The 142,505-nt window shown below is 42.6% G+C and overlaps 9 protein-coding genes across 17 annotated transcripts in view; 4 read left to right on the forward strand and 5 right to left on the reverse strand.

Annotated features, from left to right (window-relative positions):
- LOC115200008 (glutathione hydrolase 1 proenzyme) overlaps positions 1 to 7,469 on the forward strand; it is a 9,724-nt gene extending 2,255 nt beyond the window's left edge. The window contains exons 5-12 of the mRNA XM_029762643.1: positions 366 to 526; positions 672 to 821; positions 1,556 to 1,692; positions 3,480 to 3,667; positions 3,919 to 4,046; positions 4,194 to 4,306; positions 4,445 to 4,558; positions 4,685 to 7,469. Coding sequence (XP_029618503.1) covers positions 366 to 526; positions 672 to 821; positions 1,556 to 1,692; positions 3,480 to 3,667; positions 3,919 to 4,046; positions 4,194 to 4,306; positions 4,445 to 4,558; positions 4,685 to 4,831 — 1,138 coding nt within the window. The 3' untranslated portion in view covers positions 4,832 to 7,469. The remainder of the gene's footprint in view (positions 1 to 365; positions 527 to 671; positions 822 to 1,555; positions 1,693 to 3,479; positions 3,668 to 3,918; positions 4,047 to 4,193; positions 4,307 to 4,444; positions 4,559 to 4,684) is intronic.
- A 1,295-nt stretch (positions 7,470 to 8,764) lies between these two features.
- LOC115200009 (anaphase-promoting complex subunit 5-like) lies at positions 8,765 to 11,912 on the reverse strand. Of its 2 annotated transcripts, none has more exons than XM_029762645.1 (5): positions 11,789 to 11,912; positions 9,977 to 10,084; positions 9,736 to 9,883; positions 9,339 to 9,501; positions 8,765 to 9,203 (listed from the first exon to the last, which is right to left on the reverse strand). In XM_029762645.1, exons 2-5 carry the CDS (start codon positions 9,985 to 9,987, stop codon positions 8,992 to 8,994), a joined length of 534 nt encoding a protein of 177 aa, XP_029618505.1. In that variant the 5' UTR covers positions 9,988 to 10,084; positions 11,789 to 11,912; the 3' UTR covers positions 8,765 to 8,991. The 2 variants fall into 2 exon arrangements, with proteins under 2 accessions (XP_029618505.1, XP_029618504.1); XM_029762644.1 differs by lacking the exon at positions 11,789 to 11,912 and adding an exon at positions 11,470 to 11,575.
- A 9,751-nt stretch (positions 11,913 to 21,663) lies between these two features.
- LOC115200010 (glutathione hydrolase 1 proenzyme) lies at positions 21,664 to 31,519 on the forward strand. The gene is made up of 12 exons (XM_029762646.1): positions 21,664 to 22,414; positions 22,541 to 22,671; positions 22,759 to 22,848; positions 23,203 to 23,395; positions 24,419 to 24,579; positions 24,725 to 24,874; positions 25,609 to 25,745; positions 27,522 to 27,709; positions 27,961 to 28,091; positions 28,239 to 28,351; positions 28,490 to 28,603; positions 28,732 to 31,519. The coding sequence occupies exons 1-12, from the start codon at positions 22,239 to 22,241 to the stop codon at positions 28,879 to 28,881; spliced, it is 1,734 nt and encodes a 577-aa protein (XP_029618506.1). The 5' UTR covers positions 21,664 to 22,238; the 3' UTR covers positions 28,882 to 31,519.
- Positions 31,520 to 32,812: 1,293 nt separating this feature from the next.
- On the reverse strand, positions 32,813 to 42,859 carry anapc5 (anaphase promoting complex subunit 5). The gene is made up of 16 exons (XM_029762647.1): positions 42,285 to 42,859; positions 42,117 to 42,196; positions 41,898 to 42,007; positions 41,510 to 41,756; positions 40,854 to 41,022; positions 40,521 to 40,711; positions 40,329 to 40,410; positions 40,082 to 40,174; positions 36,003 to 36,184; positions 35,626 to 35,761; positions 35,349 to 35,423; positions 35,043 to 35,164; positions 34,025 to 34,132; positions 33,784 to 33,931; positions 33,387 to 33,549; positions 32,813 to 33,251 (listed from the first exon to the last, which is right to left on the reverse strand). The coding sequence occupies exons 1-16, from the start codon at positions 42,483 to 42,485 to the stop codon at positions 33,040 to 33,042; spliced, it is 2,319 nt and encodes a 772-aa protein (XP_029618507.1). The 5' UTR covers positions 42,486 to 42,859; the 3' UTR covers positions 32,813 to 33,039.
- A 7,388-nt stretch (positions 42,860 to 50,247) lies between these two features.
- rnf34a (ring finger protein 34a) lies at positions 50,248 to 60,992 on the forward strand. 4 transcript variants are annotated; one of them, XM_029762654.1, is made up of 9 exons: positions 50,252 to 50,392; positions 51,368 to 51,470; positions 52,382 to 52,600; positions 54,366 to 54,689; positions 57,528 to 57,590; positions 57,765 to 57,966; positions 58,105 to 58,134; positions 58,414 to 58,458; positions 59,177 to 60,992. In XM_029762654.1, exons 2-9 carry the CDS (start codon positions 51,384 to 51,386, stop codon positions 59,362 to 59,364), a joined length of 1,158 nt encoding a protein of 385 aa, XP_029618514.1. In that variant the 5' UTR covers positions 50,252 to 50,392; positions 51,368 to 51,383; the 3' UTR covers positions 59,365 to 60,992. The 4 variants fall into 4 exon arrangements, with proteins under 4 accessions (XP_029618515.1, XP_029618514.1, XP_029618512.1 ...); XM_029762652.1 differs by having other exon boundaries at positions 50,254 to 50,392; positions 54,312 to 54,689; XM_029762655.1 differs by lacking the exon at positions 51,368 to 51,470 and having other exon boundaries at positions 50,248 to 50,392; positions 54,312 to 54,689.
- A 402-nt stretch (positions 60,993 to 61,394) lies between these two features.
- LOC115200013 (lysine-specific demethylase 2B) lies at positions 61,395 to 79,780 on the reverse strand. 3 transcript variants are annotated; one of them, XM_029762649.1, is made up of 11 exons: positions 79,383 to 79,780; positions 68,420 to 68,490; positions 67,718 to 67,942; positions 67,088 to 67,231; positions 66,205 to 66,291; positions 65,491 to 65,784; positions 64,517 to 65,310; positions 64,205 to 64,368; positions 63,908 to 64,069; positions 63,444 to 63,662; positions 61,395 to 63,180 (listed from the first exon to the last, which is right to left on the reverse strand). In XM_029762649.1, the coding sequence occupies exons 2-11, from the start codon at positions 68,432 to 68,434 to the stop codon at positions 62,999 to 63,001; spliced, it is 2,286 nt and encodes a 761-aa protein (XP_029618509.1). In that variant the 5' UTR covers positions 68,435 to 68,490; positions 79,383 to 79,780; the 3' UTR covers positions 61,395 to 62,998. The 3 variants fall into 3 exon arrangements, with proteins under 3 accessions (XP_029618509.1, XP_029618511.1, XP_029618508.1); XM_029762651.1 differs by lacking the exon at positions 79,383 to 79,780 and adding an exon at positions 68,715 to 70,344; XM_029762648.1 differs by lacking the exon at positions 68,420 to 68,490 and having other exon boundaries at positions 79,383 to 79,778.
- Positions 79,777 to 92,468, forward strand: LOC115200015 (calcium release-activated calcium channel protein 1-like). Of its 3 annotated transcripts, none has more exons than XM_029762658.1 (2): positions 79,777 to 79,817; positions 91,400 to 92,468. In XM_029762658.1, the coding sequence occupies exon 2, from the start codon at positions 91,406 to 91,408 to the stop codon at positions 91,952 to 91,954; it is 549 nt and encodes a 182-aa protein (XP_029618518.1). In that variant the 5' UTR covers positions 79,777 to 79,817; positions 91,400 to 91,405; the 3' UTR covers positions 91,955 to 92,468. The 3 variants fall into 3 exon arrangements, with proteins under 3 accessions (XP_029618518.1, XP_029618517.1, XP_029618516.1); XM_029762657.1 differs by having other exon boundaries at positions 79,803 to 80,016; XM_029762656.1 differs by lacking the exon at positions 79,777 to 79,817 and adding an exon at positions 81,295 to 81,744.
- A 2,124-nt stretch (positions 92,469 to 94,592) lies between these two features.
- LOC115199586 (rho-related GTP-binding protein RhoF) lies at positions 94,593 to 97,567 on the reverse strand. Its single transcript, XM_029761917.1, has 5 exons — positions 97,445 to 97,567; positions 97,088 to 97,175; positions 96,639 to 96,748; positions 96,158 to 96,292; positions 94,593 to 94,805 (listed from the first exon to the last, which is right to left on the reverse strand). Exons 1-5 carry the CDS (start codon positions 97,565 to 97,567, stop codon positions 94,653 to 94,655), a joined length of 609 nt encoding a protein of 202 aa, XP_029617777.1. The 3' UTR covers positions 94,593 to 94,652.
- A 31,650-nt stretch (positions 97,568 to 129,217) lies between these two features.
- LOC115200016 (4-hydroxyphenylpyruvate dioxygenase) lies at positions 129,218 to 134,261 on the reverse strand. Its single transcript, XM_029762659.1, has 15 exons — positions 134,096 to 134,261; positions 133,760 to 133,862; positions 133,550 to 133,576; positions 133,240 to 133,302; positions 132,799 to 132,903; positions 132,628 to 132,670; positions 132,419 to 132,501; positions 132,114 to 132,203; positions 131,920 to 132,023; positions 131,709 to 131,786; positions 130,828 to 130,990; positions 130,569 to 130,640; positions 130,341 to 130,463; positions 130,039 to 130,155; positions 129,218 to 129,848 (listed from the first exon to the last, which is right to left on the reverse strand). The coding sequence occupies exons 2-15, from the start codon at positions 133,760 to 133,762 to the stop codon at positions 129,738 to 129,740; spliced, it is 1,182 nt and encodes a 393-aa protein (XP_029618519.1). The 5' UTR covers positions 133,763 to 133,862; positions 134,096 to 134,261; the 3' UTR covers positions 129,218 to 129,737.
- Positions 134,262 to 142,505: the final 8,244 nt, after the last annotated feature.

The following is a 142,505-nucleotide window of genomic DNA, read 5'->3' on the forward strand; positions in this document are numbered from 1 at the left end:
CAAGATAAAAACTGCTGATGTACAACAACATTTAGAAATTACACCTTGTGTGATCTACTATTCTAACTCTCAACATTAAGTTCAGACCCCGACTGAGTCCATCCCTGCTCAATAAAGTACTATAATTGGATTATTAGTTGGATTTTATCACAGAGTACCACATTGATATATTGCAACCAATAAAATGTGATTACATTGATGTCCAAAATGCATGGCTTCCTATGTGATTTATTATGACCATTGATGATTTGATTGGCCGCTGTAAAACCTATGATGACAATGCCATGGGAATGCTGGTCCTTTTACTCTACAGATTTGTTTGAATAACTCCTGATAAGTTTTCTGCTCCTGTTTTTGTATTCCAGTGAAGTGTTCTGTGACTCCCAGAAAAAGATCCTGAAGGAAAATGATATCATTAAATTTCCCAAACTAGCAGACACCTACAGGAGGATAGCGGAGGAAGGACCTGATGTTTTTTACAATGGGACAATGGCACAGACAATTGTTGATGACATCCAAGCAGCAGGTCTTTCTCTATTTCTTGTGCATTATAATATTCTATTAAAGCTCATCATTCTTGCTGTACACACTATGATAATGATAAGGCAAAACAGATCTGATAGGCAGTTTGTCGATGTGCTTCTTCAGCAGTTATTATTTTCACTTTTCAGGTGGGATTATCACCTTGGAGGACCTGTTGGACTACAGGCCTGTGTTGAATGAGTACCCACTGAAGCTGACCGTGGGCGAGTACACCATGCACGTCCCAGACGCCCCCTCCAGCGGCCCAGTCCTGGCACTTATACTCAACATAGTGGACGGTGAGCCTAGATAACTCTGAGTCTGAACTCAGCCATGCGGACCAGAGGATGTCAGGTTTCCTTCCACTGTACCACCTTGGACAGTGTTTCCGCCCCCTCCATCACCACCACCGCCCCTCTACATGAATCCAGCTACAGCTAATCCACCAGATACAGAGAGTGTTGTCATGGAGAAGATCATTAGTCGTGCTTTAGACACAGAAGGGCATCATCATCCACCACTAATTGACTGTAAACAAACAGTTCAGGCCTCCCAGTTTGTCATCTCATCTTAAGAGAGATTCACTGTAAGCGCTCTGGACATTATCTCACTGGAAATGAACTAAACTGCACTAGTCCTCTACATCTTGACATCAACCATAGCTGCTAGTGTTTGTGCAAAAACAAGGACGGAATCAGACAGAAATGACCCTGTGATGGAAACATCGAATTACATTAAAACTGTATCTTTGATAAATGAACACAGTTATTTTTTTGGAATGACATATTAGATCGATTAAATGTGGCCCGTGAGGGATTTTGTAAGCTTTTTGGGGGGATAATGATAATGGACCGATACATTTTCTAATAACTCCCCTTTTTCTGGCCCACAAATTCATTTTGACGAACAAATCGGTCGCCAAAAAATCAGTGCGGCCATCCGTTGAATTTTGAAATCCCCGATGTGGCCTTAGAGTCAAAAAGTTTACTCACCCGTGTATTAGATCAACATTTTTGGTGTGTTTTTTCAACAGGGTATAACTTCACTTGCACAAGTGTTTCAACGGCCGAGAAAAAGACTCTGACGTATCACCGCATCGTGGAGGCTTTCCGGTTTGCTTATGCCAAGAGGAGCAAACTAGGGGATCCACGATATCTCAATATCACTGATGTGAGAACCCTGATACACAGCTTTCAAATACAAAGTTTCATTCACAAATATATATACACAGTGCATTCGGAAAGTATTCAGACCTCTTGACTTTTTCCACGTTTTGTTACTTAACAGCCTAATTCTAAAATTAATTAAATTGTCCCCCCCTCAATCTACACACATTACCCCATAATGACAAAGCAAAAACAGGTTTTTAGAATTTTTTGTAAATGTATTACAAATAAATATATTACAAATATAAAACTGGACTGTCACATTTACATAAGTATTCAGACCCTTAACGCAGTACTTTGTTGAAGCACCTTTAGCAGTGATTACAGCCTTGAGTCTTCTTGGGTATGACGCTACAAGCTAGGCACACCTGTATTGGGGAGTTTCTCCCATTCTTCTCTGCAGATCCTCTCAAGCTCTGTCAGGTTGGATGGGGAGCATCGCTGTACAGCTATTTCCAGGACTCTCCAGAGATGTTTGATTGGGTTCAAGTCCGATCTCTGGCTGAGCCACTCAAGGACATTCAGAAACTTGTCCTGAAGCCACTCTTGCATTGTCTTGGCTGTGTGCTTAGGGTCGATGTCCTGTTGGAAGGTGAACCTTCACCCCAGTCTGAGGTCCTGAGCGCTCTGGAGCTGTTTTTTATCAAGGATCTCTCTGTACTTTTCTCCATTAATCTTTCCCTCAGTCCTGACTAGTCTCCCAGTCCCTGCCGCTGAAAAACATCCCCACAGCATGATGCTGCCACCACCATGATTCAACATAGGGATGGTGCCAAGTTTTCTCCAGACGTGACGCTTGGCATTTAGGCCAAAGAGTTCAATCTTGGTTTCACCAGACCAGAGAATCTTGTTTCTCATGGTCTCAGAGTCCTTTTAGGTGCCTTTTGGCAAACTCCAAGCAGGCTGTCATGTGCCTTTTACTGAGGAGTGGCTTCCTTCTGGCCACTCTACAATAAAGGCCTGATTGGTGAAGTGCTGCAGAGATGGTTGTCCTTCTGGAAGGTTCTCCCATCTCCAGAGCGGAATCTGGAGCTCTGTCAGAGTGACCATCAGGTTCTTGGTCACTTCTATGATCAAGGGCCTTCTCCGCCGATTGGTCAGTTTGGCCGGGCGGCCAGCTCTAGGAAGAGTCTTGGTGGTTCCAAACTTTTCCATTTAAGAATGATGGAGGCCACTGTGTTCTTGGGGACCTTCGATGCTGCAGAAATGTTTTGGTATCCTTCCCCAGATCTGTGCCTTGACACAATCCTGTCTCGGAGCTCCACGTACAATTCCTTTGACCTTATGGCTTGGTTTTTGCTGTGACTGTCAACTGTGGGACCTTATATAGACAGGTGTGTGCCTTTCCAAATCATGTCCAAACAATTGAATTTACCAAAGGTGGACTCCAATCAAGTTGTAGAAACATCTCAAGGATGATCAATGGAAACAGGATGTACCTGATCTCAATTTTGAGTCTCATAGCAAAGGGTCTGAATACTTACTGTATGTAAATTTACATTTTTATACATTTGCAAACATTTCTTAAAATCTGTTATCGCTTTGTCATTATGGGGTGTTGTGTGTAGATTGATGAGGATTTTCTTTTTTAATAAGGCTGTAATGTAACAAAATGTGGAAAAAGGGAAGGGGTCTGAATACTTTCCGAATGCACTGTATTTGACTTCAAAATAATAATGGTTTGTAGTTGTTTACTGAACATGCTCTATAATCACATGCTGTTGACTGCTGTTCAACATTGCCAGGAGAAATTAATTGAATTCCTATTTGATGATTTTATCTTCTCTCCAGCTCATCCACAACATGACCTCAGACTACTTTGCTGACGGGATCAGGAGCAAGATCACAGATGACACCACTCATCCCGACAGCTACTACGAGCCAGATTATTTTGTCCCAGACAATCATGGGACAGCACATCTGTCCGTCATAGCTGAGGATGGAAGTGCTGTGGCTGCCACCAGCACAATCAATCTATAGTAAGAGTCCTACAAGGCAAGACCTCCTCTGAGACAATAGGACTGATGAATACATAATGCTACAGGGTAGATTATAGATATCCAGAGACAGATCCTTAATATAGTATACATGTGCACTCTAAACAAACTTTGTTGCCGATGGTCTCACTAAGAATTTCCTATTTGCATTTAACCCAAAAATAACATGTATAGGTTACTTAACTCCTATAATTACTTAACTCTAACTACTTAACTATCATTCTTATCTTCAGTTTTGGCTCCAAAGTCATGTCCCAATCAACTGGCATCATTTTCAATGATGAGATGGATGACTTCAGCTCTCCGTACATCAACAACGGCTTTGGAATCCCTCCATCTCCGAACAACTTCATCCAGCCTGGTGAGAATAGGAACTGAAATCAATATTCTTATTTCTGGTAGGCTACTGAAAGTTCTCAATTTACACATGGCTCCAGCTTGATCCTTGGCTGGTTTGTTTTCTGAGAATACCTTTTGGTCTGAAGATTTGTCTCTCTCTCATTTTTAGGTAAAAGGCCTCTCTCTTCTATGTGCCCAACTATTATCTCTGACAAAGACAATAGAGTGAAAATGGTGGTGGGAGCCTCTGGTGGAACAAAGATCACCACAGCAACTGCCCTAGTAAGTTTTCATCCATACACAGAAATGTCCTCTCTAAAACAGATATAGCCCATACTAACACATGATATCCATCTATCCTTACATAGTGATATTGTGATGAATCAGAGTACAAGAAGATTCCTTTTCCCATTTACATAGGTGATTCTGAATACCTTGTTCTTTGACTACGACCTCAAAAAAGCTGTGACACTACCTCGAATTCACAATCAACTCAACCCAAGTATGACTGTAGTGGAGGACGGCTTTGAAAAGGTGTGTAATTCTGAACAATTTTCCATCGTATATTGTTGAATTATAAAAATTGGTTTAAACTCTGGACTTTAATCTGTGTGTGTGTGTTGATTTCTGTGTTCATGTATGTGTGTGTTTGTGTAAAAGAGTGTATTAGATGGCCTGGTAAAGAAGAACCATGTAACAGAGCTGCTGAAGATTCCTGATTCAGTGGTTCAGGCGGTGGTGAGACAGGGGGAGCGGCTCTGTGCCGAGTCCGACCCCAGGAAAGGGGGCTATCCAGCGGGCTACTGAGTCTTACCTCACCCCTTCCTTCCCAAACCTGGAGTGTACCTCCATAAAGAGGCAGGGATAGAGCTAAGTATATGGAAAGACACGCAAACAATGCCTCCTCAAGGTTACACAGCCACTCTCTTCAGCTGAGATTCATTTCAAGACATGGAAAATGACTTTACTCCACATCAATACCTCCTCCCTTCACACAAAATAATCGGCGGCATTTCTGCTTTTATTTCAGCATTATTCATTATTTATTTTTGTGTTTTGAAAAAGAAGTGAGGTTGCAACTCTGAAAGTGGCATTTTTTTTATCCTAGCTGTATCAAGAGATCATCATTATCGATTATCCTGAAGATGGAAGTTTATTAATGCAATGCAGTGGGGTAGCAGAAAGCTGGACTGCAACTTTAGATTCCTGCTGGATGTAAATACCAATGGGCTAGAACTTTATGGACGCCATGAATCTTCTGTTATACATTATGAAATAGTTTGCCTAGGAAATTTTAGCCAACATATTAGTCAAATTACTCTGTGATGATGAGCGATCATTCTGTTTGACAGAAAAAGAGCCATTTATCTGAGATTTAAGGAAAGCAATGTTTTAGGGGAGAATATGAACACCAATATGGAAGGTTGTCAAAGTAGTTTGTCTGTCCATTGAACAAATCAAATGTAGAGAAATGACTGTTTTATCTCTCCATCAAGGAAAAATGGTCTGTATGTTTTAACCTCAGGCCTTAACCTCAGGTCTTAACTGGTCAGGTTGCTATATCTGTTGGTGTTTTATGGGTTGGCTAAATCACCAACAGATCTGGCAACCAGGCTACAGGTCTACCATCTGCCTTATGAAGATGTTGGTCACAGGTAGCTACATTTTTCCTTTCATGAGGAAGCATATTCTGATCTGTTAACTGAAAACTGTGATTTCTGTTTTTCTGATTTCATCTCAACTCTGACCGTTGCCCATGGGGGCCTATTGTTAACAAGGGCTCAAATATGGCTGCCATTTAACTATTCAAATGGTATTTTTATATTTTTTTGTGATGCAGAATGTTGAGAAAAACACATCAATTGTTAATGTTTAATATGGAGTAAGACCATAGCAGTACAGTGAATGTATAGTGTATTTTACATTTGCATATATATATTTTTAAACATGCATTGTTCTCATGCCATGCTTGTTATTAAAATGTTTAAAGTAAGATATATTTTACATTAGTCACCCTGTTCCCAATATTCTTAGAGGCTTATTTCTCTGCATCGATACCTGTAACCAAAGAACTGATGAAAAATGTACACAATAGATGAATAACAGCTACATGATGTCTAAACAACTGACTGAAGTACAATTTTACACCTACAACCTAAAAATTGGGCTCGACCTCCTTCAATAGTCTGAAGAACAAAATACACAGCAGCTTCCTTCTGACAAATTTTAGCAAGATGTGGCATTTGGCGCCAGCTGTGGCTTTTACAAAAGCCTCCAAATGGATTATTCACTGAAGCAATTGCTTCCATGGACCAGTGATGCATAGGAGGCTACATAGCCGACTCAGGCTAAATACTTCCTCTCTATCAAAGTGTGCTCTTCTCCTTTATTAAGACACTTTATGTTGATGTTTCCTTTATTTTGGCAGTTACCTGTAGCTGCTGAGTAAGTGCACAGAGAAGTGACTGCCAACTAAAGTCCATCTATGGTAGTATCCTGTTGTCTAGGCTACAACCCGGTTGGCCCTATTGAATGTGGCCTGAGACACTATCTGCATACTCTCTACTCTCTGAAGATCCATATTCATTCAGACAGCACTCAGCCTGTGGGCAGATGAGAAATGATGGCTAATGAAGCTGTATATTACATACAAAAATAGCAAAGCAAGGGTATTTCAATCCTTTGATACAGCTCATCTAACTGTGCTAATAGAACATATCCCATTCCCCCGACTAATGTGATACTCTTGACAGAACAGGCCTGAACAGAGTATAGTGTCAGTGTTGATGCACAGTGCTCACATACAGGGCAGGCCACTGGTTCAGAGGACATTCAGCGTCACTAGGCACATGCCCCATCTAGTGTTGTCTGATGAAAAGACATCCCACGGCTGCAGCTCACCCTCTCCATCTCGCTCTAGATATATAAACACATGCACACAAGAGCAGAGTGAATGATGCAGTGTGAGTCTGTGTGTATTTACACAGACAGTCTCTGTCCCGTCTCCTGTCCCATGGAGGCCCATTATCTACTGTATTTGTTTATAGAGCGAAGTGACATGTAGCGTATTTCAGACCCCACACACGGTCTTGGAGTACTTCTTGTGCAAACATACCAATAAACATCTGGAACAAACCTACATGGTAAAGTTAAGACTGACAGGGCAATGGAACATACTTTCGTTTTGTCTAATGTAAGCTGTTGACGTCAACCAGAAAGGCTCAAGTAATGATGACAATGCTTTTTTCATGTAAGAGGGACATGCAGAACATTCTCAAAAACCAGCCCACTCAAATGTTAAATATTACATTGGCTTTCAACTAAATTGGTTCTGCTTTGTACCTCAAATGCTTAGAGACCCAGAATGTAATATTTGAAGGCTCAGGGCTATGTCACCGTGTCAATGCTTTGTTTCAGTAATAAAACTTCAGTGTTTTCATACCAATGTTAGGTCATGTTTTAAATGCTATTAGGCTAAGCTACTTCTGTATACAAACCAAAGGGCAATTCAGGATATTGAAAATATCCAAATATTTCATAAGACCTGATCTTGGATCAATGCCATTATGAAGAGATAATGTAATGGCGCTCATGACTGGCACTGACTGAGTATGCTGAATAACTTAACCCAATAAAAACATTATCACTCTCACAGGTCGCATAAATCTACACCAGACTAACAAAAACAATGTGCACAGATTGTCATGTTATGGCACACACACAAAGATATCATTTCAAATCATCTCAGGACTACTACATTGATGTGCGCATATCTCTGGGAAATCTTTTCCTTCGCTAAAATGATGAATTCCATTGGCATGCTTCCAGTTGAAGAAAAATCACAATGCTCTCTCTAAAACATACTCATCTTCTGCCCGGCTCTGATTTGATATTACTCTCACTCATCATATCGTTGTAACTCCGACAGCTGAGAAACATTAAACCATTCCTCATTCTCTAAGCGATCCTCTATGCTAGATATCTCTGGATATTTATATTTGACCTATGATGGGATCCCACCACTGGGACTTTGAAGAACATGATGATAAATTACAAAATACAAGTACATATCATAGAGAATGATAGTGGCCAAAGGGCAAAATTAGCATGGGCAGTGTCATTGAAGACTTCCACCATTTTAATGTGTCAACTGGGTGGGACTTCCAAATTCATTGGCTGATCCCTCCTGTTGGAGTCATGTCCAACCGGGTCATCAGGAGGGTTTAGCCTATCATGAAGAAAATGTACTATTTATAAATGAAGAGATCCTCAATGGAGCTGCCCATACCGTCACAGATGCTATAATTGCAGATGCAAAGACAAGTCCTCTATCTCTATAGCCCAGATCTATTCTAATGACATCCTACAACAGAGGCTATGACTACCTCTAAAGAATCAGATCTCTCTGGTCCTGAATAAAGGATAAACTGTTGTATAACGGTATGTATGCTGAAATTCAAATACTATGTGGGTGCTACTCAGAGGTGGTGTGGCGGCATCTAGGTTTCCATATCGAGGCCTCTGGATCCTGCACAGTTCTGAGGGAAACACCTACGTTTGTTGGAACTGTTGTTACTGCAAATAAATGTTAAAATTGTGGGGAGGCCCAACCAGGCTGCACTCTTTCGCCAACAGCTGTGCTTGACATCTAGTGGTAATCAGATAAACATTTTCAGGTGGAACAAATGAGTGATTTTCTTGATCTCCATTTTGCTAAAAAAAAAGGACAACAAACATGAGAAAAGATTAGAGACTTGAAGTCTGATCTTTATATTGTAGATAGAGGATACAAGTTTGCAATGTAAATTGGGAGTGCCCTAAACCAGTTGTTTCTCTACTCTTTAACACACAAGCAATGTTGCAATTTGAACCAAAAGATAGGATAGAATGCGAAGTCCATGACAATGACAGAGTACACCAGTATATGTTCCGGTCTGTGTCGGAGAAGGCAGGGTGGTGATGACCGTTCAGAGTCGCATGGCAACAGCTGCCCCCGGCGCCTGCAGCTCCTGGTCCAGGAGGCGGAACAGCATGGCACATTTGTTGCGCTGGGGAGTTTGTCCCAGGGTGTGGTGCAGCCGGGCCTGCAGGTAGTGGACGTCACGGAGACGCTCCTTACAGTCCAGCATGGAGAAGTAGGCTGCAGCCTCTCCCAGCGATTGCACAGCCAGGCCTAAAGCTGGAGGGAGACAACAGGGAGGAAGACTCTGAACGACTCCTGTCTATGTACTTACATGACAAATGAATTGTATCCACAAACATGTACATTTGAGGTAGTGAGTGATATTAAGTTTGTGTTGGGGATGTGTGCTACCTGCATGCCTCTGGCCATTGGACCGGGTCCCAGCCATGGCCATCTGACAGCGGGCTGCCAGCAGCAGAGCTCTTCCCTTATCTATGACCGCTCCGTGGGCCAGGATGGGCTCCATCGCCTCATGAAGGACACCCAGAGCCTGCTCCGGTACCCCCAGCATCAACTGGACAGGGGGAAGGAGAAGAACAAACTATTAGAGTTTTGAAATATAACCCAGTATGAATTTCCTTGTTGTGCCTAAATGTGGGAGTTTACTTTGCATACAATATGCAGTTCTGTCTAAGTTAAGGGGTTTGAAGATGTGTGTGTTAGTATGTGTAGGGGTTTCAGAGAGTATACGGTGGTGTGTTTGCCATAACAGGGTTACATATTGCATGTGCGCGTCTCTTGTGCTGACCTGAGTGAAAGCCAGGTGAAGGATGGTCTCGGAGGCCATGGCCTGTAGGTGGTGCTGTCTGGCCAGGGCCAGGGCCTGTAGCAGGAGAGGAAGGGCTGTGGCAAAACCTGACGACTCCCAATGCAACTCAGCTGTGACCAGCATCACCCTGCACAAGGCACACCAATATGTCTAAAACACATATCTGATAAACAACCCTTAACCCAAAAATATGGAGTCTGTTGTTTCATTTAGAGCCTACCGGATGATCATCTCTGTGTACTTGATCTTCTCGCAGTACAGCTGCAGCCTCTGCAGGATACTGTATGCTTCAGTGGTCCGGTTCAAGGCCTTCAGCACTTGAGCTTTCCTGTTAACACGACAGATATACACATGGGTCGTTCCACGAAAAGAGTGCGGTTTGCGTCCCTTTAATATTTGAAGTAGAAATTGTGCACCAATATTGCATTTTAAAAGCCTGTTCTATGAAATGAAGTGGCTTTAAGATAGACCACCTTCAATAAATCTGTCCCTTCGTCAACACCGTGTCACTTCTAGGAAGATTTCAACCCACATGCACCCAAAATGTATCCTAGTTTCCCCATCCCTGGTTATTTTGTTACTTTGACAAAGTTATTTCTGAAGATGACTATTTATTTAATGTGATTAGTGATTAATTTATGTTTGTCACTCATTTTAAGGTCAATCCTGTTACATTAATTGAACTCAAATTTTAATCTGGTGAAACTACTCCATTTTAAAATATTTGGTTTCAAAAGAAAAATGTAACATTAATAGTTAAATCATAGTGTAAAATAGCAGGTGATCTGGTTCTACTCTTTTTGGCAATTTTCTGGTGTTCTGTGGTGGAAAACTGAGCGTGTCGAGAATAACATGTTAACCCTGTTACCCATAGATAGACAGGCTTGAAACGTTTTAACAATGTAAACATTTTTTGTGAAGCTTGCATTCAGTTGCCCCTCCCTGAGGTACACAACAAGCTTTCATTCCCCCTGTCACTAGAGGATTTATGGCTGATTTAATATGAAATCATCAACCCTGTTACAGTCAACCAACCCTGTTCCTTTATCTGCTACTTAGTAGAGTCTTATTTGTATCTCTTGAGATGGGAAAACTTGTTTTTCATCATGTTGAACATGTGCTCTTTATGACAATGTTCAAATTAGGTGAAATCAAAACGTTTTTGGGGACCAAGTTACACTTCACAAAAGCCACTGAATTAGTGGAACGCCCTACTTACAGATAGCTACAGCACTGGAAGACAGTGTAAAGCTGTTCTATGTTCTGAGTCATGACCCTTCCTTACCTATTGTCACAACGTCCACAGAAGGTGGCGCCTCTCCCCGTTCAGGCGGCGCTCGGCGGTCGTCGTCGCCGGCCTACTAGCTGCCACCCATCTCCTTTTCTGTTTCTTTTGGTGATGTCTGTTTAGGTTAGCACCTGTTTTGTGTTAATTCATTAGTGGGGTATTTAGTCTGTCTGTTTTTGGTTTGGGGTTGTGCGGGATTATTTTGTGTCGTCTTCCTTAGGTTGGGGAATTTGGTTTTCCTCTGCCGTTCTATTTAGGCATTAGGCTTTGCTGGGCTGCGTCCCGACTCATGTTTGGGTTCTATCCTGTCTTTGGATTTTGTACCCTGCACTGTTTGGACTTTGTGCATTAAACGTGTGTTTTCACGTATCTTGGTCTCCTGCGCCTGACTTCACCCCTCCTGCAAGTTAGAGTCGGTCTGACACCTATAAAGACCCTCAGTTTTGTTCAAGGCAGCAATGGCTGTGACATGGGGCTCCGCCATGTGGTATTTCCCATCATTCATAACTTTGGTTAACTTTGGTAAATTACTGGTACCTTTGCAACCCTATATAGCACCAATCATTATAAAGCCAAACCATTTGCATGGCAAATGTGGAAGACTTTCCTCATTAGTGATTGTATTGGAACAGCATATCATTCTATTCATGATGATACTTATTCTGTCGACATCTTGATTTCTGGAAGTTTGATTCCAAGCTAAGCAGACAATACACCTTGAGATAAGGGTTTTGGAGATCTTACCTTCTTGGGACACTGCATCTCACGAGCCAGGCTTAGCAGCAGCTCATGGGAGATGGGATCCACCAGGTTGAGAAAAGCAGCGTTCTTATATAAGATGTCATTTAGGGACGTTCCTTCCAAGCCCAGATCCTGCCAAATCAGACAAGAAGAGACAGTATTACTCAAAGTGCCTTAAGGCCACAGTTTTCACTCTTCCTATTTTATGAAAACAAGGAATTGTGTAACAAGAGCAGCATTATCACAGACACACCTGACTGATGATATATTATGAAATGATGATGAAATCGACAAATCTGCTTTAAGTGCAGGACTAGATGGATATATATGCTATAAAGAGGATGTTGAGAAGTTCCAGCAACAATAATGTAATACTACTGTAGATGAGACACAGATAGAAAACTGTATTTAAAAAAAATCAATATTAATTTAAGGGGTGAAGGCTTTCATCTGAAAAGAGCTATACCTGAATACTGTAATGTGCTTAATGTGCCTTGCACCAGGCAGAAGCATTACTTTTAGGATATTCACCAACACCTCTATAATTTAAAGTTTCAGAGAGCTTTAGCATGCCACAGCATTGCACAGTCTGCATCTCTGACTTTAGTACTATGGTGTCCTTCTGATGAATCCTGCAGTATATGAGAGTTCAATAAACATTATATGATGGATGAGCATTTGGTTCTTCTTTTGATGTTTAATGTAGCATTTTGTTTAGGTCTGCCATTGCGCAATACATTCTAAACATTAGACTAAAAATAACTACTCTATGAATGGCGCAGACACATTTGTGAGGGCAGACAGACACAAAAGAGTTGATGTTTTTAAGGTGAGAATGATGTCTGTAACAAACTACAGATCAGAGCCAACGGAAAGAAATTATTTGCATACACCTTTTAAGCCGCAAATGAAGAAGTAAGTAAGGAGAGTAAACAGGGAACTGAAAATGAAAGATTTTCACAGGCGGCATAGATTAGCTGTTCCTGAGTCCTCTACAAAGGCCTTATTAGGCTGTGTATGTGAGGGGTAGAGATTGGATGCGCACATATAGAGAGCTGAGAAACGAAAGACATGGAGGATGGGAACACACACACACACACACACACACACACACACACACACACACACACACACACACACACACACACACACACAGAGAGAGAGAGAGACACACACAACAAAAAGTATTGATTGCAAATGGACAGTTTGGGTGGGAGGCTAGCAGCCACCCCTTACTGACTTCCCTTTTAACAAGAGGCAGACATTGAAACAGGATCAATACAGATGTAACCGCACCACGTCTGAAGCAACGAGGAGTCCTTTTTAATGGGATATTGTGAAGAATAGACTTTACTACCTTACTGCAGACGCAACATTTTGAACTCAGTTGCCTATACAGGTACATTTTCATTCTTCAGTTGTTACAGTAACTCTAACCTAACCATAGCATGTCTACTAACTATGCAGTGGATGATGGATCACCTCTTTTATTGACTTACAAACCAAAATATAATTGAGACACGTGCCGATTTGCAATAGCATGAATGCTGATAACGTGAGTCTTATTCAATTAAACCAGAGCTAATTTAAAAGAGGGTCCCCTGTGATGTGGCTGTCATGCAGCTTTGGCACTCTGGGTTATCTCCTTGCCTTGATTAAAGAGATTCTACAATCTCCTCTGTCAAGTCTTCAGTGTAATTAACTACAGATTGGACAACCTCTGAAAGAGAGAGGAGCTTACGATTGAGCTAACAAACAGGACTATCAGATGTACTGTTATAGCGCATTAATAGTCATGTTATCATACTGCTGCTATTCTTATAGAAATGACTCATTTTCAGCTGATAACATGCTTTGAAATCCTGATCCGTCCCTAGAAACATGATGCATAGATAGTGAATAAATAGAGCCAAATCCAAACTTGACAGAATTTTTTATGCTTGGGAATTTTCAAGACATCTTGCATTCCTGTGTCTTAGCATGATACTAACCATGACTAAGCATGTTGTGTAGCAATCAGGGAACTACTTGTAGTTCAACTAGTAATTTAACTACATTTGGCAGCAGCTTGGTGGTACTGGAACTAACTTCAAATCAAATCAAAGTTGATTTGTCATGTGCGCCGAATACAACAGGTGTAGACTTTACAGTGAAATGCTTACTTAAAGGCTCTAACCATTAGTGCAAATGGCGGGTGGTGGGTGGCGGGACACAATGCAGATAGCCCGGTCAGCCAATGTGCGGGAGCACTGGTTGGTCGGCCCAATTGAGGTAGTATGTTCATGAATGTATAGTTAAAGTGACTATGCATATATGATAAACAGAGAGTAGCAGCAGCGTAAAAAGAGGGGTTGGGGGGGGGGCACACAATGCAAATAGTCTGGGTAGCCATTTGATTACCTGTTCAGGAGTCTTATGGATTGGGGGTAAAAACTGTTAAGAAGCCTTTTTGTCCTAAACTTGGCACTCCGGTACCGCTTGTGGTAGTAGAGAGAACAGTCTATGACTGGGGTCGCTGGGGTCTTCGACAATTTTTAGGGCCTTCCTCTGACACCGCCTGGTGTAGAGGTCCTGGATGGCAGGCAGCTTAGCCTCAGTGATGTACTGGGCCGTACGCACTACCCTCTGTAGTGCCTTGCGGTCAGAGGCAGAGCAATTGCCGTACCAGGCAGTGATGCAAACAGTCAGGATGCTCTCGATGTTGCAGCTGTAGAACCTTTTGAGGAACTCAGGACCATTGACAAATCTTTTTAGTTTCCTGAGGGGGAACAGGCTTTGTCGTGCCCTCTTCACGACTGTCTTGGTGTGTTTGGACCATTCTAGTTTGTTGTTGATGTGGACACCAAGGAACTTGAAGCTCTCGACCTGCTCCACTACAGCCCTGTCGATGAGAATGGGGGAGTGCTCTGACCTCCTCCCTATAGTCTGTCTCGTCATTGTCGGTGATCAGACCTACCACTGTTGTGTCGTCTGCAAACTTAATGATGGTGTTGGAGTCGTGCCTGGCCATGCACCTGGCCATGCAGTCGTGGGTGATACAGGGAGTACAGGAGGGGACTGAGCACACAACCCCGAGGGGGCTCCAGTTTTGAGGATCAGAGTGGAAGATGTGTTGTTACCTGCCCTCACCACCTGGGGGCGGCCCGTCAGGAAATCCAGGATCCAGTTGCAGAGGGACGTGTTTAGTCCCAGGATCCTTAGCTTAGTGATGAGCTTTGAGGGTACTATGGTGTTGAATGCTGAGCTGTAGTCAATGAATAGCATTCTCACATAAGTGTTTATTTTGTCCAGGTGGGAAAGAGCAGTGTGGAGTGCAATAGAGATTGCATCATCTGTGGATCTGTTTGGGCGGTATGCAAATTGGAGTGGGTCTAGGGTTTCTGGGATAATGGGATAATGGTGTTGATGTGAGCCATTACCAACCTTTCAAAGCACTTCATGGCTACGGGCATGAGTGCTACGGGTATGTAGTCATTTAGGCAGGTTGCCTTTGTATTCTTGGGCGCAGGGACTATGGTGGTCTGCTTGAAACATGTTGGTATTACAGACTCAATTAGGGACATGTTGAAAATGTCAGTGAAGACACGTGTCAGTTGGTCAGCACATGCCCGGAGCACAAGTCCTGGTAATCCATCTGGCCCCGCAGCCTTGTGTATGTTGACCTGTTTAAAGGTCTTACTCACGTCGGCTACGGAGAGCGTGATCACACAGTCTTCCGGAACAGCTGATGCTCTCATGCATGCCTCAGTGTTGCTTGCCTCGAAGCAAGCATAGAAGTGATTTAGCTCGTCTGGTAGGCTCGTGTCACTGGGCAGCTCGCGGCTGTGCTTCCCTTTGTAGTCTGTAATAGTTTGCAAGCCCTGCCACATAAGACGAGCGTCGGAGCCGGTGTAGTATGATTCAATCTTAGCCCTGTATTGACGCTTTGCCTGTTTGATGGATCGTCGCTGGGCATAGCGGGATTTCTTGTAAGCTTCCGGGTTAGAGTCCTGCACCTTGAAAGCGGAAGCTCTACCCTTTAGCTCAGTGCGAATGTTGCCTGTAATCCATGGCTTCTGGTTGGGGTATGTACGTACAGTCATGGTGGTGACGACGTCCTCGATGCACTTATTGATAATGCCAGTGACTGATGTGGTGTACTCCTCAATGCCACCGGAAGAATCCCAGAACATGTTCCAGTCTGTGATAGCAAAACAGTCCTGTAGTTTAGCATCTGCTTCATCTGACCACTTTTTTATAGACCGAGTCACTGGTGCTTCCTGCTTGAATTTTTGCTTGTAAGCAGGAATCAGGAGGATAGAGTTGTGGTCGGATTTACCAAATGGAGGGCGAGGGAGAGCTTTGTACGAGTCTCTGTGTGTGGAGTACAGGTGATCTAGAATTGTTTTCCCTCTGGTTGCACATTTAACATGTTGATAGAAATTTGGTAGAACTGATTTAAGGTTCCCTGCATTAAAGTCTCTGGCCACTAGGAGCGCCGCCTCTGGGTGAGTGGTTTCCTGTTTGCTTATTTCCTAATACAGGTGACTGTGTGTGGTCTTAGTGCCAGCATCTGTCTGTGGTGGTTAATAAAGTAGTCAGCTTCTTGATATGCCACACCTGTCAGGTGGATGGATTATCTCGGCAAAGGAGAAATGCTCACTAACAGGGATGTAAACAAATTTGCGGTCAATTTTTTTTTGAAATTAGCTTTTTGTGCATGTGGAATATTTCTGGGATCTTTTATTTCAGCTCATGAAACATAGGGAAACACTTTACATGTTTTGTTTATATTTTTGTTCAGTATAGAAATTTTTGCACATTGATTGAAACTGAAATACAGAAACATTTAATTTACATAAGTATTCACACACCTAGGGCTGTGGCGGTCATGAAATATTTCAACCTGAGATTGTCAAGCAAATAAACCAAATCAAATCAAATCAAATTTCAAATCAAATTTGATTGGTCACATACACATGGTTAGCAGATGTTAATGCGAGTGTAGCGAAATGCTTGTGCTTCTAGTTCCGACCATGCAGTAATATCTAACAAGTAATCTAACAATTTCACAACAACTACCTTTTACACACAAGTGTAAAGGAATGAACAAGAATATGTACATATAAATATATATATGAGCGATGGCCGAACTGCATAGGCAAGATGCAGTAGATGGTATAGAGCACAGTATATACATATGAGATGAGTAATGTAGGGTATGTAAACATTATATAAAGTGGCATTGTTTAAAGTGACATTAAAGTGGTGATACATTTATTACATACATGTCACGTCCTGACCAGCAGAGGGAGCAATTGTATTAGTTTTGGTCAGGATGTGCAAGAGTTTTTTGTGTTATGTGGAGATTGGTTGTTGGACTCTCAATTGGAGGCAAGTGGTTCTAGTTGCCTCTGATTGGGAGTCCTATAAACGGGTGTGTGTTTTTCTTTGGGGTTGTGGGTAGTTGTTTTTGCACTGCGTTTTGTGTGCCTGCAAAACTGTTCCTGTCGGGTTTATTGTTTTTTTTCCTGTGGATGCTTTACTTGTGTTTATTAAAAATATGAGTATCCACATTCCCGCTCTGCCTTGGTCCATTCCTGACGACAGACCTTACAGAACTACCCACCACAAAAGGACCAAGCAGTGGAGGAGGAAGGAGCATCGGGTTGATGAATGGACTTGGCAGAGTGTACAACGATTCTGGGAGGACAAACTAAAGGAGCTAAGGGAACCCGAGAGGCAGCCCCAATAATTTTCTTTTGGGGGGGGCACAAGGGCTGTTTGGCGGGGCGAGATTGGAGCCCCAGGCCAGCTCCCCGTACCCTTGTAGGGAAGAGACAGACTGGACAGGTCCCGTGCTTTGGGGTTGGGGCTGTGGTGAGGCCTGGGATTTTCAGGCCGGTAGGCACAGTACCAGCGCCCCGCATGTGCCAGGGCGAAGTGAGCATCGAGCCTGAAGGGGTGATGCCAACCCTGCGCTCAAGACCACCAGTGCGCCTCTACGGTCCGGTGTTTCACGCTATACGCACTAGCATTGAGGTGCGTGCCAGTCAGGAGTCGCCAGAGCCGCCCGCCAGTCAGGAGTCGCCAGAGCAGCCCGCCAGTCAGGAGTCGCCAGAGCCGCCCGCCAGTCAAGAGTCGCCAGAGCTGCCCGCTAGTCAAGAGTCGCCAGAGCTGCCCGCCAGTCAAGAGTCGCCAGAGCTGCCCGCCAGTCAGGAGTCGCCTGCCCGGAGCTGCCAGAGCGGCCCGTCTGCCCGGAGATGCCAGAGTGGCCCGTCTGCCCGGATCAGCCAGTGTGGCCCGTCTGCCCGGATCAGCCAGAGTGGCCCGACTGCCCGGATCAGCCAGAGTGGCCCGACTGCCCGGATCAGCCCGAGTGGCCCGACTGCCCGGATCAGCCAGAGTGGCCCGACTGCCCGGATCAGCCCGAGTGGCCCGACTGCCCGGATCAGCCCGAGTGGCCCGACTGCCCGGATCAGCCCGAGTGGCCCGACTGCCCGGAGCTGCCAGAGTGGCCCGACTGTCCGGATCTGCCAGAGTGGCCCGCCTGCCCGGATCTGCCAGGGTGCCCTGCCTGTCCTCCGGTCCAGCCCGAGTGGCCCGCCTGTCCTCCGGCCCAGCCCGAGTGGCCCGCCTGTCCTCCGGCCCAGCCCGAGTGGCCCGCCTGTCCTCCGGCCCAGCCCGAGTGGCCCGCCTGTCCTCCGGCCCAGCCCGAGTGGCCCGCCTATCCTCCGGCCCAGCCCGAGTGGCCCGCCTGTCTTCCGGCCCAGCCAGAGTGGTCCATCTGCCCGGGTCAGCCCGAGTGGCCCGTCTGCCCGGTGCAGCCATCGGCGCCACCGAAGTGGGCGACGCCGAAGGTGGAGCGAGGTCCACGTCCCGCACCTGAGCCACCTCCAGGATAGGTGGGTTGGGGAGGGAGTGTGTAGCACAGTGCCGTCGTTGACGGCAGCCACCCTCCCTTCCCTCCCTTATTGTTTAGGGGGTATTGTTTATTGGTTTTGTTGGGGTATTGGGGATTTTTTGTGTTTTCTTTTTTAAGGTGCATTCCGGGGACTGCACCTTTAGGGGGGGTACTGTCACGTCCTGACCAGCAGAGGGAGCAATTGTATTAGTTTTGGTCAGGACGTGGCAGAGTTTTTTGTGTTATGTGTAGATTGGTTGTTGGACTCTCAATTGGAGGCAGGTGGTTCTAGTTGCCTCTGATTGGGAGTCCTATAAACGGGTGTGTGTTTTTCTTTGGGGTTGTGGGTAGTTGTTTTTGCACTGCGTTTTGTGTGCCTGCAAAACTGTTCCTGTCGTGTTTATTGTTTTTTTTCCTGTGGATGCTTTACTTGTGTTTATTAAAAATCTGAGTATCCACATTCCCGCTGCGCCTTGGTCGATTCCTGACGACAGACCTTACAATACAAGTGGCTAGAGATTTGAGTCAGTATGTTGGCAGCAGCCACTCAATATTAGTGATTGCTGTTTAACAGTCTGATGGCCTTGAGATAGAAGCTGTTTTTCAGTTTCTCGGTCCAAGCTTTTATGCACCTGTACTGACCTCGCCTTCTGGATGATAGCGGGGTGAACAGCCAGTGGCTCGGGTGGTTGTTGTCCTTGATGATCTTTTTGGCCTTCCTGTGACATCGGGTGGTGTAGATGTTCTGGAGGGCAGGTAGTTTGCCCCTGGTGATGCGTTGTGCAGACCTCACTACCCTGTGGAGAGCCTTACGGTTGTGGGCGGAGCAGTTGCCGTACCAGGCGGTGATACAGCCCGACAGGATGCTCTTGATTGTGCATCTGTAAAAGTTTGTGAGTGTTTTTGGTGACAAGCCACATTTCTTCAGCCTCCTGAGGTTGAAGAGGCAGTGTTGCGCATTCTTCACCACGATGTCTGTGTGGGTGGACTATTTCAGTTTATCCGTGATGTGCACGCTGAGGAACTTAACTTTCCACCTTCTCCACTACTGTCCCGTCGATGTGGATAGGGGGGTGCTCCCTCTGCTGTTTCCTGAAGTCCACGATCATCTTTGTTTTGTTGACGTTGAGTGAGAGGTTATTTTCCTGACACCACACTCTGAGGGCCCTCACCTCCTCCCTGTAGGCCGTCTCGTCGTTGTTGGTAATCAAATCCTACCACTGTAGTGTCGTCTGCAAACCTGATGATTGAGTTGGAGGCATAAATGGCCACGCAGTCATGGGTGAACAGGGAGTACAGGAGAGGGCTGAGAAAGCACCCTTGTGGGGCCCCAGTGTTGAGGATCAGCAGGGTGGAGATGTTGTTTCCTACCCTCACCACCTGGGGGCGGCCCGTCAGAAAGTCCAGGACCCAGTTGCACAGGGCGGGGTCGAGACCCAGGGTCTCGAGCTTGATGACGAGTTTGGAGGGTACTATGATGTTAAATGCTGAGCTGATGAACAGCATTCTTACATAGGTATTCCTCTTGTCCAGATGGGTTAGGACAGTGTGCAGTGTGACTGCGATTTCGTCGTCTGTGGACCTATTGGGGCGGTAAGCAAATTGAAGTGGGTCTAGGGTGTCAGGCAGGGTGGAGTGGATATGATCCTTGACTAGCCTCTCAAAGCACTTCATGATGACGGAAGTGAGTGCTACAGGGCGATAGTCGTTTACCTCAGTTACCTTAGCTTTCTTGGGAACAGGAACAATGGTGGCCATCTTGAAGCATGTGGGAACAGCAGACTGGGATAGGGATTGATTGAATATGTCTGTAAACACACCAGCCAGCTGGTCTGCGCATGCTCTGAGGACGCGTCTAGGGATACCGTCTGGGGGTTAAAACAGCCTTGCGAGGGTTAACGCGTTTAAATGTTTCACTCACGTTGGCTGCGGTGAAGGAGAGCCCGCAGGTTTTGGTAGCGGGCCGTGTTGGTGGCACTGTATTGTCCTCAAAGCAAGCAAAGAAGTTGTTTCGTTTGTCTGGGAGCAAGACATCGGGGTCCGCGACGGGGCTGGTTTTCTTTTTGTAGTCCGTGATTGACTGTAGACCCTGCCACATACCTCTCGTGTCTGAGCCATTGAATTGCGACTCTGCTTTGTCTCTAGCTTGTTTGATTGCCTTGCGGAGGGAATAGCTACACTATTTGTATTCGGTCATGTTTCCGGTCACCTTGCCCTGATTAAAAGCAGTGGTTCGCGCTTTCAGATTTGCGTGAATGCTGACATCAATCCACGGTTTCTGGTTGGGGAAGGTTTTAATTGTCTCCGTGGGTACAACATCACCGATGCACTTGCTAATAAACTCGCTAGCCGAATCAGCGTATACATCAATGTTGTTGTTCGATGCTATCCGGAACATATCCCAGTCCACGTGATTGAAGCAATCTTGAAGCGTGGAATCAGATTGGTCGGACCAGTGTTGAACAGACCTGAGCACGGGCATTTCCTGTTTAAGTTTCTCTCTATAGGCTGGGAGCAACAAAAATGGAGTCATGGTCAGATTTCCCAAAAGGAGGGCGAGGGAGGGCTTTGTATGTGCTTAATTTTAAGAAGTTATTTGGCCACTGTAGTTGTGATACAAACCTAATCAAAACATATAGGCCTATGGGCTAGACTACATGAGTTGTGTGACTTTGATTTGAAAAAGTAAAAAAAACAAAGCATGTGGTGTTTCTTGCCTTAAGCTGGGCATCATTCACAAGTGATAATATATAATTCACAAGTGATAGGCTAATACTGTAACCCATCACACTATTCTTGATTTAATCTTGTCTTTACATATACAAAAAAATATGTGTGAAATTTGTTTTGATTTAGAATGGACCATTATCATGCACCTGTCTCAAAACAGGGGTCCAGGGTCACGCCAAGGCTCTTAGCACTCTGGGAGGAGGACACAATGGAGTTGTCAACCGGGATGGCGAGATCATGGAACGGGCAGTCCTTCCCCGGGAGGAAGAGCAGCTCCGTCTTGCCGAGGTTCAGCTTGACAAACGTACAATCACAAGGACTTCACACATTTACATTTTTAGACTCTTATAGTCAGCTCTTTGCTCCCTGCTCACTCACCCTCAATCCCAGGTAGTAGGATACCACTATTATCTACCAGGAGTTTGTGTTTTATTATGCTTGAGTTGAAAGTTTAATGGAGCTTGTCAAACAGACACCACCACCTCCGTATCATTTTGTAACTCACAGAAAACATTAAGGGACACATGCAGGGAACTCAAGGGACAGCCTCTGACAGTTTAGATTTGAGTCACATGTATATGATTGACAACCCACAGCATGCTCCATGGGTGACCTCTGCATTGGGAGGATAGTGATGACATTAAGATACAATGCCCATGGCGCTTCGCAGGTTCCTTTGACAGTGTTTGATCAGGCAGACACAGCACTAAGACTGACTGCATGCTAAAAAAGCCTACTACTTCTAACTGTATAATAAATTAAATCAGGAAAATACAGTATCTGTAAAGCTCCTGTCTAACTGTAAGATGTGTTGGTGTGTTGGTTCCCCTGGGCAGGAACATGAGCAGGAAGTCCCTGGTGGCTGGCCTGGTAGCTGCCCTCGCTGCCCTGGTGGCTGCAGTAGGAGTGCTCGTGTGGGTGTGCGTGGAAAACAAGAACCCCATCTCACCCTCAGTCCATTTCTACTCAAAAGCTGCCGTGGCTACAGATGCTGGGATATGCTCTGAGGTGGGGAGGTAAGTAACGTAACACTAGCCAACTAATTCCCTTTGATTCAATGATTCATGGTACACACTTAGTCAAATGACAGGACACGATTAAGCTCTACAAGGAGCATTAAGTGTGTGTGTGTGCGTACCTAGGGACATCCTGAAGAGGAACGGCTCAGCGGTGGATGCATCTATCGCCGCCCTGCTGTGTGTTGGCCTCCTGAACGCTCACAGCATGGGCATTGGAGGGGGTCTCTTCTTCAACATCTACAATGCTTCCACAGGTGAGTCAGTGTGTCCTCAAGACACCACAAATTAAAAAGGCTAACAAACACATCCATTTGTCTGTATTTTGTATCACTGCTCGACAGGGAAGGTAGAAACCATTGACGCGAGGGAGACAGCACCCATGAACGCGACGGAAGACATGTTTGGCAATGACACCAAGCTTTCTCAGAAAGGTACCATTTTTACTGTTCTGGAATGTACGTCAGGTACAGGGTAGGCTAGGCAGGTTCTGTAGTTCAAACCATCCTGAGATAACAGTTGAATAGTAATATCGTAGCTGTCATGTATTACAGTGAGGTAGGGATAGAGAGAAGATAACACTGTGTTTGAACCTTCTGGCAGCCTCTTCCCTGATCTTCCATCATTCTAAGGAAAATTAGCTCTAACCTTCTGCATCATATGCATTGCCAAGGGGGCAACAGTTTGACCTGTCAAAATGAGGAAATGGACTGATACGCATTTTAAATCCTTTCTGGGCAGGGTTCCAACTTTGTGCAAAATGTAGTAAAGACTTCTTTGCATAACAGGTGGATTGTCTATAGCCATTCCAGGGGAGATCCGTGGTTACGAGATGGCACACAGGAGACACGGCAGGCTGCCATGGAAGGAGCTGTTTGAGCCAAGCATTAAGTTGGCATGCATAGGTTTCCGTATAGGCAATGCCCTAGCCAAGGCCATCGCCAGCAACAAGGACGCTATTCAAGGAGATGCCAGTATGTGGTGAGGATAGGACAGGAGATCAAAGAAAACAAATATGGAACAAAAATGATTCTGTAATTGCTATATTACCACTACAACCATGTCTACAAATCTAATAATATTGACAAAGATAGACTTAAGTGATATGGATGGTTGATAATAGCTACCCTTTAATGATAGTGTAAATTAAATGTTCTATAACAGGGATGGGCAACTTTGATGGGGGTGGGGGCCACAAAAAATCTGAACTCATCATGAGGGGTCGCAGTGGCTCGCGGGTCTGTGTACCAACATCCATACCCACACATGCAGTCAGTGTCGGCCCTAACCTTATGGGGGCCCTAAGTGATATTTTGTTGGGTGGCCCCCCACCTTGCGAGCAGAACATTTTAGAGTTTTAGAGTTAATTTCCTGCAATTCTACACATTTTGCCATGGGGCATTGAGGGGGTGCTGCCGTTTTACAGCTCATTTCCTGAAATTCTACAAATTTTGCCATAGGGTGGAGAATTGTTTTTTCAGTTTTGAATATGATATCTGAGTGACAGTGAATAAGAAAATCAATGGGGTCCCCTGGTCGGTAATTTGACCATGATTACTACACATTTAGAAAGCTGGCTAGACTAATTTACCAATCAACAAAATGTTCAGCTGACAGGCTAATTGAGTGACTGACATAACAAGATAAAAACTGCTGATGTACAACAACATTTCGAAATTGCACCTTGTGTGATCTACTATTCTAACTCTCAACATTAAGTTCAGACCCCGACTGAGTCCATCTCTGCTCAATAAAGTACTGTAATTGGATTATTAGTTGGATTTTATCACAAAGTACCACATTGACATATTGCAACCAATAAAATGTGATTACATTGATGTCCAAAATGCATGGCTTCCTCTGTGATTTATTATGACCATTGATGATTTGATTGGCCGCTGTAAAACCTATGATGACAATGCCATGGGAATGCTGGTCCTTTTACTCTACAGATTTGTTTGAATAACTCCTGATACATTTTCTGCTCCTGTTTTTGTATTCCAGTGAAGTGTTCTGTGACTCCCAGAAAAAGATCCTGAAGGAAAATGATATCATTAAATTTCCCAAACTAGCAGACACCTACAGGAGGATAGCGGAGGAAGGACCTGATGTTTTTTACAATGGGACAATGGCACAGACAATTGTTGATGACATCCAAGCAGCAGGTCTTTCTCTATTTCTTGTGCATTATAATATTCTATTAAAGCTCATCATTCTTGCTGTACACACTATGATAATGATAAGGCAAGACAGATCTGATAGGCAGTTTGTCGATGTGCTTCATCAGCAGTTATTATTTTCACTTTTCAGGTGGGATTATCACCCTGGAGGACCTGTTGGACTACAGGCCTGTGTTGAATGAGAACCCACTGAAGCTGACCGTGGGCGAGTACACCATGCACGTCCCAGACGCCCCCTCCAGCGGCCCAGTCCTGGCACTTATACTCAACATAGTGGACGGTGAGCAGCAGCCTAGATAACTCTGAGTCTGAACTCAGCCATGCGGACCAGAGGATGTCAGGTTTCCTTCCACTGTACCACCTTGGACAGTGTTTCCGCCCCCTCCATCACCACCACCGCCCCTCTACATGAATCCAGCTACAGCTAATCCACCAGATGCAGAGAGTGTGGTCATGGAGAAGATCATTAGTCGTGCTTTAGACACAGAAGGCATCATCATCCACCACTAATTGCCTGTAAACAAACAGTTCAGGCCTCCCAGTTTGTCATCTCAAGAGAGATTCACTGTAAGCTCTCTGGACATTATCTCACTGGAAATGAACTAAACTGCACTAGTCCTCTACATCTTGACATCAACCATAGCTGCTAGTGTTTGTGCAAAAACAAGGACGGAATCAGACGGAAATGACCCTGTGATGGAAACATCGAATTACATTAAAACTGTATCTTTGATAAATGAACACAGTTCTTTTTTTGGGCTGACATATTAGATCGATTAAATGTGGCCCGTGAGGGATTTTGTAAGCTTTTTGGGGGGATAATGATAATGGACCGATACATTTTCAAATAACTCCTTTTTTTCTGCCCACAAATTCATTTTGACGAACAAATCGATAGGCAAAAAATCAGTGCGGCCATCCGTTGAATTTTGAAATCCCACGATGTGGCCTTAGAGTCAAAAAGTTTACTCACCTGTGTATTAGATCAACATTTTTTGTGTGTTTTTTCAACAGGGTATAACTTCACTTGCTCAAGTGTTTCAACGGCCGAGAAAAAGACTCTGACGTATCACCGCATCGTGGAGGCTTTCCGGTTTGCTTATGCCAAGAGGAGCAAACTAGGGGATCCACGATATCTCAATATCACTGATGTGAGAACCCTGATACACAGCTTTCAAATACAAAGTTTCATTCACAAATATATATACACAGTGCATTCGGAAAGTATTCAGACCTCTTGACTTTTCCACATTTTGTTACCTAACAGCCTAATTCTACAATTAATTAAATTGTCGTCCCCCCCTCAATCTACACATATTACCCCATAATGACAAAGCAAAAACAGGTTTTTAGAATGTTTTGTAAATGTATTAAAAATAAAATGTATTACAAATAAAAAACTGGAATATCACATTTACATAAGTATTCAGAACCTTAACGCAGTACTTTGTTGAAGCACCTTTGGCAGTGATTACAGCCTTGAGTCTTCTTGGGTATGACGCTACAAGCTAGGCACACCTGTATTGGGGAGTTTCTCACATTCTTCTCTGGATATCCTCTCAGGCTCTGTCAGGTTGGATGGGGAGCATTGCTGTACAGCTATTTTCAGGTCTCTCCAGAGATGTTTGATTGGGTTCAAGTCCGATCTCTGGTTGAGCCACTCAAGGACATTCAGAAACTTGTCCTGAAGCCACTCTTGGATTGTCTTGGCTGTGTGCTTAGGGTCGTTGTCCTGCTGGAAGGTGAACCTTCACCCCAGTCTGAGGTCCTGAGTGTTCTAGAGCAGGTTTTTATTAAGGATCTCTCTGTACTTTTCTCCATTCATCTTTCCCTCAGTCCTGACTAGTCTCCCAGTCCCTGCCGCTGAAAAACATCCCCACAGCATGATGTTGCCGCCACCATGATACAACGTAGGGATGGTGCCACACTTTCTCCAGACGTGACGCTTGGCATTTAGGCCAAAGAGTTCAATCTTGGTTTCACCAGACCAGAGAATCTTGTTTCTCATGGTCTCAGAGTCCTTTAGGTGCCTTTTGGCAAACTCCAAGCAGGGTGTCATGCGCCTTTTATTGAGGAGTGGCTTCCATCTGGCCACTCTACAGTAAAGGCCTGATTGGTGGAGTGCTGCAGAGATGGTTGTCCTTCTGGAAGGTTCTCCCATCTCCACAGAGGAACTCAGGAGCTCTGTCAGAGTGACCATCGGGTTCTTGGTCACTTTTACGATCAAGGGCCTTCTCCGCCGATTGGTCAGTTTGGCCGGGCGGCCAGCTCTAGGAAGAGTCTTGGTGGTTCCAAACTTGATGGAGGCCACTGTGTTCTTGGGGACCTTCAATGCTGCAGAAATGTTTTGGTATCCTTCCCCAGATCTGTGCCTTGACACAATCCTGTCTCGGAGCTCCACATACAATTCCTTTGACCTCATGGCTTGGTTTTTGCTGTGACTGTCAACTGTGGGACCTTATATAGACTGGCGTGTGCCTTTCCAAATCATGTCCAATCAATTGAATTTACCACAGGTGGACTCCAATCAAGTTGTAGAAACATCTCAAGGATGATCAATGGAAACAGGATGTACCTGATCTCAATTTTGAGTCTCATAGCAAAGGGTCTGAATACTTAGTGTATGTACATTTAATTTTTTATACATTTGCAAACATTTCTTAAAATCTGTTATCGCTTTGTCATTATGGGGTGTTGTGTGTAGATTGATGAGGATTTTCTTTTTTAATAAGGCTGTAATGTAACAAAATGTGGAAAAAGGGAAGGGGTCTGAATACTTTCCGAATGCACTGTATTTGACTTTAAAATAAAAATAGTTTGTAGTTGTTTACTGAACATGCTCTATAATCATATGCTGTTGACTGCTGTTCAACATTGCCAGGAGAAACTAATTGAATTCCTATTTGATGATTTTATCTTCTCTCCAGCTCATCCACAACATGACCTCAGACTACTTTGCTGACGGGATCAGGAGCAAGATCACAGATGACACCACTCATCCCGACAGCTACTACGAGCCAGATTATTTTGTCCCAGACAATCATGGGACAGCACACCTGTCCGTCATAGCTGAGGATGGAAGTGCTGTGGCTGCCACCAGCACAATCAATCTATAGTAAGAGTCCTACAAGGCAAGACCTCCTCTGAGACAATAGGACTGATGAATACATAATGCTACAGGGTAGATTATAGATATCCAGAGACAGATCCTTAATATAGTATACATGTGCACTCTAAACAAACTTTGTTGCCGATGGTTTTACTAAGAATCTTCTATTTGCATTTAACCCAAAAATAACATGTATAGGTTACTTAACTCCTATAATTACTTAACTCTAACTACTTAACAATCATTCTTATCTTCAGTTTTGGCTCCAAAGTCATGTCCCAATCAACTGGCATCATTTTCAATAATGAGATGGATGACTTCAGCTCTCCTCCGTACATCAACAACGGCTTTGGAATCCCTACATCTCCTAACAACTTAATCCAGCCTGGTGAGAATAGGAACTGAAATCAATATCCTTAATTCTGGTAGGCTACTGAAAGTTCTCAATTTACACATGGCTCCAGCTTGATCCTTGGCTGGTTTGTTTTCTGAGAATACCTTTTGGTCTGAAGATTTGTCTCTCTCTCATTTTTAGGTAAAAGGCCTCTCTCTTCTATGTGCCCAACTATTATCTCTGACAAAGACAATAGAGTGAAAATGGTGGTGGGAGCCTCTGGTGGAACAAAGATCATCACAGCAACTGCCCTAGTAAGTTTTCATCCATACACATAAATGTCCTCTCTAAAACAGATATAGCCCATACTAACACATGATATCCATCTATCCTTACATAGTGATATTGTGATGAATCAGAGTACAAGAAGATTCCTTTTCCCATTTACATAGGTGATTCTGAATACCTTGTTCTTTGACTACGACCTCAAAAAAGCTGTGACACTACCTCGAATTCACAATCAACTCAAACCAAATACGACTGTAGCGGAGGACGGCTTTGAAAAGGTGGGTAATTCTGAACAATATTGCATCGTAAATTGTTGAATTATAAAAATTGGTTTCAACTATGGACTTGAATCTGTGTGTGTGTGTGTTTATTTCTGTGTTTATGTATGTGTGTGTTTGTGTAAAAGAGTGTATTAGATGGCCTGGAAAAGAAGAACCATGTAAGAACCAGGCCCCGGAGTATGAATGATTCAGTGGTTCAGGCGGTGGTGAGACAGGGGGAGCGGCTCTGTGCCGAGTCCGACCCCAGGAAAGGGGGCTATCCAGCGGGCTACTGAGTCTTACCTCACCCCTTCCTTCCCAAACCTGGAGTGTACCTCCATAAAGAGGCAGGGATAGAGCTAAGTATATGGAAAGACACGCAAACAATGCCTCCTCAAGGTTACACAGCCACTCTCTTCAGCTGAGATTCATTTCAAGACATGGAAAATGACTTTACTCCACATCAATACCTCCTCCCTTCACACAAAATAATCGGCGGCATTTCTGCTTTTATTTCAGCATTATTCATTATTTATTTTTGTGTTTTGAAAAAGAAGTGAGGTTGCAACTCTGAAAGTGGCATTTTTTTTATCCTAGCTGTATCAAGAGATCATCATTATCGATTATCCTGAAGATGGAAGTTTATTAATGCAATGCAGTGGGGTAGCAGAAAGCTGGACTGCAACTTTAGATTCCTGCTGGATGTAAATACCAATGGGCTAGAACTTTATGGACGCCATGAATCTTCTGTTATACATTATGAAATAGTTTGCCTAGGAAATTTTAGCCAACATATTAGTCAAATTACTCTGTGATGATGAGCGATCATTCTGTTTGACAGAAAAAGAGCCATTTATCTGAGATTTAAGGAAAGCAATGTTTTAGGGGAGAATATGAACACCAATATGGAAGGTTGTCAAAGTAGTTTGTCTGTCCATTGAACAAATCAAATGTAGAGAAATGACTGTTTTATCTCTCCATCAAGGAAAAATGGTCTGTATGTTTTAACCTCAGGCCTTAACCTCAGGTCTTAACTGGTCAGGTTGCTATATCTGTTGGTGTTTTATGGGTTGGCTAAATCACCAACAGATCTGGCAACCAGGCTACAGGTCTACCATCTGCCTTATGAAGATGTTGGTCACAGGTAGCTACATTTTTCCTTTCATGAGGAAGCATATTCTGATCTGTTAACTGAAAACTGTGATTTCTGTTTTTCTGATTTCATCTCAACTCTGACCGTTGCCCATGGGGGCCTATTGTTAACAAGGGCTCAAATATGGCTGCCATTTAACTATTCAAATGGTATTTTTATATTTTTTTGTGATGCAGAATGTTGAGAAAAACACATCAATTGTTAATGTTTAATATGGAGTAAGACCATAGCAGTACAGTGAATGTATAGTGTATTTTACATTTGCATATATATATTTTTAAACATGCATTGTTCTCATGCCATGCTTGTTATTAAAATGTTTAAAGTAAGATATATTTTACATTAGTCACCCTGTTCCCAATATTCTTAGAGGCTTATTTCTCTGCATCGATACCTGTAACCAAAGAACTGATGAAAAATGTACACAATAGATGAATAACAGCTACATGATGTCTAAACAACTGACTGAAGTACAATTTTACACCTACAACCTAAAAATTGGGCTCGACCTCCTTCAATAGTCTGAAGAACAAAATACACAGCAGCTTCCTTCTGACAAATTTTAGCAAGATGTGGCATTTGGCGCCAGCTGTGGCTTTTACAAAAGCCTCCAAATTGATTATTCACTGAAGCAATTGCTTCCATGGACCAGTGATGCATAGGAGGCTACATAGCCGACTCAGGCTAAATACTTCCTCTCTATCAAAGTGTGCTCTTCTCCTTTATTAAGACACTTTATGTTGATGTTTCCTTTATTTTGGCAGTTACCTGTAGCTGCTGAGTAAGTGCACAGAGAAGTGACTGCCAACTAAAGTCCATCTATGGTAGTATCCTGTTGTCTAGGCTACAACCCGGTTGGCCCTATTGAATGTGGCCTGAGACACTATCTGCATACTCTCTACTCTCTGAAGATCCATATTCATTCAGACAGCACTCAGCCTGTGGGCAGATGGGAAATGATGGCTAATGAAGCTGTATATTACATACAAAAATAGCAAAGCAAGGGTATTTCAATCCTTTGATACAGCTCATCTAACTGTGCTAATAGAACATATCCCATTCCCCCGACTAATGTGATACTCTTGACAGAACAGGCCTGAACAGAGTATAGTGTCAGTGTTGATGCACAGTGCTCACATACAGGGCAGGCCACTGGTTCAGAGGACATTCAGCGTCACTAGGCACATGCCCCATCTAGTGTTGTCTGATGAAAAGACATCCCACGGCTGCAGCTCACCCTCTCCATCTCGCTCTAGATATATAAACACATGCACACAAGAGCAGAGTGAATGATGCAGTGTGAGTCTGTGTGTATTTACACAGACAGTCTCTGTCCCGTCTCCTGTCCCATGGAGGCCCATTATCTACTGTATTTGTTTATAGAGCGAAGTGACATGTAGCGTATTTCAGACCCCACACACGGTCTTGGAGTACTTCTTGTGCAAACATACCAATAAACATCTGGAACAAACCTACATGGTAAAGTTAAGACTGACAGGGCAATGGAACATACTTTCGTTTTGTCTAATGTAAGCTGTTGACGTCAACCAGAAAGGCTCAAGTAATGATGACAATGCTTTTTTCATGTAAGAGGGACATGCAGAACATTCTCAAAAACCAGCCCACTCAAATGTTAAATATTACATTGGCTTTCAACTAAATTGGTTCTGCTTTGTACCTCAAATGCTTAGAGACCCAGAGTGTAATATTTGAAGGCTCAGGGCTATGTCACCGTGTCAATGCTTTGTTTCAGTAATAAAACTTCAGTGTTTTCATACCAATGTTAGGTCATGTTTTAAATGCTATTAGGCTAAGCTACTTCTGTATACAAACCAAAGGGCAATTCAGGATATTGAAAATATCCAAATATTTCATAAGACCTGATCTTGGATCAATGCCATTATGAAGAGATAATGTAATGGCGCTCATGACTGGCACTGACTGAGTATGCTGAATAACTTAACCCAATAAAAACATTATCACTCTCACAGGTCGCATAAATCTACACCAGACTAACAAAAACAATGTGCACAGATTGTCATGTTACACACACACAAAGATATCATTTCAAATCATCTCAGGACTACTACATTGATGTGCGCATATCTCTGGGAAATCTTTTCCTTCGCTAAAATGATGAATTCCATTGGCATGCTTCCAGTTGAAGAAAAATCACAATGCTCTCTCTAAAACATACTCATCTTCTGCCCGGCTCTGATTTGATATTACTCTCACTCATCATATCGTTGTAACTCCGACAGCTGAGAAACATTAAACCATTCCTCATTCTCTAAGCGATCCTCTATGCTAGATATCTCTGGATATTTATATTTGACCTATGATGGGATCCCACCACTGGGACTTTGAAGAACATGATGATAAATTACAAAATACAAGTACATATCATAGAGAATGATAGTGGCCAAAGGGCAAAATTAGCATGGGCAGTGTCATTGAAGACTTCCACCATTTTAATGTGTCAACTGGGTGGGACTTCCAAATTCATTGGCTGATCCCTCCTGTTGGAGTCATGTCCAACCGGGTCATCAGGAGGGTTTAGCCTATCATGAAGAAAATGTACTATTTACAAATGAAGAGATCCTCAATGGAGCTGCCCATACCGTCACAGATGCTATAATTGCAGATGCAAAGACAAGTCCTCTATCTCTATAGCCCAGATCTATTCTAATGACATCCTACAACAGAGGCTATGACTACCTCTAAAGAATCAGATCTCTCTGGTCCTGAATAAAGGATAAACTGTTGTATAACGGTATGTATGCTGAAATTCAAATACTATGTGGGTGCTACTCAGAGGTGGTGTGGCGGCATTTAGGTTTCCATATCGAGGCCTCTGGATCCTGCACAGTTCTGAGGGAAACACCTACGTTTGTTGGAACTGTTGTTACTGCAAATAAATGTTAAAATTGTGGGGAGGCCTAACCAGGCTGCACTCTTTCGCCAACAGCTGTGCTTGACATCTAGTGGTAATCAGACAAACATTTTCAGGTGGAACAAATGAGTGATTTTCTTGATCTCCATTTTGCTAAAAAAAAAAGGACAACAAACATGAGAAAAGATTAGAGACTTGAAGTCTGATCTTTATATTGTAGATAGAGGATACAAGTTTGCAATGTAAATTGGGAGTGCCCTAAACCAGTTGTTTCTCTACTCTTTAACACACAAGCAATGTTGCAATTTGAACCAAAAGATAGGATAGAATGCGAAGTCCATGACAATGACAGAGTACACCAGTATATGTTCCGGTCTGTGTCGGAGAAGGCAGGGTGGTGATGACCGTTCAGAGTCGCATGGCAACAGCTGCCCCCGGCGCCTGCAGCTCCTGGTCCAGGAGGCGGAACAGCATGGCACATTTGTTGCGCTGGGGAGTTTGTCCCAGGGTGTGGTGCAGCCGGGCCTGCAGGTAGTGGACGTCACGGAGACGCTCCTTACAGTCCAGCATGGAGAAGTAGGCTGCAGCCTCTCCCAGCGATTGCACAGCCAGGCCTAAAGCTGGAGGGAGACAACAGGGAGGAAGACTCTGAACGACTCCTATCTATGTACTTACATGACAAAGTAATTGTATCCACAAACATGTACATTTGAGGTAGTGAGTGATATTAAGTTTGTGTTGGGGATGTGTGCTACCTGCATGCCTCTGGCCATTGGACCGGGTCCCAGCCATGGCCATCTGACAGCGGGCTGCCAGCAGCAGAGCTCTGCCCTTATCCATGACCGCTCCGTGGGCCAGGATGGGCTCCATCGCCTCATGAAGGACACCCAGAGCCTGCTCCGGTACCCCCAGCATCAACTGGACAGGGGGAAGGAGAAGAACAAACTATTAGAGTTTTGAAATATAACCCAGTATGAATTTCCTTGTTGTGCCTAAATGTGGGAGTTTACTTTGCATACAATATGCAGTTCTGTCTAAGTTAAGGGGTTTGAAGATGTGTGTGTTAGTATGTGTAGGGGTTTCAGAGAGTATACGGTGGTGTGTTTGCCATAACAGGGTTACATATTGCATGTGCGCGTCTGTTGTGCTGACCTGAGTGAAAGCCAGGTGAAGGATGGTCTCGGAGGCCATGGCCTGTAGGTGGTGCTGTCTGGCCAGGGCCAGGGCCTGTAGCAGGAGAGGAAGGGCTGTGGCAAAACCTGACGACTCCCAATGCAACTCAGCTGTGACCAGCATCACCCTGCACAAGGCACACCAATATGTCTAAAACACATATCTGATAAACAACCCTTAACCCAAAAATATGGAGTCTGTTGTTTCATTTAGAGCCTACCGGATGATCATCTCTGTGTACTTGATCTTCTCGCAGTACAGCTGCAGCCTCTGCAGGATACTGTATGCTTCAGTGGTCCGGTTCAAGGCCTTCAGCACTTGAGCTTTCCTGTTAACACGACAGATATACACATGGGTCGTTCCACGAAAAGAGTGCGGTTTGCGTCCCTTTAATATTTGAAGTAGAAATTGTGCACCAATATTGCATTTTAAAAGCCTGTTCTATGAAATGAAGTGCCTTTAAGATAGACCACCTTCAATAAATCTGTCCCTTCGTCAACACCGTGTCACTTCTAGGAAGATTTCAACCCACATGCACCCAAAATGTATCCTAGTTTCCCCATCCCTGGTTATTTTGTTACTTTGAAAAAGTTATTTCTGAAGATTATTATTTATTTAATGTGATTAGTGATTCATTTATGTCTGTCACTCATTTTAAGGTCAATCCTGTTACATTAATTGAACTCAAATTTTAATCTGGTGAAACTACTCCATTTTAAAATATTTGGTTTCAAAAGAAAAATGTAACATTAATAGTTAAATCATAGTGTAAAAAAGCAGGTGATCTGGTTCTACTCTTTTTGGTAATGTTCTGGTGTTCTGTGGTGGAAAACTGAGCGTGTCGAGAATAACATGTTAACCCTATTACCCATAGATAGACAGGCTTGAAACGTTTTAACAATGTAAAAATGTTTTGTGAAGCTTGCATTCAGTTGCCCCTCCCTGAGGTACACAACAAGCTTTCATTCCCCCTGTCACAAGAGGATTTATGGCTGATTTAATATGAAATCATCAACCCTGTTACAGTCAACCAACCCTGTTCCTTTATCTGCTACTTAGTAGAGTCTTATTTGTATCTCTTGAGATGGGAAAACTTGTTTTTCATCATGTTGAACATGTGCTCTTTATGACAATGTTCAAATTAGGTGAAATCAAAACGTTTTTGGGGACCACTTCACAAAAGCCACTGAATTAGCTACAGCACTGGAAGACTGTTCTGAGTCATGACCCTTCCTTACCTATAAAGACCCTCAGTTTTGTTCAAGGCAGCAATGGCTGTGACATGGGGCTCCGCCAAGTGGTATTTCCCATCATTCATAGCTCTGTCAAACTGGATCTTGAGGTCACAGAGCATCCACAGCTGGGTGACAGAACACAAAACATTGAACAGCCCACTCCATACCAGCCATGTCAGTGCCATTGCCTTTGAGAAGAAGACAATGGCGTTTCTGTGTAGCGCAGCAATAGGAAAGTGCTAAACATGGGGATTGAGGCCAAGTCTAAAGTTGATGGATAGAGAAGAGCAGGAGTTCAGAATGGCTCACCTTGGCATGTTGGGTGTGAGGTGGAAACTGCTCCTTCAGATGCTTCAGGACCTCAGACACAGCCCCATACAGGCCCTGGAGGGAGGGGGACAGGAACATGTAACTGGTGCAGGCCTCACTCACAGCCTACACAAGTGCACATCTCCTGAGCTTTAATCTGGATCACATCAATGGTTATGAAACGGCCCTGAGTGTCTAAATGAGCACTGAGGGAGACGTGACAGAGGGACTGAAGCCGGAGAGACAGAGGTGGGATGAGGTGTACCAACTACAGCACCTGTTCAGCATGAAGCTCAGCCAGGTGGCAGAGGGCCACAGCAAAGGCCTCTGTGTTGTTCTGCTGGACCCCAAAGTTAACCTGCTCCAGGCTATTCATGTTCAGGAGGAGCTGGGCCTGCTGCTGAGCCATGGTGCTGGAAGAACACATACGTTCAACAGGACATGAATGTTGGAGAAATGCAGTCAGTGAATGTGTGTTGGATTAATTAAATTAGTCAAGACTGGATATCAATAATTGACCGTCTCTTTTTTTCTTACCAATCGAGTAAAAAAAACAGGTTTCATACTAAAAGATAAACTTACTGGTTAGGATTGTTTATGTTCAGTGTGGATTCTGATTGTCAGGGAGGATCAGGATGCGTGAAGGAGACCCACCTCTTGCCATACATCCTCCATATGGACGTTGTCTGAGCCAGGCTGATGTCTATGAGCTCTGACAGGCTGTGTTTCCAGTGCAGGATGTCTGTGTCCTTCAGAGCGTCCATCAGCTCATGGGCTGTCTTGCCCTGGACCGCCCCCTGCTGGACCAGGGACTGAATGCCAAGAGACACCAGGTACTGAGAAGGAGAGAGAGGGTGAAGGTAATGTGAGGCTTAGTAAACACCTGGCTCTACTGAACTCCCATAGCCTGACCTCTCAGGTTTAAAACTAAGGGCAGACCCATCGTTGCCAGTATTGACTCTTCTAGAGCCACTCTCCAACTTTGTTGATTCTTTCATTAAGCCTATTGTGGAAAAACTCCCAGCATTCGTCAAAGATTCTACAGATGTGATTAATAAAATATCAGAACAGTAATCTCCCTGACATCATATTGGCTACATTTGGTCTAGAGAGGGTGTACACGAATATCTCTCATGAAAAAGCCCCAGATGCACTGGGATATTAGAGGACCATGAAGGAGAAATGGCACCACCTAATGAACTCATCTGTGAACAGCTTCTCTAGTTCTCAAGCGCAACTATACTGAACAAAAATATAAATGCAACAATTTCTACGATTTTACAGTTCATAGTGAAATCAGTCAGTTTAAATAAATTCATTAGCCCCTAATCTATGTATTTCACATGACTGGGCAGGCATGCAGCCATGAGTGGTCCATGGAGGGCATAGGCCCACCCACATGGCAGCCAGGCCCACCCACTTGGCAGCCAGGCCCACCTACTTGGCAGCCAGGCCCACCCACTTGGCAGCCAGGCCCACCCACTTGGCAGCCAGGCCCACCCACTTGGCAGCCAGGCCCACCCACTTGGCAGCCAGGCCCACCCACTTGGCAGCCAGGCCCACCCACTTGGCAGCCAGGCCCACCCACTTGGCAGCCAGGCCCACCTACTTGGCAGCCAGGCCCACCCAATCAGAATACATTTTTTCCCCACAGAAGGACTATATTAGAGACCTGTCAGGCGGATGAATTATACAGGCTAAGGAGAAATGCTCACTAACAAGGAAGTTAAAAAAATTGTGCACAGAATCTGAGAGAGAAATACGTTTTTTGTGCGTATGCAACATTTTGGGGATTTTCTATTTCAGTAGAAAAGCTGAAGAACATACACACATCCAGGTACTTTCTGCAGGTGCTGGAGTTGTAGGCAAACTCTTGGAAAATAAAAAGGAGAAACGCTGCTGCTCATGCTCCTAGGTGATTTTATGTCCTACGACAACAATGTCTGATGAAGGCCTAAGGGTCGAAACGTTGTTATAAATATATATATATATATTTTTTTTTATCACCTGGTAGCATGAGCAGCGTTTTCCTATCTGTTTTTTACTTCAGCTCATGAAACATGGGACCAACACTTCACAAGTTGCGTTTATATTTGTGTTCAGTGTAAATCCCCACCCAAAGCCATTATGATTAAAAACAGTGATCAAGAACCCCCCACACCTTTTTCATCTACAAACGAGGGCACAATCTTCACAGTAGACTAGTCCAAGCCAGCCTCTACACGGGTTCTAAACAAACCCTCCTTACTCCCCTGAGAGATGGAAATTACACCAGTGGAAATGGTGCTCAGTGCAACACCAAAAAAAGAACTCAGAGTTCCGACACCCTAGGTCTGGAAAAACATGTAGTGTTAAAGGGGCGATCACATGCAACACAAAACATGTGATTTATATCCTACACCGTGTTTGTGATAACATGTACATGGGCAAGACATCCAGAAGATTGAAACATAGAATAAGTGAACGTAGAGAGTTCTATAAGACGCAAGGATGAAAATGGCCCTGTTGCTTTTCACTTTATCCAGTGCTCTCAGTGTGTCTTCTCAATGCCCTGGAATTGTAGAGGTGCGTCACCAAGAGGAGGAGATAATGACCGTTAACTCTGCTAGAGAGAACTCCTCTGGATTCATACTTTAGGCACCCTATAGCCGTTATGACACAATGAGGATTTTGATAGGAGTGTCATGTTGTAATTATTATTGTCCCCTTCACTGGTATTAGGGTGTCCTGTATTCAAGATGGCTCTAGTGGCCCGATACTTACCCAACAGGTTACCTTAAATTTTATCTACTCGTTTTCTAGATTTCTTCTGGTTCTACATATGTACAGTGCATTCGGAAAGTAATCAGACACCTTCCCCTTTTCCACATTTTGTGCCGTTACAGCCTGATTCAAAAATGGACTAAATTAAAATCTACACACAATACCCCATAATGACAAAGAGAAAACAAGTTAAGAAATGTTTGCAAATTTATTTTTAAATAATACATATATTTAAATACCTTATTTACATAAGTATTCAGACCCTTTGCTATGACTCAAAATTGAGCTCCTGTTTCCATTGATCATCCTTGAGATGTTTCTACAACTTGATTGGAGGCCACGTGGTAAATTCAATTGGATTGGACATGATTTGGAAAGGCACACACCTGTCTATATAAGGTCCCACAGTTGAAAGTGCATGTCAGAGCAAAAACCAAGCCACGAGGTCGAAGGACAGGATTGTGTCAAGGCACAGATCTGGGGAAAGGTACAAAAATATTTCTGCAGCACCGAAGGTCACTGAAGTTTGGAACCACCAAGACTCTTTCTAGAACTGGCCGCCCGGCCAAACGGGGGAGAAGGGCCCGATGGTCACTGACAGAGCTCCAGAGTTCCTCTGTGGAGATGGGAGAAACTTCCAGAAAGACAACCATCTCTGCAGCACTCCACCAATCAGGCCTTAATGGTAGAGTGGCCAGACGGAAGCCGCCACTCAGTAAAAGGCGCATGACAACTCGCTTGGAGTTTGCCAAAAGGCACCTAAAGACTCTCAGACCTTGAGAAACAAGATTCTCTGGTCTAATGAAACCAGGATTGAACTCTTTGGCCTGAATGCCAAGCATCACGTCTGGAGGAAGCCTGGCACCATTCCTACGGTGAAGCATGGTGGTGGCAGCATCATGCTGTGGGGATATTTTTCAGCGGCAGGGACTGGGAGACTAGTCAGGATTGAGGGAAAGAGGAACAGAGCAAAGTACAGAGAGATCCTTGATGAAAACCTGCTCCAGAGAGCTCAAGACCTCAGACGGGGGTGAAGGTTCACCTTCCAACAGGAAAACGACCCTAAGCACACAGCCAAGACAACGCAGGAGTGGCTTCGGGACAAGTCTCTGAATGTCCTTGAGTGACCCAGCCAGAGCCCGGCCTTAGCTGTGCAGCGACGCTCACCATCCATCACGATAGAGCTTGAGAGGATCTGCTGAGAAGAATGGGAGAAACTGCCAAATACAGGTGTGCCAAGCTTGTAGTGTCATACCCAAGAAGACTCGAGGCTGTAATCACTGCCAAAGCACTGAGTAATAAAGGGTCTGAATACTTATGTAAATGTGATATTTCCACATTACATTTTTTTGAAATTAGCACAAGAAAAAAAACGCTGTTATTGTCATTATGCCTTGTCGTTATGGGGTATTGTGTGTAGATTGATTGATCCATTTTAGAATAAGGCTAAAACATAACAAAATGTGGAAAAAGTCAAGGGGTCTGAATATATAGTGTTGCATATATTTTCCTTTTCTTATGAAATTTTTCAGCTTTATTGCTTTCTGAGAGTATGGGTTCCTTATGCTAACACCACATTCCCTGTGTACGTTTTTGGTCTACTAGAAATACATCTATAACATTTTCTGTTCTATCCTGTATTTCTTTCTATCTGATATTATGACAACTTGTGGCCGTTGTGGGTACCCACAGGTGTCTGCAATTACTTCTGGCTCGCTGTGTGGCCTTATCTGTCCCACTATTGTTTGTGGAGATATGCTCTGATGAAGGTTGACTGACCAAAAGCTCAGCTATAATTTAAATAAATTAGCATCTGGCTGGAAGTGTGCATAGACATTCCTGTTTCGCCTTCAGCACCTTCACAAATCAGCTTTAGGTCTGCGATAAATTCTGCCTATTATCTGAATCTATTGCATAAAACCGTACGAGAACCTGGAGTGCCTCAGTCTGCACGCTCATGCTATTCTTACCGGTAGACAGAAGTGGGCAGCCATTTTCACTGAGTCCTCAGTTAGCACAGAACTGTCAGATCCTTTCATCTGTTCAAGGGTATAAAGCCAACTCTGAAAGAGATACAAATACATTAATAGATGATTACACAGATAACGTATTGGTGCTGAGAAAGTGGTACAAGGTATAGACACAGACCAACCTTGACTACCCATATTGTGTAAATACTGTATGTTGAGCATAGAACACAAAAGTAAAAGCTCCTACCAGGCAATGCTGCAGGCACACGTGATCGTTGGACTCCTGGGCGATGCGGATAGCTTCCTGTAGAGCCAGGTCAGCCTGTTGGCTGAGTTAAGAGTTGGAGTTGATTTTTTCATTTGACAAGAATCAATATTGCATAGATAAATTGCAACTGATATTGACAGACTTTCCATATCTATGCCCACTACTACTCACTAGTGTCCAAAGCGACAATGCAGTGCTGCCAGGTTGAGGGCAGCGTAGCGGAGACTTCTCCCGTAGCCTTCGTCCCCATTGCTCTTTCCCTCGCTCCCTGACAGGATGAGGCGGTCAAAGTAATGTAACAGACTGTGGGTGGAGATGAAGATGTCCTGGACTCGCATGCTGTTCAGGTAGCTCAGGTAATGCTGCAGACACAAAACAGCTGCCTCAAGCACAATCAGGTTGACCAAAAATCACTCAAACACTCACTTTCTTTATACTCCACACAAATTTTGTGTCATGTTTGTTTGAGTGAGTCCATAATATTAACTGATAGTAGAGCCTCACCGCCTCAGCAAAGTCAGGGTTGAACTTGAGCATGTTGTTCAGCTCATCCTGCAGGGCAGATGGCTTCAGGGCTTTGTTCTCATCATTCTTTAGAAGGTACGCTTGTCTAGCAAGAAAGTACTCTGCTTGCTTCTGCGAGAGTGGGCCTCTGCTTGGGGCATCCTCATTTCTATAGAAAGTAGCAAATAAGGAAAAAGAACAATATGCAAAGGGTAAACTGATGACCATCACACTGATGAGAATGATTACTACATGTCATGCCTGGTGTTCAACCTTCCCAAGATCTCACATGTCACCCCGCTCCTCCGCACACTCCACTGGCTTCCAGTCAAAGCTTGCATCCACTACAAGACCATGGTGCTTGCCTACAGAGCAGCAAGGGGAACTGCCCCTTCCTACCTTCAGGCTATACTCAAACCCTACACCCCAACCCGAGTACTCCGCTCTACAACCTAAGGTCTCTTGGCTGTTCCACCTATACGGGGGTCAGCTCCCGCTCAGCCCAGTCAAAGCGCTTCTCTTCCTGGCACCCCAATGGTGGAACCAGCTTCCCCCTGAAGCTAGAAAAGCAGAGCCCCTGCCCATCTTCCAATACTTACACACTATTCCCTCTACTACCACCTCTTCTTTTACTTAAACAAGTGAATTATACGAACTTTAGCTCAGACTCATGCAGCGGTGCAGTATCCAGCTCCTCCTTCTCCATCCTCTCCCCTACGTTGTCCTCTGTGCTGGTGAGGTCCATGTCAGAGTCGTCTGCAGCCAGGGCAGGCAGCCCCACCTGGACATCACCAGGCCGGGCGTAGTGACTGTGGTAGTACTGCTGCAGGGCTTTGTACAGTTTGTACACCTGGCTGAAGGACAGCTTGTTGTAGGCCAGGAGCATGTGTCGCATGAACAGGCCTGAGAAAACAAAGACAAGGTCATGATGATAAAACCTCAAATCTGTGTCATAAATTCATATAGCACCACTCTAACTAAACACGATGCTCTGTTGTTCCAACCTTTGGACTTCTGAATCAAATGATGCTTACTATTACTCACCAACAACACTGGTCTTATACGCCTCAGAATCAATAGCGCTAAAAGGAGTGGGGAGGGTGGCAAAGAAATATTCCATGTCCTTCAGCTCTCCATCAGCCATTTCATGTAACCTGTAAAGAGAAAATGTGTGTGATGAAAGAGCAGACAACATGCATCACTGACCTTTTACACTAGACATAGGCCTAAGCCACAGCAATTGGGTCAAGGACTCATCCATACCGGAGTTTCACAGCATATGCTGTTTGAGGGCAACATTCTTCCACAGTCTTCAGGAATTGGTCAAGAGTCAAGTCTGGACCCTGATAGACAGACAAACCTTTGATAAAGAAAAGCAAGCAAATGACAGTGGAAAGTAGAAGTTGTAAGGTGATCAATAGCTATTCCAACCTGTTGTAGAGGCAGGATGAGTTTGTTCAAGCGCCTTCTTTCCTGAAGAGCAATTGGTTTTGACGTGGTCATCTCGTACAGCAAGGCCAGCACAGAGATTTTATACGGAGTCACCCAATCTTTGATGCCAAACACATTGGCATGGACCACCCCATTGGTCATCATTGGGTTGAAATACAAACTTTCATGTACGCTCGCCATTGTTTGAATTGGAAAGTTAACTCGCTAGCTAGTTTGCTAAATATTATAAAGCTACATTTCAACAGCGTTGTGTGAAGTCAAATAATCATGAAAAACATGCAACAATTCGCAAACCATGTTATCGAGCTAGCTAACGTTAGCTAAGCTGATATTCCTTGCTACCTAAACACGATAGCTTGCTATCTAACTCCTTGAGAGAGTAGCTAACTATCTTACAATTTTGTGAGCAATTTTGTAGCCAGGCTGACTAATGTTATTTTAAGTCTGCCACATACGGCAATATTGCCAGTAGTATTTTGTTAACAAACTGCATGAATTTTAGAACATGGTTTACCACCCCGTCGCTTTTGCTTCAAACTGCCCTCCTTCTGTCCCTATCTAATGACGTTCCTACATGGCCACGCCCCTAAATGTCACAACATAGAGTGGATTGCAGAGTCATCGATTGGTCCCATCAGCGCAACAAAAACTCACACATGTATTTTCGAATACATGATTTTAATATGATGGATATCGTCTTCTCCATAAGATTTTTTGATTTTCCATAGTACCATCAGTTCCCTTCATGTAGGTCAGACCTACTTATTCCAGGACATCATTTTTATATCCTAATTGTATATATCCCATGTTGAAAATACCTCACACAATTTAGATTTACATTTTACTTAACCAGAGCGACTCACAGTAGCAAGAGCATACATTTTCATACTGGTATCCCGTGGGACTCGAACCCACAACCCTGCCATTGCAAGCACCATGACCTACCAACTGAGCTACACGGGACTCACCTCTTGACATTTATTATGTATTTTTATTAACAAACAGCAAACGTCAACAACCAAAAGAGGAATAGTCACATACAAAAAAGCGTACATACAAACCTTTTACATTGCCAGAAATCCTAAACAAACAAATCATATTCATTAATAATACTAGAGGTTTTAATTGCCTTTTAGTTTGTTTTTTTGTAAAGTAGTGCTATATTGTCAGTGGTGTAAATTACTTAAGTAAAAATACTTTAAAGTACTACTTAAGTAGTTTTGGGGGGTATCTATACTTTACTATATATATTTTGGACAACTTTTACTTCTACATTCCTAAATAAAATGATGTACTTTTTACTCCTTACATTTTACCTGACACCCAAAAGTACTTGTTACATTTTGAATGCTTAGCAGGACAGACAAATGGTCAAATTCACGCACTTATCAAGAGAACATGCCTGGTCATCCCTACTGCCTCTGATCTGGCGGACTCACTAAACACAAATGCTTGGTTTGTAAATGATGTGTGAGTGTTTCAGTGTGCCCCTGGCTATCCGTCAATTTCAAAACATGAAAACCGTGCCGTCTGGTTTGTGCAATATAAGGAATTTGAAATGATTTATACTTTTACTTTTACTTTTTATACTTAAGTATATTTTAGCAATTACATTTACTTTTGATACTTAAGTAGTTTTAAAACAAAATACTTTTAGTCTTTTACTCAAGTAGTATTTTATTGGCTGACTTTCATTTTTTATGAAAGTATCTTTACTTTTACTCAAGTATGACAATTGGATACTTTTTCCACCACTGCATATTGTTAAAATTAATTTTTTTTTAGGTTTTAAATCAGACCATTTGCATTTTATGATATTTACTTGTTATTATTAGCTGTTGAATTAAATATACAACATCCTTATCAACATAATATTTTCTGAAATAAATCATTATATCAAAACCATTCAATTGTACAACATGTCCTACTAATAAATACATTGGGAAAAAACAAGTGAAAAAGGGTCTCCTCCATTCCATAGAAATCACAAATATAATCAATATTCAGTTTCAATCTTTCCAAAACATTTCACGGGACAAATTATTTGTTAACATTTTAAATGAAACGTCCTTTACCTTGTTACTGATACAATATTTTTAGGAATCGTCCATGCTTTTCCTCTTACAGTATATCACCATAGATATTCAACCAAATAAATCTTACTGAGGAAATGCAGTATCACAAACAATATTCTTATTCTGTTAATTACTACATTTCAGTGGTGGAAAAAGTACCCAATTGTCATACTTTAGTAAAAGTAAAGACACCTTCAAGAATGTAGTCAGTAGTGTAAAGTATTTAAGTACAAATATTTTTTAAATACTACTTAAGTAGTTTTTATGGGTATCTGTAATTTACTATTTATATTTTTGAAAACTTTTACTACACTACACTCAATACATTTCCCCTGACACCCAAAAGTACTTGTTACATTTTGAATGCTTAGCAGAACAGGAAAACGGTCCAATTCACACACTTACCAAGAGAACATCCCCGGTCATCCCCTGCCTCTGATCTGGCGGACTCACTAAACACACATGCTTCATTTATAAATGATGTCTGAGTGTTGGAGTGTGCCCCTGGCTATCCATAAAAATAAAATAAAAAAATACTTAAGTATATTTAAAACCAAATACTTTTAGACTTCTACTCAAGTAGTATTTTACTGGGTTACTTTCACTTTTACTTGAGTCACTGTCTATTAAGGTATCTTTACTTTTACTCAAGTACGACAATTTGGTACATTTTCAACCCCTGTAGTTAAAGTAAAAGTTGTCAAGAATATAAATAGGAAAGTAAATTAAAGATACCCATAAAAAATACTTAAAGAGGAGGAATGCTGCAGCAGCCCACAAGGTGTGCTGCAGTATAACACAACTTTTAAAGGAGCAACCACTATTCTTTAGTACTTGAAAGTATTTTTACTTAAGTACTTTATACCACTGCTACATTTATACTTGAGGATGTTAATATTTTCAATGAATATATTATATATTATCATACTTACATCAACCACAGAGGAATTTTTCAAAAACAATAAAGCCCCCCTTTGGAATCGCATAAAAAACATTGTATATTATTTAAGGGTTAATGGAATTCTAAATGTATCAAGACATTCCCCCTATGAGAGTACATATCCATCCTCATTCAGTAACTGACCAACCAAAATGACTTTATTCTCAAACCACTTTAGAAAAAAGTGACTTATTTTCTTTGTTGTAGTATCTATGAGGGGAAAAATGTTTATATGCTAAAATCCAAGCTAAAAGTGCCTGCTCATGGAAATTGGCCAATGTTACACCAAAATAGAAATTCTAAACCACCAACTGAGTCAAACAGTAATTAAAAATGTTATGGAAGACATTCTTAAAGTACAGTGCCTTCGGAAAGTATTCAGACACCTTGACTTTTTCCACATTTTGTTACGCTACAGCCTTATTCTAAAATGTATTAAATATTTTTTTCCCCTCATCAATCTACACACAATACCCCATAATGTCAAAGCAAAAACATGTTTTTAGACATTTTTGCAAATAAAAAATGGAAATATTACATTTACATAAATATTCAGACCCTTCACTCAATACTTTGTTGAAGCACCTTTGCCAGCGATTACAGCATTGAGTCTTCTTGGGTGTGACGCTACAAGCTTGGCACACCTGTATTTGGGGAGTTTCTCCCATTGTTCTCTGCAGATCCTCTCAAGCTCTGTCAGGTTGGATGGGGAGCTTTGCTTCACAACTATTTTCAGGTCTCTCCAGAGATGTTTGATCAGGTTCAAGTCCGGGCTCTGGCTGGGTCACTCATGGACATTCAGAGACTTGTCCCGAAGCCAGTTCTGCATTGTCTTGGCTGTGTGCTTATGGTCGTTGTCTTGTTGGAAGGTGAACCTTCACCTCAGTCTGAGGTCCTGAGAGCTCTGGAGCAGGTTTTCATCAAGGATCTCTCTGTACTTTGCTTCGTTCATCTTTGCCTCAATCCTGACTAGTCTCCCAGTCCCTGCCGCTGAAAAACAGCCCCACAGCATGATGCTGCCACCACCATGCTTCACCGCAGGGATGGTGCCAGGTTTCCTCCAGATGTGATGCTTGGCATTCAGGACAAAGAGTTCAATCTTGGTTTCGTTAGACCAGAGAATCTTGTTTCTTATGGTATGAGAGTCTTTACGTGCCTTTTATAAAACTCCAAGTGGGATGTCATGTGCCTTTTACTGAGGAGTCTGGCCAACCTGATTGGTGGAGTGCTGCAGAAATGGTTGTCCTTCTGGAAGGTTCTCCCATCTCCACAGAGAAACTCTAGAGCTCTGTCAGAGTGACCATCGGGTTCTTGGTCACCTCCCTGACAAAGGCCCTTCTCCCCCGATTGCTCAGTTTGGCCGGGCGGCCAGCTCTAGAAAGAAGCTTGGTGGTTCCAAACTTCTTCCATTTAAGAATGATGGAGGCCACTGTGTCCTTGGGGACCTTCAGTGCTGCAGAAATATTTTGGTACCTTTCCCCAGATCTGTGCCTCAACATAATCCTGTCTTGGACCTCTATGGACAATTGCCCTCGACCTCATGGCTTGGTTTTTGCTCTGACATGCAGTAACAACTGTGGGACCAACTATAGACAGGTGTGTGCCTTTCCAAATCATGTCCAATCAATTGAATTTACCACAGGTGGACTCCAATCAAGTTATAGAAACATGTCAAGAATGATCAATGGAAACAGGATGCACCTGAGCTCAATTTTGAGTCTCATAGCAAAGGGGTCTGAATACTTATGTAAATAAGGTATTTCTGTTTGGTTTTTTTTATATACATTTGCTTTGTCATTATGGGGTATATTGTGTGTAGATTGCTGAGGATATTTAGTTTTTTATCTATTTTTGAATAAGTTGCGGGGCCTGAATACTTTCCGAAGACACTGTACTTCAGAATCCAATTTATTTAAAACGTTTTATTTAGAGTATTGAAATCTAAAACCCTGTTCTTGGGTATTATTGAGAATATCTTTCCGTAGATAGTGAGGCTTCTAAGTCCTTCACAATTGTAGGGGGCAATTCAAGTGATAATGAGTCATAAACCGACCTACCATACAATTAAATATCTTCTAGTAACTAGAGGTTACACTTATTTTGGTTTTCTTAAAAATGGGGTTAAACTTCAAATGACTCCTTTGTTTTTCTTCCTTGCATATAACAATACCAAGATAAGTTATCTTGTCTTTAATTGGGATACCATATACCTCCTGTAAATCACAGTCCTTGAGTGGAAATAAGACTGACTTATATTCATTTCCAAAAATGATACCAAGGAAAACTGTTCAATACAGGAAACTGCGTTGGTGACCTCATTCCTGTCTCTCAAAAATATGGTGGTATCATCAGCCAGTTGACATAATTCTAATTCCATGCCAAGTGCTGAAATACATTGAATATTCACATTCTTGATATGAAGAGCCATAAATTGAGTAACCAATAAAAAGGAAAATGGACTACTTCCCCCTTTGATACAGTATGTAGCCTACTCTCGATATAAACATTATGTCGTTTTAGGTGAACTGTAGCCAGCAGAGGGCCCCCAAATCCATTGGTAATGTATTACATCATAGTCTTTTTAGAAACAACTGCACTGAAATCCCTGATTGTCATTCTGTTCAAAACATACCACAAGAATGATCTGCTTTCGTCCACTATTTCCCATATTATTTCCCAGGTGGGTGCACAGGCCCTACAAATCAACATTCAGGGCCTCTAAGAAAAACATGAAATTAAAATCAATTGAATCCAAATGATTTATGTCGGGGCATGTATGTCTTTATTTTCAACGCGGGAACAACAATGCTAGGTGCGGCTCTGTCTATAGAGTGATAGTGGAAGCACTATAGACCACATACACTAGTGTTAGCAGATATTAATTGAATTGGACTCTTTCAGATTACTACTAGCAAGAGTGTATATCATAGAAGACATTTACTTTAAGAAATACCTATACAAATCAAGCTTAAAATAATGACTGGGCCCTCTCTAATAACCAAGCACAAAGCACTTGGGCTCCAGAGTGGCTCCACTGCTTCTCAGTGCTAGAGGTGTCACTACAGACCCTGGTTCGATTACAGGCTGTATGACAACCAGATGTGATTGGGAGTCCCATAGGGTGGTGCACAATTAGCATAAAAGTAGGCATCATGCAAAACCACAAGTCCCTGCAAGCTCCTGCATGTCATCTCTAGCTGACACCTTTGCTAACAGGTATTGTGTCAGTTTAAAATGTACACAAGACAGTTCACAGAATTGTCAATTTAAAGAAATATAGCCAATGTATTATGACTCATACTGTAGTACTCTATACACGTGCTGCGTTAAACCAATTTCATAGTTTCTTAGTTCCCGACTTGCACATGAATGGGGCAGAAGTTGATAAAGAGCAACTGCATAAATTTGAAGTGGACTGCAGTCAAAACTTCATGACCTTAAATCAAATGTTTTTTGTTCATGCAGTCAGTCATGTAGGCACATCCAAATAATGCAACACACTTTGGAAGGAGTCACCTATAGTCGTGGCCAAAAGTTTTGAGAATGACACAAATATACATTTTCACAAAGTCTGCTGCCTCAGTTTGTATGATGGAAATGTGCATATACTCCAGAATGTTATGAAGAGTGATCAGATGAATTGCAATTAATTGCAAAGTCCCTCTTTGCCATGCAAATTAATTGAATCCCCAAAAAACGTTTCCACTGTATTTCAGCCCTGCCACAAAAGGACCAGCTGACATCCTGTCAGTGATTCTCTCGTTAACACAGGTGTGAGTGTTGACGAGGACAAGGCTGGAGATCACTCTGTCATGCTGATTGAGTTCGAATAACAGACTGGAAGCTTCAAAAGGAGGGTGGTGCTTGGAATCATTGTTCTTCCTCTGTCAACCATGGTTACCTGCAAGGAAACACGTGCCGTCATCATTGCTTTGCACAAAAAGGGCTTCACAGGCAAGGATATTGCTGCCAGTAAGATTGCACCTAAATCAACCATTTATCGGATCATCAAGAACTTCAAGGAGAGCGGTTCAATTGCTGTGAAGAAGGCCTCAGGGCGCCCAAGAAAGTCCAGCAAGTGCCAGGACCGTCTCCTAAAGTTGACTCAGCTGAGGGATCGGGGCACCACCAAGTACAGAGCTTGCTCAGGAATGGCAGAAGGCAGGTGTGAGCGCATCGGCACACACAGTGAGGCGAAGACTTTTGGAGGATGGCCTGGTGTCAAGAAGGGCAGCAAAGAAACCACTTCTCTCCAGGAAAAACATCAGGGACAGACTGATATTCTCCAAAAGGTACAGGGATTGGACTGCTGAGTACTGGGTTAAAGTCATTTTCTCTGATGAATCCCCTTTCCGATTGTTTGGGGCATCCGGAAAAAAGCTTGTCCAGAAAAGACAAGGTGAGCGCTACCATCAGTCCTGTGTCATGCCAACAGTAAAGCATCCTGAGACCATTCATGTGTGGGGTTGCTTCTCAGCCAAGGGAGTGGGCTCACTCACAATTTTACCTAAGAACACAGCCATGAATAAAGAATGGTACCAACACTCCAAGAGCAACTTCTCCCAACCATCCAGGAACAGTTTGGTGACGAACAATGCCTTTTCCAGCATGATGGAGCACCTTGCCGTAAGGCAAAAGTGATAACTAAGTGGCTCGGGGAACAAAACATCAATATTTTGGGTCCATGGCCAGGAAACTCCCCAAAAAGAAGGGTCAACACTGCAAATATTGACTCTTTGCATCAACTTCATGTAATTGTCAATAAAAGCCGTTGACACTTATGAAATGCCTGTAATTATACTTCAGTATTCCATAGTAACATCTGACAAAAATATCTAAAGACACTGAAGCAGAAAACTTTGTGGAAATTAATATTTGTGTCGTTCTCAAAACTTTTGGCCACGACTGTACTTGACAAAATAGATCAGCTCGAACGCCCCCGCGGTCTCGCTTAAACTCGAGATGCTGGTGGAAAGAAGGAAGACGTAATGAAGTGAGGATCTCTGGGTTGTTGCAATGGTCAGATTATCAGTTTATTTCCACAGATTCTACAACCCGGAGTTGCTATGAAGGTACAATTATTTTCAAAATATTTGTAGTTAATTCTACTTTTCTCAATTCTCAGTAGGTTATTGCTGTCAAGCTAGCTAGCTGTAGTTGACTGTCAGCAAATATACTAGCTAACGTTTGATTGCTCAGTTTTTTGTTGTTAGTTTTTTGTTCACAAGCTAGTTAGCTAACAATAAATAGATAGTTAACTAGCTTTATATATCCAGCTAACGTTAGCTATGTTGAGTGAGCTGAGTTCAATCATCTCTATATGTAGCATTGATGCTTAGTAACTAATGTAGATAGCTATTAGCTACTGTCAGTATGAAGCTAGGTACAGCTACATGTTGCCGAAATAGGCTAACTAACTAGCTAGCTACTTGGCTAGATTTTCTTTTCTAACTGTATATGAGTTAGCTAGCTAGATTAAATAGTTTATTCAGGCAAATTCTCGATAACCAGTATTCATGTTCAATGTCAGTACTATTGATGATTGTCCTCACCACCAAGGGGGAGTAGCACAGTAATGGCTTGATGTTTTGCATCTGTGACTAACGCTAGGCTACTAGCTAGCACGGTCACTAGATTGACTGTTTGTCTTGCCTTGTTTGTGACTGATATTTGTGATTTGAATGGATAGTTCAAATCCTCCCTCCTAGGAAGAAAGCTTCTGGTCAATTATTGATTTTTGGAATGTATGTTAGTTGTCTGTAGGCTGTTTGGTTCCACATCTGTAGAAATCCTAACGCTCGCTCATTGGGCATAATATTTAGCCTTTACACTGGGAGTTCTAATGTTCATATACGATTATCAGATTGTTAACCACTTAATGCATTTAAAAAAAAAAATTCTACCATCTCTCTTCAATGAATATGCATTATTAAGGATACAAACACATACTTTATTTAATTTAATCATGATACAATCTCAAACTTAGACAGCTGTGGTATTTTTCAGATATTAATGGATGATGATTGGTAGAACCTTGTGTAATTCAGATCAGTAGGGGACTCAATGCAGGTACAAGTCAATGTACACAAGCTGATTTACCAGGAGAAACTGCACCTTCAAGAGAAACACCCCACAACGCATCCAAAAAATGTAAATATGAATATATTTAGACTAACAGCAGCAGAAAATGGAACAATATTACAACAGTAGTAACAATAGTAGTACACATTTATGCACAAATTGACCTGTTGCCTTAATAAATATATTCCTATATTTGACTACTGCACAGTACTATTGTTCATGTGACAGAGACTAGTATAAAAAGTAATGGGCAAATGATAGGGCCTACGTTTGGAAACGGATTACCCCATTGACAGAGATGGGAGTTGAACTGAAATTGATTTTGTGGAATTATCTTCCCATGTCAATACAGGGGAATGCATTCTCTACTATGAAATTGCCAGGGAACAGATATCGAGTTATCATTTGCAGCCACTCATCGAGGTAATTAGTCAGTTAGTTTATCTGATGCATTAATCATTTCTCCACTACACACCTTCACTTTCTCACACATTCTCCCCTGCAGACAAAAGTGTCCCATTTAGATAAGCTTTGATAGGATGTGTTGGATGTAGGTCTATTAGGGCTGGTCATCATGCAGTCCCTGGGCATGTCTAGTCTATTGTGCCGTCGTCAGTCACCACAGAGCTATGGGCTATGCTTTTCATTTCCTCAGCCATAACAAAGTGACGCCTCCAGCCTCTCCTGTGGCTGCAATATTAAGAGTATAATAGCCTGTGTTTCCTTGACCACTCTATTTTTAGATGTTTTCACACTTGCAATAACCTGTGCAATACATTGCGGCATCAAGCCAATCTGTTTGTAGGTATCACTGTGATAATGACTATAGGGTGTCTGGTGTTGCACAGATGGGTCCTAGCTCAAGGAGAGGAGGCTTGTCGACACTACAGGGCTGTTGCTGGTGATGTTTGACAGGGATAACTCCTTCTCACGTCTGTGGAGCTCTGGAGTCTCTTAACACTGCTGTCTGTGTTCTCCAGGCTGGGGCCTCGTCCATGTGGGCTTCATGCTGTGGTCTGCTGAATGAAGTCATGGGCACAGGGGCAGTGAGAGGCCAGCAGCCTGGGTTCGGAGCCGGTGCCGGACCCTTCCGGTTTGCCCCCAGCGCAGGATATTCCACATATCCGCCCACAACCTCAGGGAGCCCCAGCCTCGTATGTAAGGCTTGTGGCCAGGCCTTCTCTGTCTTCAGGAGGAAGGTAGGTGTTGGGTTTGGGGACCATTGGGGTAGCTAGTAGACTTATTGTGTGAATGGCCTATATGATTGTAGGCCAGTCCCAGATGGTTAGAGGGTGTTTTATAGGCTTTGGGGTGATGGCTAGAGTGTGTCTGATAAGCTTTGGGGTAATCAAGAAGGAACCTGTTTGGGTGTTTGAGCCATAGAATAGTTTATAATTGGTATTGACTGAGGAGACACAATAACATTGAATGCACTGATATTCTTATATATTTTATTAGATCTGGTCAGAGTAGCCCTCATATGTTTATTCAAACATACACACCCTACCACACTAGGCCTACATGTTAAGTAAGGGCCAGTGTTGATTAGTTCCGTCCTTAAACGTAATCTGATGTGTCCTCCGAGAGAGCCAAGATAAGAGATGCTGAATACAGCCAGTTACGTCATGAGACTGCACTTACAAGCCCATGGCACAGCAGTGGTAATTGCTACACTCCAAATCAAATTGTATTTGTCACATGAGCCGAATACAACCGGTGTAGACCTTAACGTGAAATGCTTACTTACAAGCCCTTAACCAACAATGCAATATTTACTAAATAAACTAAAGAGGGAGAAAAAAAGTTACACAATAAAATAACAATAACGAGGCTATATACAGGGGGTATCGGTACCAAGTCAATGTGCGGGGGTACAAGTTAGTCGAGGTATTTGAGGTAATATGTACATGTACGTAGGGGTAAAGTGACTATGCATAGATAATAAACAGCAAGTAGCAGCAGTGTAAAAAAAAAAGGGGGGGGGGTCACTGGAAATAGTCTGGGTAGCCATTTGATTAACTGTTCAGCGGTCTTATGGCTTTGGGGTAGAAGCTATTAAGCTATGTTGAGAAAACCACATGTTTTTGTTGTAATGTAGTCTGTGGTAAACAAAAATAACTTAGGCTACTTCTTTAGTGTAGATTTAGATCAGTGTGAGGTTTTGTGGCTGATGCAGGCTAATGCTATGGTCTGAAGTTTGTTAGAAGAATTTCTAGGTAAGCACTGTGCCTCATCAAAGGTCTAGCCAGAATTCATCAAATGGCAGGGGGAAGGGGGTCTGTTGTGATGACAGAGGCAGACGACATCTCCATATTGCTGGGTTGAATTCCTTTACTCTGTCTGAACTGGTCCCTCTGCTGCTCTGCGTCACCATGCCAACACAGCGCTTAATCATGCCGCTTGCGTGTTATTACTGTTTGATGTTTGTGACATGAAATAAAGAACTGCCTGCCTCCCGTCCGACTGTCTGGAGAGGGAGGGGAACAGATGCACATGATTGAAAAAATGCAGTAACGGAAAAAAGACATCGACCTTCTGCTTCCTCATGGCTTATTTTGGGCTCCAATACCCCACATTCCTCATCTGTCCAACATAGCCTGTGAAGGTTCTATTGATGATTTCAGAATCTGTGTTGCTTTGTTCAGAACAAACAATCGTTCAAGGTGTATAGAGGGAGATGATTGCGCAATTTAATAATTGAATGAGACATGATTTAATCTACCATCTGCATGAATGTTTTAGTGGAGACAAGTTCTACATGCAGGATATTGTTAGCCTAGAGTACTGGGCAGTCTTTGTGGATCCTATTAAGGCACAGTGTGCCCTGGGGCCTACATTATCCTGTGTCCATGTCACTTAGCCTGTCTCTCCACCTGCTTAATGCGCACACTCTATCTCTCTCTCCCCCAGCATATCTGCTGCGACTGTAAGAAGAGTTTCTGCACTCTGTGCTCTGTGCTTCAGGAGAACCTGCGTATATGTGCCACATGTCACCTGCTGAAGGGGACGGCCTTCCAGAGACCACAGCTGATGCGGCTGAGGGTCAAAGACCTGCGGCAGTACCTGCTGCTACGCAACGTCCCCACAGACACCTGCAGGGAGAAGGAGGACCTGGTGGACCTGGTGCTGTGTCACCAGGGGACAGAGGGGGAGGAGGACCCCGACAACCCCCTCTACACCCCGCCCCCCTCCGCCGCACGTTCCACCTCCGAGCTGTCTGCGCTCTCAGTCTCCGCCTCTCAAGGGGAAGCTCTCAGCAGGAGCGACAGCTCAGGGACAACCAACCAGGTACATGTCATGCAGGTAGAGAGTGAGTGTAAAAGGTGTTACGTCTGCTCTGAAAGTGACTGAGGTCTAAATTAAGAGATGACTGCTACAAATACCTGTACTTTGCCTGCTCAGCTGGTGCAGAGAGCATTAGAAGCTTTACTATGAATGGGAACATAGTAGTCCCCGAGGTATCAGTGGACTAAACAGCAGGTGATTCATCCTAATCCCTGCCTGGACTGGAAGGATTTGTAGTGCTCTGTGGAGGTTTCTGTCTGAGTTGGCCTGTTGCGGTGACCATATTACCGGCAGACATGACCGCAGTAATATTCCACGTGACCGTTGAGTCATGGTAATCTCCTCTTATGCGCTCAGGACATGCATTGGTAGTACCCAACTCACTAACGACCATCAGGTCCACTGGAGGCTGCTGATGTAACATTCCGCTGATTCCGCTCCAGCCATTACCACGAGCCCATTCTCCCCAATTAAGGAGACACCAACCTCCTGGGATCAGGTCCTAATGGTCTTGTACCCAGGGCTCTATTGTCCCTCCTTCAGGTCCTAATGGCCTGGTACTCAGGGCTCTATTGTCCCTCCTTCAGGTCCTAATGGCCTGGTACTCGGGGCTCTATTGTCCCTCCATCAGGTCCTAATGGTCTGGTACTCAGGGCTCTATTGTCCCTCCATCAGGTCCTAATGGTCTGGTACTCAGGGCTCTATTGTCCCTCCATCAGGTCCTAATGGTCTGGTACTCAGGGCTCTATTGTCCCTCCATCAGGTCCTAATGGTCTGGTACTCAGGGCTCTATTGTCCCTCCTTCAGGTCCTAATGGCTTGGTACTCAGGGCTCTATTGCCCCTCCATCAGGTCATTAATGGCCTGCTACTCAGGGCTCTATTGTCCCTCTAACCACACTGACATCAATCCAAATACACTTATCATCAAAACAGTATTGTGATTTTTTTTTTTAAACTCACCTCACTGTGATTGATCAATTTGAAGTAAGAAGTTCAACAACCTGTTGAAACTGAGTGGAAAACATGGTTGTTGTGGATGTTGTTTCAAAGCCAATGAAATGGACAGCGCTTTCTAAGGTGACGATTATTTCAAAACACCCACACGCATATTAGAGCTGATGCATACTCATAGGCCTATATACTGTATGAGCCCAAGCCTGAAGAAAAAAAATCCTGAATTAAAAAAATGATTGTGCCATTATACAATACATAGCCTAATAGCCTACCGCATATTACGCATGGCAGAAAAACGAAATGATTTTAAGATGTAATTGGTCCAGCCTATACTCCAAAATTAGTAATCACCTTTGAGTGTGGACTCTATTATCATGCATACTGGATAGACTGGTTACCTCATGCTACACTCCAATCTTTTTATCCATGAGTCTGGGAGAGAACATGTAGGCCTAGGCGATGCCGTTGGGTCATTGATTGTGCAGGGTGGCTTACAGAGTTAGCCTACAATTGTAGAGAATTTGTATTTGATTTTGAATAGCTTAGTATTAGGGATTTTTATAATCAATAGGCTGACCTATTACCTTTAGCTACAGAATATCTCAAACCTCCACTCATCTGGGGATGAAATTCCATTGTCATGGAAACCCCTCACAGCGAAGCCTTTTATCAGACTGGGACATTTCCAGGAGCCTGTATGGAGCTTGCTCTCAGGTTTATACAAGCCCATGACCTTCTCTCCTTTATATCATCTCCTCCCCTCTCCTTCATTCCTTTCTCGAGCGAGCAGAGAGTCAGGGTATCAACAGTTTAATGAAATATGTTTTGTTACTATTGATGTTCCCGAACAGATTTCACTTGGTTTCCCAAATTTAAGCACTGGGTAGCTGCAGGAACAGGGTTAGAGAGCCCATGGCATAGAGTTTGGGCAGAAAATCACCTGTCATGCAGCGAGAGGCTGCATGCTCCTCAAACAGTGGTTGATGAAATAACCGGAGTATCTTACCCGGCATGAGTGAAAAATGCATTTGAGTGCATACAGGTGACATGTATTTGTTCACCTGCCCGTGTTCCTGCCCATTTGATAATAGGCCATTGTAAATTGAAACAAATTTGACATAATAGTGAAGACAGAATTAAATTGAGAATAGTCTGATGGGTGAAAATCTGATCACTTGATGAGAGAACAGCAGTGTGCAGCCTGAGGCAAGGAACAGAGCACAAGCTTTTTTTTTGCAACTTTCTCAAATCATCAATAGACTATAGTCGCATCATGCAGCCCATATATGCTTTGAATTCTAATACATTTCTATCATTCTCAACTAAAGTTACCAAATAACAAAATCTAGCATATATATATATAGGACCTGTTTCAAATGATAACTTTTACGCTCAACATAGCCACTTCATATGCACACTCGCTCCAGAATGGGAAAAATATCCTTTCTATTTTATTCAGCTAAGTTCAATTATATTCTTCCTACTATAAAGTCATATAAAATAATGGCACAGAACTTATAAGCATATCTTGTCTGATAAATGACCAAGCCTATGTCATGGCGCATAGCCAGATAACATACAGTAGGCCAACTCGTATTCTGTTCTTCTAGAAAACATTTTCTTCATATCATGTTTTTTAGGCCTGCCTAAAATAGTGGATTTGTGATGGTGTATATTAAATAGATTTACTTGACTTTTTAAAATGAAGATGTTCTGAAGGCGCGCATCAGTGGCTTGTATGCCTGGAGATGCTAAACGTGTTTATGCTAATTGACGGTCAATTACCATGAGACTGGTAGTCTATTGCATGACAGTAACCGGCTGACAAAATGTAACGACCGCCACAGCCCTCCGTCTGAGTCATGTTTTTTTTGTTGTCTGTACAGGATATAGGCGACGCCACGTCTCTCTCCCTCCTGAACCTGGCACCCAGTGAGCACACACCAGAGGTAAATGATGGACCTCACTCCTAGTAGGCTGCTAACTGTAGAAAAATGTCCTCTCACAGCATCTGGAGCTTATTCAGAGGGGTGCAACGTTCTCCTGTCCTATTTGCCCCTTTCTCTCCAGTGCAGTATGTGTCATGTATGTAATGGCTTATGACTCTCCTCTCTCTCATGCAGGTGAGCCCTCAGACGCGGCCGCGAGCGCGGGCCTCTCTCTCAGACATCTCCAGCCTGAGGGACATCGAGGGCCTGTCCGTTAGACAGCTGAAGGAGATCCTGGCCAGGAACTTTGTCAACTATTCAGGCTGCTGTGAGAAGTGGGAGCTGGTAGAGCGCGTCAGCCGCCTGTACAGAGAGACGGAGGAGAACATGAAGTCATGTGAGTAGCAGTGAGCCTGGTCCCAGATCCGTTTGAGCTGGTTTGCCAACTGCTATGGTCACTACCACACCATGTTTGCCCATCAAAATGGTGTGCAGTAGTTCTTTTATCTAAATGTGTTTTCTTTCTTTCCTTCAGTGGAAAACGTGAACACAGCTATAACTGCAGGTAAAATATCACTCCTCTGTCTGTCTTTTGTGATATGTATAGTCTGTGGAACAGGAATGGAAAGGACAGCTACTTGACATGTAAACCCTTCAGTCCTCGTCAATGATATTCTAGCTCAGGATGTACAGTATCTTCATTACTGTACTGTAATATTGTACCATCAGAGTTCCTGTATCCCATCAATGCTTTGTACCAGGGGTAGATGCTGAGTTGATTTCTGTAGTACAAAAATAACATAATCAGTATTTACTGACTGTTGCTTTACTCCTTCCACACAAGTGGTGGCCTTGCCCCCTCCTCCCATCTGCAATGGAGGGATTGGAGGTAAGGTATCTGAAAAGGGCACATTTTTCCCGGGTCTCTCTTACTGTTGACCTGGTCACTCCTACCATCTCATGGCCCCTCAGCCTGCATGTAACACAGGCATCCAACCTCATACACAGCCCTTAGTCATGCATGCATGACTATCACCTTACTTACTACATGTGGTCCCACTACTACTACTGCACATCCATTGTGATGTCTTTGTATCTCATCCATACCAAAGGTACCTTCATGCCATCTGAGCATGTGTAGTTGTTGGAGGTCCTCGTTGCCCCTATTCATTGCCAAGTAAGAACCAGTCACCCAAGTGCCATCTTTAAGTTTATTACCTAGAAAGACAAGATGTCTGTTAATAACTTCACACACACATTTCTAATAAAGCTAAGTCTATACAGCTGCAAGAAGTCTGGGGTCTGAATTCACGGATACACCGTCAGGTGATGAAGGGGTCTCATTGTCATGGAAACCCCTCATAGCGAACATTTCCAGGACCCTGTATGATGCTTGCCCTCTGGTTTATACCAGCCATGACCTTCCTAAGATGAGGCACTCTGGATACAAGAGCGAGGAGATAGTTTAGTGAGCTCTCTCACTGGCAGTGCCAGTCTGTTCTACCTCTTCAGGGCTTGACATCATCATTGCTCTCCTCCACTCTGATCTGTATGGAATGTCCTTTTCTTTTGTTTTCTTCTCTGATTCCTCCCCCGTCTTCCTCCAGATGGGGAGAAGGCCCAGCTGACCAACGTGGATGACAACCTGTGCAGGATCTGCATGGACTCCGTGATCGACTGCGTCCTCCTGGAGTGTGGTCACATGGTCACCTGCACCAAGTGCGGCAAGCGGATGAGCGAGTGTCCCATCTGCAGGCAGTACGTTGTGAGAGCCGTGCACGTCTTCAAGTCCTAATGTCTCAACCCACCACTTCCACCACGTCACATCTTCAAAACATTCACCTCCAGAGAAACAGATCTATGTTGTTCTGGGTGTTCTGTTGTTATCCCCTGAAACGCTTACATTATTTGTAAACTTGATCATGAATTTGAGAAATGCAGCGTGTTTGTTTTTCCCCCACTTCATTTTTTTCTTGGGACTAATCAGTGTTTGACCAATGAAAAGGAGGGCGGCAGTCTACCCTTTTATATTAACCCATTCCATTTATAAACACATCCTTGACGTTTTCTCATCTACTGTATTTTTATGTTATGCTTTTGCTTATGTTGACTTTTAAACAAGAATGTGAGCTGTGTGTACCATCGTTCCCAGGTACCTACAGAGTGAACCACTAATTGGTAACTGGTAACTGGTAACTCCCTGTCCCAATGACCAAACCCTATCATGTAATGTCTGCCCATATAGGTCTATTTTGATTTGGAAGGAAGTCTCACATTTTGTTTTAATTCTGTCATAACGTCTTAGCACTGAATGTTAAGATGAATAAGAAAACGGGTGCTAAATACGTTAAAATGTTTTTCCTGTTTTCCGTTTGTTAGTATATCAACTTAAATTGTGGATATCGTCACTGTCTGAAAACCTTATCTCCAAAACAAACTTCAGGAAATGACCATATTTTCCCATTAACGAACATACAATTATGAAACTTCAGAAGTTATTTCGAATACATTTTCTTGGTCCTAGAGTCAAATGTTCAGAGTACAACATTGAGGGGAGTTACTGCTTTCAATAGATGAAAAACATAACTTAAAAAAAAAAGCGCTAATTCCATCAGACAGCAAAAATATGCTTTGAATGTTTTCTTTTCTTGGAAGTGGGAGGAATATTGTCTTTTTAATTAATACATTATTGTAGTTAACACAACTAATCAAATATATAGCTGCAAGTTTACTGCCACTTGTGGAATATAAAGTATATTGAGGAAAAGTGACTTGCTGTACAGTTGCATATAATGTTTCATATCAGTATGAAATGTACATATCTATTTTTTCCATTTGATTTGAATGTGTAATTGAATTGAAGATTTCCCTCATTAGTTTATTAAAGAGTAAGGATTCACTGTCAGGTGGATTGAAATGTGTTACTGCATTGGTTTGCTTGAGTGGTCTGTCCTCAAATGAGAAGCAGAGCATGATGACCGTCTGTATGGTTGCGTCCAAAATTGCACCCCATGCCCTATGGGGCTTTGAACAGTACATGGCACCCCATGCCCTATGGGGCTTTGAACAGTACATGGCACCCCATGCCCTATGGGGCTTTGAACAATAAATGGCACCCTATGGGGCTTTGAACAGCAAATGGCGCCATATGGGGCTTTGGTGAACAGTAAATGGCACCCCATGCCCTATCGGGCTTTGAACAGTAGTGCACTATATAGGCTGAGGATAGGGTTCCATTTTGGACATAGGCACTGAGATTGGGTTGGAGAGGTTTCCTGCTCTTAAAATACCATGCACTGTACAGTGTCACACAGTCAACTTCCCTTTGGAAGGGTATGCTAAACAAATTGTGCAAGGTCTGGTCTTTGTATTTGGGAATGTTTAACCTTTTATTTTGGTAATTAAAGATGAATTACAGTTTGACTTTGTCTACTTGTCTGGTATGTTGAGATGCCCAGACCACTTGTTCTTGGCAGGCCTTTGAAAAAGCAATTAACAATTTGATAAATGGGAAAATGCTTCAGGAAAATTAATGCAATCCTGTAGGGTGAACTAGTGTTTAGAGTGCTAGATTATGCCGTTGTCTAGGAGAAGACAGCTGCAGAGAGCAGCTTCCATGTGACAAATGCTGAATGGAAAAATACAAGCATGGCTGATACATGATCTCAGAGTTGGGTGAGGGGATTCCAAAAATATGTCCACATGCCAATGTTATTTCTTGCTCATTGAAAGCGAAGCCACCCGAGGTCACCAGTGACCCTGGCATTTAAGAAATACTCTGCTGTGCCCTATCAAAAAGGTCACAACTGAGGGTCAAAAATGTCATAGTATGAGAAGTCAGATTTTATACAGAGAAATATACTTTTAATGACAATCATAGCACTTGGTTTTAGATTTACAAATATAAAACTACATCATGTGCATCTGTGTGGCCAACAGCATTCACTTGACATTGTATGCCACAATCACAACACATAAATAATGACAATTATATTATTTGCACAAAACCACAGATATGATTATGGATGATTACTCAAATATAAATAAAGAACATTTAAAATAATGAGTAGATCTGTCAATCTTGGAATTAATGATTGCACGAGCAAATGCTCTTTCAAAAAAAAAAAAATTACTGTAACACCAAGTCTGTGGAGGCCACTTATTGTATGTATGGGTGAAAAATGATTCAATTACTTTACACACATTATGGGCTCTTGCTAAAACATGTGAAACACGAGATTGCATTTTCCTGTTTCATACAAATTTCAAAAGGTATCACAGAGATTTAAAAATACACTACTAACTTTCCTTATGTCAATATTGATTGACTGATTAATTTCAAGCTGTATTAATTTAACCACTTGTGCAAGATTTATTTAAAGATGCCGAAATCGCCCCGGCATTTCCTGGTTGCAAAAATTCTAATAGTTCACCCAAATTTTTGTTTGTGACAAAATAAGCAAGTATAGTGTAGAATACCATCTAAACCACTGAAATATATTTTACATAACCAAAAATATTGTATTTTCAGCTGTTTAAGGCTGGTGCACAAAACCGAAAGCAAAAGACAAAAACGAAACTTAAGAACGGGAAGCATAGAAAGAACTGATCTACCGCTTCTTAGACTTGCTTTCAATGACAGGTCTATAACTCACATTTCTATGTGAAATTGGTCAGGTCACCCCAAAAGTTACATATTGCAGCTTTCGACTTTTATAACATGTATTTTATCATGGTCTTATTTTCATGTTTTATGTAAAGTAAATCCAGTCCAAGTCAGTAACTATCGTTAAACGGTAATGTCAACTTCAGAAATTGGCACATGATATCAGGTAAAACACAGCATCCAAAAAGATATATTACCATCGGTGTCAAGGCAAACTGATATAAAAGATCTATAGGTCAATATTCAGTTCTATGACATGTCATCTGGGGTCTGTTCGTAGGTTGAAATCTGCAGTGTATCTGGTACTGCATACATAAACTTTCACCTACACTTAAAAATGATTCGCCCAATGCGTGAATTGTTGTATAAAACAAACCTAAATAATACAAAAATTCAATATAACAAACCTTTAAAAAATGTTTTACAAACACAAAAAGACACACTCATGCGGGCGGTTTTCCTTCATCATGTCCTGTCCAGTAGCTTTACATCTTCCCCTTTCAGCACAACGATTCTACAACATCCAGAAAGATTGATGCAAAAATCTGCCCAGTCCATTTACACACCTCTGCTTCTGTCATCAACTCATGTGACATTGTTCGGTCAGAAATCTAACACGGTATATTCACCAATGAAGAGGAAATAAACATACAAAACCAACCAGTCCAGGCTTGATGGGGGAAACCTTGTCTTGCTCCATTTACTGCAAAAGGTCGTTCTTATGCTGTGTACATTTTGGCCTGTGTCAGTGTCCCTCAATGAACTAGCCGAGTTTCTGCAGTAATTTGTCCTCTTTGAGGCCAAACTGTACACTTACAGACATCTCTGCTATGAACTGTTCACAGGCCGTCTTGGTCACCTGTTTGCAGTAGCGTAGGTCAATGTGACAGATGCTCCCACAGCGCTTGAAGAAGGTAAGGGAATGGTCTGTCACCCTATTACAAACTGGAGGCGGAGACAAAAACAGAGCCAGGCATGAGGAAACGTGTACAGAGCCGGATTGAACATTATGTACGCTAAAATGCAACAAAGACTACAGTTAAACTCTTAAACTGTTATCTCGATTTTATATTAAGAATAAATACCTCTTTTATACCCTCTAATATTAACAGACATTATAAGAAGTGAAATAGCAGAGTAACTAAAAACAGCCTCTGTGCTGTTGTCTTCGCCCCTATTGCTCATACTGACTGGCTGAGGGTTGCTACCTGATAGGTTGACCTCTGTGAGGGAATCTCTGGTTGTGGTCCCTGCGGCCGTCAGCAGATTGACCGACTGGTCGTTGACGTGGTTGCAGTAGCTCAGGTCCAGTTGTGAAAGTACCGGCATATGTCTGATAATCAGACGCAGAGAGGCGTCTGTGACGTCCAGTCCGGCCAGACGCAAGTCCACAACGTTCCTCAGCTTACAACGGTTGTCCAACTGGCCTGAGGGTGGAGGGGAGGAATAAAATATGAGTGATTTCCTGTCTCGCAGCCAAACATGGCGAGTAATGGCCTTCATTTTGGTCCTTTAAATAAACACGTGAACTATCTAAAGATCCCCTCACATTTTCTTCCTAATGGGTTTTAAAAAGAGGAGCCTCACAGTCCTGTCACACCCAGGATAACCACAGTTATAACGTAGCCGCGTCAATTTCATACAACTCCCCCCTCCTGTTGCCAGTGGTTACCTGGTCTGTTGTCGGTCGGAGGCGAGAGCAGGTCCCTCATCTGGGCATCTTTGAGCCCCTCCACCCACTGCACATCGAGGGTGCGCAGCAGAGGGCAGCTAGAGGTGCAGAGGGCAGACACAGCCACCCACGAGCAACCTGAGAGCAGCAACACCCGCAGACCTGCAGCACAGAGTGGAGTAGTGTCAGAAGAGTTTCAACGCCGAGATAGAGACACAGAGGGGTGGACAGTCTCTAATCTCCACCCAAACCATATTTCTCTCCCATAGATCAGTGTGACATGGCCATGGTACATACCTGGTAAGCGGTTTATAAGCCAGCTTAGTTGCTTCTTGGAGATGTTGGTCCAGCTGAGGTCCAGTGAGAGGGGCTGTCTGCGGATGATGCCACTCAGCATGAGGGGAGTGATAGATTTACAGCGGTTCAGATCGATTATGGTCCACAGTCTTTTATCACAGCACCTGTCAGAGATAGAGACAATGGAGACTCACTATTTGTAATGGACAGATGAAGGTTTTAGATACTTAGATTCAGATATACCAAGTGTTTAATGTTTTTAAAAGGCCCGCGATGTGAAGTAACACAGTTTGAGTAGAATGGAGCTCTCACCATCGGTTCCATGTCTTGCAGACACGCATGCAGACACACAGCTCCTTGTGTGTGACGTGTCCGAAGATCTTCACCCAGACCTCTCGCTGCACCGCGTGGGTTTTCCCATCCACCAGGGGCAGTCTATCCGGCGGGGGGCTGATGGGGGGCGGCCGGATGACGTGGCGCTCCATTTGGACACACTTGGGCGGGGAGCGTGGGGGCAGGGGCCGGGTGCCAGGGGAGCTCCTGTTGAAGCCCAGAGGAGTGATTTGGCTGGGGTAGAAGTGGCGCAGCTCCCAGGGAGTGCCGTTCATTTCCTTGGTCCAGTGGTGTGGCCGCTCTCCTCCTAGGTCACTGCCATTGCGGAAGCTCCTCTTTGGCTCTTCATTCTCACTCTCTGGCTCCACCTTCAGGGGCTGGCGGTTCTCATTGGCAAGGCAGTCCTCGGTCTTCTGGATCTCCTGGTTCAGTGCTTTGCTCAGCTCTTTGCTCAGCTCTTTGTTTGGTAATCGGCGTTTGCGGCACGCTTTGGGACGTGGGCCCTTCTCCTGGGGTTCACTGCCCCCCTCGCTACTGGGGCCAGCCCATGGAGAGCTGCAGTGAGACTGGTCACTGTCTAGAACAGGAGCTTTAAGAGGAGGCCTGGGCAGGCTTGTCTTTGTGTCCTCGTCATCCCCGTCCTCCTCCTCGGTATCTCCTAAACGCCCTCTCCTCTCCAGGCCTCGCCGGTACAGAGAGGCCTTCTCCTCTTCATCCACCTCCTCCTCTTCAGTCTTGATCTGATTAAGGAACAGATGTCCATCTGACTTTCCCTGTGGGAGATAGGAAGGTTTAGTTGGAGAGTATGTTCAACTATGTATACCAGAGCACATAGCATCCAGACGTTTAACAAAAGGAGTTGCTTGGCATAGCATGAACATTTCCACCCATAGTGAGAGTGTAACGTTATACTAACAAACACAAACCACATGATGAAATCGGAGTATCTCTACCTTCTTCCTCACATCAAAGTCCTCTTCGTAGTCATCGTCGAAGAGCTTTCTCTTCTTCCTCAGTTTGTCCTCAGGTCTGGGCCGAGGCAGGGTGCTGGGGGACAGGACAGGGGGTTGTCTGTGAAGGGCCTCCCATTCCTCAGGTCTGTGTCTGGGAGTCTCATCCCTCTCAGGCTTCCTCTTGACTGTAGACGTAGACTCGCCCTCCTCCTTGACCACCTTCTGCTCCCTCAGCAGAGAGCCAGGGAGGTTGGACGCGTACTTGAACCCTGGTCCCCTTTTTTGCTTGCAGACCAAAAGGTGGCAAAAACAGGAGACAACTTTATACCTTTTGCTTATCACAACGTTGTCACCAAACTGAGCTACTGTTTCACAAGAGTTAAACTAGATAGACTGACTACCACTTCTAGAGAATTAGGTGTCGGTTTCCCCTGTAACAGAAAGGGCATTGGTAAGTAGCACAGTAAGTAAATGAACAGGAAGTAAAAACCACAAAGTAAATGCATTATGAAATGCCTCACACTTGAAAGAATTTAACTCTTTGGGGAAAGTTTTCCAAAGTTCACAGCTCTGTTTATTTAAGTCAATGCAAATCCAACACCAGACTACAAAATATGTTGTGGCAACTGAAATCAGTAATATACCCAGTAACATGTACATTTTATATTTCTGCACATACTTGAGGATAAATGATGAATTCTTATAGGTACTCACTTTTCCTGTTTTCCCAGCGTAGTTGCATTTGGGACATTCCCAACAGTTGGGAAGTTCATCATTCACCACGCCAGAGGCATCTTTAACCTGAAAACCATGAAGTAAAAGAGCTAGTTGACAAGAAGGGCAGACAGGGGGTTCAAGACTAAAGTACAATGTTTTCACCACAGAGAGAAAACGGGAACTGAAAGCATGACTGTGTCCACTTAACAGTGAAAAACACTTAAAGTGAGAATCTCTGGACAACCGACAACGTCTAACATCTGATAAAGACCTTCACACAAATTCCTATTATCAAAATGAAAAATGTATATTCTTCAGGAATACTTTACCTATTACTTTAGAGTATTATGTGCATGGAATACCAAAGGCAGTCACAACTTCCCTTCATTTGAACAGGTTTGAGCAAGATCATGCTATGGTTTGGCAGAATGCTTCCTAACAGTGTATGAGTCACTTTGCATTTTATTTGCATCCGGCTCGACCCGGCAATGTCAACAACACTGCAAAGTTGTATTCTTATGCCATGTGATTTCAGCTGGACACTTCTCCTTCCCAGAGACTATATTAGCCTTCTGTAAGTCAATCTGGAGGAAGGAAATTGATGAGCTGGTTCAGTCAGTGTCAAACAACAACAGGAAGTCCCCACCACACCAACGCCTCAAGCTGCCTTGTAAAACTCTCTGAAAGTCAAACCCAGTGAATCACCTACCACTGGTACAGCAGCAAACATTCCAGGATACAGTATTGCCCTCATTTGAGTCACAAAGCATTTAAAACATTCAGGTGAATCTCACTCACACAAATGAGTCATCATCAAACTCATCAAGTGGAGGCTTGGCCTGGTGTTCAGTCATGACTTGACATGCTCATCCTAGCTCACCTTTAAGCAGTTGGGGTGAACAATCTCACTGCAGATGGAGCACTCCATGAGCATGATGTTGAACCTGTCCTCCTCTTCCTCCAGGGAGTCCTCCTTACCTGCTTCTCCACACACAACACACACAGCTGTGTGGGGCAGGACAGGCTGCAAGGGACAAACACACATTCAGTGAAAGTCATTGAGTCCGACACATTGGGTCTACTATGCCAGTGTGCAATACAATTTGGAAATGGTGTTCATAAGCTGCAACTGGTCATTCTATGTTTCCTGTTTTCGGAGAATCATTAACAGACACTGGCGACGACGCCAAGCCGTAGACAAATATCCACTGATTGGACTCAACAGAATCTAGAGACCATTGACACATGAATGAGTCATACTGTGCCAAATATAAATGTTAGCACTCACTTCCTGATGTCTCGCTCTGTATCATTGTACTTCTGGTTGGTTCTCGTACGCTGACCCTTGTTTTAAACCCTGAACTTCTCATTATGGTTTGTATGTCAAATGCACAGTCTTTGCATGTGGCACAGCACTGCATCATTGAATAAGACAATATTGGCTAACTGAACGCTCTGCTAAATAGTATGAATAATGAAAAGCCTGTGTGGTTTCTTTGGCTTTACTCACTGCAATGCACTGCCTCATGATACAGGACTGCTTCATGCGCCCTGGTCCTCCAAACTTCTTCATGTCTTTACAGAAATGACAGTCTCCACACTCGGTTCGGAGGCACGCCTCACACTTTCGGCAGCGTGTTCTCCTGCGTCTGGCGCCAGACGCACTGCGATTGGACGGCAGCTTGACCGCTGCTGACGTCCCCATCTTGGGCTTTGGCCGGTTGGCTGCATGCTGCTGCAGAGAGAAACATTATACAATTCAAGTTGAGGTGGGCAATTTAATGGACACCGTTGCCTAAGACAGTAAACTACCTTCGACTTCATCACTGGACACAAAACATCTAGTACTGTATGGTCTAATACTGACATTCATAAAGCTAGTGAGACAGCAGCACAGAGGCCACCGGCTGTGAGCCACAAACGTTTCTAAATGACAATGCCAAATCCGTAAATCAGTGTTTGTCCCCCCCAACAACAAAAAGATTCTCCCAATGCTCTTCACCCAAGCCTAGAGCCACCAGAACAATAAAACCATCCAAATGAGAGATTCCCTATGCAATTACTGAGAAGCATTTTTGTGCTGCAGAGGCGAGTGTTTCCTTGGAAACACAGTCCCCCTGCTTTTCCTAACCATTTGAATAGAATAATGAGAGAAGGTGGAAACTAGCAGAGACATACTGTACTTTAACAGGAAGGGGGGGGTTAGGATTACTTTGAAATCGATCATTTTCAGGACTCCTCTTGCAGCAGTAAAGTACACATCTTGAGGCCATGGGAGATATGCTGGGAAAAAAGAGAGATGAATGTGCTGTAGATTGGGTTATTCATTCCCCTGGTGGCTGTTCTTACTGGCACGAAAAACACTTTGTTGTGTGATCGATGAGTGAAATAGCAGGTAGATCCTAAGAAAGGACCATTCTCCTTCCCTGGCAGGCTATAGCAGCGGGAGTGATGGATATGGACCTATAGTGATCCCTGAAGGGAAACTAAACAGAATAGAAATACACCTCAAGTAGAATCTGCTGGTTGCCACAAAGAGCCCGCAGTCCCAGTCGAGCCCGCAGTCCCAGTCGAGCATGGTGTCCTGCCTACTATCTCCTGCAAAGGACATCAGTGACCAGCACAGCTCATCTATAAGGCCTATACAACGTTTAAACAACATACACAAAATACATAAAAAATAAAAAGTACAAATTGCATGGTGTCAAAATATGACAGCTTTAAACTCAATAGACACCAGATCAGTTTCATCTAGAGGTTTGTAGGAAATATATTCTGTTGAACATACAGAACATGACTCTTAATGACATAATCAATGATCTTCAATTAGATAACAAATAATGAAATAGCACAAGCTCAGTAACAAGAACTTCAAGGCACAGGGAGGGATGGGAGGACAGTTGACTGCAGAAATCAAAAACAACCACAATCTATTATCAAGCACTGCAAAATCAGAAGGCTACCACACTCCTGTTAGGCTTAAGCAAGCACGTCAACACTGCATGCTTGTGTATTTATGGCCCAAAAAGATCTGCCACTGTATTAGCCAGTAAGTCCATGAATGAAAATAAACATGAATCACAAGACAGCAACATACACAGGTTCACTAAAAACATCTTACCACCTAGCAATGCTCCTCAACTAAGGATGAATCCACAACAGTGAAAAACTTCCACCCCTGAACTAAACACGTCACAGCCCTTACATAATCATCCTCCTGGACTATCCTGGCTAATAAGGGCAAAAACCTCAGTTTTATAAAAGCAGATGGAATTCTTGCTGAGGGCTTAAAGAGAGAGAAAAAAACAACAAACAGGGTCATTGAGAACAAAGTGTTCCTTCATGAATACCAAAATAACATTTCACAAGAAGATTCTTTATCAGGAAGCTTTTCTTCAGGTTTGGAGAGAGAGTTGTTTTGATGACATTTCATCTTTGGCCCTCTTCAAGCATATTTCCAGATCCAAACCGAGATTCTCAAACGTATACCGTTGTTGACGACGCAACATCTAACAGGGATCGGGAAACACAGACTACAATGCTTTTCAGAATAAATATGACTGACCAATAAGTGTACGTGAAGACATCAGAAAAACACTGACTATCAGCATTGCACAACATTCAAGTGCGATTGCAACATATTCCTGGAATTGTCTTGAACTGTTGAACTTCAAAGGTCTCTCAAAATGATCTGTTCTAGGAACAGAACTCCACAAAATGGTAACACAACAGATCCTTAACATCAAAAGGCCCTAATAGACCGACAGGATCAGCGTGTAGGCCCACTAGAATCCCATGTGTGCTGCATTACCTCTTCTCCCCTGGGACACCCTCCTCTTCACCCTGACAGAGTCCTTGAGTAAAGTATCTGATACTCTCACTCTCTCACTCCAAATATTCAAGCGATGTGTACAACAGCGTCAGCATGACAAAATGCTTGACAAAGTCTGTGTTTGACGTAAATAAACAACGGTCTTCACAATTCTGTTCTACCAAGGGGGCATGAGTTTGTCTTGGTTAAAACAAATAAAATTTGTACTTAACTAACAAGTGGCTGAGTAAGGTCTATATAAACCATGTTAAGTAAGGTCTATATAAACCATGTTAAGTAAGGTCTATATAAACCATGTTAAGTAAGGTCTATATAAGCCATGTTAAGTAAGGTCTATATAAGCCATGTTAAGTAAAACCTCTGAATTTCAAGAGAAAGCAGCAAATAGTGTGGCTAAATGACAAGGGATCCTCTCTGGATGACACATCCATGAGTCAGGGAAACTGGTATTCAATGAGCCAAGTTATTCTCCTTCTCATTTGACCCTTTTCCAAGAAACACAAGTGTAATCTTTAACGACCTAGTGCAATCCCCAGCGTGATTTTGTTGTGTTTATGACACACACACACACACACACACACACACACACCATGGCCAAAGTTATGTGGACACCTGCTTGTCGAACATCTCATTCCAAAATCATGGGCATTAATATGAAGTTGGGCCACACTTTGCTGCTAGAAAGAACAGCCTCCACTCTTCTGGGAAGGCTTTCCACTAGATGTTGGAAGTACATAATTGTCTAGAATGTAATTGTATGCTGTAGCGTTAAGATTTCCCTTTACTGGAACTAAGGGGTCTAGCAGGAACCATGAAAAACAGCTCCAGACCATTATTCCTCCACCAAACTTTACAGTTGACATTATGCAGTCGGGCAGGTAGCGTTCTCCTGGCATCCGCTAAACCCAGATTCGGAGGGACTGGTGCACTTAACAATAGATGACATCATGAGGAAAGCAAAATTATGTGGATATATTGAAGCAACATCAGGACATCAGTCAGGAAGTTAAAGCCTGGTCGCAAATGGGTCTTCCAAATGGACAATGACCCCAAGCATACTTCCAAAGTTGTGGCAAAATGGCTTAAGGACAACAAAGTCCTTATTGGAGTGGCCATCTCAAAGCCTTGACCTCAACCCTATAGAAAATTGGTTGTCAGAACTGAAAAACCGTGTATGAACCTGACTCAGGTCTGTCAGGAGGAATGGGACAAAATTCACCCAACTTATTGTGGGAAGCATGTGGAAGGCTACCCTAAACGTTTGACCCAAGTTAAACAATTTAAAGGCAATGCTACCAAATACACTCAATTAGTACGTAAACTTCTGAACCACTGGGAATGTGACGAAATAAATAAAAGCTGAAATAAATCAAATCAAAGTTTATTTGTCACTGAATACAACAGCTGTAGACCTTACAGTGAAATGCTTACTTACAGGCTCTAACCAATAGTGCGAAAAAGGTGTTAGGTGAACAATGGGTAAGTAATGAAAATAAAATAACAGTAAAAAGACAGACTATATACAGTAGAGAGGCTACATACAGATACCGGTTAGTCAGGCTGATTGAAGTAGTATGTACATGTAGATATGGTTAAAGTGACTATGCATATATGATGAACAGAGAGTAGCGTAAGAGAGGGGTTGGAGGGTGGTGGGTGGCGGGTGGCGGGACACAATGCAGACAGCCCGGTTAGCCAATGTGCGGGAGCACTGGTTGGTCGGCCCAATTGAGGTAGTATGTACATGAATGTATAGTTAAGGTGACTATGCATATATGATAAACAGAGAGTAGCAGCAGCGTAAAAGAGGGGTTGGTGGGGGGGGGGGGTCACTGGCTTTATCAATAAGTGCATCGAGGACGTCGTCCCCACAGTAACTGTACGTACAGTGGGGGGAAAAAGTATTTAATCCCCTGCTGATTTTGTACGTTTGCCCACTTTCAAAGAAATGATCAGTCTATAATTTTAATGGTAGGTTTATTTGAACAGTGAGAGACAGAATAACAACAAAAAAATCCAGAAAAACGCATGTCAAAAATGTTTTAAATTGATTTGCATTTTAATGAGGGAAATAAGTATTTGACCCCCTCTCAATCAGAAAGGTTTCTTGCTCCCAGGTGTCTTTTATACAGGTAACGAGCTGAGATTAGGAGCACACTCTTAAAGGGAAAAAAAATTGTCAAAGACCGCAGCCACCCCAGTCATAGACTGTTCTCTCTACTACCACATGGAAAGCGGTATCGGAGTGCCAAGTCTAGGACAAAAAGGCTTCAACAGTTTTTACCCCAAGCCATAAGACTCCTGAACAGGTAATCAAATGGCTACCCGGACTATTTGCATTGTGTGTGTGTGTGTGTGTCCCCCACCAACCCCTCTTTTACGCTGCTGCTACTCTCTGTTTATCATATATGCATAGTCACTTTAACTATACATTCATGTACATACTACCTCAATTGGCCCAACCAACCAGTGCTCCCGCACATTGGCTAACCGGGGTATCTGCATTGTGTCCCGCCACCCACCAAACCCTCTTTTACGTTACTGCTACGCTCTGTTCATCATATATGCAGTCACTTTAACCATATCTACATGTACATACTACCTCAATCAGCCTGACTAACCGGTGTCTGTATATAGCCTCGCTACTGTATATAGCCTCGCTACTGTATATAGCCTCGCTACTGTTTTTCACTGTTGTTTTATTTCTTTATTTACCCATTGTTCACCTAATACCTTTTTTTGCACTATTGGTTAGAGCCTGTAAGTAAGCATTTCACTGTAAGATGTACACCTGTTGTATTCGGCGCACGTGACAAACTTTGATTTGTAGCGTCCGAACGGTTTGGCCTACAAAGTATTATGGAAAGATGAGACGCTCATGAACATGTCGGTTGTTTTGCAACAAATGCTTTCTGGTCTTTCATTGATCTCTCTGATATAGGAGAGACTTCACAACAAATTTCCTTTTGAGACTATCTATTCCATGTAGTGAATCTGTTGTTCAATGTGTTTATATAGGCTAATACAGTGCATTCGAGTATTCAGACCCCTTGACTTTTTACACATTTTATTCTAAAATGGATTAAACTGTCCCCCCATCATCAAATCTACACACAATACCCCATAATGACAAAGCAAAAACAGGATTTTAGAAATGTTTGCAAATGTATTAAAAATAAAATCTCACATTTACATAAGTATTCAGACCCTTTACTCAGTACTTTGTTGAAGCACCTTTGGCAGCAATTACAGCCTTGAGTCTTCTTGGGTATGGCGCTACAAGCTTGGCACACCTGTATTTAGAGAGTTTCTCCTATTCTTCTCTGCAGATCCTCTCAAGATCTGTCAGGTTGGATGGGGAGCGTCGCTGCAGAGCTATTTTCAGGTCTCTCCTGAGGTGTTCGATCAGGTTCAAGTCCGGGCTCTGGCTGGGCCACTCAAGAACATTCAGACTTGTCCCGAAGCCACTTCTGCGTTGTCTTGGCTGTGTGCTTAGGGTCGTTGTCCTGTTGCAAGGTGAACCTTCACCCCAGTCTGAGGTCCTGAGCGCTCTGGAGCAGGTTTTCGTCAAGGATCTCTCTGTACTTTGCTCCGTTCATCTTTTCCTCGATCCTGACTAGTCTCCCAGTCCCCACAGCTGAAAAACATCCCACAGCTTGATGCTGCCACCACCATGCTTTACCGTAGGGATGGTATTGGCCAGGTGATGAGCAGTGCCTGGTTTCCTCTAGACGTGACGCTTGGCATTCAGGCCAAATAGTTCAATCTTGGTTTCATCAGACCAGAGAATCTTGTTTCTCATGGTGTGAGTCCTTTAGGTGCCTTTTGGGAAACACCAAGTGGGCTGTCATGTGCCTTTTAATGATGAGTGGCTTCCGTCTGACCACTCTACCGTAAAGGCCTGATTGGTGGAGTGCTGCAGAGATTGGAGAACCTTCCAGAAGGACAACAATCTCCACAGAGGAACTCTAGAGCTCTGTCAGAGTGACCATCGGGTTCTTGGTCACCTCCCTGACCATGGCCCTTTTTTATTTCACCTTTATTTAACCAGGTAGGCCAGTTGAGAACAAGTTCTCATTTACAGCTGCGACCTGGCCAAGATAAAGCAAAGCAGTGCGACAAAAACAACAGAGTTACACATAAACAAACATACAGTCAATAACACAATAGAAGAAAAAAAATGAAAGAAATCTATGTACAGTGTGTGCAAATGTAGAAGAGTAGGGAGGTAGGCCATAGAGGCGAAATAATTACAATTTAGCATTAATACTGGAGTGATAGATGTGCAGATGATGATGTGCAAGTAGAGATATCCTCTCGCTCTTTTGCACCCAAGTAAGTAATAATATGGGGATCAGGTAGTTGGGTGTGCTATTTACAGATTGGCTGTGTACAGGTACAGTGATTAGTAAGCTGCTCTGACAGCTGATGCTTAAAGTTAGTGAGGGAGATATTATTCTCCAGCTTCAGTGATTTTTGCAATTCATTCCAGTCACTGGCAGCAGAGAACTGGAAGGAAAGGCGGCTAAAGGAAGTGTTGGCTTTGGGGATGACCAGTGCAATATACCTGTTGGAGCATGTGCTACGGGTGGGTGTTGCCCTTCTCCCGTGATTTCTCAGTTTGGCCGGGTGGCCAGCTCTAGGAAGAGTCTTTGTGGTTCCAAACTTCTTCCATTTAAGAATGATGGAGGTCACTGTGTTCTTGGGTACCTTCAATGCTGCAGATTTTTTTTGGTACCCTTCCCCAGATCTGTGCCTCAACACAATCCTGTCTCAGAGCTCTACGGACAATTCCTTCGACCTCATGGCTTGGTTTTTGTTCAGACATGCACTAACAACTGTGGTACCAACTATAGACAGGTTTGTGCCTTTCCAAATCAGGTGGACTCCAATCAAGTTGTAGAAAAATCTGAAGGATAATCAATGGAAACAGGATGCACCTGAGCTCAATTTTGAGTCTCATAGCAAAGGGTCTGAATACTTATGTAGATAAGGCATTTCTGTTTATTTTTAATACATTTGCAAAAATGTGTGAAAACCTGTTCTCGCTTTATGGGGTATTGCTTATAAATTGAGGAATTTTTGTTAAATCAATTTTAGAATAAGTCTAATGTAACAAACTGTGGAAAAAGTCAACGAGTCTGAATACGTTCCAAAATAATATTAATCAAATAATTATTTATATACATTATTTTTTATATAATGGAGAATTAAAATTATAAATCAAAGAGCTAAATTATCATTGGTATAACCATCTTACAACAGTTCCATAAAGCTTAGTTGACCCCCCCCCTCCCACCAGCTTAGACTGAAGGTTTAATTAAAGAGTTTCATTCCTCTCTGCTAATAACAGCTAGTTTTCTAGTTTTCAGGTTACAGATCCCTCTTGTTAGGCTCATCCAATTAGGCCCCTCACTCAGACCACTGCTAGACAGTCCTAGCAAAATTCATGCTTGAGAAATTGCTCTTGGCTAAGAAGCTATTTTTGTTTCCTTTTGACCACTAATTCACGAAACAAAATAACATAATTATTTTATTGCATTTGGCCTTTAAGACATTTTTATAGTATTTTTAACCAAAGTGGTCTCGCTGGTATGAAATATTACAGAATCTAGTCAAAAGTATGAAGACTAATGTGTTTGTCTACAGTCTTGACCTTTAATAGTTCCAGACAAGGAACAGAAACAAAACAACTGACCAGCACTTACTGTAACTTGGCAGACTAATGTGCTAGGAATGTTAGGTAGGTTTGTTGAGGCCCTCAAACACTAGGCCTAGATGGGGGCCTGATCTGAGTAAGGCCCTCTGACTCACAGTTTCACTGTGGATATCAGTGCTATGGTAGGAAGTCACATGGTTCACCATCTGCCTAGCTCCAGTGGAACCCAGGATGCCACACCACACAAAGGGGAGGAAAGTCTATGACATCTCTACAACTGTGCCAAAAGAATAAGATTGAAATCATCTCCTTCATGAACAATGACTGTGTGAGTGGGTGCGTGTGTTTAAAGGGAAATGTCAAAATTGTTCTACTTCTACTTTAACACTTTGTGTTAAAAAAATATGGAAGAGAAATGTTTCCAATGATGTCGGTGGGCATCATGTGATTTTAACCAATTATAAGTAGGCATTGCCATTGGAAACACATCTTCCTCTTATCTTTTTTACTACATCCCATATGTTAATGTTGGCGTGGCGCTGGAGATGATGAATATGAAGTTACATTTTCTTCACATTTCCCTTTAATGTATTGTGCTTCCTAGCTCATAGCCCCCCAGGAAAACATAATTTGTCTGTTAATTCAAGCTGAGAGAGCGAGGAGTTTGAAGCTGGGTTGTGTTTGAATCAGTACTGAGTGAAACAATCCTACATCTTCCTCCATAAGGTCCTGGATCCCACTGGTCTAGCAGGTATTTTCTGCTTGCGGGGTAACCTACAACTAAAAGTAGCCAAACAGGCAAGAGCGGTCAAGTTGTGCTGTAAGAGCTAACCGTTTTTCTGTAAAAAGGGGGGGGGGCTTAAATCGGTTACGGAATTGGCGGCAGAGAGAAAAGTAATTGCTGTTTCTTTCTCCATACATTTTCCCTTGGAGTTAAAGAATTTTGCAGTTTGAAATATAATATCCTGCAATTCTACATATTTTGGCATGGCTAATTCTGTGTTCTTATGCTCAAACAAAACAAAACCAATGGGGAACCCAATCGGGGCCCCTGGGCAGGTACCCTGCTTGCCCTGTCAGTAATCCAGTCATGCCAGAAATACTCCTACATTTGTTTTTAGAAATTTCTATTCTCCCTGACTGTTAAGCTTTTATTTTCGTGATTTCTAATTCGCAAAGATTGTATATACATATACAGTGCATTTGTAAAGTATTCAGACCTTCACTTTTTCCACATTTTGTTACGTTACAGCCTTATTCTAAAATACATCTTGTTTTCCTCAATCTACACACACTACCCCATAATAACAAAGTGAAAACAGGTTTAGACATTTGAGCAAATGTATAAAAAAAAAATTTTTAAAGTGCATGTCAGAGCAAAAAAACAAGCCATGAGGTCGAAGGAATTATCCGTAGAGCTCCGAGACAGGATTGTGTCGAGGTACAGATCTGGGGAAAGGTACAAAAATATTTATGCAGCATTGAAGGTCCCCAAGTACATGGTGGCCTCCATCGTTCTTAAATGGATGAAGTTTGGAACCACCAAGACTCTTCCTAGAGCTGGCCGCCCGGCTAAACTGAGCATTCAGAGGACAAGGGCGGGCCTTGGTCAGGGAGGTGACCAAGAACCCGATGGTCACTCTGACTGAGCTCCAGAGTTCCTCTGTGGAGATGGGAGAACCTTCCAGAAGGATAACCATCTCTGCAGCACTCCACCAATCAGGCCTTTATGGTAGAGTGGCCAGATGGAAGCGACTACACAGTAAAAAGGCACATAACAGCCCGCTTGGAGTTTGCCAAAAGGCACCTAAAGGACTCTCACACCATGAGAAACAAGATTCTCTGGTCTGATGAAACCAAGATTGAACTATTTGGCCTGAATGCCAAGCGTCATGTCTAGAGGAAACCAGGCACCGCTCATCACCTGGGCAATACCATCCCTATGGTGAAGCATGGTGGTGGCAGCATCATGCTGGGGGGATGATTTTCAGCGGCAGGGACTGGGAGACTAGTCAGGATCGAGGGAAAGATGAACGGACCAAAGTACAGAGATCCTCGATGAAAACCTGCTCCAGAGCGCTCAGGACCTCAGACTGGGGCAAAGGTTCACCTTCCAACAGGACAACAACCCTAAGCACACAGCCAAGTCAACGCAGGAGTGACTTCGGGACAAGTCTCTGAATGTCCTTGAGTGACCCAGCCAGAGCCCGGACTTGAACCCAATCTAACATCTCAGGAGAGACCTGAAATTAGCTGTGCAGCGACACCTCCCATCCAACCTGACAAGAGCTTGAGAGGATCTGCAGAGAAGAATAGGAGAAACTCCACAAATACAGGCGTGCCAAGCTTGTAGCGTCATACCGAAGAAGACTAGGCTGTAATTGCTGCCAAAAGTGTGTCAACAAAGTACTAAGTAAAGGATATGAATACTTGTGTAAATGTGATCGTTTTTTTATTTTATAAATTTGCTAACATTTCTAAAAACCTGTTTTTGCTATGTAATTATAGGGTATTGTGTGTAGATTGTTGAGGGAAAAAACGATTTAATCCATTTTAGAATAAGGCTGTAAAATAACAAAATGCTGAAAAGGTGAAGGGGTGTGAATACACTTTGAGATGTATCTTTTCTACATACTTTGTGTGGTTTGAGTCATTCAAGTTTACACCGAAAGCATTTTTCTGTCCCTAAAATGTGTATTTTGTTTATGTGCGGTGCGCCTCTGCTAAATGAATACAGGGTAAACACTGACTGCTCATTGTTCCCTCTTCCCCCCCCCCTCTTAAAGGCACAGAGCATGGTGGGGCCTGAGTTATATGAGCAATGAGGGTCAAGAAAATCATCTTATGTGAGAACAATTCACAGGATATGAGGTATTTTCTTAGTGATCCAGATAGTTGAGACATGGAAGAAATATGTATGTGTGTAAAGCTAGCTAAACCTGAATGTGACATAATGGAGCTACAGCAAGTAGTGTAAGGTAATGTAATCGATTTACTTTAGTTTAAGTAACAAACCGAGCCTGAGGTTAAGTGGAGCGAAAGGCCCCACATGTACAGTCATGCTGCCCACCTACACCACTCTCCCACACCCTCACTGTTCACACAAAAATAACAGTCACAATGGCCCATCATTTTCCATAATCACAGTAGCTTGACCAAGAACACAATCTGACAGGTCAGTGTGTGACAAAAACATCTAGAAGTCAGAGAGACCATGTATATTCACTGTGTCCTCTTCAGGTTTTATTTAAAACACAAAAACTGTGCTCTGAGGATACTGGATCGCATAAGAAAATCAAGTATGGAGATCAAAGAACTACTTTGGTGGGTAGCTCATTCCTTTCTTTCTTGGGTCTGTCTGACACAAGTCGTCTGGATACAAGAGCCAGGGACAGGAGAAGGTGTATGTCTAAAACTTGTGAAATAGCTAAGCTAGCTCTTGTCCAATGGATTAGTTACCGAAACAAAATATATGTTTCCCTTTTCCCTCCATTCCCCTAATCAAATTACTACCCTATTCCTGCTCATGGTGCCAAGTGAGCGGAGGTCGAGAGAAAGGAGGACGGTGGGGGGGAGAGAAAATACGTTCTACTCACGATTGCAGCTCTAAAGCAAAGCCCCTCTTGAGGAAAAACAACAGCATGCCGATTAGAAACCCAATGTGTGAATGTTCTGTTGTCTAACCTGTTCAGATTCTGAATCATAATCCTCTTCATCTGCACTCAGTGACAAGGCCATGGTTCCTCTCTTCTCATCGTCTGTCCAGCGTTGTAGAGAAAACTGACATGGCTGAAGCCTCCAGCCCGGCTGCTGTTCTGTTCTCTGTTCACCGCTCTCTCTCAGTCGCCCCCCTCTCTCTCAGTCGCCCCCCTCTCTCTCAGTCGCCCCCCTCTCTCTCTTCACACACAGGAACAGGCAGCTGCATAGGCACACACAAGGCGGCAGGAAGCCTCGTGAATATGCGTTGGGAAGGACAGGGGGGAACAGGCCAAGCCAATGGAGAGACAGATGGCAGTCGGTTATATGGGTTGGTTAGAAAGGGCTGGTGGTGGAACTGGAGGGGGTAGGGAGGGAATGGACAGGAATAGCACAGACCGAGGGTCATTAGAGAAGACAGGGGTAAGACGTCTGGGTCGTTGGGAATGATGAGGGCGGTTGCATGTTCTAAGAGAATATTTTTCATAATGATTGAGGATGTATTTTACTTGGTGCCAGATACAGGAAGCCATCAGCTGCTCTGGGTGTGATTGCTCTTTCTTAATGTCTACGGATAGGCCATTTGTTCCTCTGACTATCTCGTGATTTCTTGGTAGTTCCAGTAAGTACTAATGTAGGACATAGAGTACTTTCTTTGGAATAATTAAATGAATTGCTGCAAAAGTATTACCAATTTCACAAAAGTGTGTCATCATCGTTATACTGTGTCTGTTCTAATAATGTCCATAACCTTATTTTGTTGTTGTTCAATCCAATTCTTGCATCTGTGCATATGAACAGATGATATGGACTATTATAATACAATTGTTAGATTAAAAGAGACAGCTGCACACGCCCATCCCACTGAATACCCCACAAAATAGCAACTACTGCGCAATGCGCATTATACTGGAAAACAATTCTACAACCTCTGAAGAGTTTGTTTAGGCGAGAAAGACTTCACGAGCCTTTGATTTTCTCATCTGTTTGTTCAGAAACATTTGTCATAGGAGACTGAAATTAAACATTTACTGCCATAGCCATCAGTCACACTCTTTGAATAAGTCCATATGAAACTCTTGAAAATGAGGCAGTATATGCTGTTGTCCTTTTCTGGTCACAGGGGACTTCATCTACTTTCTGTTTCTAGTTGCTTTGCCAGGACATTTAGTTCAACACTCAGTTTTACTGGCTGCAGACTGCCCCCACAACTGGCATTAACAGATACAATAAGATTGTTCTGCATGCCTAATTGAGCCTTGTCTTCTCTGACATCAGGGACATAGTACATGATTGTGTGCTCACCCACCTTGTCTTGAGTACTTGGTCAGTGCATAAACCTGTCACCAAAACCAATTAGAATAATTTTAACTGTGCAGATACTCTCAAAGCCAGCAGCAGCACTTGTGTGAGGGGAGAGATGAGTATGAGAGGGCACATACAATGAAAGCAATATAAAAGGTAAGAACACATTGCACTAGTATAAATGTGCACACCAAATAGCTTAAAAAGAGAGACCAATAAAGTTAAGTTAAGTTAAACACATTAAAGTATTTGATAAATAAAAGCAGTCCTTACAAAATTATTTCTCAGACTTCATTCTCAGACTTCATTGATTTGTCATAATATAGGATATGGCCTCCACTAGGTGGGAGTCAAAGACGGCTGCTCAATAGCATGTTTCCTATCAAATCCAGTAATTGGATAAAACATTAATAAGTGCACTAATGAACACGACCAAGCATATAGCACATTGAGAGACAGTTTACAACACGTCCAAAGTCACAGATGCATCGAACTGTTGCAGATGGAATTCTGGTACTAGAATCTTGTCAATCTTCTATGGCTGAAATGCAAGAAGTGAAAAAGTATGTTATACATTTGTGCAATTCTATAGACTATGGATGGACAAACAAATATCTTCCCATGGTATTTAACACATTGCTTGCATTATTTAGACGAAGTTGACGTGGGCTATTCAAACATGCACCCATACAGATCTAGACTAGACACACAGCCCACAAAGAAATGTTCATAGGCGCACTACAACTTCCGCAAGAAGGCAAACAGAAACAGCATTGGATTGTGGGTAGTATCGTGTCATTTCCTGAATTAGTTGAGAAGTACAATTGTATGTCAAGTCGCATGAGTCCGCAGCGCGTGTATTTTTAATCGACTCTTCCATTTGGAAGAACTACAGGTTGACTGCTTGAAAAGTTATTACCAGTAGCCAGCAATGAGTTTGAACGAGCATTCTTTGCAAGCTCTGTCTTGGAGAAAACTTTACTTGAGTCGAGCAAAGCTGAAGGCTACGAGCAGAACTTCTGCTCTCCTGTCGGGTTTCGCAATGGTGAGTACCAGGACCCAGTCATATGGATTGGAGCGGATGACAACTTTGACAAAATGTAGTTATGACGCACTATTCCTTAAAACTACACCTACCGGTAGACTATCCTACCAGCCCGGTCTCAGACGACGTAACATAGTAAACGTAAATTCTAGAACCTCATTTGTATGCTTTGCAGCCTGGACTAGAAGTAATATAGTCAAAGTAAATAAGACATTCAAAATAGTATGTTACGTTTGGTATAGTTATGACAGCTGGTTATCTAAGGCAAAAATGAAAGTAGGGTGGGTTGTTGGATGGGTGGGTGTATAACGCAAGTTCAAATCGTATTACGGACAACTTTAGCATTTTAGCCAATTATAAACTTTTGAACTACTTACTACTTTGCAACTACTTAGCATGTTAACTAACCTGTCCCCTAACATTAACCCTTTTAGCTAACCCTTTAACCTAACACCTAAACTTAACCCTAACCCCTAGCTTAGCAAATATTAGCCACCTAACTAACGTTAGCACCTATTCCAATTTGTTGTGGCTAACGTTAGGCAGGTGGCTAACGTTAGTCACAACACATTTGAATTCATAACATAAGTTTGCAAATTCATAACATGTTATACGAATTGTAATTTGTAACATATCATACGAAATGTATGATGGACAGCCACAAATTTTAATACATAACATACGAAACGTAACATACTAACTGGAGTGTCTTCGATTTACATTTACTATGTTATGTCTAACCCTGAGTCCAGGTTGCAGCATCCTACCAGTATTTAACTACAATGCTGGATAAACCAAGACTGTTTTGATTGAAAATAACTGGCAAACATATTTAACGATATGCATTAGGCCTACAATTAAATGCATTTCTGTATGAAACTGGTTACATTGCGATTTTGATGCATAGATTTGCATAGTTGAGTGCATTTAAATGCATCTGCAAGTTAAACCACTATGCAGGGCCAGATGCAAATTTAAGGATGGCATTAGTGAGTCATATCTAAACCTTAATCTACCACAAATAAACTGCAGCAAATCTTAGTAACTCACCCAACAGAAAGTTGGACCCAGTACAGTTGTCAGCTGGTCAAACGCTAGGCTAGGCTACATCTTCCTGTACAGTCCTGCACCCAATAGAGGGTTGCTAGGTGATGTACGACGCCTCCTGGCGGCCATGTTTGGAAGACCACCGCATCAGTTCTTCTGACAATAACAGCTGAGTGGCAACCCCAAGCTGCATGATAACAGTGCCTAAAACTAGATAATTCATCACCATGGTACATTTTTGTGCAGTATTTGGCTGCTTTAACAAGGCCGGAAAGACGACGTGAAAAAATATTTTTACAGATCATGAAACACCAAGGAAATAAGACTAAAGAACTGTCAAAAAGCAGACACCTTTTTCCCATCAAGACCTGAACTCAGACAGCTGTTAGTATAGGAGCTGCTCCGATCATTTCATCATTGGAAGAAGCTATTCTCTGCTTCAGTTGCACAATGCCAAGGGGCCATTGCAAATGCCCATAAGGCTAATGTCATCATACTGATGGTCCAGTGGTTCCCAACTCCAGTCCTCAAGTAACCCCAAAAGTACACCTTTTTATTGATGTCCTGAACAAGCACACCTGATTCAACTTGTCAACTAATCGTCAGGCCCTCAATGAGTTGAATCAAGTATGTTTGTCCGAATCAGGTATGTGTGCTGTTGGGTTGTACTCGAGGACTGGAGTTGGGAAACACTGCTGTAGGCCTATGGCTGCATTGACACAGCCATTATCATCAGCTGCAAAATGGGTTCACATGGCTGTCACTCTCTCTGGATATCAATCAAATAAAACTATTTGGGGCGCTTACAACTGATCAAAAAGGTAATGTTCATTTGAGAATAGAACACAGCAACACAGACAAATCAGAGACAGATTCCTTTCCCCTCTTTATTGCAGGATTGTGAGCTGTGATTAATCAACACTGACACTAGTTCATCTTGTATAATAGGTTTAAGTTAAATTTAAACCCTTCACTTCGGAGAATCAATACTTTTGACTATATGAAATAAAAAGTGTACAAGTAAGCTAACTCGTATGTAAAGGTTTAGACATTTTTAGTAACAAGTACCTAGGCTATTATTACGAAAGCATCATTTCATCTTCACAAAAAAGTCAATACCAGAGGTAGCCAACCTCACACCACTGATCCCTAATCTACTTGGTGAGCAGACTTCTATTCCAGCCCAGCAATAGCACACTTGATTATCAACTAATTTGGTTTGAGAAGTTGAATCAGGTGTATTAGTGCTGGGCTGGAATAGAAGGGTTGGCTGCTCTTTTTGTAATAGGTTTATTCATAGTTTTAAAAAAAGTTTAAAAAAAAAAATATTTACAACATTTATTTACAACATTTACACATTGGGACACTGGGACATTCATTGGGACCTCTTCATCTGCATACAGGGTTTCACAGCTTTTTTTATCTGACGACAGAAAACATCACAAACTAACAGGCTTAATCATACTCAAATAAGACGGTACTGAATATTATGTTTCTACGTCTCTCTGTCCTCATAGTTTCTCTCGCTAGGGACTGGAACTGGAGAATCTTTTCATAATGTCCTCCCACAACAGTACAGTCATGGCCAAAAGTTTTGAGAATGACATATTCATTTCCACAAAGTTTGCTGCGTCAGTGTCTTTAGATATTTTTGTCAGATGTAACTATGGAATACTGAAGTATAATTACAAGCATTTCATAATGTCCTCCCACAACAGTACAGTCATGGCCAAAAGTTTTGAGAATGACACATATTCATTTCCACAAAGTTTGCTGCGTCAGTGTCTTTAGATGTTTTTGTCAGATGTTACTATGGAATACTGAAGTATAATTACAAGCATTTTGTAAGTGTCAAATACTTTTATTGACAATTACATGAAGTTGATGCAAAGAGTCAATATTTGCAGTGTTGACCCTTTTTCAAGACTTCTGCAATCCGCCCTGGCATGCTGTCAATTCACTTCTGGGCCTGACTGATGACAGCCCATTCTTGCATAATCAATGCTTGGAGTTTGTCAGAATTTGTGGGTTTTTGTTTGTCCACCCGCCTCTTGAGGATTGACCACAAGTTCTCAATGGGATTAAGGTTTGGGGAGTTTCCTGGCCATGGACCCAAAATATTGATGTTTTGTTCCCCGAGCCACTTAGTTATCACTTTTGCCTTACGGCAAGGTGCTCCATCATGCTGGAAAAGGCATTGTTCGTCACCAAACTGTTCCTGGATGGTTGGGAGAAGTTGCTCTCGGAGTGTTTGGTACCATTCTTTATTCATGGCTGTGTTCTTAGGTAAAATTGTGAGTGAGCCCACTCCCTTGGCTGAGAAGCAACCCCACACATGAATGGTCTCAGGATGCTTTACTGTTGGCATGACACAGGACTGATGGTAGCGCTCACCTTGTCTTCTCCGGACAAGCTTTTTTCCGGATGCCCCAAACAATCTGAAAGGGGATTCATTACCCCAGTCCTCAGCAGTCCAATCCCTGTACCTTTTGGAGAATATCAGTCTGTCCCTGATGTTTTTCCTGGAGAGAAGTGGCTTCTTTGCTGCCCTTCTTGACACCAGGCCATCTCCAAAAGTCTTCGCCTCGCTGTGCGTGCAGATGCACTCACACCTGCCTGCTGCCATTCCTGAGCAAGCTCTGTACTGGTGGTGCCCCGATCCCACAGCTGAATCAACTTTAGGAGATGGTCCTGGCACTTGCTGGACTTTCTTGGGTGCCCTGAAGCCTTCTTCACAACAATTGTACCGCATTCCTTGAAGTTCTTGATGATTTAGGTGCAATCTTACTGGCAGCAATATCCTTGCCTGTGAAGCCCTTTTTGTGCAAAGCAATGATAACGGCACGTGTTTCCTTGCAGGTAACCATGGTTGACAGAGGAAGAACAATGATTCCAAGCACCACCCTCTTTTTGAAGCTTCCAGTCTGTTATTCGAACTCAATCAGCATGACAGAGTGATCTCCAGCATTGTCCTCGTCAACACTCACACCTGTGTTAACAAGAGAATCACTGACATGTCAGCTGGTCCTTTTGTGGCAGGGCTGAAATGCAGTGGACATTTTTGTGGGGGATTCAGTTCATTTGCATGGCAAAGAGGGACTTTGCAATTAATTGCAATTCATCTGATCACAATTCATAACATTCTGGAGTATATGCAAATTGCCTTCATACAAACTGAGGCAGCAGACTTCTTAATATTTTTGTCATTCTCAAAACTTTTGGTCACGACTGTACATACCCTATCCAGAGTAGCCTTCTCCATCTCTTCTTTGACAGCTGGTGCCATTAATCCTTTCACCCTCTTCCATGCCATAGCTGTTAGCTATTTACGATGATGATGATGATGATGATAGATACAGTGCATTCGGAAAGTATTCAGACCCCTTGACTTTTTCCACATTTTATTACGATACATCCTTATTCTAAAATTGATTCAATTGTTTTTTTTCCCCCTCAACAATCTACACACTACCCCATAATGACAAGGCAAAAACTGTTTTTTAGAAATTTTAGCAAATTTATGAAAATAAAAAAAACGAATCTAATTTACATAAGTATTCAGACCCTTTAGTCCAGGGGTGGGCAACTTCAGTCCTCGAGGGCCTGATTGGTGTCATACTTTTTCTCCATCCCTAGTAAACACAGCTGATTAATCAAATTCTAAACTGCAGATCATGATTAGGTGATTATTGGAGTCAGGTGTGTTAGCTGGGGTAAAACTGACACCAATCAGGCCCCCCAAGGACTGGAATTGCCCACCCCTGCTTTAGTCAGTACTTTGTTGAAGCACCTTTGGCAGCGATTTCAGCCTCAGGTCTTCGTGGGTATGACGCTACAAGCTTGGCACACCTGTATTTGGGGAGTTTCTCCCATTCTTCTCTGCATATCCCCTCAAGCTCTCTCATGTTGGATGGGGAGCGTCGCTGCACATCTATTTTCAGGTCTCTCCAGAGCTGTTTGATCATGTTCAAGTCCGGGCTCTGGCTGGGCCACTCAAGGACATTCAGAGACTTGTCCCGGAGACACTTCTGCGTTGTCTTGGCTGTGTGCTTAGGGTCGTTGTCCTGTTGGAAGGTGAACCTTCACCCCAGTCTGAAAACCTGCTCCAGAGCGCTCAGGACTTCATCAATAATTTCTCTGTACATTGGTCCGTTCATCTTTCCCTCAATTCTGAGTAATCTCCCAGTCCCTGCCGCTGAAAATCATCCCCACAGCATGATGCCGCCACCATGATGCTTCACCGCAGGGATGGTGCCAGGTGTCCTCCAGACGTGACGCTTGGCATTCAGGACAAAGAGTTCAGTCTTGGTTTCATCAGACCAGAGAATCTTGTTTCTCATGGTCTGAGAGTCTCCAAGTGGTCTGTCATGTGCCTTTTCCTAAGGAGTGGCTTCTGTCTAGCCACTACCATAAAGTCCTGATTTTTGGAGTGCTGCAGAGATGGTTGTCCTTCTGGAAGATTCTACCATCTCCACAGAGGAACTCTGGAGCTCTGTCAGTGACCATTGGGTTCTTGGTCACCTCCCTGACCAAGGCTCTTCTCCCCCGATTGCTCGGATTTGGCTGGGCGGCCAGCGGTGGTTCCAAAGTTCTTCCATTGTGTCCTTGAGGACCTTCAATACTGCAGAAATGTTTTGGTACCTTTCCCCAGATCTGTGCCTCAACACAATCCTGTCTCGGAGCTCTACAGACAATTACTTCAACCTCATGGCTTGGTGTTTGCTCTGACATGCACTGTCAACTGTGGGACCTTATATAGACAGGGCAAACTACCTGCCCTGCAGGACACCTACAGCACCCGATGTCACAGAAAGGCCAGAAACGACATCAAGGACATAAACAACCTGAGCCACGGCCTGTTCACCCCGCTATCATCCAAAAGGCGAGGTCATCAAAGCTGGAACTGAGAGACCGAAGCTTTTTTTCAATCTCAAGGCGACTGTTAAATAGCCATCACTAGCCGGCTAAAACCCGGTTACGCAACACTGCACCTTAGAGGCTGCTGCCCTATATACATAGACTTGAATCACTGCTACTTTAATAATGGAACACTAGTCACTTTAATAGTGTTAACATACTGCTTTACACATCTCATAACAATATACTGTATTTTAGTCAATGCCACTCCAACATTGCTTAATCTAATATTTATATATTTCTTAATTCCATTATTTTACTTTTCGATTAATGTGTATTGTTGTGAATTGTTAGATATTACTGCACTGTTGGAGCTAGGAACACAAAAATTTCGTTACACAAATTTAGCAGATGTTATTGCGGGTGTATGTGACCAATACATTTTGCTTTTTTTAAATTTTGTGTGCCTTTCCAAATCATGGCCAATCAATTGAATTTACCGCAGGTGGACTCCAGTCAAGTTGTAGAAACATCAAGGATGATCAATGGAAACAGGATGCACCTGAGCTCAATTTCAAGTCTCATAAGCAAAGGGTCTGAATACTTACAGTACCAGTCAAAAGTTTGGATACACCTACTCATTCCAGGGTTTTTCTTTATTTTTCCTATTTTCTACATTTCAGATTGTTCAGTGGCGTAGAATCTTGTGTCTATAAAATGAGCTGCTCGTTATGCGTAGATAATTCTTTCTACTGCAGTTTTTTATAAAGAGTTAACGTTAGCAATGGAGAACTGCAAATATGTTGCTACTGCCCTGAATTTATCAGGCGCTATCGACAAAGGTCTGGAATTTTCCGAGTAAGTTTAAAGGCACAGTCAACTTAGTGTATGTAAACTTCTGACTCACTGGAATTGTGATATAGTGAATTATAAATGAAATAATCTGTCTGTAAACAATTGTTGGAAAAATGTCTTGTCATGCACAAAGTAGATGTCTTAACCGACTTACCAAAACTATAGATTGTTAACAAGAAATTGGTGGTGTGGTTGAAAAACGAGTTTTAATGACTCCAACCTAAGTGTATGTAAACTTCCGACTTCAACTGTATATATAAAAATGAATATTGATATGTGGTCGTAACATGATTTTGTGACATACGGTCACATGATATCGTTGTGGTATCAAGTGTCCACCACACAAATATGGCGCATCCACATAAATATATTGCGCATGCATCTGTTTATGTACTGTACATGTACACCTCACTCAGGTTTCAACTCAGGTTGCATGGCCTTAACTTATGTATGGAATACTATGTGATAAGTGCATGTGTAACAGTATAAAGTATGCTAATGTACTAGTGTGAAGGCATTTGGGCAGTAGCCAAAAGTACTTCGGTAAAAATACTTTAAAGTACTAAAGTATTTTTGGGCTGCATCTGTACATTATTTATATTTTTGGCAACTTTTACTTCACTACATTCAGAAAGAAAAGGTACTTTTTTACTCCATACATTTTCTCTGACACCCAAAAGTACTTGTTACATTTTGACAGTAAAATTGTCCAATTCACACACTTATCAAGAGAACATCCCTACTGCATCTGATCTGGCAGACTCACTAAACACATGCTTTGTTTGTAAATTTTGCAGTGTGCCCCTGGCTATCCTTCAATAAAAAAAACAAGAGATTGTGCCGTCTTGTTTAATATAAGGAATTTTAAATGACTTAAGTATAACAATTTAGTACTTTTTCCACCACTGGATGTGGCTGGGGGGTTATAGCATTTCTTTCACATGACCCATATATTCAGACAAGTGTGTCTGGGTAAGCGTCATCTAATATTTAAACAATTTTTATCTGGACACTTTCTGTTTACCTGGAATTTTTCCTTGTAGGCTACTACCATTTTTAGTCTTAATCTTTACTACACTACTCACTGTTTAGCACATGACCTCATGTGAATCCTTAAAGAGATGGATGGGGCTTGCTTAAGAGGGTGTGAACAATGCTGAATGGGCATAGACAAAGGAGAGCTCTCCAGTAGGTACCAAAACATTCAAGGGCCCTTTTCTCAAAAGTGAGTTTACAAATGTGTCAACTTTCAAAGCTAAATGACTTCCCATTGTTCCAACAAACATTCTGTGTAATATACCATTTTGTCGCTCTGAGTCTACTTTTATCCAATTTTTAAAAATACATCAAATTTTGCTACATAAGACCGAAACCAGGTGGTGAGTCAGATTTGTGTAATTTCTTTCGTTAATGTATTTCAGCCAATCGGTTGTGTAGGGGTAGTATACAGAAGATGGTCTTTTACCACATAGGGCTAAGTCCATATTATGGCAAGAACAGCTCAAATCAGCAAAGAGAAATGACAGTCCATCATTACTTTAAGACATAAAGGTCAGTCAATCCGTAAAATTTCAAGAACTTCGAAAGTTTCTTCAAGTGCAGTCGCAAAAACATCAAGCGCTATGATGAAACTGGCTCTCATGAGGACCACCACAGGAAAGGAAGACCCAGAGTTACCTCTGCTGCAGCCCAAATAAATGCTTCAGAGTTAAATAAGACACATCTCAACATCAACTGTTCAGAGGACACTGGTGTGAAGCAGGCCTTAATGGTTGAATTGCAGAAAAGAAACCACTACTAAAGGACATCAATAATAAGAAGAGACTTGCTTGGGCCAAGAACACAAGCAATGGACATTAGAACGGTGAAAATCTGTCCTTTGGTCTGATGAGTCCAAATTTGAGATTTTTGGTTCCAACCACCGTGGCTTTGTGAGACGCAGAATAGGTTAACAGATGATCTCCGCATGTGGTTCCCACGTGACGCTTTGCTGGTGACACTGCCTGTGATTTATTTAGAATTCAAGGAACACTTAACCAGCATGGCTACCACAACATTCTGCAGCGATATGCCATCCCATCTGGTTTGCGTTTAGTGGGACAATAATTTGTTTTTCAAGAGGACAATGACCCAAAACACACCTCCAGGCTGTGTAAGGGCTATTTAACCTAGGAGAGTGCTGCAGTGCTGCATCAGATGACCTGGCCTCCACAATCACCCGACCTCAAACCAATTGAGATGGTTTGGGATGAGTTGGCCCGCGGAGTGAAGGAAAAGCAGCCAACAAGTCCTCAGCATATGTGGGAACTCCTTCAAGACTGTTGGAAAAGCATTCCAGGTGAAGCAGGTTGAGAGAATGCCAAGAGTGTGCAACGCTGTCATCAAGGCAAAGGTTGGCTACAAGATAGCTAGCTAGCTAATACGAATTTAGCTAGCTGGGTGGCGATATTTAATTCACTTAACTTATCATACTGAATAGCTAGCTAACAAGCTAATAATACAGTACATTTTTATAATTTTCTAAATATATTTACTAACTTGAATAGGTTCTTCCACTGCCTCTGTATTCTGGGTGCTTAGAAAAAACTAAATAATGGGAAATCTTCCTGAGTTGTTGTTTTGCTACCACCGAAAAGTCAGCCATATACGATTGGGGGACACAGGGCAACAAAGTTCCACCAGACTGACTGGTCTTCCAACATGGCGCCCGGTGTGGTTGCTAGGTGATTTGTAACACAACCGCAACCCCTCTATAGAGAGAGAACATGGAATTGTCACATGCAGTGGTTGAGCTTTAAATTACATCGTCTTTGTTCAGATTGTTCTGATTCCTCATCCTGTTTGCACATTGCTCTTTCAGTCAAGCTGTAACCGTGTGCAATCGTGTCTCTTTCAGGTGGCTATGGTGGAGGTGCAGCTGGAGCAAAATCATGTGTATCCCCAAGGGCTGCTGATAGCCTTCAGCGCCTGCACCACTGTCCTTGTGGCAGTGCACCTTTTCGCCCTGATGATCAGCACCTGCATCCTGCCAAACCTGGAGGCTGTCAGCAACGTTCACAACTTGAACTCGATCAACGAATCGCCCCATGAGCGCATGCACTGCTACATTGAGCTGGCCTGGGCCTTCTCCACTGTCATCGGCACCCTTCTCTTCCTGGCCGAGGTGGTTCTGCTGTGCTGGGTCAAGTTCCTACCCCTCAGTCCCCCAACTGTTAAAAATATCACCAACAATTATGGAAGGGAGGCAGCCATTGTCTCCACCTCCATTATGGTGCCGTTTGGACTGGTTTTTATTGTGTTCGCTGTGCACTTCTACCGCTCTCTGGTCAGTCACAAAACTGACCGTCAGTTTCAGGAGCTGGAGGCGCTGTCCAATATCACCCGGCTGCAGAACCAGCTGGACTACAGGGCGGAGACAACCAGTCTGCAGCCCTCCTCCGACTTCCCCTAATGGGAGCACACACAAGTAGGGAGTTGGAGCAGTACACAGCTGTAAGAAATGTATTATTGACTTTTTTTTGTATCTATTTGCATGAGCACCATGAGAAAGGATACTTTATATAGTAATATCATATTTCTTCAGATGTTTTGTATTGGGATTTGGTCTCTGCTCTAGGCCTTTTTCTACTTGTGTAAATAGTTGGAGAGGTCAGAAGAATTTGCTTTGTATTGTTCACTAGTTTGGACTCGACACTTTTTTTTACTTTGCTGCATGTCTATTGTCTTCCTTAAGGCTTCAGAAACAGATCTGAATAGCTGAATGTGAGTGAGCCTCTGTGAAATTGGTTTTTAAATATTTTGTACATCTTCATTACATAATATTTGTAGTTATGTCACACACAACTACACTAAGTTATTTTTATGGTGGCTGGGGCACGCAAAGTGTGGGATGAACATACTGTAAGATAACAATTTGTGAAGCAGTTGGATTTTAATTGAACAAAATGATAACTGGCCAATTTCCATGAAAGGAAAACTGGTCAGAAGAGCGTAATATGTAATAACTGCTGTAGTAGTGCTGGTGCAAGGGAAGAGCAGAATTTAGATTTTTAGTCAGTCAAATGTATACCTTATTTTAATATTTTAAAGTCAGTACAATTGATCAGATTTGCTCTGATGGTCATTTGATGAGTTAATGTATTTTAAGCATGCTACTGTTACATGACAGACAAATACAAGTGTGGAATTTAAAATGTACACTACCGTTCAAAAGTTTGGGGTCACTTAGAAATGTCCTTATTTTTGAAAGAAAAGCACTTTGTCCATTTTAAAATAACATCAATTTGATCAGTAATACATTGTAAATGACTTGGAAACGTCAGATTTTTAATGGAATATCTACATAGGCCCATTATCAGCAACCATCACTCCTGTGCTCCAATGGCACGCTGTGTTAGCTAATCCAAGTATAATTTTAAAAGGCTAATTGATCATTAGAAAACCCCTTTGCAATTGTTAGCACAGCTGAAAACTTGTGCTAATTAAAGAAGCAATAAAACTGGCCTTCTTTAGACTAGTTGAATATCTGGAGCTTAAAATGTCTAGAAACAAAGAACTTTCTTCTGAAACTCATCAGGCTATTCCATGTGAGAAATTGCCAAGGAACTGAAGATCTTGTACAATGCTGTGTACTACTCCCTTCACACAACAGTCTCCAACCAGAATAGAAAGAAGAGTGGGAGGCCCCGGTGCACAACTGAGCAAGAGGACAAGTACATTAGTGTCTAGTTTGAGAAACAGATGCCTCAAGTCCTCAAACTGGCAGCTTCATTAAATAGTACGCAAAACACCTGTCTCAACAGTGAAGAGGTGACTCCGGGATGCTGGCCTACACTATACTGTATTTCTGATCTTTAATGTTATTTTAACGGACCAAAAATGTGCTTTTCTTTCAAAAACAAGGACATTTCTAAGTGACCCAAACTTTTGAACGGTAGTGTATTTGTTTATCCTTTTCCTCTACATTATGTAATTATTAGACAGGTTGGTTGGGATATGGTTCCCAGTTTATGTCAGGCTGAAATACCATCTTCAATGTGAAGAACTTTTCTTAACAATATTGTAAAGCTCTGTTTGATGTCATAAATGCAAAACAAGTAGCTTCTTCTAGAGGAAATACTTAAATTAGTAGATGCATTTTTATGGAGGCAAAATATTCAGATCTTTGTCTTTGACCTTTTAATGTGACCCAAGTGCACATAATCTTCTGCTGTTTTTATTATTTATGAGTCAATTGTGAATAAGTGTTCTCTATTTCATATGGTCCTCCAGCCAACTTGACACAACTGTGGGAAATATTGGAGTCAACCCAGAATGCTTTCGACACCTTGTAGAGTCCATGCCCCGACAAATTGAGGCTGTTCTGAGGGCAAAAGGGAGGGTGCTATTCAATATCAGGAAGGTGTCCTTAATGTTTTGTACACTCAGTGTATACTGTATGATGATTGTAACATCCCCCTTAAATGCCATTTGAGGCCAAGATTTGTAAGAGGTCTTTGAGTGCCTGGGGCTTATGAAACCCCACACTATGTTTACCATATGAATACACTGCATTGTCTGGTGCCAAATCATTGTCTTATACTGTAAATCTGTTACATTGTGGTGAGACTCCAAAGGGCAGAGTATTGGATTGATATGACCTCTTTTAGACTGATTATGCATTTTGTATATTTGATTACGTTATGCATAACAACCCTATGCCTACTGAATAAAGAATTAAATAAGAAAATCCATCTTATGTTGCTTCATTTATTCATAAAGTTAAACTTATGAGATGTACTTTGAATTACTGTGAGTCAACCTTCTTTTGAATGAAAAATATTGGATGCATCAATATGGAAAACAATGGTACCTTCAATTATTTACAATGTCCTGCTCATGCATGCTCATTGTTGAAGACCCAATTTCCTTATTTGTGGGTCTATAACTTGAGGGCATTGTCCATTTCTTTTAAAGAAATACATTTAGGAGATATGTCGAGAATTAGCAGGAAGGAAAACCACACAAAGGAAGTGGATTAGCAGACGGTAAAAAGCAGCATCAAAATGTAAGCGGACTTGTCGTAGGGAGGAGTCATTGTGTTTTCCCTGAGAGTATAGGGCTAGAGCACTATCAGGAGCTCACGGTGGTGGATAGCATTATCTCTTGGGTCACAGAAAGGCACAGAATCCTTTCCATTTTGCCTTCCTTGCTGCAATGGCTCGTTTGATAGCCTCTCTGAATAGGTCCTCCACATTCTCCTTGCATTTGGCTGAACACTCCAAGTAGAGGTCAGCGTTGATCTTCCTTTTGGTCTCTTCACCCTGCTCAGATGGCGAGAGAGAAAGTGATTTTTAATTGAGGCCAACAAAACATTACATGGCTATTCTGAGCAAACTCTTCCAGTTAAGAGTTTTTCATCTGATTTCAAATGGAAAATATTGCATGACAAAGGTTCCCTGCCTGACACGAACTAGCCAGAAATAAAAATGTCATAAATAAATTTAGTCCAGGAGAGAGGGTGATTTAGAATTTTGATTATCACTCACAGATTTGGGGTGAGTGGGGATTTGCATTGTCATTAACATAATCTCATCACTGCTATTGATCTTTTGAAGGTGTTTTTGATTCAACATTTATGTCATTTAGCAGACGCTCTTATCCAGAGCGACTTACAAATTGGTGCATTCACCTTAAGATATCCAGTGGAACAACCACTTTACAATAGTACATCTATCTTTTTTTTGGGGGGGGGGGGGGGGTTAGAAGGATTACTATATCCTATCCCAGGTATTCCTTAAAGAGGTGGGGTTTCAGGTGTCTACGGAAGGTGGTGATTGACTCCGCTGTCCTGGCGTCGTGAGGGAGCTTGTTCCACCATTGGGGTGCCAGAGCAGCGAACAGTTTTGACTGGGCTGAGCGGGAACTGTGCTTCCACAGAGGTAGGGGGGCCAGCAGGCCAGAGGTGGATGAACGCAGTGCCCTTGTTTGGGTGTAGGGCCTGATCAGAGCCTGAAGGTACGGAGGTACCGTTCCCCTCACAGCTCCGTAGGCAAGCACCATGGTCTTGTAGCAGATGCGAGCTTCAACTGGAAGCCAGTGGAGTGTGCGGAGGAGCGGGGTGACGTGAGAGAACTTGGGAAGGTTGAACACCAGACGGGCTGCGGCGTTCTGGATGAGTTGTAGGGGTTTAATGGCACAGGCAGGGAGCCCCGCCAACAGGGAGTTGCAGTAATCCAGACGGGAGATGACAAGTGCCTGGATTAGGACCTGCACCGCTTCCTGTGTAAGGCAGGGTCGTACTCTGCGAATGTTGTATAGCATGAACCTACAGGATCGGGTCACCGCCTTGATGTTAGCGGAGAACGACAGGGTGTTGTCCAGGGTCACGCCGAGGCTCTTAGCACTCTGGGAGGAGGACACAATGGAGTCGTCCACCGTGATGGCGAGATCATGGAAAGGGCAGTCCTTCCCCGGGAGGAAGAGCAGCTCCGTCTTGCCGAGGTTCAACCCTTCTGATCAAAGTCTACCTTTCCCAACAAACCACCCTAATTCAACCACTTGTATTGCATTTTCAATAAACCCAATACTAATGGCATATGTAAATTGTACGGCAGATATACAGTATATTCAATGTCTATAAAGTTATTCATAAGGCTATGTAGGAAATCTCTACCTGGATGTATGTGATGGGGTTCTCGCCTAAAGACCACAGTTTCTTTGCCAAGACCTTGTCTTTCCGCAGGTCTGTTTTGCATCCTACCAGGATAATGGGCACGCCACGGCAGAAGTGATGCACCTCGGGGAACCACTGAAAGATATGCTAAACAGAGTTAGATATTCAAAACATTCTATGTCATGCAGTGAAAATACATATATAGTCAGTGGGATCTTTGTACAGTCCATAGAATAATCCCTGTGAGGGTGACTGCATCTACTTTGCTAAACAAATTTACCATGAAACTGATAAGTACTTGCTTGAGCAAGTATTCAAATATATTTCTGATTGTCAGCTGACATTGTCACCTATCTTCAGGTACATTAATTATGTTGTAGATGTCATGAAACTTATGGCACTGTATGTTAATGTTTCTTCCTCCTTCTGTGGACTGAAACAGACAGAAGAGCAGTACAGTATGAAGAGAAGAGTGCAGTACCTTGATTAGCAAATTGTCATAACTTGAGGGGCAAGTGACATCATAGCAGATCAATATCAGGTTGGCACTCTGATAGGACAGAGGGCGTAATCGGTCATAGTCCTCTTGACCTGAAATACACAGAAATAGATGGATGTGTATTATTAATCTGTCATGAAAAATCGCATAGCAAAAAAAATAAAATCACTCAAGACTAGTTGGCTACTTAAATCAATGCCAGCCTTATCTGTTATTCCTCTATCTTTATTTATAATCTACTATGACTCTCCTGAGTCACTCAAAGTACAGTATTATGATTCTTTAACAACCAGAGGGTGTCATTGCATATCTAAGATACTGTAGATCTGACTACTTATGAGCACAACACGCCCACTAAAGACTCAGGATACCTATTCAGCCAAGTGTTAGTGCACTGGTGCTCTCAAAAGCATGGATATGCAAGACCTGACCTGCAGTATCGTAGATGTTCAGACGAAACTCAGCGCCTCTGTACCTCACGTTGGCGACACATTTTTCGAACACAGATGGAACATATTTCTGAAAGATAGACAAATTGAGTTAAGTCCAGTTTTTTTTAATGTTATTTCAGAGATGGTAGCTAAAAAGGGTGAAGTTAACTTTGCTCTTTTGTCATCATGTGCATATATAAATTGTGTTGTCACTTACATTCCTCACAGTAATTTGTCTACATGCAGAGTAATAATAGTACCTGAATAAATCATGTAAATAGATACCCTTTTCCCTGAAAAGTGTAAATAGAGAAGAGAAGCAGCCAGCTGATGAGCTGGCTTTGTCAGTTGTCTTACCTCTGGAAAGTCTCCTTTAGTGCAAACCTGGAGTAGGGAGGTTTTCCCACATCCACCATCACCTACTATCACAACCTTAAACTCCTCTCGCCTCCTGGTATGCCCACTGCTCAGCCCTGACATGTTCTGTAGCATGCTTCTCTCTGAGAAGCTAGATGAAAATGTGGCAAAAGAGCCTCCACTTGTTGAAGGAGATAATGGAGGCAGACACTTGAGATAACAATAAATGGCAAAAAAACCTGAGTAAGAAAACTAGCGAGTTAATAGCACTGGACTACCAGTCCATTGTCACCTTCTACCAGTGGTTTTAAGGAGGCTCCTCTTGATTGAGTACCTACCCCTCCTATGAAAGAAACCCCTCTCTTTCCTTTCCTGAAGACACAATACCAACGCCTTATCAAGGAACACAAAAGCCAGAAAAGATTTAATCAAAGGAAGGTTATCCTATCTACCTGACAATCTCTTGTTCATTAGCTGTAGAACTAAATCAACTGTTAGCAGGAGAGTGAACAAATGGAAACGCTTAATCTATGTCCTGGAAACCAGCCAAGTAGCATTATGGCTATATGGTAGAATTGGCGCTGTTCCTCCCTTTCAAAACAGATTGAATTCATATGTCACCTAGTGGATCAAATGTTAAGGGATGACGTACATTATTCAGATAGTAGATCCTTTATGTACTAATGTCTAATGCATAGTGTACTTGTTTGTAGAATCCCATCATTTCTAATATAAATCTAATAAAAAAAATTTAAAAAACAGTGATCCCACCTCACTAAGGTGTTTGTTTTCATTTTGCCACCTGATGAATGACTGTTGTCCTCTGCTACCACACAGAGCGCCAATTCTAGGACCAAAAGGCTCCTTAACAGCTTCTACCCTCAAGCCTCAAGACTGCTGAACAATTAATCAAATGACCACCGGACTATTTACATTGACCCCCCCCATTTGTTTTGTACACTGCTGCTACTCACTGTTAATTATCTATGCATAGTCACTTTACCCCACCAACATCTCCAGATTCCATCGACTAACCTATACCCCCACACATTGACTCGATACAGGTACCCCCTGTATATAGCCTTGTTATTGTATGGTGTTCATTTTTAACTTTTGTTTATTTGGTAAATATTTTAACTCTTCGTGAACTGCACTGTTGGTTAAGGGCTTGTAAGTAAGCATTTCACGGTAAAGTCTACACTTCTATTCGGCGCATGTGACAAATAAAGTTTGATTTGATTGTATATTTAGGTATTTTCTCCAACTATCTAGATCCTACATTTTCCATAGTTCTATTACTTTCCATCTAGCCTAGCTGTATACATTTTAATGTAGGCCTATATGGACAGAATCATGATATTATTTTATTCTGTTCAAAGTATCGACCCACTGGGCAATTTCAACTTGGACATTTGGTTGATATCCAATGGAATAAAAATTGATTTTTGGTTTAGTGGTCATCTAAATGTGTTCCCACTGAGCTTTCAACCATTTTAAAACAACATTAAAATTGGAATGCAATGTCAGATATTTTGAATTTATACAACAACTTAATGTGTTATCACTGTGCTTAATCTAATAGCACAACCAAATGACTTGGATTGTAGTTGAGATTAAATTAAAAGTACATGGTGCAAGGGATCAATGCTGTTCAGATTATTACAGCAATTGGGAAGATCTCCACAGACCTGTGACCTTTGCATGCTTTCAATGATTACATAAAAATATATTTATAGACAGTAGGCCTCAAAATGTGGCCATGGATGTGTTACTCATTTTAAGGTTGAGTAATTACTGTTACATTAAGATATTACAAAAATATTATTGTGTTGTCAACCAAACACAATTCAATCAAATAAACATTTAAAGGCTCAATGTAGCCGTTATCATCTCAATATAAAATCATTTATTGGTAGCAATTAAGTACCTTAACCTGTTTAGGATAGGGGGCAGTATTTTCACAGCCGGATAAAAAAACGTACCCGATTTAATCTGGTTATTACTCCTGCCCAGAAACTAGAATATGCATATAATTATTTGGATAGAAAACACCCTAAAGTTTCTAAAACTGTTTGAATGGTGTCTGTGAGTATAACAGAACTCATATGGCAGGCCAAAACCTGAGAAGATTCTATATGGGAAGTGCCCTGTCTGACCATTTCTTGGCCTTCTGTAGCCTCTTTATTGAAAATATAGGATCTCTGCTGTAAAGTGACATTTTCTAAAGGCTCCCATAGGCTCTCAGAAGGCGCCAGAACGTGGAATGATAACTCTGCAGTCCCTGGGCGAAAAACAGTAGGGGTTTTGGAAAGTGGTCGTTCTGAGAACAATGACACTGGCGCACGCGTGCATGTGACGACTCCATTTTTCTTCTTTCAGTGTTTGAACGGATACAACGTCTCCCGGTTGGAATATTATCGCTATTTTACAAGAAAAATAGCATAAAAATTGATTTTAAACAGCGTTTGACATGCTTCGAAGTACGGTAATGGAATATTTAGATTTTTTTTGTCACGATACGCGCCAGCGCGTCACCCTTCGGATAGTGTCTTGAACGCAAGAACAAAACGCAGCTATTTGGATATAACTATGGATTATTTGGAACCAAAACAACATTGGGTGTTGAAGTAGAAGTCCTGGGAGTGCATTCTGACGAAGAACAGCAAAGGTAATCCAATTTTTCTTATAGTAAATTTGAGTTTGGTGAGTGCCAAACTTGGTGGGTGTCAAAATAGCTAGCCATGATGGCCGGGCTATCTACGTAGAATATTGCAAAATGTGCTTTCACCGAAAAGCTATTTTAAAATCGGACACCGCGATTGCATAAAGGAGTTCTGTATCTATAATTCTTAAAATAAATGATGTTTTTGTGAACGTTTATCGTGAGTAATTTAGTATATTCACCGGAAGTTTTCGGTGGGTATACTAGTTCTGAACAAAACATGCTAATGTAAAAAGCTGGTTTTTGATATAAATATGAACTTGATTGAACAAAACATGCATGTATTGTATAACATAATGTCCTAGGAGTGTCATCTGATGAAGATCAAAGGTTAGTGCTGCATTTAGCTGTGGTTTTGGTGACATTATATGCTAGCTTGAAAAATGGGTGTGTGATTATTTCTGTCTGGGTACTCTCCTGACATAATCTAATGTTTTGCTTTCGTTGTAAAGCCTTTTTGAAAATCGGACAATGTGGTTAGATAAAGGAGAGTCTTGTCTTTAAAATGGTGTAAAATAGTCATATGTTTGAAAAATTTAAGTTTTTGCATTTGAGGTATTTGTAATTCGCGCCACGCTCTACCATTGGATATTGGTGAGGCGTTCCGCTAGCGGAACATCTAGATGTAAGAGGTTTTAATGTGATTTTTAATTGAAAACATGGTCAAAAAGAAACAAAAATAGCTTCATAGCAAGAGAGCAATTTCTCAATCAATAATTTTGTTAGGATTGTATGGGAGTGGTCTGAGTGGGGAGGGGAAAAAAAAAAAAAAAGTGCTATTATTGTCCACCAAAACAGGTTGAAATTTCAGGAAGTCATTTCAAACAGCTCTTACACTAAAAGGGTATTATGAATCCTTTTCATAATTTCACAGTATTATTCCAACCTCATAGTGTGGAAAGATGCATCTAATTTTTGACTGCACTGGACCTTTAAAGGAGATCTAATGCTTGGATAGTTTCATCTGAGCCACTGGCTTAATCCTATTCTTCAATTTTTATGTTTGGTTTAGTTGGAGACCTGAATCCAACATAGCCTGTCATTTGTTAACTTGTCGACAAGTTAATAGGCCATTTACTCTATTGCAAAAGTGATTTTGAATTGTGTTTGGTTGTCAGATTCCAGTTTGTCTACAAATTATTAATTTATATATTGGATTCACGTCGCCATCTTAACCTAGAATCTAAGTTAAAGAATAGGACCGGATCAAGTCAAACTTTTAGTCCTATTCTGTAGCCCTTTACACTCATACCCATATATGGGTTGAAAATGGCGGACTTGGACACTAATACGCGCCTAAATTGGAACGAAGTGGCTGCACAGTAACATGCTTCACAGGTCTGTATGGGTTTTGACTGACAGCAGTTCTGAATTTGAGCACCGTTCATGACTAGTTGCTACCATCCCTCCCGCTAATTGGTCAACTTTTGCAAAACGTTTGCTGTCTGAGTGAGGAAAAAAATGTAAGTTATGAGGAATCGATGTATTTTGAAAGATGAGACGTTGAGGATTATAATAAATACCACTTTGATGTCATACAAGCAAGCCAAACCCCTGTGAGTCCAAATGTGCACTTTACATTTCCATATAATAAAACTCATGTAGTATACAGTGTCAACGTTTATGATCTGTTTGAGGTACAGTTACACCCTAGGTGTTCCTGAACAGAATGAGCCTGTGTTTGTTGTATGGTGAAGAAAATTTGATTTAGTCCTATTCCGTAGCCATTTACACTCGTACCCATATGTTAGTTGAAAATGTCGGACTTGGACACTGATACGCGCCTACATCGCTCCCACGCATCTGAATTCTCTCATGACTCCATTCTATTTGCACCTAAATTGTGAACTGCTTCTCTGAATTGCCTTGTGAAAGCCTAGCACTGTAAAATCGTATTTTTAAATTTAGCTCGTCTTCCCTGCAAACAATAATGAGTCATTAGGATGTACCTGGGACGTCACTAAATGGTCACCTAAGTCATCAGGATGTTATGTCTCGGTCCCCTGGAGGTTTTGTCTAGTTCCCGGTTTGTCTTGGGGAGGTTTTTAGGACTTTCTTGGGATGTTGTGTCATCATGGCCCCTGAACATTCTTGGGACGTTGTGTCATGACCCCCTGGAGGTTTTTGTCTAGTTCTCGGTTTGTCCCAGGGACGTCACCTGATGGTTGCAAAGAAACGTTCTCCCCCCACCAAAAATAGTTTTACCCAGGGCACGCACATCCTAGTTTCATTACACATCACCCCTTGTTACTGTCATCAAGCCTATCAAGGCCCTGATTGGTGAACCACTGATCCAACTTTTACCATAGTGTTTTCAACTTACACAATGTAATCATGTGTCAAATATGTAGGTTTACATGTCCTTACCTGAGATTTGAACTCACAACCTCTTGGTTCACAGCATGGCAGTCTTCCTGCTACACCACCATGTCTGTATCACTGACTGATTTCACCTGTAGGCCAATTCCTACACTTTGCACTTCAAAGTAAATCTCAGCTCTGTTAACCTCTTATGACACCAATCGCATAGGGGGCAGTATTGTCACTTTCGGATTAAATACGTGCCCATATTAAACTGCCTCCTACTCAAACTCAGAAGCTAGGATATACATATTATTAGTAAATTTGGATAGAAAACACTCAAGTTTCTAAAACTGGTTGAATGATTTCTGAGTATAACAGAACTCATAAGGCAGACAAAAACCTGAGAAAAAGCCTACCAGGAAGTGGAAATCTGATGCGTGGAATCTTTCCAAGTCATTGCCTATCTAACACAGTGACTAAGGATTCATTTAGCACTTCCTAAGGCTTCCACTAGATGTCAACAGTCTTTAGAACCTTGTTTCAGCCTTTTGCAGTGAACAGAGAGCGAACAAGAAGGCTGGGAAGTTGTTGACTCAGGGAAGGACATCAGTTCATTGGCGCGTTCATGTGAGGAGGTTGCTGTGTTCCAAAACGTTTTTCAAGACAATGGAATCGTCCGGTTGGAATATTATTGAAGTTCTAAGTTAAAAAGGCCCTAAAGATTGATGCTTTACGTTTGACATGTTTGAACGTTGCTTCATTTAGCTGTGTTTTGGGTATTTGTGATGCATCTAGTTGCTTGGAAAATGGCTGTGTGGTTATTTGTGTCTATGTACTCTCCTAACATAATCTAATGTTTTGCTTTCGCTGTAAAGCCTTTTTGAAAATCAGACAATGTGGTTCGATTCAGGAGAAGTGTATCTTTAAAATGGTGTAAAATAGTCGTATGTTTGAGAAATTGAAATTATTCGATTTGTGGTTTTGAATTTGGCGCTCTGATTTTTCACTGGCTATTGTCAAACTCAATCCGGTGTGGTATGAAGTTTTAAAATACACTGAATAAAAATGAATATATTTATTTATCATAGACATAGTGATTCAGGAGTAACATTAAAAGATAATATGCCCCACCAACATTAAACAACTATGCTGAAAACTAACTGAAATACAGTGGTGGAAAAAGTACCCAATTGTCATACTTGAGTAAAAGTAAAGATACCTTAATAGAAAATTACTCAAGTAAAAGTGAGTCACCCAGTAAAATACTACTGGAGTAAAAGTATAAAACTTTGGTTTTAAAACTACTTAAGTTTCAAAAGTAAATAATAGCTAAAATATACTTAAGTATTGAAAGTAAAATAAATAATTTAAAAATGCTCTATATTAAGCAAGCCAGACGGCACCATTTTCTAGTTTTTCTATTTATTTATGGATTGCCAAGGGCACACTCCAACAATTTACAAACGAAGCATTTGTGTTTTGTGAATCCACCAGATCAGAGGCAATAGGGATGTTCTCTTGATAAGTGCATGAATTTGACCATTTCTGTCCTGCTAGCCATTCAAAGTGTAACGAGTACTTTTGGGTGTCAGGGAAAATGTATGGATTAAGAAAATGGTGTACTTTTTTTTGGGATGTAGTGAAGTAAAAGTAAAAGTTGTCAAAAATCTGCAAAGTACAGATACCCCCCAAAACTGCGCAAGTAGTGCTTTAAAATATTTGTACTGATGTACTTTACACCACTGCTGAAATAAGTAAATTAAATCAATGAGAGAATAGTCAGATGAACAGATTACTAAAATACACACAAAAGTATGTGGACACCCCTTATATTTGTGGATTTGGCTATTTCAGACACATCGTTGCTTACAGGTGTATAAAAGTGAGCACACCGACATGCAATCTCCATAGACAAACATTGACAGTAGAATGGCCTTACTGAAGAGCTCAGTGGCTTTCAACGTGGCACCGTCATAGGATGCCACCTTTCCAACAGTTCGTCAAATTTCTGCCCTGTGAAGTGGAAACTTCTAGGAGCAACAACAGCTCAGCCACGAAGTGGTAGGCCACACAACACTCCCAACCAAGTTCCAAACTGCCTCTAGAAGCAACGTCAGCACAATAACTGTTCTTCGGGAGCTTTATGAAATGGTTTTCCATGGCCGAGCAGCCTAAGATCACCATGCACAATGCCAAGCGTCGACTGGAGTGGTATAAATCTCGCCGCCATTGGACTTTGGCGCAGTGGAAACCCGTTCTCTGGAGTGATGAATCAAGCTTCACCATCTGGCAGTCCGACGGATGAATCTGGGTTTGGCGGATGCCAGGAGAATGCTACCTGCCCCAATGCATAGTGCCAACTGTAAAGTTTGGTGGAGGAAGAATGATGGTCTGGGGCTGTTTCTCATGGGTCGGGCTAGACTCCTTAGTTCCAGTGAAGACAAATCTTAACGCTACAGCATAGTTACATTCTTGACAATTCTGTGCTTCTAACTTTGTGGCAACAGTTTGGGGAAGGCCCTTTCCTATTTCAGCATGACAATGCACAAAGCGAGGAATACAGAAATGTTTGTCAAGATCGGTGTGGAAGAACTTGACTGCAATGCACAGAGCCCTGACCTCAACTCCGTCAAACACGTTTGGGATAAATAGGAACGCAGACTGCGAGCCAGGCCTAATCACCCAACATCAGACCTCACTAATGCTCTTGTGGCTGGATGGAAGTGAGTCCCCGCAGCAATGTTCCAACATCTAGTGGAAAGCCTTCCCAGAGGAGGCTGTTATAGCAGCAAAGGGGGGGACCAACTCCATATGCCGATGATTTTGGAATGAGATGTTCGACGAGCAGGTTTCCACATACCTTTGATCATGTAGTGTAGCAAAAGAGTGCAAGCTGCACTGCTAAGTGCAGAGATGTATTATAGGTAATAAATGTGTAGGAGACTTCTGAAATTCTACAGACTTTGTGGCACAGCACTAAGAAAAGCATACCCCAAATCCACAGGTTGTGAGTTCAAATCCCAGGTGTGGTCATATTGAAAAATCAGTACTAAGTGATCATGTATTCATACTGTCATTGATGTCAGATTTCTACACTATTTTAGCTGAACAGCGTACCACTTACGTTAAACCCCCCATACCATTTAATTACTTATAATGGTAGGGGACACCTAGGACCATCACATGACAAAAACCTCCAGGGGAACATTACACAACGTCCTAAAAACATCCTTGGGGACATCACCGGGAAAAACAGTGAACTACACAAAACCTCGAGGTGACCATGACAAAGTCCCAAGACCGTTCAGGGGACCTCCGAAGGACCATTAAACAACATCCCAAGAACGTCCTCTAGTCGCCCCCGGGACAAACCAGGAACGAGACAAAACCCCCAGAGGACCATGACACAACATCACAAGAATGTTCAGGGGACAAAGCGGGAACTATAAAAAGGTCTCCCAGAGAACATTCCCTTAGGACCATCACATGACATCCTAAAATGAAAGTCTTGAGAATATCCTGACATGGTCCTCAGTGACATCCTGGTAACTTACAGTGAACTACACAACGCTTCCCAGAGAACTTGGGACCATCACGCGACGTCCTAAGGACTAGTAAAATGAAAGTCCTGAGAGCGTCCCTAAAAAGGTCATGACAGGGTCCTCAGTGACATCCTGGTAATTTACAGGGAACTGCACTAAGGTGACCCAGAAAACATTCCGTTGGGACCATCACGCAACATTCTTAGAATGTTCTCAGAACGTCAGTGGGATAACTTCACGTCAAAACCCTTAAGGGACCTAATGGGAACATCGCCGAATGTCCTCAGGACATCCCCCGTTTCTGGGATGTTGGCAATAGAACCAGCTTTCAAACTATGCCCACCTGATCCAGATTGCGATTTCTAATGGACCGTTTTTTCAACAGTAATTGTGTAAAGGCGGGGATGCAGAGCTGTGTTTAAAAGAAAAGTGTTTTCTTTAGTTCCTCAACGGCACAGCTAAGGAGAGCTCAGAAAACCACCTAATAGTTGAAGATGAGTCTTTGAGTCATAAAAGTGCATTGAAATTATTTAGGAACTGTGCACACTTTGAAGAGATGTGTGGCCACTTGGATACACCAGTTAGACCTCACTAAAACATTTTTTGTCTCATGTTGCACCTACCCCCAATTTTCCAAGAATATTCTTATCATGTTATAGAATGTATCCAGAATATTTACAGATTTTGTAAATCAACAAATGCGGCAAAAAGTACAGTACATATCAAATGCCCATAAAAATCAGTGTAATGTTTGGATTCAGTCTTGTGTCAGGTGAACTGTTGTGTACTGAACTTTGGTCTAATCATTTTCCCATACACTCTTTTTCAATTGCTACCATGCGTTTCATATTCATTTCTGTAAGAAACATTTCAATTTAGCCCTATCCATATAGGCTAATTCCCATGAGTATAAGGGGTTATTAACTTAGATATTTGGTTGAGATAGAGACATAAATCCAACATATTAAATATTCATTTGTAGACAAAATGGAATTAAATCCAGACTAAGTCAGTGGCACAGATGGAACTATCCAAGCAGAAGATACAGTACATATCCCACAAGTGTTGATATTTTGTTGTGTTGACAACCAAATCCAAAATTAAATCAAATGTTGTCACATACTTCCTAAACAACAGGTGTAGACAACAGGGGAATCCTTACTTGGCCCTACCTAACATTGGCACTACCCAACATTACAGAGAGAAAAGAGAATAAGAGAAAAAAACAAGGAATAAATACACAGTGAGTAATGATAACTTGTTTATACACGGGTTAGCAGTACCGAGTCGATGTGCAGGGGTACGAGGTAATTGAGGTGCATACAGTGCCTTCAGAAAGTATTCTTACCCCTTGACTTCAGTGGAGGCTGCCGAGGGGAACACGGCTCATAATAAAATGCTGGAACGGAGCGAATGGATTGTATTTGATATCTGTCACATGTGCTCCCTCTCCGGCCTCTAGGTCACCAGGCTGCTCGTTAAGGCCCACACCTGTCACCATCGTTACGCGCACCTGCGCGTCATCATCACCAATCACCATCTATCGCGCCAGTGCTTAATTGCTTAACTGTAATTACTTCGCCACTACGTTATTGCCTTACCTCCCTAATCTTACCTCATTTGCACACACTGTATATAGACTTTTCTATTGTGTCATTGACTGTACATTTGTTTATTCCATGTGTAACTCTGTGTTGTTGTTTGTGTCCCACTGCTTTGCTTTATCTTGGCCAGGTCGCAGTTGTAAATGAGAACTTGTTCTCAACTGGCCTACCTGGTTAAATAAAGGTGAAATAAAAAATAAAATTAAAATAAAATCAGACTCACCTGGACTCCATCACGTCCCTGATTACCTTCCCTATATATATGTCACTTCCTTTGGTTCCTTCCCCAGGTGTCATTGTTTCTATTCCAGTGTCATGTCTGTGCTTTGTTTGTGTTTCTTGTTTTGTAGTTAGTTCCATTTTATTTATCAAAACACTCACTCCCTGAGCTATCTTCCCGACTCTTAGCGCACTCGTTACAATACCATTCCACTTTAGCCACTACCATGAGCCCATCCTCCCCAATTAAGGTGCCACCAACCTCCTGTGATTGACGTACTCCACATTTTGTTGTGTTACAGCCTGAATTGAAAATGGGAGACATCTTTCTCACCCATGTACACTCTATAGCCCATAATGACAAAGTGAACATTTGTTGTTGGAAATGTATTAAATGAAATACATAATGATGTAATGTACATAAGTATTCACACTCCCAATACTTTGTAGAAGCACCTTTTGGCAGTGATTACAGCTGTGAGTCTTTCTGGGTAAGTCTCTAAAAGCTTTCCACACCTGGATTGTGCAACGTTTGCCAATCAAATTGATTGTTGATCATTGCTAGACAACCGTTTTCAGGTCTTTCCATAGATTTACAAGTAGATTTAAATCAAAACTGTAACTCGGCAACTCAGAAACATTTACTGTCTTCTTGGTAAGCATCTCCAGTATAGATTTGGCCTTGTGTTTTAGATTATTGTCCCGCTGAAAGGTGAATTAATCTCCCAGTGTCTGGTGGAAAGCAGACTGAACCAGGTTTTCATCTAGAATTTTACCTCTGCTTAGCTTTATTCTGAAAAGCTCCCCAGTACTTAATGATTACAAGCATACCCATAATATGATGTAACCACCACTATGCTTGAAAATATGGATGTGTTGTGCTGGATTTGGAATATGTTTTATTCTGTACAGGCTTCCTGTAATTACGAGTTGCCATTAAACTCTGTAACTGTTTTAAAGTCACCATTGGCCTCATGGTGAAATCCCTCAACGGTTTCTTTCCTCTCTGGCAACTGAGTTAGGAAGGACGCCTGTATCTTTGTAGTGACTGGGTGTATTGCCACAGGAGGCTGGTGGCACCTTATTTGGGGAGAACGGATGGACTGGTATAAGTGGAATGGTATCATATTTTTACCCATCTACCAATAGATGCCCTTCTTTGCAAGGCATTTGTTGGAAAAACTCCCTGGTCTCTGTGTTGGAAATGTAATGCTCGATTAAGGAAACTTAAAGATAATTGTATGTTTGGGGTACAGAGATGAGGTAGTCCTTCAAAAATCATGTCCAACACTATTACACACAGAGTCCATGCAACTTATTATATGATTTGTTAAGCACATTTTTACTCCCAAACTTTTTTATGCTTGCCATAACAAAGGGGTTGAGTACTTATTGACTCAAGACATTTCAGCTTTTCCTTTTTATTTAATTAGCAAACATTTCTAAAAACACAATTCCACTTTGACATTATGGGGTATTGTGTGAAGGCCAGTGACAAAAAAAATCTCAATTTAATACATTTTAAATTCAGGATGTAACACAACTAAATGTGGAAAAAGTAAAGGGGTGTAAATACTTTCTGAAAACACTGTATAGGCAGGGTTAAAGTGACTAGGCAACAGGATAGATAATAAACAGTAGCAGCAGCGTATGTGATGAGTCAAAAGAGCTCTCAACCCGCACCACTACAGCCCTGTAGATGTGGATGGGGGCGTGCTCCGCCCTCTATTTCCATTAGTCCACAATTAGCTCCTTTGTCTTGCTGAGTTGAGGGAGAGGTTGTAGCCCTGGCACCGCACTGCCAGGTCACTGACTTCCTGCCTATAGGCTATGTTATAGTCTTCGGGGATCAGGCCAACCACCGTCGTGTCGTCAGCAAACGTAATGATGGTGTTGGAGTCATGCGGCCATGCAGTCGTGGGTGAACAGGGAGTACAGGAGGGGACTAAGCACACAACCCGGAGCGGCCCCCGTATTGAGGGTCAGTGTGGTGGATGTGTTGTTGCCTACCCTCAACACCTGGGGCCGGCCCGTCAGGAAGTCCAGGATCCAGTTGCAGAGGGAGGTGTTCAGTCCCAGGGTCCTGAGCTTAGTGATGAGCTTGGAGGGCTCTATGGTGTTGAATGCTGAGCTATAGGTGTTCCTCTTGTCCAGTTGGAAGTTTGCAGTGTGGAGTGCAATAGAGATTGCGTCATCTGTGGATCTGTTGGGGTGGTATGCAAATTGGAGTGGGTCCAGGGTGTCTGGGATGATGGTGTTGATGTGAGCCATGACCAGCCTTTCAAAGCATTTCATGGCTACAGATGTGTACAGAGTGCTACGGGGGGGATATTCATTTAGACAGGTTACCTAGGTGTTCTTGGGCACAGGGACTATGGTGGTCTGGTTGAAACATGTAGGTATTACATACTGGGGCAGGGAGAGGTTGAAAATGTCAGTGAGGACAGTTGCCAGTTGATCAGCGCATGCTCAGAGTATGTGTCCTGGTAATCCGTCTTGCACAGCGGCCTTGTGAATGTTATCCTGCAGTGGCAAACTGTGACTATTCGACCTTGGCCTTCAGGTGAGAAACAATACTTTTTGATGACAAAATCAAACAGGCCTGAGCTGTGCTTCGGGCTGCAGCTCACACAGAGACAGCACACAGACACAACAGTGACACATCAACAGTAGCGGTGCGTGTAGATCCCCGGGGAACCAAGTCAGGAAAAAAAGCCATATTACAATTTATGTTGTGATAATTGCGTTTTTTAGGCTACTCTATAATCCCGTTAGAAATGCATTCATACGCCACCGTGATATATGAGGCCGAAAAGCCATACATTATTTCACAGTTCCAGAAGACAACAGTCACACTCACACAGTGGCGGAATAAATTCAACCACACATAGGCCTAACTATTGATTCAGGACCACGGACTGCGAGCCAGAGCAAAGGAAACAGGCGTGCTGCCTCTGCTATTTCAGCACCAAATAATAAGCCAGTAGATCCCAATCATAACAATACAAAAACACAACCATTTAGCATTTTAAACATGAAATGAACAAGACAGCTATTACTTTCCATTGCAAACATATTTTATCATGATCAGCACACAAAATAACCGGTGATCTAAAGTTTAAATGCAACAAGGTTTCACACGCATTATATCAAAACGATTATTAGCAAATAGCAACAGAAAAAATACTGAGGCCTACTTTCTCAATTGACATCAAAGCCAAGGCTGACAGTCTGGCCTAATATGTTTCAGGACTTTCAACTGAGGTAGTAGACACAGGAATGGTCAAGACCAGCCAGGTAAGGGACAGATCGAAAATGCACCCCCCTCCACACCGTTAAAAATATGTTCACATGACCCTCCCCCTTGTACTGTAAAAAAATGTAACACCCTCCCCCTCAAAGAATTAACTCAAAATAATGTTTAAGACCACACATAAAATAACTGTACAGACCCTGTGTTTATAAACGTGGACATCGACTTTGCCACTTCAGCATGCTTTTATGGCACAGTTGATGTCACATGGGGCTACAGACCAGAAGGTTGAGGGTTTGCCGACCACCACAGACAAACTCACTCTCCCTGTCTGTTTTACTACAGATCAGAGCCAGCTGCAGACAATGATCAGCTAGGGGGAAATCCGATTTCCAACATTTTGAGGCCATATTTATAATTATATAAAATATATGCAACAAATTTTCCACCAACAGGTTTCTATGCCAATGCACCACACAACCAACAAACAAAGCTTACCGACTTCGGCCCTTCGTTTTCAACACCACAATAAATAGACTGTCAATCTCGGCAAATAGAAAATACACTGAACAAAAATATGAACGCAACATGTAAAGTGTTGGTCCCATGTTTCATGAGCTGAAATAAAAGATCCCAGAAATGTTCCATGAGCACAAAAAGCTTATTCTTTCAAATGTTGTGCACAAATTTGTTTAAAATCCCTGTTAGTGAGCATTTCTGGTGTACCTTGTGCTGGGGACAATAAAAGGCCACTCTAAAATGTGCAGTTTTGTCACACAACACATTGCCTCAGAGTTTTGAGTGAGCATGCAATTGGCATGCTGAATTGAGGAATGTCCACCAGAGCTGTTGCCAGAGAATGTAATGTTAATTTTTCTACCAACATCGTTTTTGAGAATTTGGCAGTATGTCCAAGCGGCCTCATAACGGCAGACCAAGTGTAACCACGCTAGCCCAGGACCTCCACATCCGTGTTCTTCACCTGCGGGATCGTCTGAGACCAGCCACCTGGACAGCTGATGAAACTCTGGGTTTGCACAATTGAATAATTTCTTCACAAACTGTCAGAAACCGTCTCGGGGAAGCTAATCTGCATGCTCGTCGTCCTCACCAGGGTCTTGACCTGACTGCAGTTCGCATCGTAACCGACTTCAGTGGGCAAATGCTCACCTTTTATGGCCACTGGCATGCTGGAGAAGTGTGCTCTTCATTGATGAATCCCGGTTTCAACTGGAGATGGCAGACAGCGTGTATGGCGTTTTGTGGTGGTTTGCTGATGTCAATTGCTGATGTCAATTTTGTGAACAGAGTGCCATGTGGTTGTGGTGGTGGGGTTATAGTATGGGCAGGCATAAGCTATGGACAACGAATACAATTGCATTTTATCGATGGAAATTTTAATGCACAGAGATACCGTGATGAGATCCTGAGGCCCATTGTCGTGCCATTCATCCGTCATCATCGCCACATGTTTCAGCATGATAATGCACAGCTCCATCTCGCAAGGATCTGTACACAATTCCTGGAAGCTGAAAATGTCCCAGTTCCTCCATGGCCTGCATACTCACCAGACATGTCATCCATTGAGCATGTTTGGGATGCTCTGGATCTACGTCTACGACAGCGTGTTCCAGTTCCCGCCAATATCCAGCAACTTTGCACAGCCATTGAAGAGGAGTGGGACAACATTCCACAGGCAACAATCAACAGCCTGATCAACTCTATGCAAAGGAGATGTGTTGCACTGCATGAGCCTTTCTGATCCACACCTCTACCTTTTTTTTAAGGCATCTGTGACCAACAGATGCATATCTGTATTCCCAGTCATGTGAAATCCATAGATTAGGGCCTAATTTATTTATTTACATTGACTGATTGAATAGTAACTTCTCTGAAGGCCTAGAAGGCCCTCCGGGTTCCTGACTGTTAACCAGTTTAAAGGTCTACTGTAACGTGTGCTCTGGGAGTCAGGAAGCAAGTTCAGGGAGTGAATAATTTACTAAATAAATGAAAACATAATACAAAACAAGAAACACGAACAACACACTGCCATGAAACAGAAACAATGACGCCTGGGGAAGGAACCAAAGGGAGTGACATATATAGGGCAGGTAATCAAGGAGGTGATGGAGTCCAGATGAGTGTCATTATGCGCTGATGCGAGTAACGATGGTGACAGGTGTGCGCCATAACGAGCAGCCTGGTGACCTAGAGGCCGGAGAGGGAGCACACGTGACAGTACCCCCTTCCCGACGCGCGGTTCCAGCCGCAGGACGCCGACCAAAATGACAATCCCGGGGATCAGGAGCGGACTGGTCACCTCTGCTAAGGCGCAGGAACCTGTTGATCCGGCTGAGGCGCGGGAGCATGGCGACCTAGAGCGACGGAGAGAGAGCATTCGTGACATTACCCCCTCCCGGCGCGCGGCTCCAGCCGCAGGACGCCAACCACAGGTACGATCCCGAGGATCAGGAGCGGACCGGGCGCCTCCGCTGAGGTACAGAAAGAGCCTGATGAGGCGTGAGAGCCTGATGAGCTGACTGAGACCTCCCCGGTTGCCTCGGTCGAGGCACGGGAACCTGTTCATCCAGTTCAGGCATAGTAGCCTATCGAGCCAGCTGAGGCATGGGAGCCTATCAATCCCGCTGACGTATGGAAACAGATTACAGGTAACTTCGACACTGAGTTAAAGGCTTTAATCCTAGTAAAAATTCCCTGTCTAGGTCAATTAGGAACACCACTTTATTTAAAAAATGTGAAATTTCAGAATAATAGTAGAGAGAATGATTATTTCAGCTTATTTTTCTTTTGTCACATTCCCAGTGGGTCAGAAGTTTACATACACTCAATTAGTATTTGGTAGCATTGGCTTTAAATGGTTTAACTTTGGTCAAACTTTTCAGGTAGCCTTCCACAAGCTTCCCACAATAAGTTGGGTGAATTTTGGCCTATTCCTCCTGACAGAGCTGGTGTAACTGAGTCAGGTTTGTAGGCCTCCTTGCTCGCACACACTTTTTCAGTTCTGCCCACAAATTTTCTATGGGATTGAGGTCAGGGCTTTGGGATGGCCACTCCAATACCTCGACTATGTTGTCCTTAAGCCATTTTGCAACAACTTTGGAAGTATGCTTGGCGTCATTGTCCATTTAGAAGACCCATTTGCGACCAAGCTTTAACTTCCTGACTGATGTCTTGAGATGTTGCTTCAATATTTCCACATCATTTTCCTTTCCTCATAATGCCATCTATTTTGTGAAGTGCACCAGTTCCTCCTGCAGCAAAGCACCCCCACAACATGATGCTGTCACCCCCGTGCTTCACGGTTGGGATGGTGTTCTTCGGCTTGCAAGCCTCCCCCTTTTCCTCCAAAAATAACGATGGTCATTATTGCCAAACAGTTCTATTTTTGTTTCATCAGACCAGAGGACCTTTCTCCAAAAAGTACAATCTTTGTCCCCATGTGCAGTTACAAACCGTAGTCTGGATTTTTTTATGGTAGCTTTGGAGCAGTGGCTTCTTCCTTGCTGAGCGGCCTTTCAGGTTATGTCGATATAAGACTCGTTTTACTGTGGATATAGATACTTTTGTATCTGTTTCCTCCAGCATCTTCACAAGGTGCTTTGCTGTTGTTCTGGGATTGATTTGCACTTTTCGCACCAATATCTCTAGGAGACAGAACCCGTCTCCTTCCTGAGTGGTATGACGGCTACGTGGTCCAATGGGGTTTGTACTTACGTACTATTGTTTATACAGATGAACGTGGTACCTTCAGGTGTTTGGAAATTGCTGCCAAGGATGAACCAGACTTGTGGAGGTCCACAATTTTTTTTCTGAGGTCTTGGCTGATTTATTTTGATTTTTTTCATGATGTCAAGCAAAGAGGCACTGAGTTTGAAGGTAGGCCTTGAAATACATCCACAGGTACACCTCCAATTGACTCAAATGATGTCAATTAGCCTATCAGAAGCTTATAAAGCCATGACATATTTCCTGGAATTTCCCAAGCTGTTTAAAGGCACAGTCAACTTAGTGTATGTAAACTTCTGACCCACTGGAATTGTGATACAGTGAATTATAAGTGAAATAATCTGTCTGTAAGCAATTGTTGGAAAAATGACTTGTGTTATGCGCAAAGTAGACGCCCTACCGACTTGCCAAAACTATAGTTTGCTACAAGAAATTTGTGGAGTGGTTGAAAAACAAGTTTTAATGACTCCAACATAAGTGTATGTAAACTTCCGACTTCAACTGTATGTATAAATGTATTTTCAACGCTCGTATTTTGCAACGCTCGCACGCGACGTGAGCGGTGTGGTCAGCATGTTAGGCAAGGGCAATTTAACTGTAGGAAAGGATGAAACAGCGTCTGTGCCAGCAGTAAGTACAGATAGTAGGATAAACCCCCCTCACAGTCCCTGCAGCCGGACAATTTTCTCAAGGCTTCTGGAAAGAAATGCTGTCGGCATGCTCAACGGGTGTCGCTCGTTCAGCTGACGGCTAACAGAAACTTTCAACCGGTTCTCCCCATTAAGCAACGAGTCGGAGTCAGAAGCCGAGCCTTCTCAGGTCTCTCCTCCACCCGTTACAGGGTCTGAGCCGCCGAAGCCTCCTACCATTAGCTCTGTCAAATTGAAAACCCTAGTCATTGGCGACTCCATTACCCGCAATATTAGACTTAAAAAGAATCATCCAGCAATCATACACTGTTTACCAGGGGGCAAGGCGACCAACGTCAAGGCTAATCTGAAGATAGTGCTGGCGAGTGCAGAGAGTATAGGGATATTGTTATCCACGTTGGCACCAACGATGTTAGGATGAAACAGTCAAGAGGTCACCAAGCGCAACATAGCTTCAGCGTGTAAATCAGCTAGAAAGATGTCGGCATCGAGTAATTGTCACTGGTCCCTTCCTAGTTAGGGAGAGTAATGAGCTCTACAGCAGACTCACAACTCAATCGCAGGTTGAAAACTGTTTTCTGCCCCTCCCAAAATATAGAATTTGTAGATAATTGGTCCTCTTTCTGGGACTCACCCACAAACAGGTCCTAGATTCCTAGATGCCCTTCCAGACTCCATCCACCTACCCAAGGACATCGGAGTAGAAAAATTGGTAAACCACCTGAGGATCTTAATTTAACCTTGAGTATTACCAGTGGTGTAAAGTACTTAAGTAAAAATACTTTAAAGTACTACTTAAGTCCTTTTTTTAAGTATCTGCACTTTACCTTACTATTGATATTTTTGCCAACTTTTACTTCACCACATTCCTAAAGAAAAGAATATACTTTTTACTCCAAACATTTTCCCTGACACCCAAAAGTACTCATAACATTTTCACAGGAAAATGGTCCAATTCACACACTTATCAAGAGAAAATCCCTGGTCATCCCTACTGGCTCTAATCTGGCGGACTCTCTAAACACAAATGCTTCATTTTAAATTACGTCTGAGTGTTGGAGTGTACCCCTGGCTATCCGTCAATAGAAATTAAATAAAAAATTGTGCTGTCTGGTTTGCTTAATTTAAGGAATTTGAAATGATTTATACTTTTACTTTTAATACTTAAGTACATTTTAGCAATTCCATTTACTTTTGATACTTAAGTATATTTAAAACCAAATACTTTTAGACTTTTACTCAAGTAGTATTTTACTGGGTGACTTTCACTTTTACTTTTCTATTTTGACAATTGAGTACTTTTTCCATCACTGCATAATACCGTAGATGCAGTCGCACCCCTAAAAACAAAAAACATTTGTCAAGAAATTTGCTCCCTGGTATACAGAAAATACCAGAACCCTGAAGAAAGCTTCCAGAAAATTGGAACGGAAATGGCGCTGCGCCAAACTGGAAAGACGTGGAAAGACAGCTTGGAAAGACAGTACCGTGCAATATCGAAGAGCCCTCACTGCTGCTCGATCATCCTATTTTTCCAACCTAATTGAGGAGAATAAGAACAACCCCACATTTTCTTTTGATACTGTCGCAAAATAAAAAGCAGCATTCAACAAGAGAGGATAGCTTTCACTTCAGCAGTGATAAATTCATGATCTTCTGAGATGAAAAGATCATGATCATTAGAAAGCAAATTACAGACTCCACTTTGAATCTACGTATTTCTCCAAAGTTCAGTTGTCCTGAGTCTGCACAGAACTGCCAGGACCTTGGATCAATCGAGACACTCAAGTATTTTTTATCCTGTATCTGTTGACACATTCATGAAAATAGTAATGGCCTCTAAAGCATCAAGCTGCATACTGGACCCTATTCCAAATAAACTACTGAAAGAGCTACTTCCTACGCTTGGCCCTCCTATGTTGAACATAATAAATGACTCCCTGTCCACTGGATGTGTACCAAACTCACTAAAAGTGGCAGTAATAAAGCCTCTCTTGAAAAAGCCAAACCTTGACCCCATGAAAATGTAAAAAACTATCGGCCTATATCGAATCTCCCATTCCTCTCAAAAAAAATTGAAAAAGCTGTTGCGCAGCAACTCATTGCCTTCCTGAAGACAAATAATGTATACGAAATGCTTGTCTGATTTTAGACCCCATCATAGCACTGAGACTGAACTCGTGAAGGTGGTAAATGACCTTTTAATGGCATCAGACCAAGGCTCCGCATCTGTCCTCATACTCCTAGGCCTTAGTGCTGCTTTTGACACCATCAATCACCACATTTTTTTGGGAGAGATTAGAAACCCTAATCAGTCTACACAGACAAGTTCTTGCCTGGTTTAGATCTTATCTGCCGAAAAGATATCAATTCGTCTCTGTGGATGGTTTGGCCTCAAGGTTCCGTTTTAGGACCACTATTATTTTCACTATATAGTCTACCTCTTGGATATGTCATTCGGTAACACAATGTCAACTTTCACTGCTATGCGGATGACACAGCTGTACATTTCGATGAAACATGGTGAAGCCCCAAAATTGCCTACCCTGGAAGCATGTGTTTCAGACATAAGAAAGTGGATGGCGGCACATTTTTTAGATGCTTGAGATGCTAGTTCTAGGTCCCAAGAAACAAAGAGATCTGCTGTTGGATCTGACAATTAATCTTGATGGTTGTACAGTCGTCTCAAATAAAACTGTGAAGGACATTGGCATTACTCTGGACCCTGATCTCTGTTTTTACGAGAATCTGAAACTTTTTGTTCAAAAATTATGCAGAAAAGCGAATCCATGCATTTGTCACTTCTAGATTAGACTACTGCAATGCTCTACTCTCAGGTTACCCGAGTAAAGCACAAAATAAACTTCAGAGAATCCCCTCTCTCCACTGGGATTCTCTTCCTCTGACCCTATTACAGGGGCAGAGTCATTTGCTTACTAGTGCTCTTCCATGCCGTCCCTAGGAGGGGTGCATCACTTGAGTGGGTTGAGTCACAGGTCTTCCTGTCCGGTTTTGCACCCCCCTCGGGCTCGTGCGGTGGAGGAGATCTTCGTGGGCTATACTCAGCCTTGCCTCATGGTAGTTTGTGGTCTGTTGATATCCCTCTAGTGGTGTGGGGGCTGTGGTTTGGCAACGTAGGTGGGGTTATATCCTGCCTGGTTGGCCCTGTCCTGGGGTATCGTCGGACGGGCAACAGTGTCCCCTGACCCACCCCTGTCTCAGCCTCCAATATCTATGCTGCAACAGGTCAGTCTATGTGCCGGGGGGCTAGGGTCAGTCTGTTATATCTGGTGTAATTCTCCTGTCTTATCTGGTGTCCTCTCTCTCCCTCCCCTTCTGGGGTACCTGAGCCCCAGGATCATGCTTCATGGCCTACCTGGCCTGAGGACTCCTGGCTGTCCCCAGTCCACCCGGTTGTACTGCTGCTCCAGTTTCAACTGTTATGCCTGCGGCTAGGGAACCCTGACCTGTTTACCGGACGTGCTACCTTGTCCCGGACCTGCTGTTCTCGACGCTCTCTCTCTCTCTCTCTCTCTCTCTCTCTCTCTACCACACCTGCTGTCTCGACCTCTGAATGATCGGCTATGAAAAGCCAACTGACATTTACTCCTGAGGTTGTACCCACCTGTTGCACCCTCTACAACCACTGTGATTATTATTTGACACTGCTGGTCATCTATGAACGTTTGAACATCTTGAAGAACAATCTGGCCATGTACTCTTATAATCTCCACCCGGCTCAGCCAGAAGAGGGCTGGCCACCCCTCAGAGCCTGGTTCCTCTCTAGGTTTCTTCCTAGGTTCTGGCCTTTCTAAGGAGTTTTTCCTAGCCACCGTGTTTCTACATCTGCATTGCTTGCTGTTTGGGGTTTTAAGCTGGGTTTCGGTATGGCACTTTGTGACATCTGCTGATGTAAAAAGGGCTTTATAAATACATTTGATTGATTGATTGATAACTACTATCAATAAATGGTATACAATATTATGATTTATGATTTTCAATTGACTTTTTATGTCTCCTAAATGACTGGAACCCTGGAGTGTTTATTCACTAGGAGGTTGCTCCATCTGACTCTTATGCTCAGGTGAAAACAAAATGTTGTACTTCCGGCTCCTTGTTAGTGGACTTTACACCCCTTGGACATAGCCAGTGAGCAGTGATGAGCACATCCTCCAAAACCTAACTGATACATCTCTACTACAATGTTCCATTAGTATTTTTCCAACAGAAAATTCAATCTTGTGTTTATGAAACAAGAAACATTGGTCACCCGGCCAAACTGAGCAATCGGGGGAGAAGGGCCTTTGTTAGGAAGGTGACCAAGAACCCAATGGTCACTCTTACAAAGCTCCAGAGTTCCTCTGTGTTCTTGGGGACCTTCAATGCTGCAGAAATGTTTTGATATCCTTCTCGCTCCCTGGACCCCACGGATACCCGGGAGGGACTTTTCCCGACCAAGAGAACACAGGAAATTCCCCCTAGATAGCACTTTAGAAAAAAAGGTGCTATCAAGAACCTAAAAGAGTTTTTCGGCTATCCCCAAAGGAGAACCCTTTGAAGAACCCTTTTGGGTTCCAGGTAGAACCCTTTTGGTTTGAAGTATAACTCTTTATGGTTAGGCCTCCCGAATGGCACAGCGGTCTGCGGCATTGCATCGCGGTGCTTGAGGCGTCACTACAGCCCTGGGTTCGATCCCAGGCTGTGTTACAGCCGGCCGGGAGAATTGTCCGGGTTAGGGGAGGGTTTGGCCGGTCAGGATTTTCTTGTCCATTCGCGCTCTAGCGACTCCTTGTGGTGGGCCAGACGGCTGCAAGCTGGCTGCAAGCTGACTGCGTTCGTCAGTTGTACAGTGTTTCCTCCGACCCATTGGTGCGGCTGGCTTACAGGTTAAGCGAGCAGTGCGGCTTGGCAGGGCAATTTTCTGAGGACTCATGGCTCTCAACCTTCGCCTCTCCTGAGTCCGTACGGGAGTTGTGTATTGGGACAAGACTGAAACAACCAATTGGATATCACGAAATTGGGGAGAAAAAGGGGTAAAAGTATCATAAATAATTTCAAATTTCATGTAGAACCTTTTCCACAGAGGGTTATACATGAAACCCAAAGGGGTTCTACTTGGAACCAAAAAGGGTTCTACATGAAACCCAAAGGGGTTCTCCTATGAGGACAGCCGAAGAACCCTTTTGGAAACATTTTTTCTTAGTGTGGCCTCTTCACAGAGGACAATGGTGCTCCTCTTTTGTAGCTTCCTCTCCTAGCAGCCTGTCTGAGTCATCAGCAGAGACTCCTAACCATACGGGTGTTTGGCTTAATCCTAATCCTGGGCCCCACAGGAAGATGTCCTTGCATGGCCTGAAGAACCAGCCAGGGCTGGTAGATGTGGAGAACCAGAGAGAGATGGAGAAGTGCTCCTGGAAGAAAGTACAATGGAGAAAGAGGTGGAGAATGAGGCGGAAGAGGATTTCTCAAATGACAACCTCGCCTGGTTCACCAACTACTTTTCAGATAGAGTTCAGTGTGTCAAATTGGAAGGCCTGTTGTCCGGACCTCTGGCAGTCTATGGGGGTGCCACAGGGTTCAATCCTCTGGCCGACTCTTTTCTCTGTATACATCAATGATGTTGCTCTTGCTGCTGGTGATTCTCTGATCCACCTCTACGTAGACGACACTATTCTGTATACTTCTGGCCCTTCTTTGGACACTGTGTTAACTAACCTCTAGACGAGCTTCAATGCCATACAACTCTCCTTCCGTGGCCTCCAACTGCTCTTAAATGCAAGTAAAACTAAATGCATGCTCTTCAACCGATCGCTGCCCACACCTGCCCGCCTGTCAGCATCACTACTCTGGTCGGTTCTGACTTAGAATATGTGGACAACTACAAATACCTAGGTGTCTGGTTAGACTGTAAACTCTCCTTCCAGACTCACATTAAGCATCTCCAAACCAAAATTAAATCTAGAATCGGCTTCCTATTTCGCAACAAAGCATCCTTCACTCATGCTGCCAAACATACCCTCGTAAAACTGACTATCCTACCGATCCTTGACTTCGGCGATGTCATTTACAAAATAGCCTCCAGCACTCTACTCAACAAATTTAATGCAGTCTATCACAGCAGGGGCGGAAATCCCGGGGGGGACGGGGGGGACACGACCCCCCCATCCTGGGAAAATATGATTTTTCCCCCCCAATATATCACTGAAACATAACTATGTAATTTAAATAATATTAATAATACGCAATGAAAGCAATTGTGCTGATTATAGACACTTAATAGCGCGTTTTTAAGTTTCAAAAGATTGCGACCCCCCCGCCCTTTGCCTCACAATGGTTTGATCCACTGCCAGTTCCTTAGTTTGCACGTAACTGCCGTGAGGTTCATCCAGTCAATCGCGCACACACACACTAGCTGAATATGCAGAGCTAGCGCGCAAATATGAACTATTAAGCTAGCTAGTACCTATTCCATTTATGTGGCGTCGTCAAAGATGGAATCAGCATGCAGATGATGTAAGTTAGTGCTTCAAAGTCCCAGTGATAAGGTTAGCGATAAACTGAAGTCCAAACTGAACAGAACTACACTCTCTTCTACCATTGTCTTAAATATATTTAATGGTCTCGTTGCAAAAGCTAAATTGTCGCAAGGGAACTTTTATTTATTTATTTTATTTCACCTTTATTTAACCCGGGTAGCAAAGATTATAGCAAACACCACTGAAACTGAATTGGTGCTCGCTAGCTTTGCAAATTCAGCTATTGTTGGAAGCCAGCCAATATGAAACAAACTATTAAAATGACAAAAGGTTGCAGCATATGTTGTGTAAATGGTGAACTCATACAGCTGTCAACTCTTGTCATTTTAATCCGTTTCACATTTGCTAGCTACCTTTTAGATCGAAGCCCAAATAGAATGATTGAAGATGATAGAAGCCCATCTCCTACTGTAAATAACCTACACACTGTGTGTGTAGCCAGCCAGCCAGCCAGGTAGAAAAATGGCAGAAAAATAAAAGACGGACATCAGAGTATTTTTCAGGACTTCAAACAGCCGAAGCTAAGTAACATTAACATGATGCCTTCTAATTGCAGTCGTTGTACTTATAATATACAGGAGAACGATCGCCTTACGGCAAGGATAGCTGTGCTGCAAGCCCAGCTTCAGACGCAATCGCTAGGCAAGGGTAATTTCAGTGTAGGAAAGGATGAAACAGCGTCTGTGCCACCAGTAAGTACAGATAGTAACGTTAGTATAAACCCCCTCGCACGGTCCCCGCAGCCGGACAACTTTCTCATGGCTTCTGGAGGGAAATGCTGTAGGAATGCTCAACCGGTGTCACTTATTCAGCCGACAGAAACTTTCAACCGGTTCTCCCCATTAAGCGAGTCGGAGTCGGAGGCCGAAACTTCTCTGGTCTCTACTCCTCCCGTTGTGGGGTCTGAGACGCCGAAGGCTCCCACCATTAGCTCTGACAAATTGAAAACCCTAGTCATTGGCGACTCCATTACCCGCAGTATTAGACTTAAAACGAATCATCCAGCGATCATACGCTGTTTACCAGGGGGCAGGGCTACCGACGTTAAGGCTAATCTAAAGACGGTGCTGGCTAAAGCTAAAACTGGCGAGTGTAGAGAGTCTAGAGATATTGTTATCCACGTCGGCACCAATGATGTTAGGATGAAACAGTCAGAGGTCACCAAGCGCAACATAGCTTCAGCGTGTAAATCAGCTATATAGATGTGTCGGCATCGATTAATTGTCTCTGGCCCCCTCCCAGTTAGGGGGAGTGATGAGCTCTACAGCAGAGTCTCACAACTCAATCGCTGGTTGAAAACTGTGTTCTGCCCCTCCCAAAATATAGAATTTGTAGATAATTGGCCCTCTTTCTGGGACTCACCCACAAACAGGACCAAGCCTGGCCTGTTGAGGAGTGACGGACTCCATCCTAGCTGGAAGGGTGCTCTCATCTTATCTACGAACATAGACAGGGCTCTAACTCCTCTAGCTCCACAATGAAATAGGGTGCAGGCCAGGCAGCAGGCTGTTAGCCAGCCTGCTAGTTTAGTGGAGTCTGCCACTAGCACAGTCAGCGTAGTCAGCTCAGCTTTCCCCATTGAGACCGTGTCTGTGCCTCGATCTAGGTTGGGCAAAACTAAACGTGGCGGTGTTCGCTTTAGCAATCTCACTAGTATAAAGACCTCCTCCATTCCTGCCATTATTGAAAGAGATTGTGATACCTCACATCTCAAAATTGGGTTACTTAATGTTAGATCCCTCACTTCCAAGGCAGTTATAGTCAATGAACTAATCACTGATCATAATATTGATGTGATTGGCCTGACTGAAACATGGCTTAAGCCTGATGAATTTACTGTGTTAAATGAGGCCTCACCCCCTGGTTACACTAGTGACCATACCCCCGTGCATCCGGCAAAGGCGGAGGTGTTGCTAACATTTACGATAGCAAATTTCAATTTACAAAAAAAAAAACAATGACGTTTTCGTCTTTTGAGCTTCTAGTCATGAAATCTATGCAGCCTACTCAATCACTTTGTATAGCTACTGTTTACAGGCCTCCTGGGCCATATGCAGTGTTCCTCACTGAGTTCCCTGAATTCCTATCGGATCTTGTAGTCATAGCAGATAATATTCAAATTTTTGGTGACTTTAACATTCACATGGAAAAGTCCACAGACCCACTCCAAAAGGCTTTCGGAGCCATCATCGACTCAGTGGGTTTTGTCCAACATGTCTCTGGACCTACTCACTGCCACAGTCATACTCTGGACCTAGTTTTGTCCCATGGAATAAATGTTGTGGATCTTAATGTTTTTCCTCATAATCCTGGATTATCGGACCACCATTTTATGTGTTTGCAATTGCAACAAATAATCTGCTCAGACCCCAACCAAGGAGCATTAAAAGTTGTGCCATAAATTCTCAGACAACCCAAAGATTCCTTGATGCCCTTCCAGACTCCCTCTGCCTACCCAAGGACGTCAGAGGACAAAAATCAGTTAACCGCCTAACCGAGGAACTCAATTTAACCTTGCGCAATACCCTAGATGCAGTTGCACCCCTAAAAACTAAAAACATCTGTCATAAGAAACTAGCTTCCTGGTATACAGAAAATACACGAGTTCTGAAGCAAGCTTCCAGAAAATTGGAACGGAAATGGCGCCACACCAAACTGGAAGTCTTCCGACTAGCTTGGAAAGACAGTACTGTGCAGTATCGAAGAGCCCTCACTGCTGCTCGATCATCCTATTTTTCCAACTTAATTGAGGAAAATAAGAACAATCCGAAATTTCTTTTTGATACTGTCGCAAAGCTAACTAAAAAGCAGCATTCGCAAATGGAGGATGGCTTTCACTTCAGCAGTAATACATTTATGAACTTCTTTGAGGAAAAGATCATGATCATTAGAAAGCAAATTACGGACTCCTCTTTAAATCTGCGTATTCCTCCAAAGCTCCATTGTCCTGAGTCTGCACAACTCTGCCAGGACCTAGGATCAAGGGAGATACTAAAGTGTTTTAGTACTATATCTCTTGACACAATGATGAAAATAATCATGGCCTCTAAACCCTCAAGCTGCATACTGGACCCTATTCCAACTAAACTACTGAAAGAGCTGCTTCCTGTGCTTGGCCCTCCTATGTTGAACATAATAAACGGCTCTCTATCCACCGGATGTGTACCAAGCTCACTAAAAGTGGCAGTAATAAAGCCTCTCTTGAAAAAGCCGAATCTTGACCCAGAAATTATAAAAAACTATCGGCCTATATCGAATCTTCCATTCCTCTCAAAAATGTGAGAAAAAGCTTTTGCGCAGCAACTCACTGCCTTCCTGAAGACAAACAATGTATACAAAACGCTTCAGTCTGGTTTTAGACCCCATCATAGCACTGAGACTGCACTTGTGAAGGTGGTAAATGACCTTTTAATGACGTCAGACCGAGGCTCTGCATCTGTCCTCGTGCTCCTAGATCTTAGTGCCGCTTTTGATACCATCGATCACCACATTCTTTTGGAAAGATTGGAAACCCAAATTGGTCTACATGGACAAGTTCTGGCCTGGTTTAGATCTTATCTGTCGGAAAGATATCAGTTTGTCTCTGTGAATGGTTTGTCACCTGACAAATCAATTGTAAATGTTGGTGTTCTTCAAGGTTCCGTTTTAGGACCACTATTGTTTTCACTATATATTTTACCTCTTGGGAATGTCATTCGAAAACGTAATGTTAAATTTCACTGCTATGTGGACGACACACAGCTGTACATTTCAATGAAACATGGTGAAGCCCCAAAATTGCCCTCGCTAGAAGCCTGTGTTTCAGACATAAAGAAGTGGATGGCTGCAAACTTTCTACTTTTAAACTCGGACAAAACAGAAATGCTTGTTCTAGGTCCCAAGAAACAAAGAGATCTTCTGTTGAATCTGACAATTAATCTGGATGGTTGTACAGTCATCTCAAATAAAACTGTGAAGGACCTCGGCGTTACTCTGGACCCTGATCTCTCTTTTGAAGAACATATCAAGACTGTTTCAAGGACAGCTTTTTTCCATCTACGTAACATTGCAAAAATCAGAAACTTTCTGTCCAAAAATGATGCAGAAAAATTAATCCATGCTTTTGTTACTTCTAGGCTGGACTACTGCAATGCTCTACTTTCCGGTTACCCGGATAAAGCACTAAACAAACTTCAGTTAGTGCTAAATACGGCTGCTAGAATCCTGACTAGAACCAAAAAATGTGATCATATTACTCCAGTGCTAGCCTCCTTACACTGGCTTCCTGTTAAGACAAGGGCTGATTTCAAGGTTTTACTGCTAACCTACAAAGCATTACATGGGCTTGCTCCTACCTATCTTTCCGATTTGGTCCTGCCGTACATATCTACACGTACGCTACGGTCACAAGACGCAGGCCTCCTAATTGTCCCTAGAATTTCTAAGCAAACGGCTGGAGGTAGGGCTTTCTCCTATAGAGCTCAATTTTTATGGAATGGTCTGCCTACCCATGTGAGAGACGCAGACTCAGTCTCAACCTTTAAGTCTTTAATGAAGACTTATCTCTTCAGTAGGTCCTATGATTAAGTATAGTCTGGCCCAGGAGTGTGAAGGTGAATGGAAAGGCTGGAGCAACGAACCGCCCTTGCTGTCTCTGCCTTGCCGGTTCCCCTCTCTCCACTGGGATTCTCTGCCTCTAACCCTATTACAGGGGCTGAGTCACTGGCTTACTGGTGTTCTTCCATGCCGTCCATGGGAGGGGTGCGTCACTTGAGTGGGTTGAGTCACTGACGTGGTCTTCCTGTCTGGGTTGGCACCCCCCCCCCCCCCTTGGGTTGTGCCATGGCGGAGATCTTTGTGGGCTATACTCGGCCTTGTCTTAGGACGGTAAGTTGGTGGTTGGAGACATCCCTCTAGTGGTGTGGGGGCTGTGCTTTGGCAAAGTGGGTGGGGTTATATCCTGCCTGTTTGGCCCTGTCCGGAGGTATCATCGGATGGGGCCACAGTGTCTTCTGATCCCTCCTGTCTCAGCCTCCAGTATTTATGCTGCAGTAGTTTATGTGTCGGGGGGCTAGGGTCAGTCTGTTATATCTGGAGTATTTCTCTTGTCTTATCCGGTGTCCTGTGTGAATTTAAATATGCTCTCTCTAATTCTCTTTCTTTCTTTCTCTCGGAGGACCTGAGCCCTAGGACCATGCCTCAGGACTACCTGGCATGATGACTCCTTGCTGTCCCCAGTCCACCTGGCCGTGCTGCTGCTCCAGTTTCAACTGTTCTGCCTGCGGCTATGGAACCCTGACCTGTTCACCGGACATGCTTGTTGCACCCTCGACAACTACTATGATTATTATTATTTGACCATGCTGGTCATTTATGAACATTTTAACATCTTGACCATGTTCTGTTATAATATCCACCCGGCACAGCCAGAAGAGGACTGGCCACCCCTCATAGCCTGGTTCCTCTCTAGGTTTCTTCCTAGGTTTTGGCCTTTCTAGGGAGTTTTTCCTAGCCACCGTGCTTCTTTCACATGCATTGCTTGCTGTTTGGGGTTTTAGGCTGGGTTTCTGTACAGCACTTTGAGATATCAGCTGATGTACGAAGGGCTATATAAATACATTTGATTTGATTTGATTTATCTCCCTTATCCTTCCTCATTTGCACACACTGTATATAAACTTTTTCTATTGTATTATTGACTATATATTTGTTATTCCATGTGTAACTCTGTGTTGTTGTTTGTGTCGCACTGCTTTGCTTTATCTTGGCCAGGTCGCAGTTGTAAATGAGAACTTGTTCTCAACTAGCCTACCTGGTTAAATAAAGGTGATTTTAAAAAAAAATGTAAATGAGGCGATTGCAAAGGATGAGGTCACTGCAGAGAGCCACGCCCACCCCTGTCTCCTCGGTCAGTCCCTGCCTCTGTCATCGTACTCACCATGAGGAGTTGGCCGTCCTCCACAGTGTCTGGAGGGAGGGCCTGGGTGAGGGGGATGCCAAGCTGCTGCAAGTCACCTATGACAGGCTGCTGCAGCAAGACAATGGCTTCAGCTGGCTCAGTGACACTCTCTGGGTCCCCCCCACAACAAATCAAATCAAATGTTATTTGTCACATGCGCCGAATATAACAGGTGTAGACCTTACAGTGAAATGCTTACTCACAAGCCCTTAACCAACAATGCAGTTAAGAAAAATACCCCAAAAAATAAGAAATAAAGTAACAAATATTTAAAGAGCAGAGGTAAAATAACAAAAGCGAGGCTATATACAGGGGGTACCGATACAGAGTCAATGTGCGGGGGCACCGGTTAGTCGAGGTAATTAAGATAACATATACATGTGGGTAGAGTTATTAAAGTGATTTATGCATAGATAATAAACAGAGAGTAGCAGCAGCGTAAAAAAGAGGGGGATGCAAGTAGGCTGGGTAGCCATTTGATTAGATATTCAGTAGTCTTATGGCTTGGGGGTAGAAGCTGCTCAGAAGCCTCTTGGACCTAGACTTGGCCCTCCGGTACCGCTTGCCGTGCGGTAGCAGAGACAACAGTCCACGACCAGGGTGGCCGGAGTCCTCGACAACCTTTTGGGCCCTCCTCTGACACCGCCTGGCATATCCTTTACTACAGAGCTGTTATTAACATACTGTCACTGGGGTGGGAAACTGATACACTAATGGGGTCACATCTGTTATTAGGGGTTCAAGCAGCAAAAAAAAGCCAATTCCCATGAGATGGTAAGGCCTAGGATGTCGCAACCTTGCATGATGGTAAAGGGCCAAAGGCCACACCCTCTCATGGAATGGCATGCCAATTGGCCCCATGGTGGCGCTATAACAAGCAATACAAAATGCTAACTTTAAAATAATAATAATTTAAAACAGTTCCTGACATAACCACACACATTTCCTGCACCAGGAGCTGGCTCTGTGTTCCTCTCCTTTAGCATTTAAAAGTACCGGGTGGGGTATGAAAATACCTTGACCTGGAAAGATGGTTTGTGCAAATATGTACATGAGTTATGTGTACATGAGAGCTAATGGCGATGTATTCAGTTTGTGTCAAGACTTTTACTGGGTTCTTATGGTAATTGTTTTCTCAGGTAGTTTTTTTTAAGACAGAGTGGAACTGTATATTTATAATTGATTTGGCTTATTACATATTTTTGATAAGTTCAATCTCACACACAAACAAACACTGTGAATAATGAAGGAGTCTCAATGCAGTTCTATTGTTTTATTACATGCTCTTAAATATGAATGCTAAAAGTAACCGTTTGAAGTGAAAGGATACAATACACTGACATTTTGTGTGTTCTTATTATGCATTATTTGAGTTGTGGTTTATTACCTCCCTCCTGGTTAGGTTGTGGTTTATTTGATATTATTTTTTCAGAAGTAAAGCAAATAGGACAATACAAAGCTAAGACTATAGAGTGAGGTCACATTTAAAAAAATAAAAAGCCAGTTAATGCTAGATTATATAGCTGGCTCAAACTGAATAATGATGTCTGCTCTGTTGCTGTTGCTATATATTGTACATCAACATATCTGATTCTGATCAGTCACAAAAAACAAATATAAAAATGTGGCTTCAAGTCAAATATATTTACTGTGTTCTTTTAGCATCACTATATTATTCTAATAATGAACAATCGTTCCTTACGTTTGACTCCATTCCATTTATATATAGTGTGTAGATACAGCTCTCCAATAAGTCATTGAACAAATTATTTGCAAACTCAAATATGGTTAGACACACCATTAGGGGTCAGGAGAGTCAAGTTCCCTCTAGCGTTCTGGTCTGCCTCGATGGCTTCGAAAAGAGCCTTGAAGTTGCCTGCACCAAAGCCCTTGGAAGAGTACAAAGACATGTTTTTACATAGTTTCAGTCTAAATGTAGACCTGCACATCCACCTTTATCATCACTACATACATCACTACATATTTTTCAATAAACTAAGAAAGCTCATATTCTTAAAATCCTATTTGTTTTATATAGTTTCATTGGTAATGCTCTATGATATCTCCTGCTCCTCTCACCTGATGGTTGTGTCTCTGAATGACCTCCAGGAACACCGTGGGACGGTCCTGAACAGGCTTGGTGAAGATCTGGAGTAGGTAGCCGTTGTCATCAAAATCCACTAAGATCTTCAGCTCCTGTCAAAGCAGCAGGACATAAAAGTGCTTATCAGGCTGAATAGCTAAGAACCGAGCATGGTACTTCAAATGAACTGATTGTAATTACCATCATTATGCATTTAACTATAAGGTATTTGGATGAATTAAATATAATAAATCATTGGAAAATGTATTCAAACAGCAGGGAAAGCTGTGTCTCTGACCTCCAGAATGTCCAGGTCCTCAGTGATCCTGACTTGGGAGTGTTGGAGATTCTTTCTCAGCAGCTGGTAGTAGGTGTCTGGCACACACATGAACTCCATGCCACGCTCCTTCAGGTTACGGATCTACAACAAGGAGAATACACTAACCACACCAAGCTTTCATCTTCCATTGATGTGTATATAATAGTGACCAGGTTGAGCTTAGCCTTTATTTGTGAAAAGACTTACTGCAGTGATGATGTCTGATGTGTTCATGGCGATGTGCTGGACACCTGGGCCACCGTAGTATTCCACATACTCCTGTTAAATCCAGTGAGTTTAGCAAGGTACAAGCTCTACACTTGACTTTTTTGTAATGCTAAGTTTCTTAAAGGTACAGTACTAAATATATGTGTAAGGAGGACATTGGTATGTCTTTGTTACATAAGTAAATACCTCTTGACATACTTAATATATTATATATTGAATAACAAGGCATATGACTTGCCTGGATCTGGGACTTGCGTTTTCCCATGGCTGGCTCATTAATGGGCATCTTCACTGTCTCTTCATAATTGGCCACAACGATGGAGCGCAGTGCACTGAAATCTGTCTGCAGCTGCTTGTCATCCACCGACCAGAACCGGTGGAAGAGCAGGTTCTTCTGGTACCTATGGAAACAGAACCTACTACTCAGGAATCTTTGTGTGTTGAATGGATAGGTGAGAGACTACACTATATCTATCCCACGGCCCTAATCCCTGGGCCTTCCCTTTAGAGATCAAACCCATCCCTGTTTTTCATCTCAGAGCTGCATGGTGGACCTCTAATTCACTCCAGATGTGGGGGGCCTCAGGGACCCAGCTCAAAAACTGCTGAGTAATATTAGTCCCTGACCTATGCCAAACAGCCTGGGTTACGTAATACTGACACGTCCCCATCCACCCATCTATCCACCAACCTAACCACTGCTGTATGGAGAAACGTGAAGAGCAGTCAACTTGGCTTTACTTGCATTGGACGGAAAACATTCTAGAAAATGTTGTCTATAGGCTGCTGTTTTTTTTATATTGCAATTAGCGTGTGGTAGAGTTTTTTTTAATCGAAGAGGAAACTGATGTCCATGGATGTTTTTGTCTGGAACAAAATGTACAGGCCAGGATATGTAATAATAGGGCAGCAGGTAGCCTAGCGGTTAAGAGCATTGGGCAAGTAACCGAAAGGTCACTGGTACAAATCCATGACTAGGTGAAAAATCTGTTGATGTGTCCTGGAGCAAGGCACTTAACCCTAATTGCTCCTGTAAGTCACTCTGGATAACACCATCTGCTAAATGACTAAAATGTAAATGTTGTAAATCCTCTAATCTAGACCTAGACAATGCCTTACCATTCCACCACAGGCACCATCTCATCATCCGGCTGGTTCCCCACAACATGGTCAATGAAGTTCAGTAATCCACTGGGTCTGTAATGTTAGATAAGGCTTCACAGTGGCGCCAACTGCTTAACTGAAACAGTCATTCAAACTCTGTCTTGTTTACAATGATCTATAAAAGTTACTCTCATCTCTAACACCAGGTAAAATTGCTCATACTCACAGCTTGGCCAACAAGGGGTCCCGGTGGAGAGGAGGATGGAACCCTGGGAGGAAAAGCCCGTTGTAGGCCGTCCTCTCCACAAATGTGTGTGTGGTGTCCCCATACTATAGTGATATAAGAGAAAATCCCAAATCTAGAGCATACTGTAAATCTACTTTCCTGTGCTCAGTTTCAGCAGATGTTGACTGACTTACCGTCTGGAGAACAGCTAGCTTTACCCTGCCATAATTGTCCTCCAATACATACGGCTCTTTCACTATGATGGCACCACGCTCTCTGGCTTTCTAAAGAGTATAATAGACAGATAAACATATGCACATGTGATAAAGATCCAGGAAGATTAAAATAATTATCCCATGGCTATGCGTCTTTTAATAAATCCAAGAAAAAGATTGCAATCCAAAATAATATTTTCAACCCATCTCATTAGGAAAGAAGCATTCTCCTCATTCCAGAAAAAGCTGATATTTTGGTTTAAATAGCAAGCATGCTTTGGTACCTGCACAAGGTAATCACAGTTCTCCACAGTGAATGCAATGTCCCTGGCTCCATCCCCATGCTTCACCAAATGCTCCCCCATTTCTGAATAAGGGAGATGGACAAAAGTACAGTAAATTAAAATCAAAGTGAGTGAAGTAGCACACTAGTCAGTGACAACCAATCTCATCATATTTAACCATATGAGCGGTGACGTTTGTCATACTGTACCTTTGTTTCCAGGATTGAGGGCGGACGCGAATACATATATAATCTGGGAAAGACAAAAAGCCCAAAAGTTACATGATGGACAACCACAGAACTTCCATCACTTGTATCAAGTTACGATCTATTATTAACATGTGCCATAATTCATTCGGAATGCTGCAATGCTCTGCTCACCTTGCCTTGTTTGACCACATGAGACACCACATCCCGGCAGCCTGTCTCTAAACCCTGGTAGGCCAACGGTTCAAAGCCAAGCTTGTTACAATAGTAAGATGCTGCCTGTTGAAACAGAAGAAAAAACACCATTGGCACTCACAACCAAACACTTGTACATTTACTGTTTAGGCACAAAACCTTAATACCATTTCTAAACAGTGTGTTGTTGTACTGTAAAGGACTGGTGTGCTGGGAGCGCCACCCCCTGGTGATGGAGTGGAAAAGCGTCTGGATCAGAGGATGATGGGGTCTACTCTGAGGTTTCATGCCGACTGCCCCACCACCCCTTAAAAGAGCCAATAGCCACCCCCTCAGTGAATAGTCCTCTAACTTTGAGAAAGTTCAGGAAAAATTTAACAACATGCAAAACAATTGAAAATCAGCACATGAGCCTCATACCTGTTTGGCGTTTCCAACCCAGAATGTGATGTGGTCGAAACAGATGAACTTGCCATGGTCGTGCTTCGAACAAAACCAGAACAATTTAATACTGGTATGTGAGGGGGATGCATCTAGCATACATCAGTCCATATGACAGCAATTAGAAAATATTAAATGTAAGAGTACGATTATGCATATTTAAACATAATGGTAGGCTAGTTAGACTTTTTAAATCATACTTTGAACTGGTTAAAAGACATATTCATAAAAAATAATTGTGTGTTCATTAAAACATCTATTCACAAAGAGTATTAATTGAAGGACTTACATGCTCACCTCTGTCTGTGTAGGTAGTCTAAACAGATACAAAACATTACACATCAGCATAACGTTAAAGATCATCATTCCAATGGCTAATAAATCTTGGAATGTGAAATTGTCATTAGAAATTGAATAACAACTGACAAATCACAACCGACAAATGTATCTAAATAATAAAAATGTAACACTTTTCGAATGAATATATATTTTCTCTTACCATTTTGTACCCTTGGGCTTTCAACTGCTTGAAAATAAACGCAGCACAATAAAGGCAAGCATTTAAAGGTTCAGAATGAAGTTCGAAGTTCCACGCCCTGCCGCTGTTCGGGGAGGAGAGTACACGGAAGTACACGGAGATATATAGAGAGAAAGAGAGGTTACACAATCATTTCTCATCCCAATATATATGCTTAAAAAAATACAAGTAATGGTACGCTTGACTCTACGCTTGGAATACATTTCATACTAGAAGTTTATCTTAGGTGCATCACATAAATTAGGTGCATACATCACATATAACAAAAAGTAATATGCGGAGAAAAAATGCACTTACCTTCTCTTTCAAATAACGGAAAAGTTATATTAAAAACGAAATTCTTATTTATTTTTTTAAATGAAACTATGCAAAGACAGAACATGCACTCGCAATCTTTTCTAGACAGGCCATGTGTTTGTGTTTAGTCTCGAGAGGAGGTTCGCTCGTGCAGGTTTCCTATTGGCTGTTTATTTGGACATATGTATGGAGCAGTCAGCCACAATTCTGATATTGCAGAAACAAACTATTGGTAGGCTTCAACAGTCTCCCCTCCCCCTCTTCATAATTAGTCATCTGTTAATGTATGACAATGTTTTATACCTTCTGTATCATTCTTTACAAATCCTTTATCATCAACATTTGTATGAACATGGTTATTCCAGAGGTTTTTAATTGATCTATTGTTGTGTGTGAATGACAATGTTGCCTGATGTACTTTTGACCAATGTGACAATATTGACAGCCCTCCCAACTGATTTGCATAGTAGTGAATACGATACACTACTACACTAGAGCTCATTTCCTCAATTTAACTAGTAGTCTGTGTCTTAAGAAAGTGATGTCAATAAATTGGTTAAATTCCTGAATAAATGAGGAAAGCATGTATCCCTAGTGTGGAAATGGAACAGAAAGGCTGCCGAAAAGCTAATTATTCCTAAAGAAGAAGATATTTGATAGATTGTACTGCAGAAAGAGACACCTCTCAAGCTATTCTTTGCTTCTTAGATTTTGAGTGGCTTAAGTTTGACAGCCTCAACAGCCTCAACAGCATCAACACAACAATAGGTTGTACTTTGTCATAGTGGTCATTAGATATGTGTGTGTGTGTGTGTGTGTGTGTGTGTGTGTGTGTGTGTGTGTGTGTGTGTGTGTGTGTGTGTGTGTGTGTGTGTGTGTGTGTGTGTGTGTGTGTGTGTGTGTGTCCTTATGTTCCAATGGGAGTGAATAAGATGAAGTAAATCAACGAAAGCAATGCATTTTATAAGCCTGTAATTTCCCTCAATCACAGGGTCTTTACACTGACTGACCCCCTGTATTCATAAGTGACACTTTACCATGCAAGAGTATCACATGAACGCTCTCTGGTGTAACAATATATACCCAGATATTCTGTAAAACACAGATACTGTTTGTAGAACAGATATTGTTCTATCAATTCTCTTTTAGCACCACAGACTAATGAAAGTGCAATGTCACAGTAATGAGCATTTGACACCCTCCTTCAGCAACTGTCCCTGGTAGGGTTTGTTTATCTCACTGTTACCAGGAGGCTTTTTGCTGTCAAGAGATGCAATTAGAGACAATAAATGAAGACGGTGCTGCTTACACAACAGTGTGATGTTGGAGTGGTAGATGGTTGATCTTTACATTCTGTATATTAAAAGAAAGTATGATTATTCATGGTCTAGACACGAGGCCTACTGATATTTGCTAATACAATGTTGTAACTTAACTGATCCAGAAAAGGCACAGCCATTACATGATTGTCTAATTCACATATGATATATAACAACATAATACAAATACATAATCCAAATATGTTCAATTCAGGCAGCTTAGTAAAAACAAATACTTACGTCAGTTTGAAAGCCTGGGATAATTTGGCTTATGCCATTTACAAAAACCAGAATGAGACAATTGGGCATGAAATAGCTACATGAGAGAGAGAATAGTTAATCATATAGATGGTGTTACAAATGTTGTTATTACCACTAAGTCTAATGTATCCAAACTATTAGAAAGTACAAAAGTGATTATACACTTTAAGCACAAATGCCTGTGAAAACAGTTTGTAAGAACTATTCATAAAACTGAATATGAGGCAGATTGCAGTCTATTCCCATGACACATAGCACCCTTAAGGGTACAAAGCAACACCTCAGGCAATTAAGACCCTCCTAGACGCAGGGCTTACAGAACAGTGTATAGTCACAGAGTTTACAGATCACGACTCAGTGCAGAAGAACAATACAGCAGCACGGACCAAGCAGAAAGTTGAGGGATAACAATGAGTGAGTTATCTTTATATAAACCACCCCAGCAACTGGATGCAGGGACACCAGGAGAACAGGATGGAGAAGAGTCTCTTGACAAAGCAGTGGCCATTTCTCAACCAATCTCTCTCCTGATTAATTCTGTCAGTCTCAGTGACGAAAGTGCGGAGGACCTCATCCCTGCAGAGAGGACAACTCAAGCAAAGATGCAGTCTGTTTTCCAGCAGGTGCGCAAGCAAGTCAAATCACAGGTGGGCATGAACATCCCAAGGAATGGCATTCTGGAACTAGTTCAGATGGTCACAAGCAGAGAGCTGGAGATGGCAAAGGCGAACGGCCCAAAAAACACAGAGAAAGCAGGTGCAGAGATTTTGGAAGACAAGCGTACAGGTGAGGTGGATGTCAAAAGGGAGGAGCTTATAGCGGTTTTTCAACATGAGCTGGAGGCCAGTAATGAGGCACTGCGGGATGAGTTTAAAGAGCAGATCACCCAACTGCAGATAGAAATGCAAGCCTACACAGACCAGGCTCTGAAGAGTCTTGAGTCCAAGGTGCAGGCAAACAGGCAAACATACTCCCACAATATTCTCCAGCGGATGTATCAAGCAGAGCAGTCAGAGACCAGGAGTCTTGAGAAGAAGAAGAAGTCTCCAGCACCCTTACTGGGCTCTGGTAAGACCAGAGTTCTGAGCCGAACCATGACAACTCTCACCCCGAAGACATGTCCCCCTATCGTCCTCGGGCCTCGCTCTAAATCAGAGACCTTGAGTTCCTCGAGGGATAACAGTTCTCTGCCTCACTTCAAGGATCCACACTTCCATGTTCTCTCTTTTCGGAGCCCTGGACCTCTGCCACCTAGCTGCCCCCCACGTCTCAATTGCAAAAAGCCTCTCCGCACCAAAGCTCAGACAGGAAACTCAAACAGTTAATTGCATTGAATTGGATGAAAATGTAATTGCTGACACAGAGATAATAGATTGACCCAGGGGAGTTGTCATAGGCTACATGTTACCTTCTCATAAGAAGCCTTATCTGAAGTCAGTGCAGCCAGCCACACAGACATGCTGAGTTGGAGGCTGAAAATCAGGTGGGATGCTGTTGTTTACATTATATTTACACATGAAGTGAAATACTACTTTCACTTCTGTTGCATGTTAACTAAATGGATATGTTAGATCTGTTAATATTTTCAGTCTATTTTATTTCTAATTCTTAACTTGTTTTAAGAGGTACCTCCTGAAAGGGCTGCAACAACTTAATCCCCCTTGGTTTGGCCAATAAAATAAGCTAATAGAAACGGGGTGAATTTCTAATTTCTTTGTTTCAAAAACCCATGTTTCAATCATAGAAATAGTTCACATGGTATATGATTGTATGGAAAGATAACATAAATAAAACAATTCTGCTCTAGGATCACAGCTGAGATTTACAATATGCTTCACAAATCACACTGAAAACTTCTCTCTAGTCTAGAGCCTCAAGAACCATGCTCAAGATTGCAGTAAACAATTGTATTATTGTCATTTGTGTGTGCTGCGAAGGATACAGTGAAATGTAACTTTAAAAAGTGATACAGAATGTTAAATAATCGGCGGCAGGTAGCCTAGTGGTTAAGAACATTGGGCCAGTAACCGAAAGGTCACTGGTTTGAATCCCAAGCCGATTAGGTGAAAAATGTGTCGATGTGCCCTTGAGCAAGGCACTTAACCCTAATTGCTCCTGTAGGGTGGTGCAGTCGGCAAACTACCTGCTCTCCAGGGCACCCGATGTCACAGGAAGGCCAAAAAGATCATCAAGGACAACAACCACCCGAGCCACTGCCTGTTCACCTCGCTATCATCCAGAAGGCAAGGTCAGTACAGGTGCATCAAAGCTGGGACCGAGAGGCTGAAAATCAGCTTCTATCTCAAGGCCATCAGACTGTTAAATAACCATTACTAGCACATTAGAGGCTGCTGCCTGATATACATAGACTTGAAATCACTGGCCACTTTAATAAATGGAACACTAGTCACTTTAATAGTGTTAACATATTTTGCATTACTCATCTCATATGTATATACTGTATTCTATCCTATTCTACTGTATCTTAGTCTATGCCACTCTGACATTGCTCGTCCATATATATATATATATATATTCTTAATTCCATTCCTTTACTTAGATTTCTGTGTATTGGGTAATGTTGTGAAATTGTTAGATATTACTTGTTACTTGTTATTACTGCACTGTCGGAGCTAGAAACACAAGCATTTCGCTAGAACCACAATAACATCTGCTAAACACGTTATGTGACCAATAAAATGTGATTTGATTTGGATAAGAGTGTCTGCTAAATGACTAAAATGTAAATGACAAAATGAAACATCTGTATAATTGAGTGAGACTAGAGAACTGGATGTGAAACTCTACTCCTCAGGGGTATGGGTTGCCCTCAAAATGAGTCAAATAAGACTGCAACACTTCGATATCATTAGAACAATACACTTCACAAGGTGAACAATAAACAGGGATCCCCGTTGCTCACTCACTGCTTTGCATCTTGTGTTCAAGTGCAGTTACACGTCACATTTAGAACTTTGCGTAACAACTGAACATACTTGTCTGATGGAGTTTTTAGGCTGCAACAGATGTCAGAGGGAGAAGACGATGTACAAATGAGGGGATGGCACTGGATGAAAGGGTCGTAGGGCTGTAGTGAACATATTGTACAACAACAAGAAACATTTAATAAAGACGAACACAGATCAATAAAGGTTCATATGACAGCATGAAATGACTGATGCAATCTATAAATGATTAACAGGTGCTGTGAATTGCAGGGGTTTTGTAAATGATGTTGTGTATGTTCATTGTTTAAATATATTTATACAAATACCTGATCACGAGAGATGACAATGGCTACTTCAAACAAAGACCAATCAACAACTGTAGCAAAAGGGGGCATCACACCTCAGAGGTATTGATCAATTGAGTCAGGTTGTTTTTAGGTAGAAGGTTCGTCAGTGGTAATGGACTGATGGTGGCCGATTTTCCAAAAGAAACCCAGACAACACCAAACAAACATAACATATAATTGAAAATACGATTTATTGGGCTTACATTAATAAATTAATAAGAGCAGCATTGGGAAAAAAAGCATGTGAAGATAATAACCTTGCTTCCAAAAAAACAAGATCTGGCAGAAACTCCTGGATGCCTGCTTGTTCTTTAAAAGTGCTTTCCTCACCATTTTAAATAAGCATGCCTGTTCAAAAAATGTAGAACTAAGAACAGATATAGCCCTTGGTTCCCTCCAGACTTGACTTCCCTTGACCAGCACAAAAACATCCTGTGGCTTACTGCATTAGCATCGAATAGCCCCCGCGAACAGTGAGAGACAGAATAACAACAAAAAGAGAAGAAAAACACATGTCAAAAATGTAATAAATTGATTTGCATTTTAATGAGGGAAATAAGTATTTGACCCTTCTGCAAAACATGACTTAGTACTTGGTGGCAAAACCCTTGTTGGCAATCACAGAGGTCAGACGTTTCTTGTAGTTGGCCACCAGGTTTACACACATCTCAGGAGGGATTTTGTCCCACTCCTCTTTGCAGATCTTCTCCAAGTCATTAAGGTTTCGAGGCTGACGTTTGGCAACTCGAACCTTCAGCTCCCTCCACAGATTTTCTATGGGATTAAGGTCTGGAGACTAGCTAGGCCACTCCAGGACCTTAATGTGCTTCTTCTTGAGCCACTCCTTTGTTGCCTTGGCCGTGTGTTTTGGGTCATTGTCATGCTGGAATACCCATCCACGACCCATTTTCAATGCCCTGGCTGAGGGAAGGAGGTTCTCACCCAAGATTTGACGGTACATGGCCCCGTCCATCGTCCCTTTGATGCGGTGAAGTTGTCCTGTCCCCTTAGCAGAAAAACACCCCCAAAGCATAATGTTTCCACCTCCATGTTTGACAGTGGAGATGCTGTTCTTGTGGTCATAGGCAGCATTCCTCCTCCTCCAAACACGGCGAGTTGAGTTTATGCCAAAGAGCTCCATTTTGGTCTCATCTGACCATTGTGCAAGGCACTTAACACCCCCCACGCCAAAGTAGAAAACATGTCAGGCAACTGTATAAAACACATGGTCAACCCTCAGTCTGGAGAGCTACTGGGTGTGTAGGCTTTTGTTCAAGCTCTGCTCAAACACAGAGCCAGTTTATCAAGGTCCAGTGTAGGAGCTTATTTCTAAAATGTTTGTTGGATGGGGACTGGAATAAAAGCCTGCACACCCATTGGCTCTCCTGGAGCACTCACTAATTTCTATCATGAAGTGCTTTAAGAGACTAGTGCTTTAAGAGACTAGGATCACGTCACCTCTACCTTACCTGACACCGTAGACCCACTTCAATTTGCTTACCGCCCCAATGACGCAGATGATGCAATTGCCATCACACTGCCCTACCCCATCTGAACAAGAGGATTACCTACATAAGAATGATGCTGTTCATTAACTATAGCTCAGCATTCAACACCATAGTACCCTCCAAGCTCATCATTAAGCTTGAGGCCCTGGGTCTGAACCCCACCCTGTGAAAATGGGTCCTGGACTTCCTGACTGGCCCCCCAAGGTGGTGAAGGTAGGAAACAACACCTCCACTTCACTGATCCTCAACTCTGGGCCCCCACAAGAGTGCTTGCTCAGCCCCCTCCTGTACTCCCTGTTCACCCATGACTGCATGGTCAGGCACGCATCCAACTCAGTCATCAAGTTTGCAGACGACAACAGTAGTAGGCCTGATTACCAACAATGACAAGACAGCCTACAGGGAGGAGGTGAGGGCCCTGGGTGTTTGGTGCCAGGAAAATAACCTCTCACTCAAAATCAACCAAAGGAGCTGATTGTAGACTTCAGGGAACAGCAGAGGGAGCACCCCCCTATCCACATTGACGGGACTGCAGCGGAAAAGGTGGAAAGTTTCAAGTTCCTTGGCGTACACATCACTGATAAACTAAAATGGTCCACCCACACAGACAGTGTGGTGAAGAAGGCGCAAAAGCGCCTTTTCAACCTCAGGAGGCTAAAGACATTTGGCTTGGCACCCAAAACTCTCAAACTTTTACAGATGCACAATTGAGAGCATATTGTCGGGCTGTATCACCGCCTGGTACGTCAACTGCACCGCCCGCAACCGCAGGGCTCTGCAGAGGGTGGTGCGGTCTGCCCAACGCATCACCGGAGGCAAACTACCTGCCCTCCAGGGCACCAACAGCACCCGATGTCACAAGAAGGCCAAAAAGATCAAGGACACCCGAGTCACTGCCTGTTCACACCGCTATAATCCAGAAGGTGAGGTCAGAACAGGTGCATCAAAGCTGGGACCAAGAAACTGAAAAACAGCTTCTATCTCAAGGCCATCAGACTGTTAAATAGCAATCACTAGCACATTAGAGGCTGCTGCCCTATATACAGACTTGAAATCACTGGCCACTTTAATGTTTACATATTTTGCATTACCCATCTCATATGTATATACTGTACTCTACTCTATTGTACTGTATCCTAGTCTATGTAGCGCTGACATTGCTCGTCCAAATATCTATATATTCTTAATTCCATTCCTTTGCTTAGATGTGTGTATTGTTGTGAAATTGTTAGATATTACTGCACTGTTGGAGCTAGAGAAACAAGCATTTCACTACACCCGCAATAACATCTGCTAAACACGTGTATGTGACCAATAACATTTGATTTGACCACCTCTGATGTATAACATTGCAACATTACAACCAAATAGGTTTTACCTCTTGAAATAGTGATCTCATTCAATATATCAAATGGCTATGGTAGGTTAGAAATATGGTTGCAAAGGGTTGGAAACTTTCCAGTAAATTTCCAGAATTTGTCTGGAAATTTTCCATGAGAAGTTAGCTTATAACAGTGAACCTTTTTTATGGGATATACATAAGGCAATACTAGGTCTTATGGCATATTTGGGTTAAACTATCCCCAATTCAATGGAATTACAACCCTCTGCATGCACAGTGCATTCTTCCATCACGTGCAGCTGATTCTCACAGTACTACACTGTCTGAGCCAAGGACTCCATGCCTTCTGGTAAGTTTTGATTGCAATACTGGGTGGGGGGAATATATTTTATATGACAAACATGATTTTTTGTTAACTAGTAAATAGTAGCTTACAGAAAAGTGTGTTTAATTAATTTCTAACTTGTTAACAATTTCTGCTAGTTAGTTTTTGCTACCATGTGGGTTTTAGCTTGCTTGAGCCTGCTAACTGAGAAGTGTTCATTCACCTGTTTCCATACATGTTTCATTTTAAAACATTTATCTTACAAAGGAGTTGTTTAATCTAACTGCTAAACTATTTATCTGTACATGGAATTGTATTTGTTTGTTTTTCTACTCATTTTTTGCAGTCGTGCCAACATCT

Source organism: Salmo trutta, chromosome 9 (genome assembly GCF_901001165.1).
Source record: "Salmo trutta chromosome 9, fSalTru1.1, whole genome shotgun sequence".
NCBI classification, from domain to species: Eukaryota; Metazoa; Chordata; class Actinopteri; order Salmoniformes; family Salmonidae; genus Salmo; species Salmo trutta.

Bases quoted from the DNA above. Each gene is read 5' to 3' on its own strand.
- LOC115200013 (XM_029762648.1), bottom strand. From the start codon at position 79,436: ATGGCCTTGTCACTGAGTGCAGATGAAGAGGATTATGATTCAGAATCT. The intron at 65,311-65,490 runs GTAGAGATACTC...TATCTCCCACAG, and splicing joins ACTTTGATGTGAGGAAGAAG to GGAAAGTCAGATGGACATCT. The intron at 64,369-64,516 runs GTGAGAGCTCCA...TATCTCTGACAG, and splicing joins TGCAAGACATGGAACCGATG to GTGCTGTGATAAAAGACTGT.
- anapc5 (XM_029762647.1), bottom strand. From the start codon at position 42,485: ATGGCGAGCGTACATGAAAGTTTGTATTTCAACCCAATGATGACCAAT. The intron at 41,757-41,897 runs GTGAGTAATAGT...TTGTTTTCTCAG, and splicing joins GTATAAGACCAGTGTTGTTG to GCCTGTTCATGCGACACATG. The intron at 35,424-35,625 runs GTGCTGTAGTTG...CCCTCCCTCCAG, and splicing joins CTGAGCTTCATGCTGAACAG to GGCCTGTATGGGGCTGTGTC.
- LOC115200010 (XM_029762646.1), top strand. From the start codon at position 22,239: ATGAGCAGGAAGTCCCTGGTGGCTGGCCTGGTAGCTGCCCTCGCTGCC. The intron at 24,875-25,608 runs GTGAGCAGCAGC...TTTTTTCAACAG, and splicing joins TATACTCAACATAGTGGACG to GGTATAACTTCACTTGCTCA. The intron at 27,710-27,960 runs GTAAGAGTCCTA...TCTTATCTTCAG, and splicing joins ACCAGCACAATCAATCTATA to TTTTGGCTCCAAAGTCATGT.
- LOC115200016 (XM_029762659.1), bottom strand. The intron at 130,991-131,708 runs GTAAGGCATTGT...CTGTTTCCATAG, and splicing joins ATGGTGCCTGTGGTGGAATG to GTACCAGAAGAACCTGCTCT. The intron at 130,156-130,340 runs GTCAGAGACACA...CTGCTTTGACAG, and splicing joins AGGACCTGGACATTCTGGAG to GAGCTGAAGATCTTAGTGGA.
- LOC115199586 (XM_029761917.1), bottom strand. From the start codon at position 97,567: ATGTCAGGGCTGAGCAGTGGGCATACCAGGAGGCGAGAGGAGTTTAAG. The intron at 97,176-97,444 runs GTAAGACAACTG...TCTATCTTTCAG, and splicing joins CTAAAGGAGACTTTCCAGAG to AAATATGTTCCATCTGTGTT. The intron at 96,293-96,638 runs GTACTGCACTCT...CATATCTTTCAG, and splicing joins ATGACAATTTGCTAATCAAG to TGGTTCCCCGAGGTGCATCA.
- rnf34a (XM_029762652.1), top strand. From the start codon at position 51,384: ATGCAGGTACAAGTCAATGTACACAAGCTGATTTACCAGGAGAAACTG. The intron at 57,967-58,104 runs GTGAGTAGCAGT...TCTTTCCTTCAG, and splicing joins GGAGGAGAACATGAAGTCAT to TGGAAAACGTGAACACAGCT. The intron at 58,135-58,413 runs GTAAAATATCAC...CTTCCACACAAG, and splicing joins GAACACAGCTATAACTGCAG to TGGTGGCCTTGCCCCCTCCT.
- LOC115200015 (XM_029762656.1), top strand. From the start codon at position 81,631: ATGAGTTTGAACGAGCATTCTTTGCAAGCTCTGTCTTGGAGAAAACTT. The intron at 81,745-91,399 runs GTGAGTACCAGG...TGTCTCTTTCAG, and splicing joins TCCTGTCGGGTTTCGCAATG to GTGGCTATGGTGGAGGTGCA.
- LOC115200009 (XM_029762644.1), bottom strand. From the start codon at position 11,549: ATGAATGATGGGAAATACCACATGGCGGAGCCCCATGTCACAGCCATT. The intron at 10,085-11,469 runs GTGTCAGACCGA...TCGTGTTAACAG, and splicing joins AAAACTGAGGGTCTTTATAG to GAAAGCTCAAGTGCTGAAGG. The intron at 9,204-9,338 runs GTAGCACACATC...GTCTCCCTCCAG, and splicing joins CAATGGCCAGAGGCATGCAG to CTTTAGGCCTGGCTGTGCAA.